At 45.9% G+C, this 144179-nt stretch overlaps 5 protein-coding genes, 1 long non-coding RNA gene and 1 pseudogene across 8 annotated transcripts in view; 2 read left to right on the plus strand and 5 right to left on the minus strand.

Moving 5' to 3' along the window:
- Window positions 1-229: 229 nt before the first annotated feature.
- Window positions 230-28942, minus strand: NR1D2 (nuclear receptor subfamily 1 group D member 2). The gene is made up of 8 exons (XM_043454248.1): window positions 28802-28942; window positions 19976-20242; window positions 19019-19107; window positions 17060-17204; window positions 14665-15290; window positions 12594-12779; window positions 10249-10459; window positions 230-3622 (listed from the first exon to the last, which is right to left on the minus strand). Exons 1-8 carry the CDS (start codon window positions 28815-28817, stop codon window positions 3426-3428), a joined length of 1737 nt encoding a protein of 578 aa, XP_043310183.1. The 5' UTR covers window positions 28818-28942; the 3' UTR covers window positions 230-3425.
- A 239-nt stretch (window positions 28943-29181) lies between these two features.
- On the plus strand, window positions 29182-38761 carry LOC122432371. Its single transcript, XR_006266808.1, has 3 exons — window positions 29182-29271; window positions 30035-30104; window positions 38473-38761. It is a non-coding gene; the product is annotated as an uncharacterized LOC122432371 (long non-coding RNA).
- An 8760-nt stretch (window positions 38762-47521) lies between these two features.
- LOC122432541 (AP-2 complex subunit mu-like) lies at window positions 47522-49144 on the minus strand. Its single transcript, XM_043454539.1, is given in 2 exon segments — window positions 47522-48123; window positions 48126-49144. Coding segments are annotated over 2 exon segments (957 nt in total). The 5' UTR covers window positions 48964-49144; the 3' UTR covers window positions 47522-48004.
- A 460-nt stretch (window positions 49145-49604) lies between these two features.
- Window positions 49605-50519, minus strand: LOC122432425 (annotated as a pseudogene).
- A 17995-nt stretch (window positions 50520-68514) lies between these two features.
- Window positions 68515-71084, minus strand: RPL15 (ribosomal protein L15). Its single transcript, XM_043454188.1, has 4 exons — window positions 70950-71084; window positions 70360-70542; window positions 70120-70256; window positions 68515-68885 (listed from the first exon to the last, which is right to left on the minus strand). Exons 2-4 carry the CDS (start codon window positions 70529-70531, stop codon window positions 68580-68582), a joined length of 615 nt encoding a protein of 204 aa, XP_043310123.1. The 5' UTR covers window positions 70532-70542; window positions 70950-71084; the 3' UTR covers window positions 68515-68579.
- Window positions 71085-71108: 24 nt separating this feature from the next.
- On the plus strand, window positions 71109-91721 carry NKIRAS1 (NFKB inhibitor interacting Ras like 1). Of its 3 annotated transcripts, none has more exons than XM_043454186.1 (4): window positions 71109-71231; window positions 79356-79466; window positions 85171-85412; window positions 91194-91721. In XM_043454186.1, exons 2-4 carry the CDS (start codon window positions 79373-79375, stop codon window positions 91434-91436), a joined length of 579 nt encoding a protein of 192 aa, XP_043310121.1. In that variant the 5' UTR covers window positions 71109-71231; window positions 79356-79372; the 3' UTR covers window positions 91437-91721. The 3 variants fall into 3 exon arrangements, with proteins under 3 accessions (XP_043310121.1, XP_043310120.1, XP_043310122.1); XM_043454185.1 differs by having other exon boundaries at window positions 71163-71235; XM_043454187.1 differs by having other exon boundaries at window positions 71182-71200.
- Window positions 91722-95329: 3608 nt separating this feature from the next.
- The window catches only part of UBE2E1 (ubiquitin conjugating enzyme E2 E1), a 66085-nt gene continuing 17235 nt past the window's right edge, over window positions 95330-144179 (minus strand). The window contains exons 4-6 of the mRNA XM_043454269.1: window positions 98647-98779; window positions 97045-97192; window positions 95330-96118 (exon numbers count right to left, since the gene is read on the minus strand). Of these exons, the coding sequence (XP_043310204.1) occupies window positions 96021-96118; window positions 97045-97192; window positions 98647-98779 (379 nt within the window). The 3' untranslated portion in view covers window positions 95330-96020. The remainder of the gene's footprint in view (window positions 96119-97044; window positions 97193-98646; window positions 98780-144179) is intronic.

A 144179-nucleotide genomic window follows, 5' to 3' on the forward strand; every position in this document is an offset into this window, starting at 1 on the left:
AACCAGGAACCTCTTTTCAGCTGGCATCATAGAAAACTCAGTCTTTGCTGGAATCTCTAAACAAACTCTGAAGTCTCCTTTTTAAAAAAGTCCTGCATATTTATACCCCCACCCCCATGCTGAATCAGAGATCTACATAAAAGAGACCCTGCTCTGCTCAGGGAAAGCAGTAAGGTAATTATAGATGGTCTTACAAAAAACTCAGGATAGGAAAATACCAAATACCACACCTGGTTAGAAATAATATTTATTATTCCCTCCCCCCATGTACAGATTACTTTTCAGAAACATGAACATATTATCCATGTCTTCATCAATAACAGTTTGTAGAAAATAAACTTAATTCATATCTTGTCAACAATATAGTTCTATCATTTTTTTAAACAATAGCCATTTTATTTTTCCATGTTAGTTCAAGAATAGCTTCAAGTTTTACATTTCAGATCAAACCAAGACAATCTTTGTTTCTAGGTAATTGCCTGACAGAGCTCCCCCCTCCCAACCCCTAAAAAATTCTATGCCCTAAGTGATAAACTCTTCTTGTACATTCAGCAAACTTTATATTGGAAAAGAAAAAGAATAATTGAGATAGGTACTTACTCTCGTGCACAGTAATAAATCTAGCTGAGCTTCTACTCCTTGCTTTGCAATGATGTTTACATAAAAAAAAATCGTATCTTATCAAGTTACAATGGTAATTTCTTGAAATGTGTTTACAGAAGCTATACACTTAATCCACTGAAATTTCCTTCTGATTTTTGAATCTGTAATTAAACCATCGCCATAAGGAAAAGCTTCATCCCAAGAAGATGTTTCCCCTTTTCCTCAGCTATTTCTCTCTAAAGGCTTGAACTGTCTCTAAGATCATGTAAGGAGATACATTAAAAGCACAAGAAAAAAATGTTTTAGCTTGCTGACATAATGCCCTTAAGTTTGCTGACATAATGCCCATGTCTTAACTTTAAAATGTAAAATCAGAGTTAAAGCATCACTTAATTCATACAGTACATTGTTAATTAATCGACAGTGTCCCACAAACTCAGAAGTTCCCCAAACTGGTTGTCTTCTACACATTTATCAACAGTAAGTTTATAACCAATGACTCAATCAAAGAATGTGCTTGTAGTAGGCTGCTGGTTTAACTTTAGAATTACAAATTTAAATCGTGGGCTATTTTCAAATATAGAAACGCTAAGAGTGGCATATGAACTATTAAATTTGTTTCCCATTACCTACAGGAAGAATTTGTTCAAATAAAATTTTACAAGACAAAATGCAAATCTCTATACCTATATATAGATGTATACATGTATATATTGAACCTAACTAAAGTTTTATAAGCAATACTAACATAGTTCTGGTTACACATTCCTAAAGACTTAGTAACTGCTTTAAAGATATATGTTATAAAGAGGCTTATGCAAAAGGCAAAAATTAAGAAACAACATGATCTTTGAGGTTTTCAGTATTACATCAAAAAGCTGTTTCTATTTCCCATAGAAGAAAACTATGCATTTATCTTCGGAAAAAAATTATAAAAAGATAATGCTATCATGTAAAGAATTCACAAAAACTATACTGTATATCCCATAAAAGTCATACCTATTTAAGGTAAATCACAATTATGGTTTACCTTGTACTACAGACATCACCATCACCTTTCCTCTTTAATAAAGAGGGGGTTTAACTTTTTTAACTTACTTAACTAGTGCCACAGAAATTCAAGTCCTAGTAGCAACAAGTTAAACAAGGTTACAAAATAAGGCATTCTGCTCACATGTCATTAAAGGAACAGGCTGAGACAGTAAAGGGGACCTTTTCATTTTTGTAATTTTATATAATCTAAAAATTATACAGAAGGCAATCTTAACCCAAAGAATCCAATTAGCTGCTATCTTGCAGGGCAACAGAAAAACATACACAAAATCCTCAACTTTCAGGTGATTTTCTCCAACTGCCATAAAAAGGCCAATCTTAGCTATTTAATAAAGCCCAAGAACAGAAATAAGGATGAAATGTCTTTGACTATACTATTCCTAAGCCTGTAGGTCACACACTAAATGATTTTTCAAATTATAGGTTAAATCTAATTTGACAAAATCCCTGTAGTGTTGTTTAGGGGAAAAAACAAAACAAGTGGCTTCAGAACACACCTGCACATCTACATTCACACACAGGCACACATCAACACGTGAAACTGTTTTCTTAAACATCAGTTCTCCAGAAAAGAATCAAAATGTTTATCATCAAGCTGCAGCATGTGTATTAAGGGGCAGCAATGAAACCTTTTTAGCACAAGGTAAGAATCTGAATGAACTTTTAAATGACCAGTACCTGAAACCAAAAATTTTACTAAAGATGAACTCTAAAACACAAATTTTTTGAAAATCTGGACTCAACTGCCTGTTGCACTTTTACATTAAGTGGTGCTTAAATAAACAAAAATAGAGCATAAATTCAGCACTCTACTCTCTAAACATTTAAAGCAATGGTTATGTTATCAACAGGTAAAATGCACCTAATCTGGGTCTTTTGACACCTCTTGTTTTAAGTTTATTGTATGATAAAGTTCTTCACAGTTTAAAATATTGTGAAGAGATATATTTATGTATAACTATATTCACATAGATATTATGTACACATACTATGTATTTAATGTACCCATAATCTTTGAATATGTGTGTGCCAGAGGATACCCCACACATATGCAGGAACCCTGAATAGCAGATTGGTGTGGACTGAAATGATTTCTCAGAAAACAGTAGAAGTTAAAAAAAAAAGATAATTATTATGAATAATTATAACAAAAATTTTACTGTATTTACATAGTGCCTATCTCCCAAGAGGTAAAGATGCTTTACAGATGTTGGTTAGCATGTGTCAGGTGGGCCTGGGGGAAGGATCGGCTCTCATTTCCACAAGCAGGGAGCCTCCCAGGACCGAGCACGCTCACGACGACGACGGGGGCGCCCACACCGAAGTCTCCTCACTCGCAGGGCCTCAACCAGCAGATCAGAGTCCTGTGGTGAAATCAGGCTTCCATCTGACAGGAGGGGTAACTTCCACCACAGAGGGGTAACTTTAGGTCCTCAGATACTTGTGATTATGCCTTACATTTATGTCACAGGGAGATCAAATGGTTTTTGGTTTTGGCAGATGAGAAAGGCTAACATTCAGTGTGACTGTAATTCAGTGTAGCTTCTCCAGTTAAGTGCCGCACAGTTGACGGGTCACTCGGGACGCGGTCAGCCTCCGGCCAGGGCTGAGGAAATGCGGCGGACGGCTGCGGCCGACTGCGGAGACGGCCTGCGGGCTCCTCGTCTCCGAGGTCTCCACCTCCGCAGACGGCACGCACAGAGAAATAAGCATTCAGCACAAAATGTACAGTTAGCCTGGGTCGGTTCATGTCTAAATCAGCGAAGGCCTTAGGGGTGAACTTTAAAGGCCAGGAGCTCCTCAGAGTGCATGTTGTTTAAAGAGCGAAGATCTGGCAACTTTAGGAGAAGTTTTGTAAAAATAGAGGCCTCGTTTGGGTGGTTTTTCATTATTAAGGTCCTTAGCGCGCGGATGAGCGTTTCCTGCAAAGCCTCCACGGAGTTGACGTTTTCTATCCCCGATCGATCTGCGGAGAGCGAGGAGCAGGGGGAGAGGAGGAGACGCCCATGTTACTAACGGTAAACAGACATAACTGTACTTGTCAGTCTCATTAATGAACTCAAACCAAAGCTTTACACATGGGAACAAAGGCAAAAGATATCTGACAGAGTTTTTTAAATTCCAATGGCAAATGTTTGAAGCTATTAATCATATTATAAAATATGTATCATACAGTACACCTGATAAAATTCTTTATACTGCTTAGGTATCTTTGCTCACAAAAATCTAGAGGTTCTGATTTTTTAAAATTTGATGCCACCTAATTTCAACTGCTTCTAATGAGCAAAATGAGATGAGTCGTGTGGTTTGGAAGTGTATTTTCACCTCATACGGAACATTCCACATCTGCGTGTTACCACAGGCGGCAGACACCCAGGACCCACGCACGGACTCCTCTCCCCGTGAGTGGGCCAGACTCACTACTGATGAGTCAAGTATCCCAGGAAAAACCACAGCTTCCACCTCAGACAGTCTCTCACTGCTCGCTCTGAGGAAACCCAGATGCCATGTGAGGTGCCTAAAACGTGGTCCAAGTGCTCAGGAACGGAGGGCTGTCTCCAGCCGACAGCAGCCAGCGACCCAGTGGGACACCCAGTGGACAACTCGCAAGGAACCGACTCCTGCCAACAACCACGTGAATAAGCCTGGAGGTCGCTCTTGCCCTAGTGAAGCCTTCATATGGACTGTGGACAGCTTGAATACAACCTCCTCAGAAGCCCTGAGCCAGAGGCATCCATAGCCCAACCCTCAGAAACTGAGAGAGAATAAATGTACGCATTTTTAAGCCACGGAATCTCTAGGTAACTTGTTACGCAGTAGTAGTTAATCTAACATAGCACTCAATTTTATTATCTATTCAGCGCAGTTCAGTCACTCAGTCGTGTCCGACTCTTTGCGACCCCATGGACTGCAGCATGCCAGGCCTCCCTGTCCATCACCAACTCCCTGTTAATAGTTGTATTAAGTTGCATTTACTTTCATTTAGCATACTGTGTTTAAAAATGTTAATAAGTTAGTGATTTAATATAAACCAGCAATAAAGGAAACTACCTTTAAATGAACCAAACTACAGACTTTTTTCATCAGCAAGGACTATTTCTTCCCTTTACAACAGGAGACAGTTGTACTCAAGAAATATTCAATGGCTCCAAGAAGAGGGGGTTGTAATTAGCAAGAAAAAAACTTCTCCGAGGAAGCAAAATTCTCTGGCTATTTACACTCTTGTTTCATTTTTTTTACAAGGAAATCCGGGAGGTCTTCCATTGTGACTGGTAGCTGAAAAAGGCTACTTGGAATGGGAACATTCAAACCAAGGACTAAAATTTAATAGTAAAGGATGGGAGGTTGATTAACTCAATGCAGGAGAAAAATGATGAAAACAGCTTTGTATAACATTTAATAAAATTTGGATTATTGCTACAACTGTGCTAATTATTAAAGAAATAGAAACAATCTGAATGGTGACTACTGGTTGGGGGTGGCAGGGAGGGAAATCAACTTTTCACACAAAATTGTAAGATGGACAAAAGATCTCTTCGAGATCTCGACCCTTGACTTTGGCCATACAATCGTAAGGATCATCTCTGCAAAACTACTTAAAGCTTTCAATAATGCTTCCAAGACTCTCCGTTGCCTTTAATGTTCAAGCAATTGTTTTCTTTAACAGCCTTGCAATTCATTAATTCATTCACCAAACACTTTTGAATGAGTGTGGTTACTGGTATGTGTGTGCATAGTTGCTCAGTCGTGTCCGACTCTTGCAACCCCATAGACCGGAGCCCACCAGGCTCCTCTGTCCATGGGGATTTTCCAGGCAAGAATACTGGAGTGGGTTGCCATTGCCTTCTCCAGGTTACTGGTGTGGTGCTAGGCAAGAAGCAGTGACCGCAACAAACTGGAAGTCCTTGTATTTAGAGAGCTCGTATTTTGACAGAAGAAAGTAACTGGTTTACACTACGTCATCTGTAATTTACAATAACAACTGGGAAAAAATGACAATGATCCCAAAAACAAAACAGTCTAGATGGCAGCAGTACCAGTACCAAACAGTAAGTGGAAAAGGACACTTGAATTAAGTTTTATGTGTGGCTGATCCTCCAGTGATGATCTGGACTTTGAGTGGCCTATGCCTCTCTATTCAACTCCCTTCACTGTACCTAAGAATGTTAATCATAAAAAACCACGGTTTCATGATTTCGAGGCCAGAGGACCTAAGTACAAATGCAGCTGATCATAAACAACAATCCTCTAGCAACTGCAACACTAGAGGCACAGGCTGAAATGGAAACTTGTCTTCCAGACAGTGCACTACAAGCTGTACTGCTGGTCAGGACACACCTTTCCAGGTTCTTCACCATTTCATGAGAACTCCTCCTTGACTGTCGTCCTATAGATGGACGTGAAATCCCCTCCACAAGCCCCACGGGGACAACTGACGCCCGCACCCTGACGAGCCCGGCCTGACACCCGCAGGCCAGTCTGACCTCCACCTGGAAGGGACCCTACCCTTCCACACAGCCCGAAAAAGAACTAACCTGGGGGCAACTGCTCTTCTCCTCACGGTATCAAGCTTCTCCCCATCACTCAGGCAAGTAAGAGTTTGAGACCTCTCTCTCCCTTGGCAGCTAGAGCTGTTCTGTTAACAACCAGTACAGGGGGAGGCTTCTGAAGCTAGACTAGTAGGAGTGCAAATGCCTCATCAGCCAATTATTAAAAATGTGACCTCAGACAAATTATTTAAGCCCCTGTCCCTGCCTTTCCTCAAACTCCTCGCCTGTGTAACTGAGGATAGCATGTCTGAGCTCACAGGCATGGTCTGTCGTGAAGACAAAATTACATAATGAGATCATTAACTAGCATGTCGTCTGACAACCAAAACAAAACCAAAACCAGAAGGCAAGGGCAGACCCCAAGAAAAACAAAATCTATTTTGAATATAAAGCAAACTGTAATGTTGCTTAATTCTAAGCAGTTAGCAGAAAATACGGAAAGACAATCCATTACCTGACACTGGAATGTTCCCTTCAGGAAGCACAGGTTTAGGGGAGAGCCTATGTTGCCTTGTTACCCCTTCAGCCCCACTGAGGGAACATTATGAGCACTATTCCCGTAATCATAACACTTAACTAAGTGTGCTTTACTGTTCAATTTTTAGAATCAACTGATAAATAAAGCATGGAAGACAGTCACATCTCTAGAACAGAATGTAAACGTTTTCATTCTCGACGCCACAGAAGAAACGTTCCGGCAAAAGAAGTCAGGCCGCAGAGAAAGTAGGATGCTGCCTCCCTGGATAGTGAGGAGGGGCGAGCTGAACTCCCGAGAGGTTACGGCCACGTGTAGGAGCAGAGTGTGAGCATATTACAGTCATTATATAACTAAAGTAACTGGGGGCGGGGAGGGGGGGGCATAAAAGCTGAGAGGGAAAAAGGAGAGGGTGCTTTCATTTATCAGTTGAAAAGTGAAAGTAGCTCAGTTGTGTCTGACTCTTTGCAACCTGATAGACTATACAGAATACTGGAATGGGTAACTTTTCCCTTCTCCAGGGGATCTACCCAACCCGGGAATCGAACCAGGGTCTCCTGCAATGCAGGTGGATTCTTCACCAGCTGAGCTATCATTTATCAGTTACATCGACTAAATAAAAAGGCGACAGGATAGTATTTCAAGTTGGATCGGCAATCATCAGAACAACCCTGAAGAACAGGCTAGCAAGAGAATAAAGAGACCTTCCATTTTATACCCTTCCACCATTACTGGATTTTATTTTCCTGCTTTAAAAATAACAATAGTCCTTTTTAAGTGACAAAGATTTAAATTTGATATGAACATTATCATAAAGTGGAACAATGTATCATTTTAAGATGCAGGTATTTTTGTGTTGCTTGTATATCTTCATGTATAAACAACAAAAATAAGAAGGCTGTATCTTCTTTTACAATCCGTCCTTCTCCTTTATTACTATATATCCACAAGCAGGCAAAGGGACAAATGGGTCGGTGGGTAAATGACTAGAGAGAGACCCCTAAGGTTAATGGTGCTTTTTTGTGGTGATATTATCACCCCTTATTTTCATCTTAATATTGACACTGTCTAATTTCTCAAAGAACCTGTATTATTCTTATGATCGGGAGACAAAACAAGGCTTTCTCCAAGTTAAAATCTGAAACAACAGAGAAATCACATTCCTGGTGGAAAGGTGGAAGGAGCATGGTGCCTGGAGAGCGCCCCCGCGCCCCCGGCCGCATCCCCCGCGCCCTGCCCCGGGAGCGGGGCGGGGCTGTCGTCTACCCCCTGACCTGCCCCGGGAGCGCCCCTGCGCCCGGCCGTGTCCCCCCCCGACCTGCCCCGGGAGCGCCCCCCGCCCCCGGCCGTCCCCTCCGCTGACCTGCCCCGGGAGCGCCCCCCGCCCCCGGCCGTGTCCCTCCCCCCGGCCTGCCCCAGGGGCACCCCTGCGCCCCCCTCCCCTGACCTGCCCCGGGAGCGCCCCCCGCCCCCGGCCGTCCCCCCCGCCCCGACCTGCCCCAGGGGCACCCCGGCGCCCCCCTCCCCGGCCGTCCGTTCCGCTGACCTGCCCCGGGAGCGCCCCCCGCCCCCGCCTCCTCCTCACCCCTGAAGTCACCCGCACGGCCTCCGGAGCCGACCCTGCAGCTGCCGGCGCCGGCCTGACGCCCCGGGGTGAACACTCAGGACCATGTCACAGCAGCGCGGCGCTCACGCCCGGGCGCCCCCCACCGTGGAGCCGCACTGCCGCCGGCCCGATCTCACGGAGCTGTGGGCTCTCACAGCGGTCACTCCGCCCGGGGCTCCCGAACCCCGCCTCCCGCCCCTCGGCCCCGGGCGTCCTCACCTTCCGCTGGAGAAACCTAACACTCCACCCTCACGGTCCAGCTCCACCACCGTCCTGCCCACAAAGCCTTCTTCCTTCCCAAGACGCCCATCTACCGCAGGCAGAACCTCAGGGTTAGAACACAAAGCTTTCTGTGTTGTTTCCGTCTCTCCAAATGGAACATGCAGCGTGTGTCTTAAAACTTGTTCTGTCACCCAGAGCACCTCACACTTCAGGCACATTCACGAAATTAAAAAGTTAACGAGTATGGATCACCTGTAGTTTCATGATTACAGATTTACTAACCTGATACCAACTCAAACCATTACTAATTACTTATCAAGAGACTCTGCAAAATGGTGGGTTATGTGCAAGAGGCTTCCCAGGTGGTGCTAGTGGTAAAGAACCCACCTGCCAATGCAGGAGATGCAAGAGATAAAGGTTTGATCCCCGGGTCAGGAAGATCCCCTGGAGGAGGAAACGGCAACCCACTCCAGTATCCTTGCCTAGAGAATGCCACGGACAGAGGAGTCCATGGGGTCGCAAAGAGTCTGACACGACGAGGGATTGAACACACACATGAGCAAGAGGCATTGAAAAGCTACTAAGAAACCAGGCCGCCCTCCCTGACACGGTCCATCATATTATCCCATGAGTGCAGGCAGAGCAGGTCAGAAAAGGTGGCCAAACAACGCTCGCAAACGGCCTAAGTCTCCACCACTGGCGTGCAACGGGCCCTTCACGATACACAGAGAACTCACCCTCTGCAGGGACACTGGTGTGAGAGTCACCGCCTCACAGCTGAGCCCAGGACCGGGGGCCACACGCACACCTCACAACCCTCCCTGTGCTCAGCACAAGCGCTTTCACACAGCAGGAAGTCAATGGGAAACTTAAAGTCAGTCACGTGGAAATACTGTCGAATTCTCCACGAATGGTTTAAAATAAAGTCAGGGACACCTGAAAACGGCTGGCACGTTTTTACATGTTCCCAAGGAGGTCCCTGTCTCAGTTCCCAATTTCTTAATCCCTGTTACTGTCTGAGCTGAGATACGTTGGTCAGAAGCAACCGCAGTGGAACCACGGTGGCAGGGAAACTGGGCAACACCGTGGGTGCCTCCCAAGCCTCAGGAAACGCTGGGACACGGCAGCCGCCTCACTTGCTCATGCAGGCGCTCGCCTCTGCCCTGTGCCGAGGCCCGTGAGGCTCCCATGCACACTCGCTTCCCTTCCCGGGAGGAGGAGACCGAGACCCAGAGACAGACGGTACTTACCCAGCCACACAGAGAGCTCAGGAGCAAAGCTCAGTGAGAGCCTACAACTCGTAATTCTGATTTTTATAACAAAAGACAGTAATATCATACATCTTGATACTTACAACACTTTCAAGTAACACATAGTATTTTTAAATAAAACTTAGATTTGGATTACCACCACCTACCTGGAGATATACAATGTTGCAAAAAATAAATCCATAAGATATTAAGACTTGTAAAAAAAAATATGAACAAAAGCTAAAGATTAAGAGAGGCAGACATGAGACCCAGATCTCAACATCTGTTTATCACTATACAGCCCTTTTGACTTTTACTGTCATGGGAAAAAAAAATTCATCATGCAAAAATAACAGACCCCTAGTTCAGCATCTTCCCTAAGGCCTTCGTCCCTCCACACGACCTGCCAGAACCTAGGCCACTGCAGCCTTCTCCCCAGGCTGCTCACTACATTCCAGGGGTGGCACGATTGTGAACCGGCTTCCTTACCTGCAGAGACCAGGACAACTGCTGTAAACAGACTCATCTCTTCATCACTAAGTTGGAGGGCATTTAGCTTCTCACTAAATTCAAACATAGAGTTTAGCAGATCCCCTGCTCCCATTGAGTGTAAATCATCCACACTATACTTCTTTCCACTTAAAAAGGTGACGGTACGTTCCTTTGCATCAAACAATGACGCAAACCGTACCATTAAAACCTGGAAAAAGAGAAAGACTTCAATGTATATGGGGAAGTTCAATCGTAATACGAGAAAATAACTCAGTATTCAAGCTAGTTAAGAGATAGCCTATGTATTTTAAAAAGTTGTAGAAGAAAAACTGAGTTTATTTTTACCCAGAACCATTTGCTTAAGGCAAATTCTCCATCAAAGCAATACTCTAGGAATAGCATCAAAAAAAAAAAAAAAAAAAAAAAAAAAAAAATCCAACCACCAGTGGCAAAATACTCAACGCCTATGGTGCTCTAAAGCTATTAAAGATTCTGAAATGCAGATTCAAAATTAAAGCAGGCAAAAAAACCCCAAATTAAAGCAGGCAATAATGCTAAGAAGTCTGAAACTGGACCTTGGTCAAAGGTATTAAAGAAACTCTTTTAAGCTATCAAGTACATCACACGGTCTCTAAGCCCAAAGTAAAAAGAGCAGTATTTCAATGCAACAACACTTGGAAACATCCAAACACCAAATGTAGGCAAGGAAAGATGAACTCTAGTTAGTCTATTTCAAGAAAGGGTAACCCCAAAAGACACAAACTATCACAGTGACTGCTCCAGTTATCAAGTCATGATGGAAATCCAAACCAAGCATCACTGCGGACCTGCAAGCTCGTTCCACTGCAGTCACTGCTAACGACCATGTCCCTTGTTTCTCGTGTAACCAGAGGAACACTGAACAAACATCTGCCCTTTGCAGAGCTCCCAAGCAAAGACGCTTCACCCAAGACAGCCTGAGAGAGAGGAAGCCTTCTAAGAAGACAGAGCTAGCCCCACAGCCAGCTGTCTCCAGACAGATCACAAGGGGAACAGAACGCAAGTCCTGGACAATGAGATTTGTGTTCTAGTCATGACTGTCATGAATTTACTGATAACCAAGGAAAGAAAACTCTCTTCACCTCTCTGGGCTATATCGTTCTGTAACCTCATAACTGGGTGAACTGAACTTGATTTCTGACATCCCTTCTGACTCTCAATCTGGAGGTCCATTGGTCAAGAGTCTGTCTTCCAATGCAGGGGACACGGGTTCGATGCCTGGTCAGGGAACTAGGATCTGACATGCCCCGAATGGAGGAGCCCACGCACTGCAGCAAAGGCCCAGCGCAGCCAAAGACCCTTAAGTCTGATGTTTTCCTTTAAACTGAAAATTCCAACCTATAGGTGTTTCTTTGGAATTACATCACAGCTATTTTATTTATGAAAACTTCTTCTCTATTCTAGTCCAAGTGCCCCAGAGAACAGAGCCAAAGGCAAGGGGTTTTGAGGGGGGTGCAGGTGTGAAAACAGGCGTGAGGAAGAAGGAAGTGTGATGAAAGCAAAGTCAGTAGCGGAGGACGTGTCACCAAGCTGGACACTGCCTGACATCAAGCACAGCTGAGATCTGGGCCACGGAGGGCCATCCAGGGACATGAAGCCCCCCCACCGCCGCGCCACATCCTCTGCTGATTAAAGGCTGGGGCCGCCCAACATCAGCTCCCACCCTCCCCTGCACTTCAGGACAGCGCCCACGTGAGCTCCAGGCCAGGCCTGCGCCTGCGCCCACCTCAGCTGCGACAGGAAGCCCCGGGCCGACAGATGAGAGGCACCTGGCCCTGCACGGAGAGAGGCTCTGTCTGCGTCCTACTCAAGTTGGCGACAAGAGCTGCCCCAGGCCCAGGAGACAGCATCACACAGAAAGAGAAGCTGGAGTCAAAAATGCAGCCAAGGATTCTGACGAGGCCAAGAGGATTGTGGTAGTACATATGAAACGTCTGCTACATCAACCGAATATTCCACCATCTCTTAAGACACAAAAACACCGATCTGTTTTCCCTTTGGTCCGGTACTGAACCCAGGAAATGCTGGGCTGGGCTTTCAGTAGGTGTCTAACTCCAGAGAACCTGCCGGGTTCACACCTGAAGGCGGTTTCAGAACTTGGGGTTGCTGTGCTGCAAACCCAGCACATTTGTGTTTCAAGTCTTGAGTAACGCAGGGTTTACCTTGTCTCTCCCCAAGATCCTGGGATGGTCATGCTTTTCTTGGTAGTTTCAGCCTCTGGACTACAAATACTTGTTGAGAAAAGAATGAAAATAAAATACTACCCTGCCCAGTATCAACATTCAAGATAAATAAATACCTACCTCAAAAGTCCCAGCCTTTAAAAGGTTGACCTGGTCGTGCTGCGAGAGATCTCTGAACCCAGGAATACGCTTTGCAAACTCCACCACTTCCTTCACTGCTGGGGTGAAGCTCATGGAAAATTCTTCCCAGATTTCATGTCCCGATTTATGAGGATCTACGTACGGAGACTTACTCATTGGACAAACCTAATATGTGCAAAACAGAAGAAATCTTCGATTATGAGAGGTGGGAAAGAAACTTCAAAGGCAGCATATCAGTCACTGGAAACCCCAACAGGAAAATACTCTGTGACACCATAGAATCTACTGATATTAGCTAGCACTTTCTTTACTGGCTGCTCCCCTTGTGACAGAAAGACTCAGAGCATCCTAATTTAAACAGCAGTTAACTTATCATAAAAGAAGTAGACTAAGCAAAAGGTTCATCTATTACAAGCTGGTTCAAAAATCTGGTACACAATCTATAGAAACATAAATTAGCTGAGCAGTTGCAGGGCTGGGGCTGGGGGTAGGTACTGTTTGCAAATAGGCACAAGGGATGTTTTGGGGGGTGATGGGGATGTTTTAACACTGGACTATGGCAATGGTGCATAACTAAAATTACTAAAAAGCACTGAAATTGAACCCTCTGTTGCACAGGTTTGACAGTGGACTCTGTAACACTATTGTCATCTCACACTGGTTTTACAAGTGTCAAGCAAACTCACACGTGCACTTGACTCTCAGTCCTGTTACTTAGGTATGGCAGACATACAATTACCATCTCTTAGGCAAGGAAATGGGACTTTAAGTGGGTTAGTGATCCATCCAAATATAGCTAGAAGTCAAGGCCTAGAGCCCTACCCCACACTTAGTATTTCAAAACTGTTTCCTATATAGGCAAAATTACACTGCTGTAATTTCAAAGAAGAAAAGGTCTGAGATGCTTCATTGTTTTAAAAGAGGTCACTGACCACTTATTTCATATACAATGGTGTGACCACTGGCCTCCACTTTTTCAGTGAGGATACAATGGCTGGACACACAAGGTGCACCTTCTAAACGAGGATGGGGAGGAAAGAAGAGGCCAGAGGAGGGACCGGCACACCACGGAGATACAAAATGAAATCAGCCTTCACGTGCCGACTAAACCCACGAGATCCAGAAACGGGACGGCTCCATGACCATGGACAACATCACAAATTAGAACCTAAACACTTACGGATTTTCCCCTCCTTACGGCAGTCACTAAGCCTAAAGAATATAAGGTTACCTTCCAGATCCATGGAATCAAATAACTTCAAGGGACCAAAAACAAACACACACCTAACATTAGGATTGGGGTAGAGTCAACTATTTGATGAAAAATGAAGATCTGAATTACCCTGGTGTAGAAAACACCAAGCACTATCAAAGGACCTCCTGGTGTCAACAGAGCCGTGGGCCTGCTGCTCTGGATGACACTCTGGCTGAGCACCCACGACGTGCTTTCATGCAGACTGCTGTATTTGTTGAAACACTTAAATGACGTGACACTGACTCATCCCACAGGATGAAGTCTGAGAAAATTCTTAGAATCCGGCGGATTATCTTAAACTATTCCCAAGTTTTCAAACCATGAAACACCCATGCTCTACATCCAAAGACCTCTTCATATCATGATGGTTCAAGAAGACACTTTCTATCCCAATCAAGGAATTACTGACTGTGGCAAGCTAAAGGATCAGTCCCTTGAGGAAATCCCAACGCTAGTAAGGCCAAGACTAACTTGAATACCTGTATTTTGAAAGGGTTTTTTAAGAATTAAAGGATCAATTCTTCATAACCCATATTTTACATAAAATCCTAATTCCGATCATAGTATCAATCAAATAACACGTTTGTGTACCTAGCTTTGTGTGAAAGCAGATCATTCCACAAATGCTGTTTATTCAAAATATTTGACCTAAAATACCACGCAAAAGGGATTCTAATAAATCTAGCTTTGCTGACCCTCACCCCCGCCTCTGAATTTGGAATGGCCTCCGAATAAAAGAAAGCCTTCACAGTTTTCCTCGACACAAAGTGAGCAAAAGAAGGGATTTCACTATACCAGGTGCATTCTCCCGCCAGTGTTGCACAGGAAACCGTTCTTGTTCTCATTCTGAGAAAACCCATCCATGGAAACTCTGTCACACACTCTCTGAGTATAAGCGCCGGGGAAGCTCACGCAGTGTCCGCCCGCCACACAGACGCCGTGCCCGCCGGGGTAGTGCACGCCGCTCCGGCCCTTGTAGAGCCCGCTGAGATGCGGCGGGCTCTCGGCGCAGGGGAAGCGGCCGCGCGGCCCGCCCACACAGTGCTCGTGGCTCACGCTGTACGGCTCCGGGTTCTTAGGGATCCGCTCTCGCGGCGGCGCCGAGGTCTCCGCTGAGCTTTCGCGCGGCTCCTGATTATACATGAAGGTGTCCTTGTGCGCTCTGGTTACCATGCCGATCACTTCCTCCTTCGCAAAATCGGCGGAGGAGGGAGAAGAGCTTTTGCTGTTGTCCGGCTCCAGCTGGGGTTTGGGTCGCGGTTGTTCCTGGGCTGGCAAGGCGATCTGCTCATGGTGGTCTGCTAAAGGGTCACTGTGCAAACGACCACTGAGCTGGCTGTCCATCATGGTCCTCATCGCACTCTGCATCTCGATCAGCATGCGCTGCTTTTCACGCTTAGGAATGCGCCCAAACCGAACAGCTATTGCAGAAAAAGATATTCAACGTCTACAGGTTAAATAAGACCCATTTATTCCAAAGAGTAACACAGCACTGGCTCTGACAACTACAGCTTCTGATGACACAAGAGTGCCCACTTGAGTCTGGCCAAAAATCATTCTAAACCTGCCAGTTATGTTTTTGAGGAACCACAGGAAGCGGGAGTGGGGAGAGAAAATTTTCACTTTTCTCTCAAAATAAAGCTAAAGAGAAGACTTCTTGGGTATTTTATAAGCAAAGTCTAAGAAAGAAATTTGAAATTAACTAATGAAAATCAGTTTGAAACAAACCAGCATTACTACTCAGCACCTTACTAACCAAGGCTGAAGGCTGTCCTCAGGAAAGCATTCAGCTATCCACATCCATCAACTCTGATGGGTAGGAACAATCACTTCCCCTGACCTTTGTCTGTTCATCTCTGTAACCTTATCCTCAAGACCCAACTATTAAGTGATCACCTTTTCCAACTTCTTAAGAGAAAATCTTAACAGAAAAGAAAAAAAAAGTCACAGTCAATAGAAATGCAGTTATTGGAAAATAAACTGGCTGGATTTTAATTAAAATCAATGAAACAAAAACAAAAGCATTCATTTGCACTATCTTAGAGGCTAGTCCTGTCTCCAACATTCCTATCCCTGAGGGAAAGAAAAGCTTCTTTCTATTCTAGTATTTATACACAGATAATAAAAATTCAATGTATCCACCCTGCAAGGAAGTCTCACTGCTCTAACTGCAGCCTCTTACACTATCAACCGCAGACATAACAACTTAATCATTTTGCACAGTCTACCTTAGCTTCTCTCTGCATGACTGATGGCCATTTTTACTCTTGTGGAAATCACAATATCCATCAAGTTTGGATTAGTATTTCTAGAGCCATAAAAAAAAATTTTTTTAAAGCAATTGAAAACATAGAACATCAATTGCTAAAACCTGTCATTCAAGAACCTACTTATTACAACGCTGTGTTTCTGTGTCAGTAGATACTAGCTAGAGTAACCTAAGGGACTGCTTAAATCACTCTTCCCTAGATGAATACAAGGCTCATTCTTAGCAGTTCTCAATTAACTCCTAACCTGACCCCTCTGAAAGTCTCACAATCCTCAGTTACGTTACTTGGAGGAGAATGAGACTACCCAAACATGATTCCCCAAACACTACAGAAGAGTCAGATCTCCCAGGGAGGTCGTCCACAAAGGACACTAACCAATCACCACCACCCTGTTGCCCACAGGAGTGGCGCACGCCAGGACTGAGCTGCCACCTCCTCAGCAGACGCGTCTTTCAATCTTGCGTCACCTTTGAAAGTACTCACAATCGGCGCCTAAGAGCACGGTGTCATCTCAGGACTGAGAAGTCACAGAGCTAACTCACAGAGGGAGAAATGCGTTCCTCAGAACTGCTAAGAAAGAAATCAGGGGGAAAAGCCAAGAACTCCTTTATCATGAAAAACTATACCTTTCTTTTTTTTTGAAAAAGTACTCAAATCACACAGAGGAAAAATGGGTCTTTTCACAGGCAAGAAACAAAAAAAAGAAGTGAGTCAAAAGCTGTTTCTGAGGTGATGATGCTAAAATTTGACTTTAATCAATTTGGCATCCTGTAAGACCACAAAATGTGTTTTTGAAAATCTGTTTCACCCTGAGCACAAGGGGGCTACTACTGGTAATTGACTTACAGCTCTGGTGCACGCTGAGGAATAACGCCAAGCCCCATATGCTTTAAGAAGAGCACTCTAAACTAGGGACATACCATCTCTTGACATCCCAACAGACAGACACTTTTTGAAGCGACACTGCTGGCATCTGTTCCTATTCATTCTCATTATAGAGCAGTTTTCATTCTTCAGGCACTTCTTGTACTGAATGTTTTGCTGAATGCTTCTCCGGAAAAAACCCTAAGAACAAAGGAAGATGTAGGGATCCGATTAAAAACATCCAGAGGAACTCCCTCTAAGCGTCCCCCACACCTAATTAGCCAGTACGCTACCAGGACCCGAGAGGTCATTCTGGCTCAGAGCAGGGGAAGACGACACTGACGCTCAGACCGCCACCCAGCTCTTAGCAGTACCTGCGAGCGCCTGCCGGCCACGCGGAGCTCTTTTCCCGCTTCCCTTTGGAGTCTCAGTGCTGCCAAAGCCCCCGTGTCCTACACTCCGTTCACCCTGTTACCAGCCGGGCCTGCAGCCACGCTTTCCAGCTCATCCTGGAGTCACATTCAACTTCCCAAGCTCGTGCAATATGAAGGACGTCCTCAACAAGATGACAGAGAATGGTGTTCCATACTGCAGTTCCCTCGCTAGATCTAAGGATCACATTAGGAGAACTTGGTCTTTCCTGGATTACCACCAGCTGACACCTCCTTATCATTCCAGATGTTCCGGGTTACTTATCAGCTACAGGTAAGTGTCACACACACCCACAGCTCCCAGCTGGATGACTGCACACAGCTGCCGTATTTACTGCACAAACAATCCAAGTTCATGCTCTGTGAGTGGTCTGCAAAGACCTCCCCTTGACTTTTTCAGGAAAATCAAAATCACCTAAATTATTTTAAACTGCAGTTTCCTCGACTGTCGTTAACTAACCACATTATTGGATGAATCTGTATTAGTGATTGTGGGATATAACATTTTTATGCTTTGTTACTATAATACTATACTTGGGCACTATGATATCTGAGCTAGATCTTTAAGAGCAATTATGTGTGGCATTTATCAAGAATATGCACTGATATTCATTTGCTTGTGCTTTTGTTTCTCTAGCTAGAAACATAGTTATTTCATATCTTTTGTTAAAAGAAAAAAAAAGAAAAACTATTTATAGAATTTTTAAAACAATGAAAAAGTGCTATTTCTGAATAGAGTATAGTAGTCCTGTGACGTGATCGAGCCATTAAGAGCTACAAAACTCACAGCTCATTCAGAGCCACCCTAGAAAGTATCTTCCCCTTCATCATGTATATTCACTGTTTTGCTCACCCACCATATCCAGCCAAACTGGGTTCCTGCTTCTGGCTTTCAGTGAGAGGACAGCACCAACACAAGTCCTGGCTGTGTCAGTTTTAGACACTCAGGAGGAAGGACTGTGCCAGATGAGAAGAGAGAGTCCCTAGATGTAAGTAGGAAGTACAGACTTCTCACTTGGAATTACCTGACTCAGGAATATTCAACTCAACTTACAAATGAGCTTACCTAGGGCTCAATTTATACTTGAGATTCTTTCACTGACTTGGCATCACTTCCGAAGGTATCACATTTTTACAAGCATCTAGGAATTGCGCCCAGTTCCCAGCACCTGCCACGTCAGAGTGTCAAAGGACCTGATGAGATCTGTTCCAAGCCTGGCTTAGTCTAAGTCTCGAGAAGGCAACAGCCTCATCCGTGTGCTCCCTGCCGTCCACTGCCACCCAGGACAGTGCCTGACGCGTCGGTGAGTGACACACTTCACACCAGATTCAAGTGTAAGATAGCAAATTTATTTTGATCAAAATCTTAAAGGAAAAAGAAATACTAAAAAAAAAAAAAGAAACACTAAATATATTTAAAATGTAGTTTTGAAATATATTTTTCAAAATGAGTTATGTTTGTACACTACATAAAATGCTTAAAACTTTAAGGAGCAGCTGACTTCTCTTCTCCTTCCAGATTATCGACCATGTGATTTCTTTAATCCCAGAATCGGCAGCTTAAACAAATAAAGCATGCATTACCTTACAGCCTTCACAAGCATGAACGCCGTAGTGGAATCCTGAGGCCACGTCCCCGCAGACTTTACACAGGAGAACCATGCCACTGAATTCTGAAGCACAAATAGACAGAAAAGTGAAAAGCTGGAAGAAAAGCTAAAACTATTTCTTTCCAACAGAGTACTGTATTTTGTTCAACTTATAAATACTTTAAAAAATATACAAATATACTTTTATAATGTCAGAGAAAAATCTTTACACCAAATTGACAATCAAAAGAAATCACGCCTTATGGCATGGCCAAAACTCTCTCAGAGAGCTGAAGATTCTGGACATACTCTGAAATTTTGTAAATCTAGAGTTACTCTACATCAGATATGCAACCAGAACTAAGAAAACAATTCTGCTGGGTAAGAGTCAAGGAATCAGCGCCAGGGGCGTCAACCAACAAAAGGTGCGAAGCGGGGTCTCCACAGGCCGCTGTGCAAACAGTCCAACCCACCTGTGGGCAGAGCCAGGTGCCAGCCCTTCCTGACCCTGCCCTGAGGCCGCCTGTGACCTCTGCACTCACTCACGGATCCACATTCCCACTACTCTGTGGGATATTCCAACCCTCCAAACATTCCTAGCGCCAGGCTTCATGAAAGCAAGCTCCTTTCCGTGAGTGAGTGCTCCCCTCTAGAAACCAGAGTCAGCACTAGGAGGGCAGAAGAAAGACAACTGTGGAAGCTAAGAGGGCACCCGAGGGGAAACACAGGCAGACGGACCACCTCACCACAGAGCACTGATTAAGACAGGCCCTAGGCTGAAACTTTTAATTAAGGTCATCACTGATTTCTTAATAACTACTAAACTGTAACTACCCAGAAGGGGGTGAAAAGTACACCCAGAAATAAAACGGTCCCCACCAAATGAGCAGGTGATAAAGTAAGCCCCACCTGCGATTAGTGGCGTCAACTGTCAGAAAACCAGACAACTCACTTGTGACTCCACTGTGACTCTTTGTCAGCCCAGGGGCGCTCGATTTGCTGGTTTTCATAGAACAATCTATTCGATCGTTCTTCAGGATGCCTTCAATATTGGAGAGATCACCATTTTTGGGGTTCCCATTGCTATCAGAGTGAGTGCTGTTTGGAGAAGACGGGACAGAGGAGGAGTTGGACTGGAAACTGTTCTCGGAGCCCTCACTGTGACAAGAGGCAGGGCTGGACGCTGAGCTGGAAGAACTGATGTAGGCAATCACACCTCCTGGAAGAGACGGGAAATCAGGTAATTAGACACATGATAATGCGTATTTTCTATTTTCACAAATCTCAATAGTAAAGTCACTAACTCTGGAAAACAGGTTAATGATCAAAATTACCGCAAAAGGGAAAAGTAGCTTATTTTCTTCCCTATTTCCTACTAGTCTTGCTTCCACAGAGTTCAAAGCTATAAAATTCCCACTGGTTTAAAAAGTGGGCAGGCTCTCACTGGCTCTGTGATTCTCAGCATGTGCTGATCCAAACTTAAAAGCTTTTCATTTTCCAAACTACTCCTAAAAGGGGATGGAAGACCCTCCTGAGTGACAGCAAAGCCAGTCATCACGTTGCCTGGGCCGTGAGGAAACCTGGTTCTGGTCCCCTCTCTGCCTCCTTTCTTATCCCCTTACATGACACTGTCCCAGAACAGCGGGCCCATCCCTTACCCACCCCACCCTCCAGCATCTGGCTAAAACACAGGTCAATGAAGCACAGATGTAACATGTAGAGCTCCGGACAAAGGAATCTCTCTGGAAACACAACGCCTTTCACAGCTGTTGCTCTCACAGTCTGTGTTCTGATGCTCCCCAAAGACCCCACAACTACCCACTGAACCTCACTTCCGCACCTGCCTTCTCCACCTACTCCTGCCACTGGACTTGCAGACACACTCCTCTCCATGCAGCTCTTAAGAAACCCAGACGCACCACTTGTTCTTCTGACTCACTGTTTACAGTGAGTGTCAAAGAGGCTGGAAGGTGGAAGGCACGCTCTAAGCCAACTCCCCCTTCACAGAGCTACCTTCAGGACACTCTTCACCACTTCATTAGGATAAACTCCACAACTCCCCCTGAAACTGGCCCTGACCTCTTAAGAGACTGCAAACCTTCCAGCTTAAGAAATAGCACTTAAAATGACTCTTAGGGTATAATTTCAAACTTCTTCCCTGAAAGTGATAAAATGCTTCAAGAGTAACCTCATGACCAAAAGTATTATTTTTCCAAATCCCAGGCCAAACAAGTAATTTTCATCTTCTCCGCCAAGGCCTCCTGTGGTTTCTTTTCTTCTCTCCTCCATCATCAGCCAACATTTACTGGCTTTTTCAATGTGTACCACATACAAACGTTAATTATCTCCCTTCCATCACTGTCTTGAACTCTTACTTAAACCTACTGTTTACCTGTTTCCATCTACTTCTCAACAAGAGAGATTACAAGTACCTAGGTGCAGAGTGTCTATACATGCTTTACAGATACAAGTCTGACATAAATTTTTTCTTTTTTTTTGGCTGTGGCATGTGGGATACTACTTCCCCGACCAGGGATCAAACTGGTGCCCCCTGCAGTGGAAGCACGGAATCCTAACCACCGGACCACCAGGGAAGTTCCAAGACATAAATTATTTCTAATACCTACTTTTCTGCCTTTGTAAAGCCCACATCTAATATCATGGGCAGATCGAAACAGTATAAAATATTACTGTAGCTGTTGTTGTTGAGTTGCTAAGTTGCATTTGATTCTTTTGAGACCCCATATGGCAGTAACAAGTAAAAGACATTTCTGAGAACAACCTGAGATGACTATTCTGAAGTGGAGGATTTTACAGGTTCCCAAAGTAACAACTGCAATGTAAGCATTCACTCTGAAACAAATGCTTTGTCTGCTAAAGGGAAAAGACACCCCAGTCTTTTTTTAAATAACAGCCAGACTTTATAGGATATTCAAGTGTATACATGCGCGCACGCATACACACACAGCAAAATGCTAAGGCCAAATCAATTCCAAAGAACAGAAGAACAGAAAGTCATTTCCATTTACAGAGAAGGAAAAAAAAGGCAGAGGAATAAGTCACTTTTAGTCTGTCATGATGACATTAGGAACCAGACATGTATTTAAGTACCAATTACACAAATCCAGACTCGGAAGCCCCTAGGAAGTACAGCCACAACCACAGTGCTCTGGTTATGACCCAGAAAAGAAGTGAGAACAGGTGCCAGCTGTGCCAAGAGAAACACAACGGTGTTCATCGTGCACAAACTTAAAGTGCACAGTGCAGCTAAATGCACTTGAGTCTTTTTAATCGTCTTGCTCGTACATCTTTGAAATTAATTTTTATTGAATATAGTTGATTTACAATGTTGTGTTAACTTCTCCTATACAGCAAGGTGACTCAGTTACATATATATACACACACACACATCCTTTTTCAAATTCTTTTCCATTATGGTTTACCCCAGGATATTGAATATAGTTCTCTGTGCTATACAGGAGAACCTTGTTGTTTATCTGCACTTGAGTCTTAAAAAGACAAAAAATACAACGTGGACAATTCCATCCACTTTTCCATTCCGGAAGCATACACCTGACATCGGCACTGAAGCTGGAGGTGCGAATCCGCTTTTCCTAAAGTCTGACCCACTTCCAGATGCCCGTAACCTGCACTTCCCACCTGCCCAGGGTGAAGCCTGAGCTTTAGGATTAATACCTGTCCTGCAACCTGGTCCCTACCCACACACACCGGTCACTCTCAAGGCTTGGTCCTGCACCAGTGGCTTTGGCATCACCTGGAACTCGGTTAGAAACTCAAGTTCTCAGGTCTCACTCTTCCGATGCACAGTGAAGTCTGAGAGTCACTGTTAAAAGTCAATGACTTCATCTGTGCTCAATGGGAGAAAAAGCAACCAAGGGTAATCTTACTAACAAGAATTTTATCTAACACTGATTTTAAAATCTGAAGACTCTTCAATACTCCAAACACAAGAAAGAGTCCTAACTTTGAGTTTACTCTCACTATCCAAAGAGATTACGCGAAATACGCATCAAAACTGCCCCTAGTGTTTTTCTCAAAATACACACTTCCAAGACCCTGCTCGAGCTGGAGAAGGCACCCTCAGGAATGAGCTTTTTTTTTGGCTGTGCTGGGTCTTCTGTGCGGCACTGGAGCTTTCTCTAGTTGCGGCGAGCAGGGTCTACTCTTGGTTGCAGCGTGTGGGTTTCTCATTTCGGTGGCTTTTCTTGCTGCGAAGCACAGGCTCAGAACACAGGCTCAGCAGTCCTAGCTCATGGGCTCAGTTGCTCTGTGGCAAGGCAAATTCTTAACCACTGGACCACCCAGGAAGTCCAGGAATGAGCATTTTGAACAAGTTCTCAAGGCAAGTCTTTGCAGGCAGAAGTTTAAGAATGGCTACAATTAATATACTATGGTTTCTCTTCAAAACGTATACATCTTTCGCCTTTTAGAATGGCTACACTACAATTAGTAAATTCAAGCACAAATTAGCCCATAATTTTCAAGGCTGATCTTCTCACTAACTGCCTGACTATCCCTAACATACTGTGAATCCAAAGAAAAATGATTTCAACCTTGAAGTCTCTCAAATGTCATGTTGCTAGGTAAAATCACCAGTTTTCATAAAATTTCAGAGATTTGAAGATCACATTAGAAATCCCAGGTGGTAGTAACTGATATTTTTTTTGTATTTATCTCCACTGAGAATAGGATACAAAGAAAAAGATTATCCTTAGTCCTCAATTAAATCCCCAAAAGAAGCTCTCACAGCCATTTATCTTTTCTAAAGGACTACTTTAGGTAGTGGGAGACTTCCCTAGTGGCTCAGGGGTAAAGAATCTGCCTGCCAATGCAGGAGACATGGGTTCAATCCCTGGGTCAGGAAGATCCCCTGGAGAAGGAAATGGCAACCCACTCCAGTGTTCCTGCCTCAGAAATCCCATGGACAGGGGAACCTGGTGAGTTACAGTCCCTGGGATCGCAAAAAGGTCAGTCATGACTTAGAGACTAAACTACTACTTTAGGTAGCAAATTCACTAACATCTCAAGAGGATAAGGTCAGGAAGTTAGACCTCTCCAGCGCCAGGATTTCAGTCAGCTATTTACATCCGCAAGTTCTTCTGAGTGGAGATCTGGGTTATTCTGATGGCTTGAGAAGTGTTTTAAAGTTGACTGGGCAATGAAAGGTATTAATTACTCAAAACATACCTTCCTTTGCAAAAGTTCCAAAATCAAACCCAAGAAAAATTACTAACAATAATAAAAAAATTATTACTTAATCAGTTCACTTAAGATCCAACTCCTGTCTTTAGGGAATTAATAATCATTTACAACCAGCAATTGTGCCAGGAACCATGGAACCAAAGATGACCCATCAAGGAGCAGCTACATTCTCTAAGCAAGACCTTCAACACTGATGTAGTTGTCTTAGCATCAACCAGACATCATGCTACCAACCGATGATTAGCGACCCAAGAAGGTTAAAATTTAATTTCCTAGAAGGTAAGATGTACATCTAGCAGTTCCTCAACCCGATGAAGAAGGGAAGTGAAGACTACAAGTCAGCAAGAATGCTGAAAATAAGGACTTCCCTGGAAGTCCAGTAGTCGAGAACCCACCTGCCAATTCAGGGGATACGGGTTCTATCCCCGGTCCGGGAAGAATCTACTTGTCACAGAGTAATGAAGCCCGTGTGCCATAACTACTAAGCCCATGCACCGCAATCAACAGTAACTCCCACTCGCCACAACTGGAAAAAGTTCATGCGGAAGCAAGAAAAACATAGCCTGGCCAAAAATAAATAAAATGTCGAGAATAAAATGACACAATTTCACACCACGTTTAATCCTCATAAGAATCCTATACAATTAACTTCCATTATTCCAGTCTACAGAAGAGGAGCTCAGAGAGGTTAATACAGCTACCAAGTGGCAGGGCCAGGGTTGAATATCAATTCCAGAGCAGACTATTATCTCCTACTGAGAAGTCCTCTGCATGCAAGTCACTTTCAATTTCTCTAAACCTGAGTCAACTTCTATTAATAGAAAATGGGGATATCTGCCAGTTAGTATAAGATTGAAATGAAATGATGTTCATAAAAGGGAACTATTAAAATAAGTGCCTTTTTACAGAGAGAGTTTTTAACGAAAATGCAAGAAAGGTAAAATCCCTGAACCAGCAAGTCCCAACACCTTCAAAAACAGGCAGAATATACTTCTCAGATGCCTCAAGCTAAAATTAGCTGAGGCTGAGTTGTCTCTATTTTTAGTTGAAAAGGATCCTGGAGTTGGGCCAGGTTCCCAGGCTCGGGCTTACCCAGTGGTCAGTTTCAGACAATCCAGAAGTCAACATCCAACTCTGTACTGCTGGGAAGCACTCGCTGTCCTCACACAGCCTGGGCTTTTCTTACCCGGATTCCAGGCTGGCCCATCATCACTGCCACCCCACTCCCCAGCACCCTGGAAAATACATGCTTGAGATCACGTCATGACTGGACTTTTTTTTGCCTTGTGACTTAGAACAAAACATGTTTACTCAAGAAGCTTTATGAGTTTTCTCATTTTAAAAGCAGGTTTTCAATAACTTCTACTCACGGTATGACCGAGTGGACCTAACGAAGCCCTAAACTTCCGGTTGGGTCCCACTGTCAGGGCTCTGGAGAGCAAGATGGTGCCCTCCCTAGAGCACTTCACAGACCATGGGGGAGACAGCTCTGTCAACCTTTCATTCCAACACAACGTGAGCCACACTTCACACAGAATACGGAGAGCACAGGGCACTACAGAAGCCATGGATCAGGAGCTAAGGTAACAGACAACATGCGGGGGTTTTAAAGAATGTGAAAGTGATCAAATGATATACCACATAAGAGACTATTTAAGAAAACAAAAACAAATAGGTCTTATTTTGAAAAACAGAGTTCTTGTCTCCAAGTAAATGGCTGGAAAGGTGGGGAGGGGACAAGAGTAATCTAGACCCTGGAGGGAAAAACCCTATGGAGCAGCAACAAGATTAAAAAAGAGGAATGATGAAAGTGGGAGGCTCTGCTGACCCTTATACCATGCAAACTGTGGGCACCTACTCAGTGTCCCCTCACCCCCAAAGAGGCAAGACCCCCAAGCCTCGCGGGCACCTTTAGGAGTGACGTAGGCTTCAACCCCAACTGTGACTACAGCACAATCATCAGTTTGTGCTCCCCAAGGGGATTTCTCGGACCTGCCCCTAAGGGTAAGTTATGGAACTTAGACCCTCGCCTTCGACAGTGACAACAGCACCTTCCTTGACAGCGTTAAGGGGAGGCACAAAATAGTAACACATGTGCAGGGCCCATATATAACACGCAAATGCTCCACAGATACTGGTGATTATTATTTTACCATCATTATCCCAGGAGAGTTGGATCCCAATAATTCAAACAAATCTAACCCTCCCTATCCATTCTTTGTCCTTCAATTCTCAATCTGTCATGTGGACCCAGATTTCTCTGCAGGTTCTTATTTCCAGGCCACCTTCTGAATTCCTCAACTCCATTGTCTAGTCAGGCACCTTCCTTCTTCACTTCAAATTCTTCCCATTATCTTACTGTTTCTCTCTCCAAGTAAGTATGCAGTTACCTTTACAGTAAAAACATCAAGTAGAATGGTATTTAAAGAACTTTAATCAAAATCTCTGACAAAAATGAATCGAGTCAATTTCCACAGCTTCACTATTTCTCCTCTGTATTTGTCACAGAAAGGGTCACACAATGAGTCATGATATATAGGGCAGTTACACCAAAAGGTCACTGGGTGAATATGTATTGACTAATAAAATGGTATCAACCCAAAGGGAGGGGCTGGAGGCCTGCCACCAGCACTGAATTTGGCCTCACCCTGGGCAAGTTAAATGTGAAGGAAACGAAAGGGAATGCTTATTTAAGTTCCCTCAGACAGAGGGATGGCAGAAACACTATACCGGATAACAGCTTGAACCTGTAGCCAAATGGAAAAAGAGAAAATTTAAGAAAGATAATTGCAAGTTCCTACAGTTCAGGTCAAACAATTATCTGCAAGGGATGAACAATTATTCACAAGGGATGAAACTTAACTTCAAAACAGTTCACATGAAAAGGGTCTAGCTGACTGCAAGGTTACTGTGAGTCAGCAAAGCAGTATGCCACAAAAGCCCAACCTGCCAGACAGCTCATTTACAGCAGTCATTAACCGTTCAACAACTTCCACCTCTGGATGCCACATGCCAAAGGGCAACAAGGATGATGATCAGGGGGCAAAAAAAAAAAAACCACGGAGCAAGGACCAAGGGATGTGAACTGGATATGGAAGGGGGGTTGGGGGAGTCAGCAATCCTCCCAAGAAAACGTTACAGTTTGTAATCACATCGTAAAATCAAAATTAAGATCAGTGATAACGTTCCAGGAAGGTTCAAATCTGAGAAAAACTTTCTAACCTTATCCGATCTCAAAACTAGAATTCATTCATGCTGAGGTAGAGGAGGATGAATTTCGTAATCTCAAAATCCCCAGCAAGTAAAAGTTTTACTTTTTTTTCCATAACAGAGTTGCTCAAATTCTTAAACTATCCTCAAGGTTATGTAGGCCCACAGGTAATTAAAAGACATTATTATTTACTGTTGGTGGAAAGTTCACAATTTGTTACCAGGGGCACGGCTTTTCGAACATAATCACTGGCTGCTTCTGCAGCCTCACTGGATTCAAGCAAAGGGCTCTCCCTTTGGGGGCCGGGGGCAGAAAAAAGGGCAGAAGGGACCCTAATATTGCTCCCTAGTGGGGAAGCAACGGGAAACGGGACAAGAAAAGGATTAATAAGGTCATATCTGTTATCATGGGAATTCCCAGGCTGTCCAGCGGTTAGGGCTGTCACTGACCGGGTTCCAACCCTGGTTAAGAAACTAAGATCCCCAGCCCTCAGGGTGAAATCTGTTATCGGATTCAGGAAAGATCAGCAACCTGGGGGTCACTGGGGGTCACCGGGCGGGAACGGCCAGGGTGAGGCTCCCGGCCCGCAGGCGCCGCGGGCATATTCTTCACTGGAGGTGTTTCACAAGGTAGACCGCGACCCCAGGAGGTCGTTGAAACGGTGAGGGTTCTTCTTTGTTGTGGAGACGAAACAGCGGCACCCACGGCGAGCCGTCCCCAGGCGACGCCGGAGGGTCCCGCGTCGGGGAAGCCCCGCGCCAGCCCCCGGGGCCCCCTCGGTGCCCGCCTTTTCCGTTCCGCCCCGGCCGAGGGCACTGCGGCGTCCGCGCCCTCCCGGCCTGCAGCCCCGCGGGTCCCCGGGGCGCGCACGCGCCGCCTCCCCTGAGCTAGCGACCCCGCGGGCGAGGGGCGGCCACGTCAGAACCCGAGGGCGCGGGGGCGGGGCCTCCCGCCCGCGCGCGCCCGCCCCCAGGGGCCCCCGCGGCCCGCGAATGTGGGTCACGGAGCCGCGCGGCCTCACGTGTCCCCGCCCGCCGCCGCCGCCCCGGCGCCCATTATGTAATGCCGCGTCACGCGCCCGCTCAACCAACCGGCGGCCGCGCGCCGCCGAACGTAAACACAGCGCGCACGTGGCTCGCGCGGCCGGGCCATGTGAGGGGGGGCCGGGCCGCCGCGCTGCGGCGCTGCGGGCGGCCGGGAGGGCGGCCCGGGGGGCGCCGAGCGTCGGGGTCCGGGGGGGCTCCCCCGCGCCGCCGCCGTGAGGGGGCCCCGCCACCGCACCCGCCCGCCCGCTGGCCGGCCCCGCGCGCCCGCCGCCGCGCCCCCCGCCCTGTCGGCTCTTACCCGCATTCACCTCCATGGTGCCCTCGGGGAGGCCCGAGGCCGCCCGTCCGCAGAGCGGGCAGCGCCCCCGCCGCTACCTCAGCGCCGCGCCGCCCCGGGCCGCCGCCGGCGGTGGTCGCGGGGCGCCCTCATGGGCGGGGCGCGCGGGGGCCCGCAGCCGGGCCCCGGGGCCGGAAAGCGGGCTCGGGGAGAGCGCGCGGCAGCGGGCGGCGCTCCTCGCGGGCCCCGACAACAAAGCGGCGGCGCGGCGGCTTCCTGCAGCCAGCGCACCGCGGCGGCGAGGGCGGCTGACGGGAGGGCAGCAGCGACCATGTGACCCGCGCACACACCCTCCCCCGCCCGCGGCCGGCCGCTGCGGCGACTCCGCCCTCCCGTCCGCCCCGCCCGCCGCCGGCGCCCGCGGCCACCGCGCCTCCGGGTTTCCTGCCCGGCCGGGGGTGCCCAACCCTGTACCCCGCCACTCGCCCCCGGTGAGTCCGCGGGTCACCTCCGATGGTTACCTAGCACCCCCCCACCCTACCTGGTGACTCTTCGGGTCACCCCCGATGGTGACCTAGGACCGCCCTCCCTCCCACCTAGTGACACCTCAGGTCACCTCCCAAGGCGACTTAGCACCCCCCCCCCACCTAGTGAGTCCTCGGGTCACCCCCGATGGTGACCTAGGACCACCCCCCCACCTAGTGAGTCCTCGGGTCACCCCCGATGGTGACCTAGGACCCCTCCCCCCACCTAGTGAGTCCTCGGGTCACCCCCGATGGTTACCTAGGACCCCCTCCCCCCCGCACCCAGTGACTCCGCGGGTCACCTCCCATGGTGACCTAGGACACCCCCCCCCACACCTAGTGAGTCCTCGGGTCACCCACGATGGTTACCTAGGACCCCCTCCCCCCGCACCCAGTGACTCCGCGGGTCACCTCCCATGGTGACCTAGGGACATCCCCCTCCCCCCGCTCCCTGCCACCCGGTGACTCCGCGGGTCACCTCCGATGGTCACCTAGTGCCGCGGGGTGGCGCGGGGCAGACCCGCTTTTCAGGATCAGGGCTGGGCTGACTGCTGACCGCCTCAGGGGTCGGCGCTCCCACAGACAGCTCTGCCGGAATCTCTTTCCTCTGCACCGCTCGGTGACTTCATCCTGTCCAAGAGCTCAGACACATCTGTGTTCTCAGTCTGAGCTTCAGGCGCTTGCATCCAGTAGCCCGTTTGATTACGCCACCTTGATGTCCTTTTGGCAGCTCAAGTTTCAGGTGTAAACAGGCGCCGCTCAAAAGGAAGAAACTGGAAATACATGACCTGTGTGCTGAGGTATGAGGAGGGAAGTGTGTTGATGTCCGCAATTGAAATGAATTGCAAAAGTAAGGGAACTCCTTGGTGGCCCAGTGGCTGAGACACTGGGCTCCCAATGTAGGAGACCCAGGTTCGATCCCTGGTCGGGGAAATAAATCCCGCATGGCGCAGCTAAAGATCCCATGTGCTGCAACTAAGACCCAGGGCAGCCTAAATAAATATTTTTAATAAAAAATAAAATGTTTTTAAAGTAAGGTGGGCTGAAGAACATGGATAGAAATACAGTAAGATGGCCCTTGTAGATGTCATATGTGGGTATTCACAACTGGTAAAAGTCTTCCACAGTTGCTCTTTGAAAATTTTCAGTGTACAGTGTTGAGGGAACTGTAATGTGTGAGAAGACATCGCTTCTCCCTCCACCACCCCATGAGCACACACACCACCCCATCTTAATCTTCACATTTTGGTAAATTTGCCAGTTCCTGAAGCCAACAAGTCAAGTTTCTCTTTTCTCTCCCTGTCCCTCTGTCTCTCTTACCACCTTTTATACCTCTATTCAATCCATTAAGAAATCTGAGCTATTCTGTTGCCCATTGCTGTTTAGTGGATAAATCATGTCGCTAAGTCATGTCCAGCACTTTGCAACCCCATGGACTGTAACCCACCAGGCTCCTCTGTCTATGGGATTCTTCAGGCCAGAATACCAGAGTGGGTTGCCATTCCCTTCTCCAGGGGATCTTCCCTACCCAGGGATCAAACTCCTGTCTCCTGCATTGGCAGGCAGATTCATTACCAGTGAACCACCTGGAAAGCCCTCTGTGGTATTCTACCTTCAGTTTTAATACTTCTCACCATCAGCATGGATATTAATCTGCATCAAACCATCATCTCTTGCCTGGGCTACTGTAATAGTTCCCTAACAGAGGAACAACTCCTGTATCCACCTACAACCACTTCTCCCCAGTTGGAGTGTTATTTTTTTATGTAAATGAGATCTAAGTACTCTGCTCAGAACCCTTCAATAGCTTCCTATTGCTTTTTTTTTTTTTTTAATCCAGTGCCTTAAGCTGCCCTGCAAAGCCCTGCACAAACTCTGAGCCCCCTCCCCAGCACTCTACACAGCTCTCTAAACAATGGGGTCCTCTTTCCTTCCCTACCTCAGGGCTTTATCACCCTCTGATGCTGGAGCAAGACTTCTCTAGGCTACATTTTATAGCTTGCTTGTTCATTTTCTGTATCAACCACCATCTGCTTCTGCATGGGTAAAATTAAGCTGACCCAAACAGTGCAGAAGGCAGAAATCACAGAGAAGACACCACTCTGAAAAGGCCCTGCTGTATGGTTCCCTCAGTGTCCTCCAGGCACCAGTTCCAGGACCTCTGTTGTTGTTTTTGTTTCCCTGAGTCGTGTCTGACTCTGTGACCCCATAGACTGTAGCCCGCCAGGCTCCTCTGTCCATGGGATTCTCCAGGCAAGAATACTGGAGCAGGTTGTCATGCCCTCCTCCAGGGGATCTTCCTGACCCAGGGATTGAACCAGCATCTCTTATGTCTCCTGCATTGGCAGGTGGATTCTTCACCTCTAGTGGGAACCCTAATATAAGCTGTGGACTTTGGATGTGTCAGCAGAGGTTCACCAGTGGTAACGAATGTACCCCTCTGCTGTGGGATGTTGGTCGTGGGGAAGGATGTGTGTGTGTCAGGGGACAGAACGTCTATGGGAACTCTGTACTCGTCATTCAACGTCGCTGTGAACCTGCAACTGCTCTAAAAGGTAGAGTATATTTTGAAGAGAGAGAGGGGGATGAATGAAGAAAGCGGTGGTGACATCCATACACGATCATGTGTCGAACAGATAGCTGGTGAGAAGTCGCTGTGCATCAGGGAGGCCCGCCTGGTGCTCTGTGATGATCAGAGGGCGGGGTGCAGGAGGGGAGGGAAGCTCAACAGGGAGGATGGCTGATGGGGGTTGCTGCAGGCAGAAACCAGCATAACCCTGTAAAGCAATTGTCCTCCAGTTAAAACAAAACAATGATAGAGAAGATGCTGCCAGTTAAGTTGGAAAAGAAGAATGGAAATAGACTCTCTCTTCCACGATAATGCCTATGAAATAAAATCTGTTATCTTCAAGCCTTCCATCTCTTAAAGGTCGCCTCCATCCTGTGCGGCTTGCTGGTTAACTGTCAGAGCCTGCAAAGCTATAGATGGCCCTGGTCGGTCACGGCCACACCACTGGCCCCTGGAGTCGTGTGGGGCCCCTCAGAGCCAGAGGAGGGGCGCAGCGGCGCCAGCGGGGACGGGCCCCAGAGTTCCAGAGCTGCCGCGGAGACCGCCTTTTGCTGCTGTCCTTCTAAGGAGCCTCTGTTTTTAACCCTATGGAGTCTGTGACTCAGTCCACAGGAATTCCCAGACTATTCAGAGTGGGTTTCTACCTACTCCTCCTTTCTCTTTCATCTGATAAAAATAATCACTTTCTTGAACGAAGTGACTTGTGTCTTCAAACATCATCTGTTAAAAGATGCAGATTTCCTGAGAAAATCACCTCATCAACCCTTATATTCCACTCACACTGCGGCCCTGGGGAACTGCACACAGGACCATTCAGTCTGGATTCAGATAAAGGAGTGGGGAGCCTAAATCGGGCTTCCCTGGAGGCTCCGTGGTAAAGAACCCACCTGTCAAAGCTGGAGATGCAGGTTCGATCCCTCAGTAAGGAAGATCCCCTGGAGAAGGAAATGGCAACCCTCTCCAGTATTCTTGCCTGGAGAATCCCATGGACAGAGGGGTCTGGCTGACTACAGTCCATGGGGTTGCAGAGTCAGTCACGACTTAGTGACTAAACAGCAACAAGCCTAACATTAGAGTCCTCTGATCCCAAACTCAGTACAGCAGGCCAAGCAGGGCCCTTCCTGTGAGGACCTGGGTGCAGGAGAGACAGGAGGAGACAGGGAAAGGAAACAAGATGAAGTCTCCTAATAGTTAAGGCCAATTAGAAATGTCTAGTGTTTTTCCTCATTTTCAACTGTTCTAATGAACCCTGCTGGCTCCCAACACCTCAGTAACTCTCCACCTTAGCTTTGCCTTCTCTGTGCCCTAGGTCAGCAGCTCTCAAACATTTTCATCTCAGAACCCCGTAGTATGTGTTAGTCGCTCAGTCGTGTCCGACTCTTTGTGACCCGTGGACTATGGCCCACCAGGATCCTTGTCCGTGGGATTCTCCAGGCAAGCACACTGGAGTGGGTTGCCATTTCTTCTACACTCTTAAATTATTGAAAACAACAGAGCACTTTTTCATGGACTATATTTGTCCTATCCACCTATTAGAAATGAAAACAGAGAAATGTTTAAAACACAAACACACACAGCATGTAAGTCACAGAACAGCGACATCATGAGATATCAACAGACAGCTTTGGCGGTTTCCTCTGCTCACAGCAAATTGCAATTGCTATTCAACCTCATGATAGCTGTGATGTAATTTCTTGAGGCCTTTATTTTTCTTTACTGCTCTGGTCACAGCACTGACTTCTAGAGTCATCACTGAATCATGCCTCTATTGTAAACAAAAATTTTTCTATACTTATTTTTTAACTAGAAGCATAAGTTTATTATATGATACATAAATAATAAACATTTCAATTTAATGACCAATGATGATTTACATAGGTTTTAGTTCAGTTCAGTCGCTCAGTTGTGTCCATCTCTTTGCGGACCCCATGGACTGCAGCATACCAGGCTTCCCTGTCCATCACCAACTCCCAGAGTTTACTCAAACTCGTGTCCATTGAGTTGGTGATGCCACCCAACCATCTCATCCTCTGTCATCCCCTTCTCCTCCCACCTTCAATCTTTCCCAGCATCAGGATTTTTTCCAATGAGTCAGTTCTTCGCATCAGGTGGCTAAAGTATTGGAGTTTCAGCTTCAGCATTAGTCCTTCCAATGAATATTCAGGACTGATTCCCTTTAGGATGGACTGGTTGGATCTCCTTGCAATCCAAGGGACTCAAGAATCTTCTCCAACACCACAGTTCAAAAGCATCAATTCTTTGGTGCTCAGCTTTCTTTATAGTCCAACTCTCACATCCATACATGACCACTGGAAAAACCATAGCCTTGACTAGACGGACCTTTGTTGGCAAAGTAATGTCTCTGCTTTTGAATATGCTGTCTAGGTTGGTCATAACTTTTCTTCCAAGGAGTAAGCATCTTTTTATTTCATGGCTACAGTCACCATCTGCAGTGATTTTGGAGCCCCCAAAAATAAAGTCTGCCACTGTTTCCACTGTTTCCCCATCTATTTCCCATGAAGTGATGGGACCAGATGCCATGATCTTTGTTTTCTGAATGTTGACCTTTAAGCCAACTTTTTCACTCTCCTCTTTCACTTTCAACAAGAGGCTCTTTAGTTCTTTTTCACTTTCTGCCATAAGGGTAGAGTCATCTGCATATCTGAGGTTTATTGATATTTCTCCCAGCAATCTTGATTCCAGCTTGTGCTTCTTCCAGTCCAGCGTTTCTCATGATGTACTCTGCATATAAGTTAAATAAGCAGGGTGACATTATACAGCCTTGATGTACTCCTTTTCCTGTTTAGAACCGGTCTGTTGTTCCATGTCCAGTTCTAACTGGTGCTTCCTGACCTGCATACGGCTTTCTCTAGAGGCAGGTCAGGTGGTCTGGTATTCCCATCTCTTTCAGAATTTTCCAGTTTATTGTGATCCACATAGTCAAAGGCTTTGGCATAGTCAATAAAGCAGAAATAGATGTTTTTCTGGAACTCTCTTGCTTTTTCTATGATCCAGGGAATGTTGGCAATTTGATCTCTGGTTCCTCTGCCTTTTCTAAAACCAGCTTGAACATCTGGAAGTTCACGGTTCACGTATTGTTGAAGCCTGGCTTGGAGAATTTTGAGCATTACTAGGTATCATCACTAGGTAAATCATGTCTTCTCATTTTGTATCTTCATAAAATATTCAGTTAAACACATTACAATATTACATCTGTGCATAGAAAAAAATCACTCAAGCTGAATTAATCCATTGACACCAAGATGAGTGAAGTGTTTATGCACAATCCTAGAAATGAGGTGCATACCTAACACACTCCAATACAGTAACAGTATCTTATGAGATGCAATAAAGCAAGATACAGTCTACCAAAACAGTCAAGTTTGTGTTGAACAGAGAAGTACTCTACGCTGTTCAAGTTTTTAAATTTAAGTTAGTTAAGATAAAATATAAAATTCAGTCCCTCAGTGTCACTAGCTATGTTTCAAGGGTCAAAAGCCACATGTAATTCATGGTATAACCATATCCCTCATTACAGTTTTAGAAACTTTCTTATTCTTCCTGAGTCAGTGTGAGGAATTATTATTCTAGGAATTTGTCTATGATGTTTGCTTTCAAATTTATTTAGGTTTTCAAATGTAAAGTTGTTCAATTATTTATTATCTTTTAAACCTCCATCAATTTTGTAGTTTCTCATTCTTAATTTTGTTTATTTGTGCTTCCCCCCCCACCCCCGCCCCGAATTAGTCCCACTAGAAGCGTATCTACTTAACTGGTTTTTTCAAAGGCTCGATTTGGGGCTTTATTGATTCACTATATAGTATTTGTCTTCCGTTCTACTCTGATTTCTGCTCTTTGTTTTGGTTGCCCTCCTTCTGTTCTATTTTCATCTGCTTTTTCTAACTTCTTAGTTTGGACGTGTATCTTGTTAGAGGCATCCCAGATGGCTCTATGAGTAAAGAATGCCCCTGAAATTCAGGAGATTCAGGAGACGCTGGTTTGATTCCTGGGTCAGGAAGATCCCCTGGAGCAGGGCATACATCTTATTAAGTTTGCTTTGGTTGGCCAGAGCCTGTCTTTCCTGCTGGTGGCTAAGGACCCCCCCACACACACACACTGATAATGCTTTAATTCATCCTTTCCTCCTCCAGGGAGTGTGCTGGTTGCTCCCTCAGTGTAAGAAAGCCTCTTGGAACTTAGTGATTTTAAACGGAGCAATCACTTCATGACCTTGGATGGCTCCTGTGGGTCAGGACTTGCAGGGAGCACCTCCTGGCTGGGCGTTTCCGGCTCAGGGTCTGTCATTCATGACAGTCAGACAGTAGGCAGGGCCTGAGGCCCAACCCAGCCTCTCTCTTGGGGTGTTACTGGCCATCCCGCCCGTCGGGCCGCTCAGGGCTCTAGCACAAGTGCTTCAGAGAACAGGGCAGAAGGTACATCACCTGTTCTGTCTGAGCCTCAGAAGTCATGCGGCACCAATTTTGCTGCATTTTTAGTTACAAAGGAAGTCAGGAGCACACTCAGATTTGAAGGACCAGCACACACACTTCACCTCTTCATAAGAGGACCATCAAGGTCCTGTTGTGAGTAGCATGTGGGATGGAAGCTATTGTGCAGCTATCGTCACTCAAACTGGGAACAGCGACACACACAGTCCACCTTGACTTGAGGACCATGTTCCAAGTGTCATCTTTAAGACACTGTACTTCTCAAGATGAACATTTCCACAACCTCTGCCTGGCGGCATTTTCTAAGGCTCAGTGTAAAGAGAAAGGAATGAATCAGGTAACACGTGGGCATGGAAAGACTCCCACTCCAAATAATGGCTCAGTTTTTGAGGTTAGATCCCACATGACACAACGAAGACCCCGTATGCCACAACTGAGATCCGACACAGTCAAATAAGTAAGTAAATATTTAACAAAATAATGTCTGATGGTATTGGAATGGGAGAGCTCCCTCAGAGAAGAATCTGGTAGGAAGAGTGTGATCCACACATAATGGGTGTAATCTATACAACATTACAGAAAAATCCAAGACCATCCTCAACAGAAGTCATCTGGCCAAGAGACCTCATTGAACACAGTCGGAAAATATCTAATGCTATCTGGATACCCTAGTTGAATTTTGTTAAGTACTCCACTGATTTAATAACACACTAAACAGATTTTTTAAAAATAAGAAAAAGTTGCATGATAGTTCAATAAATAAAAATGCCCAATCATCTTCAGTACTCTCTATCATAGTTTGAAAAGAAAAAAACCTACAGTAAGGGAGCAGGAGAGGGATGAATTGGGAGTTCGGGGTTAGTAGATATGAACTTTTACATACAGAATGGATAAACAACAAGGTCCTACTGTATAGCACAGGGAACTGTATTCAATATCCCGTGATAATCATCATGGAACAGAGGATAAAAAAGTACATATGTATAAAACTGTGCCACTTTGCAGTACAGCACACAGGAGCACAACATTGTAAATCAACTACACTTCAGTAAAAAATAAATTAAAAATAACAGAAAAATAACCTACAATATTTTTTCCTGGGGTAGGGGTGAAGAAAGCAAAAACATCAGGTACAAAATATAGCTCTAGGTCTTCCCTGGTGGTTCGGTGGTGAAGAATTCACCTGCTAATGCAGGAGACACAGGTTTGATCCCTGATCTGAGAAGATCCCGCATGCTGCAGAGCAACTAAACCTATGCGCCTCAACTACTGAGCCTGCCCTCTAGAGCCCGAGAACTACAACTACTGGGCCCGCCTGGCCGCCAGGAAGAACTGCAGCACCCCACCCCCTCTCCAGTTACTGGATCAGGGGCCACGTGCTAACAAGGGCTCCCAGTGACTCACGAGCTCAGTGAAGCTGGGGAAGCTGGCCCTCTGCTACAGGAAGCAAAGATTTTGCAGCAGAAGCGCTCTCCGTAGGGATGGGATAGGCAGCCTTCTAAGATAGTCCCTGGTGATCCCCGCCTCCTGGTATTTACCCCCTTGTGTAATCCAACCTTCCTGTCCAGTACTGTGAACTGGATGGAGTGACTTGCTTCTAAAAATAGAATACCGTGGGAATTCCCTGGAGGTCCAGTGGCTAAGACTTCTTCCAATGCAGGGGGTGTGGGTTTAATCCTTGGTTGGGGAGTGAAGATCCTTCATGCCTCACACCCCAAAGAACAGAAACATGACACAGAGACAGTGCTGTAACAGATTTAATAAGGCCTTTTAAAATGGCCCACATTAAAAAAGAATCTTAAAAAAAAAATAAAAATAGAATAGGGAGAAGGGATAAGTTGGGAATTTGGAGTTAACATACAAACACTACTATATAAAAAATAGATAGCCAACCTACTATATATAGCACAGGAAACTCTGCTCAATATTCTGTAATAACCAAAATGGGGAAAAAAAACTTAAAAAAGAGTAGACACATGTATATGTGTAACTGACTCACTTTGTCGTACACCTGAAACTAACACAGCATTGTAAATCAACTGTACTTCACTGCAAAATAAAAAGAATAGAATACGACAAAGTGATGGATGCCGCTGCTGAGATTCTGTCTTGCAAGACTGAACGTATCTTCCTCACACTCTCTCTTTCCAGCTCTTCTTACCCGCTCACCCCAATCAGTGGTTAGCTATGTTAGGAGCTGCCCTATGGAGAGACTCCTGTGGTTAAGAACTTGCTGGCCAAACAACAACCAGCAAGGAACTGGATCCTGCCAACAAGCAGTGCGTGAGGTCAGAGCGGATCCTTCCCCCAGCTGTGCCTGGAGATGACTTCAGCCACACCCAGCACCTTGATTGCAGCCGGTGGAGACCCTGATGCAGAGAACCCGGCTAAGCTGCATGCAGATGTCTGACTCACAGGAATGTGAGATAATAAATGTCATTTAAGCTGGTAAGTCTTAGGGTAATTGGCTACTCAGCAGCTGATGACTGATTAATAAAGGGGGCAATCAGCAGATCAGGACACTGAAAATTCGTACATGTTCAAATTCCCCTAACGTCACAGGGACCTAACAGACCTGTAGATAAATAAACACCACCCCGTAGAGCCAACAGGCTTCCCAGGTGGCGCTAGTGGTAAAGAACCCGCCTGCCAATCCAGGAGACGTAAGAGACTGTGGTCCGATCCCTGGGTTGAGAAGATCCCCCAGAGAAGGAAATGGCAACCCACTCCAGTATTCTTGCCTGGAGAATCCCATGGACAGAGGAGCCTGGCGGGCTGCAGTCCATGGGGTTGCACAGAGTCAGACACGACTGAGCGCACACACTGTGAGCAGTGGAACCAACAGCTGGGGATTTCCAAAGGAAATCTTTGAGTCCACGGTGAATATGAAACTGAAAACAATGGGATTGGTTCAACCTTTACATAAGTGAAGCAGTAGGTCCCACCCAGGTCCCACCCTCCAGTGAGGCTTTATAACAATCAGTGCCGCTCCCTAGAGCTTCCCAACACACACACACACACACACACACACATACACACGTCCAATCAGCTTTCTAACGCTTCACTCAGATATAAACAGAGAACAGTGGATCACCAGACTTTTGAGGGAAGAGGCTACCATATGGAAAGGAAATAGAAACTAAGAACAATACAAGAAGCAAGAAAAGCACTCTTTATTATAGGAGAGAGAAGAGAAGATAGAGCACCCATGAACTAGGATGCTACAAAAAAGAAACACAGAAAAAGCAAGAATTATTGAGTAATAAAGACAATATATAAAAATTTATTGGAAAAATTAGAAAGCAAAGAACCAGTTATGCAGAACAGAAATTTTTTAAAAAATGGACATTACAAGCAGTTTTTTTAAAAACGTAAAGATTAATCCAGGAGGGCCTTCTCTGGCTGTCCAGTGGTTGAGACTTCACTTTCCAGTGCAAGAGTTTTGTCTCTGGTTGGGGAGCCAAGATCCCACATGCCTAGCAGCCAAAAGACCAAGACATGAAACAGAGCAATATTGTAACAAATTAAATACAGACTTTAAAAATAGTCCACATCGTTTGGCAGAAATCAACACAATACTATAAAGGAATTATCCTGCAATTTAAATCAACACAATACTGTAAAGGAATTATCCTGCAATTTTAAAAAAAATCTTAAAAAAAGATTAATCCAGGAGATGTAGTAGGAGTTCTGGAAAGAAAATGATCAAAGAAATAATTCCAGAGAATTTTCCTGGAATTACATGAGTTTCCAGATTAGAATACTCACAGATTTGCTGCACAGGTAATAAAAAAAAAAATTAACTTCAAGGCACATCATGGTGAAATTTCAAAACATCAGAGACAAAGAAAGAATAATAAAAAACACCCAGAAAGAAAGATCAAATCACATGCAATATGATCACATAGAAATCAGACTATTATGAGACTTCTCAACAGTGGCAGTGAATGCCTGAGGAATGCCTTCCAATTTTTGAAATAAAAATACTTTACCGCAAAACCCAACTGAACCATCAGTCACATGCAAGGGTAGGATAAAGATAATTTAAGACAGATAAATTTTCCCAAAACTCCCTTTCTAGACATCTTCTCTAGAAGGTCACTAAGGTGATGTAACGTAGATTAGGAGGATGGAGGGAAGAGGAGTGTGTTATGTGTGTGTTGGGCTGGGGGGAGGAGAAGACCCAGACGTGCCAAGGTACAGGAGGAGGAGATGTGTGTGACAGAGAAGTGTTATTTATTTAATTCTCCTCTTTACAGAAACAAAACATAACAAACCTGTACAAACTTTTTGGCCAATTCAATAGAAAGTCAATAGATAATGCCTGAAACTTGTGAGTAAAAGAAATAGCATTACAAGGGTATCATTTAGAAATACTAAGGAGATACTGAAAGGCTGAAAGCTGGGGACTGAAGGATGGGGAGGATAGGGCAGGGTACTCCTGTTATTTATCATAAGCCGGGTAGGGCCATGTGATTTCTTAAAATAGGTGAATTCATTAGTTTGATGAAAATAAAAGTTGCTTTGAAAACAAGAACTTTCGTTAGCAGATGTAAACTATTATACACTATTATAATATTTACATGTATATTATATACATGTAAACCCACACGCCTGAGTGGGTGGACAACAGGTCCCACTGGACAGCACAGGGAACTCTGTCCAGTGTCTTAAGATGGACCATAATGGAGAAGAGTATGAAAAAGGGTAAATATGTGTGTATGCCTGAGTCACTTTGCTATACAGCAGTAATTAACACAACACTGTGAATCAGCTACGCTTCAGTTAAAACGAACTGACGAAAAACTGTCCAATTCCCCTTCAACACCACAGTCTTCCAAGGTAATCGCTAAATAATACAGACGTCTGAATTATTAGATGTTTGAGTTGCTTTTTCACTGTTTGCATTTATGGTCAGGGTATCACTGGTGAAAATCAGTCTCTTTCTTCCAAATTGAAAGAATAAAGAAGCCGTGGCACTAAACTCCATTTCTGATACTCAATACTAGCGAAATTATTCTAAAAATAGAAAAATCTTTATGTGAAATGATATATAGCACTGTTTATATATTACTGGATAGTAATGCCAACAAAGGTCCATATAGTCAAAGCTATGGCTTTCCCAGTAGTCATGTATGGATGTGAGAGTTGGACCATAAAGAAGGCTGAGTGCCAAAGAATTGATGCTTTTGAACTGCAGTGTTGGAGAAGACTCTTGAGAGTCCCCTTGGAATGAAAGGAGATCCAACGAGTCCATCCTAAAGGAAATCAGTCCTGAATATTCATTGGAAGGACTGATGCTGAAGCTGAAACTCCAATATTTTGGCCACCTGATGTGAAGAGCCAACTCATTGGAAAAGACCCTGATGCTGGGAAAGATTGAAGGCAGGAGGAGAAGGGGACAACAGAAGAGGAGGTGGTTGGATGGCATCACCGACTCAATGGACATGAGTTTGAGTAAGCTCTGGGAGTTGGTGATGGACAGGGAGGCCTGGCGTGCTACAGTCCATGGGGTTGCAAAGAGTCAGACACAACTGAGCGACTGAACGACAACAATACATTACTGTAAATCTGGCAAATCTTTAACTGCCCAAACATAAGAAAATTTGAATTCTCCTCAGTCTTTAAAAAGAATGTTTATGAAGGTGAAATAATAACATGAAAATATTGATAATTTACTGTTAAGTGACAAAATCAGTGTGAAAATTGCCTATGAAATAGTATTACAACTATTTTTAAAAAATATGTGTACATAAAAAAGATTGGGAGAATATATCAAAAGATTTACAATCATTTTGTTTCAATGATATTATGGATAATTTTTTCTTTTTACTTTGTATATTTTCACAAATGTTTCAAAATTTTTATTAGTACTATAACAAAAATATGAATTAAAAATACTTGAAAATATGAGTTAAAATCTATTTTTACATTTTTAAAACTTTGGAGTTTACCATTTTGATTTTGACAGTTTAGCCTTAAAACCTATGGGATTTTTTTTTTTAAAGTTCATTGAAGTACAGTTGATTTGCAATGTTGTGTTAGTTTCAGATGTACAGCAAAGTGTTTCAGTTACACGTATACCTGTATCCACTCTTTTTAAGATTCTTTTCCCGTATAGGTCATTACAGAGTATTGAGTAGAGTTCACTGTGCTATAGAGTAAGTCATTTTTAGTTGTGTGTTTTATTTATAGTACTGAAACCTATGGGATTTTTAAACAGTTTTATTGGAGTAAAGTTAATTCACAATGCTGTGTTAGTTTCAGGTGTACGGAAAATGATTCAGTTATACATATACATAGATCCACTCTCTTTTTAAAAAATATTTTTCCCATATAGGCCATAACAGAGTAATGAGTAGAATTCCATGTACTACACAGCAGATTCCTTTTAGTTGTCCTTTTTATACATCAGTTCAGTTCAGTTCAGTTGCTCAGTTGTGTCCAACTCTTTGCGACCCCATGGACTGCAGCACGCCAGGCTTCCCTGTCCATCACCAACTCCCAGAGTTTACCCAAACTCATGTCCATCAAGTCGGTGATGCCATCCAACCATCTCATCTTCTGTCGTCCCGTTCTCCTCCCACCTTCAATCTTTCCCAGCATCAGGGTCTTTTCCAATGAGTCAGTTCTTCACATCAAGTGACCAAAGTATTGGAGTTTCAGCTTCAGCATCAATCCTTCCAATGAATATTCAGGACTGATTTCCTTTAGGATGGACTGCATTCCAAGGAACTCTCAAGAATCTTCACCAACACCACGGTTCAAAAGCATCAATTTTTTGGTGACCAGCTTTCTTTATAGTCCAATTCTCACATCCATACATGATCACTGGAAAAACCATAGCCTTGACTAGACAGACCTTTGTCAGCAAAGTAATGTCTCTGCTTTTTAATATGCTGTCTAGGTTGGTCATAACTTTTCTTCCAAGGAGCAAGCGTCTTTTAATGTTATGGCTGCAGTTACCATCTGCAGTGATTTTGGAGCCCAGAAAAATAAAGTCTGACACTGTTTCCATTGTTTCCCCATCTATTTGCCATGAAGTGATGGGGCCGGATGCCATGATCTTTGTTTTCTGAATGTTGACCTTTAAGCCAACTTTTTCACTCTCCTCTTTCACTTTCATCAAGAGGCTCTTTAGTTCTTCTTCGCTTTCTGCCATAAGGGTGGTGTCATCTGCATATCTGAGGTTATTGATATTTCTCCCAGCAATCTTGATTCCACTTTGTGCTTCATTCAGCCAGGCATTTCGCATGATGTACTCTGCATATAAGTTAAATAATCAGGGTGACAATATACAGCCTTGATGTACTCCTTTCCTGATTTGGAACCAGTCTGTTGTTCCATGTCCAGTTCTAACTGTTGCTTCCTTACCTGCATACAAGTTTCTCAGGAGGCAGGTCAGGTGGTCTGATATTCCCATCTCTTGAAGAATTTTCCACAGTTTGTTGCGATCCACACAGTCAAAGACTTTGATGTAGTCAATAAGGCAGATGTTTTTCTGGAACTCTCTTGCTTTTTCAATGATCCAACTGATGTTGTAATTTGATCTCTGGTTCCTCTGCCTTTTCTTAGTCCAGCTTGAACATCTGGAAGTTCACGGTTCATGTACTGTTGAAGCCTGGCTTGGAGAATTTTGAACATTACTTTACTAGCGTGTGAGATGAATGCAATTGTGCGGTAGTTTGAGCATTCTTTGGAATTGCATTTCTTTGGGATTGGAATGAAAACTGACCTTTTCCAGTCTTGTAGGCACTGCTGAGTTTTCCAAATTTGCTGGCATATTGAGGGTAGCACTTTCACAGCATCATCTTTTAGGACTTGAAGTAGCTCAACTGGAATTCCATCACCTCCATCAGCCCTGTTCACAGTGATGCTTCCAAAGGCCCACTTGACTTTGCATCCCAGGATGTCTGGCTCTAGCTGAGTGATCGCAGCATCTATATACAGCAGTGTGTGTGTCCATCCCAGTCTCCCAAGTCATCCCTCCATCCTTGCCCCCTCTCCTTTGGGAACCATAAGTTTGTCTGCATGTCTGTGAGTCTGTCCCTGTTCTGTAAATAAGTTCATCCGTATCATTTATTTTAGATTCCACATAGGAGTGACATTCTTCTCTGTGTGACTCACTTCACCCAGCACTATTCCGTAAGATTTTTTAATGGCAGTCACTTTAAACCCATAGAGAGTTGATTCTTTGACAAGCTTATGAATACATTTTAGTCAGAATTATCCTGACATTGATAAATTTTCAGCAGGAAAGTATTAACTGGACAAATCCATTAGGCCAACTTGATTTGAATAATTTATTGCTGAACTAATCAATAATTAACCAGTTTTGTGTATGGTGAAGTTAAGCTATTTCAAATTGTTCCCATTTTCACTTTTGTTTGCTGGAACTCTTTTCATAAAAATCAAATTTCTCCCTCAAAATCTTAAAAAGAGTTGATTCATTGATTATTTTTTTCCCCAATCAGAGTTTCAACTATTAAGATTTCTGTCAATGACTTATTTTGTCCATCTGCCTAACCAAGTTTTGCAGATTTTCATTTGCCAAGATTTAATTCTGTTATTTTTGAGTCAACAACAAATCTTATCATGTTTAGTTTTAGCCATTGTCAGTTTTATTTTATAGTCATTATGAATTTTTTTTGTAGCCTATTGGTTTCTATTTTTTTTTAAACTCTAGGGAATTCCCTGGCAGTCCAGTGGTTAGGACTCCTAGCTTCTACTGCAGGAGGCAAGGGTTTGATCCCTGGTCAGGAAACTAAGATCCCATAGGCCATGCAGCATGGCCAAAATGTTAAAAATAAAAATAAAAAAATACCTCACCTTCCGCTCTCTCTGACTTCCCGCTTCCCTGGCCTCCTTTCCTCATCGCCAGCCTCCCAAGCTCATACCCAACTCAGGACATTTACATGTGCTCTTCCTTCTGCCTGGGATACTTTTCCCTCAGATCATCATAAGCTGACTCCTGTCCTCCACATTGTATCTCAACGTCCTCCCCTTCTGGAGAAAGGCCCGATTTCTATTTAATTCCACCCTTGCTGCACAGTTCTTGCCACTGCCTGAAACTATTCCTCTTATGTACCTGTGTATTATCCCCACTACTAAAATACGGAATACACGGGAGCAGGGACTTACCATCTTGTTCACTGGTGCATTTCATTCTTCTGACACATGTGTATTCCTCAATACATTTTTTTTTCTTAATAAATACTTGTGAATAGACAAATGAATGGTGTAAAGAAAGACCTGTAATGGAAGAAGGAACAAATGTCATGGAAGAGTCAGAAATGCCATCACTAAAGAGGTGTCTTGTGATTGAAGGACGAGGAGAAATTCAGATGGTGGGGGCAGGCAGTTCAGGAGGGGACCTAGTGCGTGAACAGAGACGGGAGAAAGGAACACGCGATCTGGGAAGGTGAAGTCTGTGCAGATGTGTCTAAACGAGAAAGAAGGGAGAGCTTTGCTGAGCACTGAGAGAGCAATCTGGTTGAAGTTTAAATGGTTTCATTACTGCCTGACAGTCAAAGACACGGCGGCAAGCAGAGCAACGCACCCAAAGGCATGCACCACCGTGCCATAATTCCCCGGAAACTCTGAGCTTCTTACATTCACTATAGCAGGGATTAAGCTTGCAGATGGCATTCAAGTTGCACATCAGCTGACCTTAAACCTAAGAGGTTAGCCTGGGTTATGCAGGTGGGCCAGTGTAATCACCCGGGTTCTTTAAATGAGGAATTACTGGGCAGAAAGTCAGTGTATGATGGGGCAGGCTGAGAAAGACCTGGCTGGCCACTGCTGGCTTTGAAGATGGAAGCGAACCACCAACGAGGAAGGGGGCAATCTCTGGAAGCTGGAAAGGACAAAAATGTCTTCCCCTAGATGCTCTGGAAAGAAACACAGCCTTGTCAATACCTGGATTTTCACCTCTCAAGACCCTCTTTGGACTTCTGACCTCTGAAACTGGAAGATCATAAAATTTGTGTTGTGTTATGACACTGCATTGTGGTTCCTTGTTATAGAAGCAACAGAGAACAAATACAGACACCAAACACAGACGCTTCATCACTGCAGTAAGACGAGGAAGGGAAAAGCAATGCTCAGGGCTCATTTGAGCCTACATTCTGGTGGATGGAAAGTCTTCCGTAGCAACAAAGAAGCAGAATTCCACTACTAGAATGCTGAATTTACCCAGTGCATCTGGGCTTGCATAACCTGCAAAAACAACCTAAAGGACCTAGAAATCTCAGATCACCTTTCAAGGGTCAAAAGAAAAAGTGAATGAATGAGACTGGATGGGGTCCTTGGGGGCAGTCAGCACGTTTTAACCTTACAGTCTCCCCAGGATATAGAAATCACTTATTACATGCATCCCTTAAGCAATCTTTTATTAAATTTTATCTATCGAATCTATCAACATTAGATAATAAGTCTTCTGATAGTCTGAATTTTTTTTTTAAATAAGAGAACAAGAGTGGATGCTTTCATTGAAAGAAGAGGGATACAATCTCTGAAGAGTGTTTTATTCTCTCAGGAAGATGGGCAAACTGTGACTGATCACCATTTTGCACTAATTCTTGCAGAGCTGGTCTTTATAGATCAACCACCCCTCTCTTTTGCTTTGTAAGTTGAGCTCAAATTGTTCCTGCTGACTGGAGAGTGCTGGCTGCCTGCCCAGAAGGGTCGCCCCTGCAGGCTCTGTATAATGAGGCAACCCACACGGCTGACCTCAGCATAAATAAAAGTTCAAGCTGGGACCTAAATTTTTAGCACATTTGCAGTATGAAAGCCAAATAGCCAGAGAAACTGCAGCAGAATGACATCATTCGAACAACTCGAGCAATCCTTCAGTCATTCAGTATGAGAATCAGTATTACAAGTGTCGTTCCGCACTTGTGAAGGACAGCACGGGCCACAGCTGCCCAAGGGGCAGGCTTCCTTCTCACTGCAGACCCGGGACAAAACGTTAAGGATGCAATTACGCTTGCTGTTTGCTTTTGGTCTGTTGGAGTGGCTTGTCTGGAGGTGAGGAAAGGTACAAAGATGTTTCATTTCTCTTCGTGAAAAAAAGGTTTCTGCACGTGAATGTGGCAGGAAGAAAGCGCAGATGACGCACTGCCCGCTGAACGACAGGCCTGATCGAGAGACAAATTTTGGGGGCAAGGAAGAGCGACTTACATGTGTCTTTATTTATTTATTTTTTTTTCCATTCTACACAGTTTATTAGGTTTATAACTGGACGAAGTCACACGTGTACAAAATGAAGCTCACACTATCCCAAAGCAGAGTAGGAATTGAGGGCTGGGGATCCGTTACTGGCCTTTGGGGGAGCTCCGAGGTGAGGGGCAGCCAACCCTCCCACTCCAGAGATGTGGCCATAGGAGAGGGGAGGAGAAGGAGCCCACTTGGCTTTGGTCACAGAACTCAAGAGCCTGGCAGTGGGCTAGGGCAGGCAGATGGATGGTGGAGCAGGAGCCTCTGAAACCACCCCGTTCAGGGAGCCCAGGGACTGCTCCACCAGTCCCACTTGCAATGTGGTTGGTCCAGACCTAGACTCAGGGGCTGGTGCAAAGGGAAGGCAGCAAAGCAGGAGGGAGGAGACACTGATGTGTGGTGGCCGAGGGCACCCAGACCTGTGGAAGAGGGTGGGTGGAGAGGTGGGCTAGCGGCCACCAGGCAGCTAGCAGCGGGTCTCATAAATGCCGCTGCGGCCAATGTAGCGCACCCATTTGATGACATCGTGGTCGCTGTAGTTCAGCTTCGGTTCAAACACCTTCAAGTAGCGCACCTTGAGGCCAGAAAGTTCATTGAAATGGGGGGTCGAGCCCATTTCTTCTTGTCGTTGGTGGGCAGCAGCTCAATCTCAGCGCTGATTTGGGATTCCTTCATGCCTGCCATGCGCTTGATCTTCCACACGATGGCGTTCTCGCTGGCCTTATACTTGGCCTTCCCCTTCATGCAGATTACCTGCACCCCGCTAGTGTTCAGTGGGGTTGGGATCCGCACCTCAATCTTCTGAGCCAGTAGTGAGGGTTTGAAGTTAGACTTAATGACCACCTTGACCTCCAGCTTGGTGCGTCCCACTTCCCGAACTAGTGGGATCACGCGAAAAGGAAGGATGATGTCCTTGGTGGTGCGATACCTCATGAGTTCAAATTCTCCATCTGGTGGGATAAAGCTGATGCTGCGTTCAGAATCAAACTTGCTGAGTCGCACACACTGGTGGAAGGTGCAGTCATCAATGGCAATTGATTGCTTCCCGCTCTTGCTTGTTTCATCAGCTGTGCCTTTGCCTTGCTTCTCAATGACGATCTTGTCATTCATTCCAAACTTGCACTCAGGCATGCCACTCAGATAGCTCTTCATCACCACCCAGCCTGACACATGGGCGCTTAGGACCTGCCCTTGCGGGGACATGAGGAGGTTCACACTCTGCAGCACATCCAGGAAGAGCTCATTCCGGCGATACTTGATGCCCTCCCGCCGCCAGCCAATCTGCCCGGTCACCTGGCTGGTGATCTGAGACTGCTCTTCTTTTGTCTGATGCTGGCTCTTGATGCCCTGTTGGGTGATGAAGGTTTTCAGTGCACCTGTCTCCGAGTTCTGTGGGTAGCCAAAATCTAGGATCTCCGATGTCATCTCGGTAGACCCGGGAGATGAGCACCTCCCCCTTGTGATTATAGATGAATAAGCCTCCAATCATGGCGGCAGTTCAGTCTTCGCAGCCCATCGCTCTGAGAAGAGACCTGGTGTCCGCGGCCCTCTGCTCGGTCGGCCCGGCCACTCTCCGGATCCCAAGATGTCCGCCCGCCCCCTGCTCGCCTGTGTCTTTATTTTTGATTATTTTTTTGACTGTGCCGTCTTAGTTGTGGCACTCGGAATCTTTGATCGTCATTGCAACATGCAGGGTCTTTGGTTGCGGCATGCAAACTCTTAGTTGCAGCATGTGGGGTCTAGTTCCCTGACCAGGGATTGAACCCTGGCCCCCTTCATCAGGAACTTGGAGTCTTAGCCACTGGACCACCAGGGAGGCCCTGAGGAATAGTGACTTTATTTGGAAAGCCAGCTGACAGAAGACGGTAGGCTCATGCCCCCAAAGACCCATCCTTCCTGAGTTAGAATTCAGGGTCCTTCTGTACTAAAAGGGAAGGGAGTCAAGTCAAACATTTCCCAGTTCCATCAGCCTCTAGTGGGAACGTGTCCAATTTTTCCGCCCTGCAGTCATTCACAGATGGGCCTGGTTAGGATGTTTCCTGTGAGTTAAACAAAGATATTCTAGCTTAATGCTCATGACCCTGGAGGCGGAATTCCCAGAGATGGGCCTCTGTGTATAATTTAAGTTTATAGGCACATCCCTTTTGTAACAAAAGCAATGGAAAGGTAAAGTAAAAGAAATGGATCCAATATGGAGTCAGATTTGTGCTTCCTTATTGCACACACACAAATACAAACCCTCTGCATTTCTTCTGGGCTAATATAAAGTTCTGGTCATTACTTTGCCTTATCTTGAGCTAACTTTATTTGTTTATTTTTGTTTCCATAGTGATTTATTGTTTATTATTTTTACAACCTTTTCATGAAGATAATTCATATATTTAAAACACCTTCAAATATTTAAAAGGTATTATCAGGCAACATCATTTTAAATATATAGTGATATATTACTAGCAAAGTTGTATGCACTTCCATCACTAAAGTTCTTCCCTCTTACTTTTTTTAAATGACACTGGTGAACTAGTGGAAGCAATTTCCCTTCTTTGTGAAGCCTAGAGTGTCAGTTGCACCTCCAATAAAAGTTCCATTGACAAATATTCGTGGTACAGTTCTTTCACCAGTCATTTTGTGAAGAGCGTCTTGAAACTGACTTCTGTATTCAAGCATGTCCAATTCCACCACTTTATAGTTAACATTCATGTCATGGAGAAGTTTTTTGCCATCATACAGTAAGAACAGGATGTTTGGGAGAAAATCACCACACGATTATTAGAAATGGTTTCTTGGATCTGATTCACGGGAGCAGTTGCTGCGTTTCCCAAAGATGACGATGTGCTGTTCCCCATCCCGGAGCCTGAAATTCCCACTGGCCCCTCAAGCCGGCCCACTGAGCTGCTCCTGACCCGGACGAGCCGAGTCCCCACCAGCCCTGCACGGCGCCAGTACATGGTCTTACGCGGGGCCTCAGCGAGCAGACAGGCCAGCAATCAGGGCCGGGAGATTGAGCTAACTTTAGAAACCTCTCTTAACCTCCGTCCATTCAACTACTGATGTCGTTGGGAAAAAAAAAAAAGAAGGAAACCTTCCCTAAGCGTGTTAATAAATAATATATAAATAGGTAAATTTTGAAGTACTCTTAATAGAAAACAAGAGTATTTTGTGGTGTGAAACTGAAAATATTCTATTTTAGAATGTCCAGTATTTGTGATTATATTCATTTCTGTGGCATTCTACTAGATTTTCCTTCTTCAAATTAATGACCTGTCCTAGAAGAAGAGGTGAAAAAACAGGAGAAAACATCTTAAATTAGATGTTAGCATTTGAATGACATGTTTGTATATCTTTATGTCCATTTTTTTAAAATCCACAAGCATACATATTTTAAACAATTTTCTAGCTTGCAAAAACATTTAATCATGTTCTTTGCTACACAATACAGCAACTACTCTAAAAGCTTATGGCTACTTTTCCCTTGAATCCAACAAAAAAACAAAAGATCAGAAGAAAAAAACATTGCTGGAGAAGACCAACACTTCAGTGGAAGGCGATGTTTCTCAACTTTTTTTTTCATTGTCACTCACCTAAGGGGAAAAAACCAAATATCATTTAAATTGTCTGTAATGCAAAAAATGAAATACCAAGGAATAAGATTTTGTCAGGTGGGCTTGAGTTTCAGAGGGCCACAGACCATTGTAATATTTGTATCTTTTTTGCCCCTCAAAAACCAGTTTTCATCCCCTTGGAGGCACTATTACCTTACCCACTTGGGAATGCATGGCGTAAACAAAGCAAGACAACATTCTTGCCCCATCTCCCCACCCACTCAAAAAAAGGCAGGGGGAGGGATGAAGGAAGGGGGTTGAATGTAGGCCCCTCTCCCCCAAGCCCATCTATTCTGTTGTATAGCTGATGTGTGTGTTGAGCGGGGTTTTCCAGGAGTGATGCTATTGGCATTTGGGGCTGGATATTCGCTATTGGCTATAGTGATGCTATTGGCATCTGGGGCTGGATAATTCTTTGGTGGGTGGCGGGGGGCGTTGTCCTGTGCGTTACAGGGTGTTTAGCAGCATCCCAGGCTTCTACCCTCTAGAGATGCCAGTAGCAAACTCCCAGCTCCCAAATGTGACAAAATATCTCTGGTGGCTCAGATGGCAAAGAATCTGCCTGCAATGCAGGAGACTGGGGTTCCATCCCTGCGTTGGGAAGGTCCCCTGGAGAAGGGAAAGGCTACCCACTCCAGTATTCTGGCCTGGAGAATTCGGGGTTGCAAAGAATCAGACACGACAAAGCAACTTTCACTCAATCACGCATCCAAAATATCTCTAGCTGTGGCCAGATGGCCCCCATTGAGAAGCACTTTATGAGTGACTCATAAAGGGCCACAGTGGGGAGAAGCAGAGCTGGGGGGGTCTGGGTGGGAGGGAGACCCGGACACACGCAGACCGCAGCACAACTCTGCGGGAGTGCCCACCGCTGCCGTAACGAGTGGCCACGACCTGGTGGCGTCCCAAAAGGCACACTTGCTGTCTTACAGTTCTGTAGGTCAGAGGTCTAGCACGGCTCTCTCCAGATTTAAAATCAAGGCGTCAACGGGGCTGCGGGCCTTTCCAGGGCCGTGAGGGGGGAACCTGTTTTCTGGCCTCCCCCAGCTTCCAGAGGCTGCCCCAGGGCCTTGGCTCACGCTCTGTCCATCTTCAGAACCCACAATGTCTGGTCAAGTCCATCTCATCTTGCCATCTCTCTGCCTCTCAGGCTCACTGCCCTCCCTCTTATGTTAAACGGACCCTTGTGATCACACCACGCACCATGGCAAGGTCAGCCGATCAGCAAACTTATTCTACCTGCACCCTTAACCCCGCATTGCTTTGTGACTTAACATACGCGTGGGTTTCAGGCATTAGAAGGAGAAATCTGTTACTGTTATTTGCGTATGTATTGCGTGCGGGCTTTCTCTAGTTGTGGCAAGTGGGGGCCACTCTCTAGTTGGGGTGCATGGACTTCGCATTGTGGTGGCTTCTCTTGTTGCAGAGCACGGGCTCAGTCGTTGGGGTGCACAGGCTTAGTTGCTCTTAAGTAAGTGGGATCTTCCTGGACCAGGAATTGAACCTGTGTCCTCCCCATTGGCGGGAAGATTCTTATCCACTGTACTACCAGGGGTGTCCAGGATGGGACATCTCTGGGAGAGGGCATGAGCCCGCCCACCACAAGTAAGTATGCAATGACCCACAAACAATGACCTTCCTGAGGCCCAGCCCAGAAATGCACGCCGTTTTGAAGGAAAGAGTCAGAGTGAGACACACACTGGTTCCTACTCTTCCCAGTAAGAGACTCTCTGCCCCTTTCTTTAGAAAACAGCAGAAGTTATTTTTCTTCAGGTGATAATATATGGGCCTCGTGTGGACTGTTTCACTAAGGATGTACACTTCAGCTTGTAAAGTCTCAGGTTAAGGCAAGGACCACCAGACAGAGGAGTGGATAAAGAAGATGTGTTACAGATGTACAGTGGAATACTACTCAGCCATAAAAAAGAACAAAATAATGCCATTTGCAGCATTTGGACCTAGAGATGATCATAATAAGTGAAGTAAGTCAGACAGAGAAAGACAGATATCATATGATATCAGTTATATGTGAAATAAAAAAAAAGGATACCAACAAACTTATTTACAAAACAGAGTCACACATGTAGAAAACAAATCTATGGTTACCAGAGAGGAAAGGGAGGGAGGGATAAACTAGGAGGTTGGGATTAACATGTATACACTGGTGTGTAAATATATACAGTATATAACATATATACACCATATATAAAGTAGATAATCAACAGGGACCTCTACCCACTATTCTGTAATGACCTATATGGGACAAGAATCTAAAAAAAACAAAAACAAAAAACAGTGGATATAGGTATATGTATAGCTGAGTCACTTTGCTGTACACCCAAAACTACACAACCTAGTAAGCCAACTACAGTCCAATTAAACAAACAAAAAAAAAGATGGAGACCTCCAGGCACCGTTTAGTATAGTATGGAAATGGCTGGAATTTCACTGTGTCATTTCTTTAGTTGTTGAATACCCTTTAATTAAGCCCAATTTAATAAGCATTCTCACAACAGCTGTTATTGGAAGGCTGCCTCCCGTGACCAACTCAAAACACCCCTCAAAGCTGTGCCTGGTCTGTGATGACTTCTGACACTTCTATTTAGCTGTGGGGTTTGGGGGTCCATAAACCCCTCACACTGCAAAGAGAATTGAGGGCTTCAAGCCGTTTTGACTTCTAAGCACCTGCAATCAATTGGCTATGGAGGGATATTACTTACAGAAGTTCTTCCCCATTTCTCCCCTCAAATTAACCTCTCCACTTACAAAATCTACAGAATCTAGTGACAGGCCCCACTGACCAATAACAAATAACACTGTGTGTTAGTCCTTCAGCTGTGTCCAACTCTATGACCCCGTGGACCGTAGCCCACCAGGCTCGTCTGTCCATGGGATCCTCCAGGCAAGAACACTGCAGTGGGTTGCCATGCCCTCCTCCAGGGGATCTTCCCGACCCAGGGATCGAACCCAGGTCTCCTGCATTGCAGAGATTCTTTATCAGCTGAGCTACCAGGAAGGCTGTCCATATACATATGTATACTTTTTCATATTCTTTTTCATTATGGTTTATTACAAGATATTGAATATAATTCCCCGTGCTGTACAATAGGATTTTGTTTTTTATTTGTTTCGTATATAGTAGTTTGCATGTGCTAATCCCAAGTTCCTAATTTAACCCTCCTCCACATCCTTTCCCCATCAGTAACCATAAATTTATTTTCTATGCTTTTGTGTCTGTTTCTGTTTTGTAGATCAGATCACTTGTATCATATATTAGATTCCACATATGAGGGATATCTGTGGTATTTGTCCCAAGTGTTTCTGAACTCATTGGTTGGCTGAGGGCAAGGAGAGGAATCTGGATGGGGACCCTCTTGCTTCCTGAAGCCCACCCTTCTTTCCCTTCCCCAATCCCTCTCCTTGCCCACCCCTCTCTTTTCTTTTTTTTTACTCTTTGAAAGACACTATATTTAAAAAAGGCAAGCCACAGACCAGGAGAAAATATTTATAATACATATTATCTCGGGAAGGACTTTTATCAAGGATATACAAAGAGCTCTTCCAACTCAGCAATAAAAAGGCAAACAACTTCGTTAAAAAAATAGGCAAAAGATTTGAGCATTCAAAGACACCTGAATGCCAAATGCACTCATTAATATATGCTCAGTAGCATTAAGGAAACATAGATGGAAACAGGATGTTCTCCTAGTGCTAGGGGTGAGTCACTGCATCCTCGGGATCTGTTGGAGAAAGACAGATAGCCAAACACATTTGGGGGTCCGTTAGGAAGGAAGACACGGGGAATGGCTAAGACCTGGCAGGGTCCCCGTACTTGCCAAGTTCACAGTCTGGTTGGTGGTAAAGTCCACAAGCTGACTTCATAATCAATCACCACCTCCACAAACACAACACCCAGCTTCCTCATAAAGAGGTAGACGAAAACCATGATATCTTTTTTCTGAACTCCTCTGACTTTTTAGAATGAAATTTTCTTTATTATCCGTAGTTATACGGCTTGCCTACTATGTTGCACGTTCTAGGTGTAGGTCCGTTTTGCTTGTGCTATGCTCGGTCGTGTCCGACTCTTTGTTACCCCAGGGACTGGAGCCCGCCAGGCTGCCCCGTTGATGGAACTTTCCAGGCAAGAATACTAGAGTAGGTTGCCATTTCTTCCTCCAGGGGCTCTTCCTGACCCAGCGATCGAGCCCACAGCTCCTGCACTGGCAGGCAGATTCTCTACCCCTGAGACACCTGGGAGGCCCGTAGGCCCATGGCTCTGTGTATTTATTGCACGGGCACGTACGTAAACTCTGTGTCCCCTCTCCTTCTGGAACACGTATTGAGCCTCGTCATGGACAAAACAGACAGGACACCTGACCAAAGCAGGCTTAAAGCCTCTGGGGGTGGGGGCTGGCCAGATAGACAATAAATAAATAAAATAAAGAGGATATCAGACACGCATGTTGAGGGGGAGAATAAATGGAGGAGAGGAGAGGGAAAGCCAAGGTGCAGGGTGAGGGGGTTTTACATAAAGGGTCCAGAGGGCCTCGCTGAGAAGGTGGTGTTTAAGCAAAGACCTGAAGAAGGTGAGGGGGGGAGTCCTGTCCGCGTCTGAAGGAGGAGAGCTCCAGGTGAAGAGGAGCCTGCATGGCCACTGCAAAGACCCTAAGCTGGAGCGTGTGTCATCGAGTTTGAGGAGCAGCAAGGAGGCCAGGTGGCACCGTGGTAAAGAATTTCCACCTGCCAATGCAGGAGACACAAGAGACATGGGTTCGATCCCTGGGCCGGGAAGATCCCCTGAAGAAGGAAATGGCAGCCCACTCCAGTATTCTTGCCTGGGAACTTCCATGGACAGAGGAGCCTGGTGGGCTACCGTCCACGGGGTCACAAAAGAGATGGACACGACTTAGCAACTAAACACACACACACACACACACACACACACACACACACACGAGGAGGCCAGGCTCCAGAAGCAGGAGCAAGGGAGAATGCAGTGAGAAATCAGGTCAGGGAGGTAACTGTGCCCTGGGTCACTTCAGAGCAGCTCTCAAAGAGAGTTGTCCCTCCATCTCAGGGTATTTTTTTTTTTTAATTAAAAACTCCAGGTAGCATGCAGTTCCCATGGACTCCCACGGATCCCAGCAGGATTCAACCCTTGTCCCCTGCAGTGGAAGCATGGAATCTCAACCACCAGGACCTCCAGGGAAGTCCCATCTCAGGGGCACTTTAAAAATTGGTAGGGGTATTTCTGATTGTCACCATGATGACAAAGACACTCCTGATATTTTATGCAGGAGTGGGGTGCCAGGGAAGACAGAAGCCCTGGGAGTGGGACAGTCTCACTCCTTGGGGAACTGTTTTGTGTTTAACAACTTTCAAATATCTTGCTCCATTTTTAGAGGGGAAAGACAAATCAATTTTGTTATATTTTAAAATTTTTTATTGGAGGGCAGTTGATTTACAATGTTAATTTCATTTATTTACTTTTCATTTCATTTCATTATTTACATTCATTTCATTTACAGTGTTAATTTCATGTAAACAGCAAAGTGATTGAGTTATGTACACATATATCCGCTGGTTTCTAGATTCTTTTCCCCCATGGGTCGTTATGGAGTATTGAGTAGACTTCCCTGTGCCATACAGTAGGTCTGTATTACTTATCTTTTGTACATGTAGGAGTGTGTGTATATAAATCCCAGTCTCCCAATTTATCCCTCCCCCGTTTCTTCTCTGGTCACCATTAGATTGTTTTCTACATCTGTGACTCTGTTTCTGTTTTGTAGATAAGTGGAAAGATCTGCCTTATTATATGAGCCTGGAACTTAACTTCATCTCATGTATAAACACACACTGCTTTTTGCACAGTTTGAATGGATACTGTGTTTTCTAGGAGTGTGACTTCCTTGTGAAGCAAGTGAAGCTCCCTGTGGGTTTTGTTTGGAACGTCACCAAGAGTTTTTTTAAATGAATTTATTTATTTGTGGCTGTGCTGGGTCTTCATTTCGAGCACGTGGACTTTCTCTAGTTGCAGGGAGCGGGGTCTGCTCTCTAGGCGGGGCGAGTGGGGGCCACTGTCTAGTTGCAGCGCACGGGATTCTCACTGCAGGGGCTTCTCCTGTGGAGCATGAGCTCTAGGCTGCAGCCTCAGTAGTGGTGCTTGAGCTTAGTTGCTCCTGGGAATGTGGGATCTTCCCGGGCCAGGGATCAAACCCATGTCCTTTGCAGTGGCAGGTGGATTCCTAACCACTGGGCCACCAGGGAAGTCCTTACCAAGAATTTTTAAACCTTTCAAAAATCAGAGCACCGGAGGCAACACTTTTTTTTACGGTATCTGAGCAGATAAAGATAACCTGTATCAGCTTATATTCACAGGAATTCTGCACAAAGGAGTAAATACCTTCTTAGCACTTCATAGTACATTCTGATCTAGCTTATGCAGAAATTTATATCTTGCAATACACATTATTTTATTATAGAATACTTTTATTTTTCCTCGTATTACAGCTTAGGCACTATATTGATTTTTCTGAAATTATATTTGTAGATTAGTTGTCATATATAAATTTCATATCATGATAGTCAAGGAAAGGAAAGTGAAAAGTGAAAAGTGTCACGTCTGACTCTTTGTGACCCCATGGACTGCAGCCTCCCAGGCTCCTCCGTCCATGGGGTTTTCCAGGCAAGAGGACTGGAGTGGGCTGCCATTTCCTACTCCAGGGGATCTTCCCAACCCAGGGACTGGACCCGAGTCTCCTGCATTGCAGGCGGACGCTTTACCCTCTGAGCCACCAAGGAAGCCCACGAGGGCACTATAAATTCCCATTATAAAACAGGGTGTTGAGTCCTTTCGACACAAAAATAGGGTTGAAAACTGCTAGTGTAGGAGTCCTGTAGTCCTTTTGTCCTTAAAAAATTTTTTTTCTTATATTTTACTCTGAAACTTAAAGTTACTGGTGCGTTTCAAGCCCAAGAGAGCCATAGTGTGGCTAGTTTCAGAAAGGTCACTCTTGCTGCTTTTGAGGGGGATAGATTTGGGGGACGCCCAGCACTAGTGCGGGCAGTCTGTCGGCATCCTCCTCCCGTAATGCCTGGAACTGGATCTCTCCATCTTCTCCCCGTCGCCCAGCAAGCCTGTCAGAGCACCGCTCAGCCTCTCTGCCCCTCAGCTGCCCCTTCCAGAAGCAGCTGTGCATGCTCCCCTCTTTCTCAGCTCCCTGGGTCATCCTGGATCTGGGCTCTGTGACTCTCCACTGCTTCTGAGTTCACAGATATGTGTGTGTGTGTAGCATATATATGCACATATATTTACTTTGTCTATGTGCTTAAATTTATTTTACATACTTGTGGATATATATGTGTGTGTGTGTGTGTGTGGAGATAAATATCCTGGAGAAGGAAGTGGCAACCCACTCCAGTATTCTTACCTAGAGAATTCCACGGACAGAGGAGCCTGGTAGACTACAATCCATGGGGTCACAAAGAGTCAGAAACTACATAGTTACTGAACATGGATATACATATAGAGAGAGAATATTATATATATGTAAAATGTACTCTACTTCTCTAATTGTCCTCAGAGAGAGATCTTGTCCAGATTACCTATTAACACCAATTATTGACTGTCATCATGACAGGTGGAAATTTTACAATATTTTTTAATTTACAAAAAAGAAACTGGAAGAAAAGAAACCAAAATAACATGGTTCTCTCTGGAGAATGGCATTCACAAATTTTCTTTTTCTATACTTTGCATATTTTCTGTAATTAAGAAAAACACTTGCTTGTTAGCATTATATTTAAGAAGTTTGAGAGTCCCACACATAGTAAGCATATTTAAAAATAGAAATAATTTTATAGATAATCTAGAACATGTTTTTAAAGTTAATTTACATTTTAAATATTCTCTTAAATATTCATGTGAAAAATTTAAAGCAACTGAACTATTCCTTAGAATATTCTCCACACTTGATTGGCCAGTAAGTCAAACATATGTTTACCACTTATTCAAAATTAAAAGTGGTTTACGGTAAGCTTGTTAAGAATGTTTTCATTCATTTTGAGATATGTGAGAGCTTTGTAAACATCCTTGGCTTAGAAATTACAATATTTAGTTGACTAGAAACATCGTATAGATAAACAACAAGGTCCTCCTGGATAGCACAGAGAACTGTATATTCAATATCTTATAATAAACCATAATGGAAAATGACACAAGAAAGAATACATACACACGCATAACTGAATCACTTCGCTGTACACCAGAAACGAACACAACATTGTAAATCAACTGCATTCCAATTAAAAAACAATTCATCGTATGTAGGAGAGACTGCTGCTGCCGCTGCCAAGTCACTTCAGTCGTGTCCGACTCTGCGACCCCGTAGGCGGCAGCCCACCGGGCTCCCCCGTCCCTGGGATTCTCCAGGCAAGAACACTGGAGTGGGTTGCCATCTACGTGTACCTAAATAATTACTCCCCCGCTAGAGGCAGGAATGCAAACACATTTGTGGAAACACCACATTCAAATGTTTACCTAAAACTGGTTACTTTCACAAACAGCTTCAAAACACCCAAAGCTAGTTAATTCATGCAGGACTGTTTGCTGATTTTATTATACTTGAAATGTTGGCCAAAGAACTTGTTGATCATGACAATGCTTTCGTTAAGAAACAAAAACAAAACCAACTACCAAGAGGGCCATGGAACCCCTTTGTTGCTGGGGGTGGAGTTGCGGGTGCTGCGCCTGAGGCGTCTGGATCCTGCTAATGCCCCCATGCTGCCCACCCCCCTAGCTTCTGGGCACCTGTGACCCTCAGCGAGGCCGCCCTGGACTTACACTGGGTCCCCTTGCCCAGGGTAACCCCAGCCTGAGACCGGCTGGTACAGGAAAGGTGCGAAGGCCGTTTCCCTGCCGTGTGTCAGGATGCCCTCCGAGGCATCACTCCCTCTCCAGTGGTCCTTGTGGAATCGGGCAGAAACCCCCCTGTGAGGCTGAGACCCCTGGGACTTGGCTTCTCTCTTCCTGTCCACTTCTTGGACAGCACGCACGTTTGTGATAAACCACACACAGGGACTCCTGAGCTGGAATCCGCTTCTGTCTCAAAGTTCAGCTTCTTTAGGGAAAAATGTTAGCATAAAAATTTCTCCTGATTGTACTGAGATGGAACAGGATTTGTTTTTATATCCAAGTTGATTATGACATACACTGGAGTTAAAGACACTTTACATATTTAGAAACAATGTTAGCTCACTGAGAAATTATTAAGGATTAGAGGGTTAGTGAGAATTAACACATTTGGATAAGAGGATATCAGTGATCCATAAATGGACAATCCAGATCTTTGGTCTGCAGAAAAAGGGCTCCTGGGACCCACTCTTGGGGGTTTCCCTTGTAGCTCAGTCAGTAAAGAATCTGCCTGCAATTCGCAAGACCTGCAGGAAAAGGGCTCTTCCTGGTCTACTTGGAAGACTCAATGTTTGATAAAGTGGTAACCTGGGGAAAAGCAGAGTCAGAGGAAAGGGAATCGGCTCTTAAGAGAAACTTCCCTCATGCCGTCATGACATAATAGATAGACCCCTTTGTTCCCCTGCAGACATGCTTCTGTCTACTAAGTCTGACTAGACATCCAGACTCTCAGAGTGTTCCTTCTCCCCAGGTAGCACGGGAGAAATGCTGACTGACCCTGGGTGGACTGTTCACCTATTTTACAAATGACAGGATTTATCCTGAAAGATCCCCCAAGATGATCTGTCCAGGAAATGGGAGTGCAGGGGCTGAACTCAGCTGGTCTGACTCTGGTGCCCTTGTCTTTAACCGCTGCCCCCAAAACGCACAGCATTGTCTCACGTTTATCATGAGAGGTGCACACATGAGGTGGAGCAAGAAGCTTGCCGAAGGCGTCAGGTGGCGGTTTAGTTGCTAAGTCGTGTCCGACTCTTTGCGACCCCGTGGGCTTTAGCCTTCCAGGCTCCTCTGTCCCTGGGATTCTCCAGGCCAGAATACTGGAGTGGGTTGCCATTTTCTTCTCCAGGGGATCTTCCCGACCCAGGGATCAAACCCATCTCCTGCATTTCAGGCAGATCCTTTACCGACTGAGTTACCAGGGAAACCCTCAAGGGTGGGTCCCAAATGTATTCTTTGTCTTGTAAAACAAGTTGGACTTATGCCTTCCCTTCCTCTAATTAATTAAACCCTCATAATTAAACCCTCTTGGAGAAGGAAATGGCAACCCACTCCAGTATTCTGGCCTGGAGAATCCCATGGGACTGAGGAGCCTGGCGGGCTACAGTCCAGGGGGTCTCAGGAGTCGGACACGACTTAGTGACTAAACCAAACCAGTTAAGCCCTCTAGATTTAATAAAAATCTTCTTCAAATAATTTCTCCTGGTCCCACCTACACTACAGAGTATTGTCGGGGTGGGTGGGGGGGGTTGTCAAGGAGGTGGCCATGGTGATCACTAACAGCCCTTGAAAGTCAAAGCAATCTTGACTAGTCTAACCTCCCAACCCTACTTAAAATCTGTTACAAATCTGCCAGACCTCGAGATGAGTTTTATTTTATTTAAAAAGGCAGCGGCTTTTCTAACACCTGATGACATTCATGAAGACCAAAAGCACCATCCTGAAACAATGAGAATGCTGTTACTCAAAGCATTTCCAGAACTTCAGACGGATTTTACCAATCACACAAAAATAATCAATGAGGGACTTCCCCGGCGGGCCAGTGGTTAAGGCTCTGTGATTCCAATGCAGGGGGCGCTGGTTCGATCCCTGGTCAGGGAACTAAATCCCACATGCTGCACGGGGGCGGGGGCGGGGGCGGGGGCGGGGGCGGGGGGGGGGCGGAACAACACCAAAATCACCCAAATAGAAAAAAAATCAATTATATTGTTGCATAATTAAACATACTAATTTCTACTGTTACACCATTCCATTAGGAAAGCTTAAAGCCTTTCTGTTGGCAGCTAACAGCTTTTGTGGTGGTTTCTAGCTTTGGATTTGGCCCTTCCTAGTCTTGCCCTGGGCTTTTTTGTTGATCTGACTCGGGAAGCCTCCAGTTCTCCACTGATGGACTGTATTAAAAAAAAAGAGAAGAAAAGAATAGAATGGAGCATAGAGGAGCAAAATCTGTAAGCAGTCATTGTACCAACATATCTCATACAAAAAGGAAACAAGAATGAGCACATCAGAGAACTACTAAACTGGGAGGAAGGGAGAGAATTTACACATCTTTCATTCCGGTCACAATGTTATACTAGATGTGTTGACAACAATGGATTCTAACAGGTCCCCCCCACAGAATCTACCTACCTAGAAGCCAATGGGCTGTGGATGATCAGTTCTTCAGTTTTCCTTTCTGATACGTGAAATTTCCTCACTCAGCTAATAATCAACCTCTGGAACCTAAATAGTATGTTTGTGGTCTCTGCAGTAAGAAGTTCAGTGATTAGATAATTATGTTACCCATCAATTACTGTTTCTAAACCAACTAGGACTGCCAAATAACAATAGAATTGCAAGCACATGAGTTCAGATGTTCCTAGCATACTAATTATATTAAATGATTAATCAATTTCTGTGGGTGGGGGCAGTGAATTGCCCTTTCCCAGGATTTGAGAGTGAGCTGTGAAGTGTGTGTTTTAGCTGCTTCATTAAATTTGAGTGCTTTGATGATGTGTTTTACAAGTACAGGCTAACTATGCCACCTTTGCAGCAGATTTTTTTTTCTTTAGGAAACTTGATCAGTATTTCCTAGGAGGCTGTAAATTTATTTTTCCTATATGAAAATGGTTGAAAAGTATATGTATACTGATTATTTTCACTGCAGCATGAATAACAACAGCTAAAAATCTATGAACAAGCTAAACATCCAACCAACGTTCCCAAGGCTGAACTAGAGGATGATGGTGGGGAAGGATTCCCGGGTAAAAACGACCACTTTGGGTGAGTCTCTGTGGGGTGGTCAAGACGTAGCTGGTGGCGTGTAGATGTAGCATGTCGCCTCACTGCTGGTATGTCAGGCTGTGTGATGCTTCCAGGACAAACCCAAATAATGCGTATTTTTCTCCAAATGGTGGATATTTATAAAAGCTCAACTGTTCACAAATATTCAGTTCTCTCTCTTACCTGGTGAAATCTCACTTCCCCACGCTGAACTCAGGTAGAGCCATGGAACTTGCTTCTGACGACTTCCTGAGAAAAGGCTCTGAAAGCTGGGGCATGCTGCCTTTGCCCTTTGCCATGGACAGCTGGCGATGTGCTGGAAAGGCTGTTCCATAACCTGGTTTCTGGGATGAGGACCATGACCAGCCCTCCATGAACATGTAGGGTTTGTTCAAGAAATAAGCCTTTATAATTTTAAGCCACTGAGATGTAGAGGTTGGTACCTGACTGATGCAATATACCTTACTAATTTCCCTTAGGGATTTCAGAATCTGGAGGTGGAAGGAGTGCTTAGAATTGAAAGGGTAAAACAAACAGCTGCGCTTTTGAGAACTTACTCTACATAAGTGAGGTAGAGGGAAGTGAAAGTAGATCGGTCACATCCAACTCTGAGACCCCATGGTCTATACAGTCCGTGGAATTCTCCAGGCCAGAATAAGCCTTTCCCTTCTCCAGGGGATCTTCCCAACCCAGGAATCGAACCCAGGTCTCCCGCATTGCAGGCGGATTCTTTACCTGCTAAGCCACCAGGGAAGCTCAAGAATACTGGAGTGGGTAGCCTAACCCTCTATAGTGGATCTTCCCAACCCAGGAACTGAACCTGGGTTTCCTGCATTGCAGGCGGATTCTCTACCAACTGAGCTATCAGGGAAGCTCATTCTACATAAAGTCACCTTTAAGAAATTTAAGAGCAGAGAAATGATGAAATGTAGCAACAGTAAGGTAGCAGCCACCCTACAATTCATTTAATATAGCATGGTACTTAAAGGTGTATGGATTTTACTAGAAAAATGGCCAAAGGATTACAATAGAAGGTCACCATAAGACAAACTAAGACAAATATAAAAAGCAGGCTCGACTTCCTGAGTTCATCAGGGCCAAACAAGGCTATGCTATCATAAGAAAAAGTGCAGATAACAGTAGCTTAATGCCACAAAGCTTGCTGGTTTGCGCAGGCTGATGGGGTTGAGCAGCTTTTTCTACCATTTTCTAGCTAGGAGATCAGAATCACTGGCCTTCATTGACTTACCAGCTCTTCATTGCCTTGGAAGGAGATGTGTCATTTGTTTTCGTGTATTGGCAAGAATGCCATTAAGACCCCTACCTAGAGTACAAGGCACTGGGTAAAACATAGGTCAGCTGTAAGCCCAGGAAAAAAGCTATGGCATGTGGCTTTGCTTCTGCCACACTCAGAAGAATAAAAATAAAAGTAGATGACAATTCTGTCAGACTGGACAAGCAGAATCTCTGTCAGTACATTCATTTTTTTTTCCTTGCTTGCTATTTATGATAAACTGTTTTTTGAACAGTTTTAAGTTCACAGTTAAATTTCTCCTAAACCATCTGCCCTCATATGCGTACAGCCTCTCCCATCATCAGTATCCTCTTCCAGCATGGTACATTCGTTACAGTTGAGAAGCAGCATTGCAATATTATCACTAACTACCATAGTTCACAGTAGGGCTCGCTTTTGAAGTTGTACATTCTGTGAGCTTAGACAAACGTATAGTGATATTATATAGCACTAGAGCATCATACCGGAGAAGGCGATGGCACCCCACTCCAGTACTCTTGCCTGGAAAATCCCATGGATGGAGGAGCCTGGTAGGCTGCAGTCCATGGGGTCGCGAAGAGTCAGACATGGCTGAGCGACTTCACTTTCACTTTTCACTTTTATGCATTGGAGAAGGAAATGGCAACCCACTCCAGTGTCCTTGCCTGGAGAATCCCAGGGACGGGGTCGCACAGAGTCGGACACGACTGAAGTGACTTAGCAGTAGCAGCAGTAGCAGAGCATCAAACACCATGGCTTCTGGCCGCAAATTATCCTCGGTGCTCTGCCTACTCATTCCGTCCTCCCTCTGACCAATGGCGGCTACAGAGACGCAGATGACACCATCCTTATGACAGAAAGCACAGTACTAAAGAGCCTCTTGACGAAAGGGAAAGAGGAGAGTGAAAAAGTTGGCTTAAAACTCAACATTCAGAAAACTAAGATCATGGCATCCAGTCCCATCACTTCATGGCAAATAGATGGGGAAACAATGGAAACAGTGAGAGACTTTATTTGGGGGGGCTCCAAAATCACTGCAGATGGTGACTGTAGCCATGAAATTAAGACGCTTGCTCCTTGGAAAGAAAGTTATGACCAACCTAGACAGCATATTAAAAAGCAGAGACATTACTTTGCTGACAAAGGTCCACCTAGTCCAAGCTATGGTTTTTCCAGTAGTCATGTATGGATGTGAGAGTTGCACCATAAAGCAAGCTGAGTGCCAAAGAACTGATGCTTTTGAACTGTGGTGTTGGAGTAGACTCTTGAAGAGTCCCTAGGACTGCAAGGAAATCAAACTATTCAATCAGTCCTGAAATTCATTGGAAGGAAATATTCAGGAAATATTTCAGGACACGAATGAGTGACTGAACTGATCCTGTTTACTGTCTCCGTAATTTTGCCTTTTCCAGAATGTCATATAGATGGAATCATACAGTAATATACATACTGTATATTAACTCTGCCATTCTGCTTCTAGAATTAATCCTACAGATAAATGAAGATATATGCAAAAAACTTTTTGTAAAAGAGACTGGAAAAAAAAGATATTCAACAGTAGGGGCCACATTAAACAACTTATCAATGTGCGCTCATAAAAAAGAACAAAGCATCTCTTGATGAACCGGTATAGAATAAGCTCAAAGATAATGTTGTTGTTCAGTCACTCGGTTGTGTCTAACTCTTTGCGACCCCATGGACTGCAGCGTGCCAAGCTTCCCTATCCTTCATCATCTCCCGGAGCTTGCTCAGCCTCATGTCTGTCAAATCAGTGATACCTTCAGAAATATATAACTACATGAAAAAAAGAAATCAACATGTGTGATATCCTACCATTTGGGTAAAAAGGAAAAAAAACATATATATTGCATTTATATACTTATAGAGTTATCTCCTGATGGGAAAAAACATACTGATCACATTGCCTCCAGAATGGGAACTGGAGAGGCAGCAAGACTTCTACTGTAGTCCTTAATTTTATCTTTTGAATTTTTAGCCATGTCAATGTATTACATACCAAACTTTAAATGTTTAAGAGGCCAGTAATTCAGACTGCCACTGGGCAACCTTGGGCACTTGCTTCCTCTGCTTCCTTAATGAGAAGTCTCCATCTTCTGGGGTTGTTAAAATCCAACTGCCCGACTGCTGAAGAAAATCCTAATCATCAACTGGGGTATATTTGAACCAACTGCTTATCTTTCCAAAGGGTACAACTTACAGAGTTGTCAGGGAACGCTTCTGAGGTGACAGGTATTATCTGATGAGTGTTCCTGTAATACAGGCATTAGAAAGGGCCTGGAGTGCCTGAGAAACTGCCAGGAGTGGGAAGAGCTATTACAGAAGGAGGTCAGCAGTGAGACCACAGGGTGCGGCAAGGAAGACCATGGAAGCTATTCAGACTGTGATCTAAATACAGGGAACCCAGACCTTTGACCTCCCCTCCCCAACTGGCAACCTAATAGTTGGAAAAACAACTTTCAAACAAGTTTTTCTAATTCATGCAAGGACCAAAGAAGTGTGATAAAAACTTAAGTACTATCCATTTCCCCTGAAATTGTTGACTGTTTCGGCCATCATTTTGTTGTGTCTTCTTGCAGGCTGGTTTGCGTTGAAGCCTACTAGTATTAAATGACAAAAGATAACAGAAGGTCCATTTGTTTTGGTTTAATAGACATTTATTGTTATTATATAGTTGAACAACCTCTACACACAAAATATGGTTTAAGATTTTTTTGAGTTGGAAGGAATTTGGGTCTTAAAAGGTTTTGCAAGCCTGTTTTCTGGAAATCACTTAAGTGGGCCTTTTTAAAGATCCTTGAAAAAGAAAAATTGGTTCAAGAAAACCAGTGATTAAATTTCAATACCAAACTACTTATGAAGATAGCAAGCCAAGAATTGGGGTAATTCCTCTTCTGTATTTTCTACACTCAAATCCACCCTCGGAAACAGAAGCCTAGTCTATGGGAAGACATGATGGAACAAGCAGAATGAGGTGGTAAGGGCAGTCACAGCTGGTGGCCCAGCAAGTCTGGAACGGTGAGGCTGGTTTGAGCAGGGATGGAACTGTAGACAACACAAAGTTGGAGGCCAACTGAACTTGCACTGACACCAACATGAATTTTCTCCGTAGCCTTTTAAGAATGGAGTGACTTGACCCTAGAGAATAGACTACACTTAGCAATGATACTTTTAAATATAACCACCTGTATTTCCCCCACCCCCTAATGTGGCTTAGAGTTCATGATGGTCACAAACTAATACTACAGATAAAACATTTAACTTTTTGATCCAGGTTTTTCCTACCATCCTACACTTGAAAGGGATCTGATGAACACCAAGCCCCCAATCCTAATATCACTACCTTACAAACCTTAGAGCTAGTAACTACCCCCCGCCACGTATCTAATGTTCAATTTCCATCAGTTTTAATCGACACCAATGTATACACGACCATTTTGCATGAAGTTCAGTATTCTACATATCCCAAAGCCTGAACCAGGAGCTTTATATGAACTTCAGTGGTACCATGGAGGCCAAGGCAATTTAATTTAGGTAAACCAGGATTTGATTCATTTGTCAGAACCCTCTTGCAACAGGTCTATTCAATTCTCTTAAAAATGGTGGCATTACTTTTTGCTTTTCAGAAGAAGCAGTTACATAAATGTAGTATTAGATTAAGCCTAAATGTAGGTCCTAGTCAAAAATTTCGTTATTTTTCTGCATATGATCATGAGAAAGATCAGGACACCCTTCACATTTCCAAGGAAAATCCAACCGAAAACGTTGTCCCTGCCAAACTCCATAAAACTGCAGAGCATTGCATCACCCCAATAAAGCTGCAGGTCTCACCACATGCATCAACAAATCTACAGGGTTAAGTTTCTGTACTCCTCTTTTACAGAATTTTACACCTATTGTACCAAACAGCATTTTAAACACGGACACATCAACTCCCTAATAAAGCAAAAACAAAGGCATTTCCCTTATTAAAAACAAGATACACCATCACTTCATACACACTTATATGTGTAAGTGTAAGTAACTTCAATAAGTCTTCAAACATTATTGCACTTTTAACTTTCATAATTTGACAATGCATTCAATGAAGCAATCTGCAGACAACTAGTTTTAACAGACAAATTAAAAAACACTTTTAAGCAGACAAGAACGTCCTAAATTGTTTATTAGATTAAGAACTTTACAAACATTACGTATATTAGCGGTAGCGGTGGAGCTGGAGAGTATTGCGCCTTCTCCAAGCTGCACGACGAGAGCCACCGATAGTGTGGTGGAACTTGTGGCCCTTGCCCAGGCCGCGGCTCTTTCTGCCTGCAGACGTCAGCCCCCGCATCTCCCTGTGCTTGTGGACTGGTTTGGTGATCCACTGGGTGTCAGGGTTTCTTCTGATAGCTTTATGGAATGGATCAATGAGGATAACCTCAAAGAATTTGTATGTAGAATCTTCACCAACCCAGTAGGAATTCAGGACCCTCAGGGCCCCACAGTGGCGGCCAGCGCGCTCCTAGGACAGGAAACAAAGGCCCAAGGTCAGCCTTCCACACATCCCAGTAACATATTAAGACAGCAAATTCACTAGACAAGAGACTAAGCCTTCTGACTTAAACTACTCAAATACTCAGCATCTCCCCACAGGCTGGGACCCCAGGAAGAAGGAAGACTTAACTAGAAAATAACACAAACATGCTTATTTGAGACCTTTCTCTTAATAGCTTCTTGCCAATTAAGGTGTGAATACTAGTGTCTAGCTAACCAAACTTAGTATTCTGGAACCCAGCACTTTTCTAGTACAAGGAAGTGTTCGCAAACTTAAGAGAATTCTGAAGGCTACAAAGGTCTCTTCCATGGCCTTCTATGCCTTTTCTTTTAAAACAAAATATTTTTCGCTTATAGCGGGCAACAGGCCCATGTTGGACAACCTCTTCAACAGAGCATAGCTTAATTTACTAACCAAGAAAGACAACTCATAACAAGTAACACCTGGGGAGACTTCCTCTTTAAGATGTTTAATTGCCCTTTAAAAGTTTAGGCTCCACAGGTTCACATTAATTTATATGACCTATGGGAGATTCCCAAATGAAAACTAAATTCTGGTAGCAACTCAACTAGATTGCACGTCTGTGCTTAGTCGTTGTCTTTGCAACTTTTTGTGACCCCATGGACTGTAGCCCACCAGGTTCCTCCGTCTATGGGATTTTTCAGGCAAGAATACTGGAGAGGGTTGTCATTTCATCCTCCAGGGGATCTTCCCCACCCAAGGATCAAACCTGCATCTCCTGCGCTGCAGGCAGATTCTTTACCACTTAAGCTGGGGGGAGGGAGGAGATGGGCGAGAAACCCTTTTCTGTATCATGTCAGAACCTAATTCCACGTATTTATTTATGTGTTAGAAAACGGGAATTCTATCACGACAAACCAAACTGGATGACATCTAACACAATGTTATGTATTTCTCTTCTCCTTACAAAAGGCTTTATCTTCCCACGTGTCCAATTTTAATGTTGACAGGGAGTTGTCTTTAAAAAAAAATACTGCATCTATAAAGGTCTTGCACTTTTCCCCCTAAGTAGGTGTTGGAAAAGATTTACTGAGGTTAGTAGAAACAAAAATCACCAAACCACATGTCAAACACAACAGGGCTCACCTAGGTACAAGTGAACCACCTAACAGCAGCCCAGATCCTTCTCCATCACCTCCAGGAGGTGACCAACACGCGAGCCACTCAAGAAGTCTCTTACCTCCGCAACCGACTGCAGGCTTCGAGCAAACTTGAGCTGGTTGACACCATGGTGGACAGGCTTGCCGTAGGTGGCACCCTTAGGAACGGGGCGTTTGCGGCCCCCACGGCGCACACGGATCCGGTATATGACATAGCCTGTTTGAGAGGAGGACGACAGGGAGGCCGTGAGAGCGGAGGCCTCGGGACGGGCTTCCCACGCCGCCACCTCAGGCGCCTCCCGCCCCGGGGCCCCCCTCACCTTGCTTGGCCTTGTAGCCCAGCCTGCGCGCCTTGTCGGGCCTGGTGGGGCGAGGGGCGCGGTGCAGCGCCGAGAGCTGGCGGTACTGCCAGCAGCGCACCCGCAGCAGGAAGCGCATCACGTCTGACTGCTTCTTCCTCCACAGCTCCTGGATGTACTTGTAGGCGCCCATGTCGGCTCACCCTGGGGATACGCGGGCGTCAGACAGCACGCGCGCCGCGGGCAGCCGTCCGCCTCAGCGCCCGGCGGACACAAGGCAGGCGCGGTGATGGAGCGGCGCGGCGCTGGTGAAGACGCCTACTCCTCCCGGCCCGCCGGCCTCGCTTTCGAACGCCCGAGGCCCGGCTCCCCGCACCTCCCTCTCCGCGCCCCGGGCCCAGCTCGGGTCCGCGCCGCCATCACCGCATCCCCTACCCAGCCCGGTCCGGGGGGCCGCCTCTCCGCGCCCCGCGCTACCCCGCGTCTCAATCAAACCCGCGCCGCGCAGGAGGCAGGAGAAACTCCCAGGACGCAGGGCCCCCGAGCCTGGATGGCCGACGTGGAGGGAGATCGGCGGCGGATGAACCGGCAAATATCCTGACACTGCCTACCTGATGGCTGCCGCCTGACGGAAAGGAGTGAACCTCTCTCCCACAATCCCTTTGGCGCTCCGCCCCCGACGACAGCAAGCCTCCTTCCGGTGGAAAGCGGCGGAGGCGCAGGGCCTCATGGGATATGTAGTTCCGGCCTCGAGCCCGGGTGGGCGGAGTTCGGCCGGGATTGGGCGCGACCTGCCTCAGGGTCCCGCCTCCTGCTGCCCGGGACACGCGCCTCAGAGCCGGCGGCGACCGTCGGCGGCGAGGTTCGGGCAGCCGGGCGTCTGCGGCCGAGAGGCAGGTTGGGGGCGGGGCTCCCGGGGCCGCGGCGCTGCCGGGCGGCCCTGCTCGGGTCTGCGGGGGGCTGCGGGCGCCCCTCTCCCTGAACGCACGCGCGCACAGGCCGGGGGTCCCGCCGGGCGGGCCGCTGGAGGCGCGGGGGCTTCGCGGCGGCGGCTGCGCCCCTCCCGGAGCAGTTGGGGTCGCAGACCCGGCTCTGAGGGGTTTTCTCTAGAGAGGGTTGCGGGGGCGCGGGGCGGGGACGGGGCCCGCCTGGGTGGCGCTTTTCCTGCGTGCAGGTCTGTCCCTGGGTTTGCTCCGTTGGAACCACGGGTTTGGGGTTGTTTTTTTTTTGAAAACCTATTTATATGCCACAATCTGGTCGGCAGGTGCGAGCGTTTCGGGGGTGGGGGGAAGCTGAGAAAATGCAGACATTTTGTGTTGCGTTCTTCATTGACAGTTTATTTACTGGCTTTTTTTTTTTTCTTTGCACCTCCAGGATATTTTCATTTTAGAGAAATGAAGTGGCTTAACTCTTTTACACATTCTAAGTTGAAATGGGGCGAAGGTGTAAGAGACTCCTTTGTCGTCTAAATTAACGGGTTTGGTTAGTTTCCAACCTCCTTTCCGATCTTGCTGGTTTTTTCCCCTAGTTGCAGTGGTACCATTGCAAAAGCCCCTCACAGGGGCTTTGATTTATCCAGTGCCTCGTGTGCGCCCACCTGCTGGGAAGGTGGCTGAGGTTGTGGCAAAAATTCCAGCTTCTTGGAATAGGGCAGTCAGCATACATATATTGTAGTCTGTGGTGAGTGCCCAGGACAGACGGTGACGAGAGCGAAGCGGTAGGGAGTATTGGGATGGAGGTAGAAATTTCGGCCGGAATCTTCAGGGTGACATTTGAGGAAAGACCTGAGCCCTGGGGCCGGATCTCAGTCAGAGGGAACAGAGCCAAGCTGTTCAGTGCCTGCGTTAACACGAGAACAGTCGTGTGGCTGGAATCTAGCCACAGGGGAACTAGCAAGCGACATCAAAGAGGTGGAGGTTCTTATGAGGACTGTGGGTTTGCAGACTTTCTGAGATTGGAAACCGCTGGAAGGGTTTGAGCAGAAGGGTGACTTCATGTGACCTACATTTTAAAAAGGATCGTTTGGGGGAATTCTCTGGCTCTGCAGTGCTTTCAAGGCCATGGCCCGGGTTCAGTCCCTGATTGGGGGGAATTATTAAAAGATCCCACAAGCAAGCACAGCCGAAAAAACAACAGAAGATCATTTGAGGCTAAAAGGAAGAAGGGAAAAAGTGGCCAGTTAGGAAGTTGTATTCATTTTTCTATTGTAGCTGAAACAAATTGCAGCAACTTTACAGACTTAAAACAGTACACATTTGTTGTCTTACAGTTCTGTAGGTCAGGAATCTCGCAAGGCTAAAATGGGGTTGTCACTTGGGCTGTGTTTCTTTTAGAGGCTCTAGGGGAGAATCCATTTCCTTTCTTTTCCAGCTTCTAAAGGCCACCTGCATTCTGTGGCTCCTTACTCCTTCATTGGCAAAACCAGCATTGTAGCATCTTCAAATCGCTGTCTCTCTCTTTCTGACCCTCTTGTCCCTCCTTGTAAAGACACTTGTGATGACCTTGGGTCCACTCAGATAAGCCTGGGTGATCTCCCCCTCTCAGGTTCTTAATTTAGTCACAACCTAAGAAGTCTTGTAACCTAGAAGTCCATGTAAAGTAGAATACTCATGGATTTGGGGAATATGACAGGGGCATCTTTGAGAGACTGCATGAGAGGATGGTGCCTTGGGCTACTTCATTAGTGATGGAGGCGCTAACTGGTCCAGCCATGGATGCATTTCAAAGGTAGAAGGTTTACTGATGGATCAAATGTGGGGTGTGAGAAACATTAGTCAAGAACTATTGATTGCAAAGTTGGGATCATCATTTGGAAAGAGGATTCTGGCAATGTGATTAATCACTGTTAATTTCTTAATTAGGTTTTGCAGTTTTGTTTCTTAATTTGCAGTGTCTCATGTCATTTTGCAAGATTTGGATTGGTATTTTCAATTGATTTTGAGATTTCTGAGGGCAGTGATCATTTCTGGTTTTGCCCTCTGCTTTATCCCTAACGCTTGTCATTATGGTAATCCCTCAGTAAATATTTACTGAGTGAGTAGAAGAATGGTAAGCTCGAATGTGCTTATTGTATTTACTATGTGTAATGTAGTTTGCACAACTCTTAATATGTATTTACGTAAGTGAAATGTACTCATATATGGGCAAGTGGAAGCACTGCACACAGTCCATTATGTTTACGTAAACCAACGCACAGGAGTAGAAGTTTTCCTCTTGCTATGCTTACATTATAAGATCCATAACATCTCTTTATGAAGTCAACAGTGTTTCAGCGTTAGTATTTTTCCGGTTGCATAAAAAAGCTGTGTTTTACTTTAAAACTAGAATGATTTCCTTAGAACAGCCGTACTGACAATTTGGGGTTGCTGTCTCCGGTGGCTCTTCCAAGAGAATACTGACAGGGCTCAGTGTTTTCAACAGGATGGATTAGATCACAGTTTTATTCTCTAGGCACGTTATTCATTAGCCTGGAAGGCAAAGCAGTATGTATTTAAGACTGTATTGGATTTTGTCTGTTAAGCACATTTTCTTATTTATTAATACATCAGAATATCAGGAATGCATAGATCCCAGATTTAATATTATTGTCCAGCAGTTTCTTAGGGTAGGGACTGTAGAAGTACCCTTAGCTACCTCTTTTGGTGTTAACCTCGTGTTGATGTGGTTTCTGGGTGAGTAGTTTCTGCCCTCATAACTTTATAGAGTGTTAGAAGGAACCTTGGAGGTCAGCGCTCTACTCTGGAGACTTTCAAACTTTCAAAGCCTGGTTTTAGTAAGCGGCTTGGCCACCCCATGTCTCTTCCTGTGACTCCCGGCCCATTTAGGGCATTGCAGATGACCTCCTTTTATATTTGGAAGGAAATGGTGCATATCTATTATGTTTGGGAATTATGAAATAATGCTCAGAGAACTAAGCTTTTAGTAATTTTTGTTTGTAAATATGAGTATATATAAATGTGAGAACAGTTTCCTTGTATGTCATGAAAGTCCCTGCCATCATGATCATGCATAGAAAATGAAGTGTTTTTGTGTGTATTTAATGTTATCCATTCAGAATCTTACCTTAGATGTTAATTTTTTTTGAAGGATTCATACTTTTAAGAAATGAATTTTAAGAGGTATAGTTGATGTACAATATTATATGAATTTCAGGTGTACAACAGTCATTTGCAGTTTTAAGTTATATTTCATTTATAATTATTAGAAAATATTGGCTATATTCCCTGTGCTGTACAATGTGTAGCCTTATAACTTATTTATTTTACACACAATAGTTTTTGCCTCAGAATTCATATTTTTTATTTGATGGTAAAGCAGGTCACTGGTCTTCAGGTTTATGTAGTATTATCGTTTTCCACGTGAAGACAACTAAGAACCTAGAATGTTTCAGGTATGTTTTAAGTAATCACACTCTTATCTTTGTTTTTTTCTTTTTGGTGGTGTAAAATATTTACCGTGGTCTGTTCTGTTTTCTTTCTTTCCTTCTCGCCTTCCTACAAAACCTTAAAATCCTTATCTAGTGTTTGAATTACCTCTTTTTCAGTTCCTTTTGCTGTTTGCCCTTGATGAAGTTTCCTCTGAGGTATTGAAATAACTCCTGCAATTTCTTATACACAAATACAAAATAATGCATATTTTTAACATACTTTATCTGCCAGTCAAAAGTGATCAAAGTACAATTGTATTATACCACTTTTAAAGCAGATAATTAAGACTACTTCCAAAGAGTCTCAGGAATATTTGATTTCTGATTTCTTAGGAGTCTGTTGATTTCAGCATTTTTTCAGTTTTCTGCAGTCCTTAGCACTCATACCCGCCTCCCTTTCACAGAGTCTATTGCTGTTAATCAGTGGGCTTTTTTTTCTTAAAACAGCGGCTTCCCTCAACTACAGTATGTACCTACCCTTTTAAAGCACTTGAATTTTTTTTGAAGGTTGGTATAGTATGTGGTAATGGGGGACTTTTTTGATTGAACAGTAAGGGGAGAAGGAAATGGCAACCCACTCCAGTATTCTTGCCTGGAAAATCCCATGAACTGAGGATCCTGGTAGGCTACAGTCCATGGGGTCGCAAAGAGTCAGACACGACTGAGCGACTTCACTTCACTTCAAGGGGAGAAGAGGTGAGGATTGGTATTTACAAATTCTATGGGGCTGAGATGTTTTGTAGGAAGGGAAGTAACAATAGAAGATAGTAGAAAAATCAGAATTTAGATTCCAGCGGCAACCTTTCCTGACAAGAGTGAGTTTGTGCTGCCACCACTTTCTTGTTCTCTTCTCTCATAGTTAGGTGGCAACTTTCTTTAAATTGTAACCATTGTTATTATTATTTTTAATAATTCTCACTTGGCATGCAAATCCCATTAAAAAAAATTTATTTGGCTGCACCGGCTCTTAGTTGCAGTATGTGGGATCTTCAGTTGTGGCATGCGGGTTCTAGTTCCCTGACCAGGGATCAAACCCGGGGGTCCTGCATTGGGAGCACAGAGTCTTAGCCACTAGACCACCAGGGAAGTCCCAAATTTTAACTAATATTAAAAACCCTTTGAAAGAAAGATTCAGTAGTGTAACTTTCAGGAGACCACAGTATGGAGAGAGAGAGTAGAATCCTATGATAAAGGAAATGACATTAATCACAAATTCAGAAGTATCTATAGAAAACCTTTTAATACAGGCTATAGTCACTGACATAAGTGTTAGCATACCATAGAAGATTAGTGTTACACCAAACCCTGCCCTTATAAAGACAGACTGAGAATTTTTCTGTTGCAAGTACTCTGAAATTGAAAAGAAAGTCCCCTAAGAGAAGTGGTTCTCCTGGAAGTAGGTGATAAATACTCTTGGGAAGATTTATCAGAATGATTCCGAGGATGCTGCCTAAGAACTAATGGTTATATCACATAAGTGATGATTATTTATCTCCTGGTAAAATGTAACATACTGCTCTGGAAATGAGTACTGTGTTATTACTGCACTGTAATAATAGTAGCATTAAAATATTTCATGTGATTAGTGTTGTGGCCTGATTTGGGTTATACACAGTTGTAGACTTTGACAGTCTATGACAAAGGAAAGAATATATATAATGGAGGAAAAAAAAGGCTCTTCAGTAAGTGGTGCTGGGAAAACTGGACAGTTGCATATAATAGAGTGAAATTAAAACATTCCCTAACACAATATACAAAAATAAACTCAAAACAGACTAAAGATGTAAGATCAAAAACTATAAAACTCTTAGAAAACATAGGCAGAACACTCTGACATAAATTTTAGCAATGTTTGTTTGAATCTGTTTCCTAACGCACAGGAAACAAAAGCAAAAATAAACAAATGGCACCTGTTGAAACCTGAAAGATTTTGCACGGCAGAGAAAACCACTGACAAAATGAAACAATGTACTCAGTGGGAGAAACTATTTGCAAATAATATGACTGATAAGGGTTAATACCCAAAATATAACAATTCATTATCAAAAAAACCAAACAATCCAATTTAAAAATGAGTGACTGATCTGAATAGACACTTGTTCAAAGAAGAAATACAGGTGGCCAGTAGGCACATGAAAAGATGCTCAGCGTCATTCATCATCAGAGAAATGCAAATCAGAACCCCAGTGAGAGATTGCCTCTTATCTGTCAGAATGGCTGTCATCAGGAGGTCTGCAGATAACACATGTTGGCGAGGAACTGGAGAAAAGAAGACCCTCCTACACTGTTGATGGGAATGTAAACTGGGGCAGCCACTGTGGAGAACGGTATGGAGGTTTCTCAAAAAACTAAAAATAGAGCTACCATATGAGTGAGCATTTCCACTCCTGGGTTTATAGCCTAAAAAAACAGAAACACAAATTTTAAAAGATAAATATACCACAATGTTCACTGCAGCATTATTTACAACACCTGAAATACGGAAGCAACCCAAGTATTCATCAACAGATGAATGGATAAGGTAGACATGGTACACACACACACACACACACACACACACACACGCACACGCACACACACACACACACACAGTGGAATGTTACTCAGCCATGAAAAAGAACGACATTTTGCCATTTACCACAACATGGGTGGACCTGGAGGGTATTATGCTTACTGAAATAAGAGACAAGGACAAATACTGTATATTACCACTTACATGTGGAGTTAAAAAAAAAGAAAAACAGACTAGTGAGTGTAACAGGAAAGACGCAAACTCACAGATACAGAGAACGAGCTAGTGGTTACCATGGGGAGAAGGAAGGGTGAAGGGGCAATATAGGAGTAGGGGATTAAGAGGAACAACTTTTATATAACTTATGTAAATATAAGTAATTTAAAAGGATATATTGTACAGTACAGGGAATATAGCCAATAGTTTATAATAACTGTAAATGGAGTATAATCTATAAAAATTTTGAATCTTTTTACACTTGAAACTAATATTGGGAATCAGTTATGCATCTTGTGTGGGCTCAGTTGTGTCTGACTCTTTGCAGCCCTGTGGACTATAGCCTGCCAGGCTCTTTGCATGGAATTTCCCAGGCAAGAATACCACAGAGGGATCTTCCTGACTCAGGGATTGAACCGTCATCTCTTGTGTCTCCTACATTATCAGGTGGATTCTTTACCACGAGTGTCACTTGGGAAGGCCTGAGGATATCAGCTATACCTCAGTTAAAAAAAATTACAGACTTTGAGAAAGTAGAGAAGGCTGATGGAAAGTTCTTTTTCACTTAGTGTTTTAGATCTTGGTTAAAAACGAGTGGTGTGCGACTTGTGCATATAGAAAGATGTCCACAGGTCTCTTTTACTGGATGCTTATTTGAACATTTTTGTTGTTTTCTGCCTTGAAGGAGTTGTGGCATCCATTTTAAGTCAGAGTTATTGCATGTTCCACACTTCTGTTTTTGTTGTTATTTAGTCACTCAGTCATGTCGAACTCTTGTGACCCCATGGACTTTAGCCCTCTAGGTTTCTCTGTTCATGGGATTTCCCAGGCAGGGATACTGGAGTAGGATACTGGAGCATTTCCTGCTCCAGGGGATCTTCCCAACCCAGGGATTGAACCCACGTCTCCTACGGTGGCAAGTGGGTTCTTTACCACTGAACCCCTTGGGAAGCCCCTCCACGCTTCTAGGTAAGAGAACTGGAGGACATGATGATTAAGGTTTGTGTTGGAAGGTGACAAAAGGCTATGTGGAAGTTTAAATTCTCTTAGCAGGCTATTTTATTGTAGTTAATGAGTCTTTTTTCCGTTTCTGTCTTGTCTTCTGTTACCTTGCCTTCTGGAAGACAAAAAAAACCTTGAGGAAAATTCAATAAAATGTTACCTGATCTCTCTCTTCCTTGATATCTGAGGAAGCAAGGAGGAATGAGTTTTCCTTTTCTTTCAGTTTAAAGTGCCTGAGCAATTTTTCTAGCATGAAGAACCATGACTCAGAAAGAATTGCGACTAAGACAGCCCCAAATCCAGTATCTCACTGTCCTGAGAAAAGACTAACGTTGGCATTGATTGTGTTAATGCTTTTTTTTTAAAGAAATGACGTCCATCCTCTATCCAAATTTTTAATGATGTCCATTCTCTATCCAAATTTTTATCTTCATGGCTCCTTAAAGTTTTACTTAAGTGCCTGTTTTTCCAGGTAGACATTGATGAGCAGGCAGTCTTTCAAGGATTGGATTTATCTAGGATTCTGTTTGGATTGCTGTAGACTTTAATTAATATTGAAATAGTCTTTATATAAGATGTGTCTATTCTTTTTGATAACAAGCATGTTTATACGTGTATTCTTGTGTTTCTCTAGGTTACCTCTGCAGGGGTATACACGGAACCATAACAATGATTGCTCTGAGGGAGCATGTGGGAACCAGGGAATGAAGTTTGGAAGAATAAACGTTATTCTGTATCTCTTTTTTTATACTTGCAATACCCAGTATCCCCCTGTGTACATACTGCTAATTACATTGAAACATAGAAAAAGGAAAGGATTTTTTTTTCTTTTCTTTTAAAGATCTTCTCTTCTCTTCACAGCGATCTCCGAAGAGAAGATGGGGAAAGGCTGCAAGGTGGTGGTCTGTGGCTTGCTATCTGTGGGGAAAACGGCGATCTTGGAGCAGCTCCTTTATGGGAATCATACTATTGGTAAGATTTTTTTTCTCTAGTTTCTCTGTAGGCTCTGGGAACTGATTGGGATCTTTGATTGGCCGCGCTGACCTAGAGATGGGTGAGGTGTCGTCTAGAGGGACCTGGAGGGTTGTAGAAGTCGAAAGAGACTGAAGGGGTATGTAGGGGCAAGGAGAAAACGTTTTTATATTGTCGACATTCAGGAGTGCTCGCACTTACTTTGTTAGAACAGGAGTTATAACAGGCAAGACAGTGTTGTCTGTGGTTTCCAGTAGATCATTTACATCACGAATAGCAGTCACTGACTTCCAGATACATTGATCTTTCATTCTCATTTCATACATGACTTTCCAATACCGCCGAATGGGTTTTAAGAATGGAAGAGAGAGCTGTTTGCTGCAGTATGACCTACTTTTGTGAATTGGATTATCTCATTCATTTATCCATTCATTGAGTTAAAAATTGTTCTGTACTTCCTCTGTGATCCAGGCTATGATGAGGCTTCTCTGGCCTTAAGGAGGTCACAGACATAACAGAATGAAATGAGGCTTCTCTTAGGTAGAATTATGACAAACACTTTGAAGTGTTTGTTAGTGGCAAGAACCCTGGAGCACATTTCTCTCTTATTTTTATTAACCATTTGATGAGCTCTGATTCTCTTCTACCTTCCCAAAATAATATTTAACAACTTTGGTTAATTCCACATTCGGTTTTTATTATGATGCCTGCATCAGAAATTCCAAAAACCTTTTGATTTCCCCAAAACCATCACTCCTGTCATAAATGCTGCATTAACGGTTCTGAATTTTTTACCCTCAGATTCTAATTTGTACAAAAAACAAATTATGCCCAAGGGGGAAGAAAGAATCCCTTTATCCTGTCAGAATCCCCACAGCTTCTGTTTATGTAGGCTATGTCTCACGACATTTCTATTACATTAGAAATTAAAACTGAGGAAAATTTTAAATGTACTACTTAAAGTAAGAACAATACATTTATTACATGCTAAGGGAACACATTTTTATGAAAAATAATTCTATTTTCAAAAACAATTTAGTGAGAAGACGATTGTTGATTTACATTTCTGAAAATCGAATGTCCAGCCGAGTAGAAGGCGGCTGGATTATCATAACCCATTGTGTCTGCGTTCAGCCTGCTGTTGTGTGTTGTTTTAGTTGAAATACGTGAAGAACATCTGGCCTCACACAAGTGTGTGGTTGAAAAAGGTATGAGTATTTTAATAGCTTTGCAGATACTTCAGGATTTGCTTCTTTGGTATTTCACTAAAACTCGGGTCATTGATAGTTACTTAAAGGTTATGCAGTGTGAACCCTGAAACCACATCAGTGAACTTGTATTACATTAAAATCACGTTGATCTATCTTGCATATCAAATGGATTTTTGACCCAAGCATGGTTTTTTATCATGAATGGGTCATTTGGAAAACACTGGTTAACTTAGATAAGCAGATCTTCTGATTAACATTTGTTGATGTCATTACCAATCTCACTGGCACTGGGAGGCTGAGTTTATGCCAATGGATACAATTCTCCTTTTTGCTTGAAAGCTCACAAATTTTATCATTAACCACACATATTGTCAGTTATCTCCCTGGAAATGATAGACTCCGTTTATTCATCTTTGAGAAAATGTCTGCCAGATACCCAAAAAAACCCTTGGTTTTTTGTGTGTCATTTCTTTAAAAAAAAAAAAAAGCCTAGTTCAGCTTGCAACTCAGACACAAGAACTCTTCCTCCAGACAGTCACCATTATTCATTAAGTGAAATACTTAATGCAGACTTCCCATTAATCACGTAAAATTTTGAAAAGATGTAAAGATACATACTCCAAGATTGGGATTTAATAAATTTGGTCATTTTCCTGGCTTTATCAGGGACACTTTTAGATGAAATTGACTTTTCCTTTTTAAACTGCATTAGGAGGTGGTGAGGAATTCAGCCACCAAGACAGTTGGTGCCCCTGCCTGAATTTGTGCTAACCCAATGTGGTTTTACCCACCGTTACTTTTGCATCATCAGCAAATGTCAACATAGTGCAAAAGGTGACCGCCTTAGTGTTGTTACGAAAAAAGTTTTGCCCCTGTTGTGTTGTGTTTAGTCGCTCACTCGTGTCTGACCCTTGGCCTGTGTGGGTTCCCTGGAAGGAGGCCTCAGGGGGTCTCTGTCAGACCACACCTTGAGGACTGCCAGCGCACGTGGATGTTCTCCGCTGAGCAGCGTCATGCACTGCCTTTCCTTTCTTTCTTTCTCTGTTTATGGAGGCGAATATTTGCCCTGTTCATCATTTCTTTAGTTTTGTTTATACCTTTTCCTAATTCTTATGCATGTCCGGATGTTTCTGTTTTCTGTAAGGTCTGCTGTATCAGATAATCCCCCACCACACACGCACGCACGCACGCACACATCCCCCACCACACACGCACGCACGCACGCACACACACTTTTTGGTGAGATCTGGGAGCTGGCATCCTCTGGGCCTGTTGCACAACTATCACCACAGGACTTCCCTTGACTTCTTTCTTCTCTCTGGGTTTCAGTTCCTGTATCTAGACCTTTTGTCATCTTTTGTTTATGCCCTCCTTTTGCTGGAGCAGATCTTCCAGTTGTTTTTTTGGGTTAAAAATGTTTCACGATGAAATGAGGCCTTGGGCGGTGACAGCCTCAGACAGCCCTCTGTGCCTGGTGCGCAGTCTAACCCTGGGGCTTCCGAACAAAGCTGTTTACTGTTATTATCCCTGTGATTCTCTCTGCCAGAAACGAGGGTTTGATCCCTGGGTCGGGAAGATCCCCTGGGGAAGGAAATGGCAACCCACCCCAGTACTCTGACCTGGAGAATCCCATGGACAGAGGAGCCTGGAGGGCTACAGTCCATGGGGTCGCAGAGTCGGACACGACTGAGCACACACACGCTGAGGTGGTTTTCCGAATCTAATGTCTTCCTGTGATTACATGCTGTTTTTTAAATGCTTTAACCACACCGCAAGGCGTGTGGGGTCTTAGTTCCTGACCTGGGATTGAACCCTCGCCCCCTGCGTTGCAAGCGCTGAGTCTTAAGCCACTGGACCTCCAAAGGAGTCCCAGAACTCTCTTTTTTTGGATGCTGGATCTTCTGGACTAAGCTTCTGATTTTTCAAATTTCTCCTCTCCTGTTTTCTGTCTCAGTGTTTGGTTCTACTTTATCGGAATTTTCCTCATCTTTATTTTTTAGCCCTTATATATTCAGTTTCCATTTCTTAGTATCCTATTCTTATTTCATGAATGCACTATCTTCTCTCTCTAAATGTAGTATTTGGTAGTTTGTTTTCTTTTCTTTGCATAGTCTCTTTCTTTTCAGGTGCTCTTTCCTGATTTTTGGTCTCTTCCTTGGGTGTCTGCTAATCCTTGGTTGTCTGCTCAGTAGTTAAGAATGGCGAACTGAAAAGCTAATTTAAAGCTCTAAGCTGTGGGTAGGGTTCATGACTTTGCTTCATTATAAGGTGACCTGGGTGGGGGGGGGCATTTGTCACTAAGAGTTAACCCAAGAGGTTAGCATATTTAGGGTTTTTAACTTTTTCACTGGTCAGATTCCTCAGATTCCTCTGCCTGGAGGGTAAAGAGCTGGCTCTGCACTTTGGGAGCGGGTCCCTGACTTGCCCCCGTCTTCACTGTGCCCTCTGTTCGCCTCTGCAGCAGCTTGTATTTTTCCTTTCCAGAGTGCAGCTTAGTTTCCCGCTGGGATGGGGCAGCGTGGAGTGGGAGAGGCGATCTGGAGAGCTGGCGAGGAGTCTGACTTCACACAGTTTATAGGATGACAAAATCTCAAAAGGTCTAAGCTTAATGGGAGGAAGGGAACCAGACTGGCTTTTGGTGGATAAAACATCCACCATTACCAAAGTCTTGGTAGTTTTTAAAACTTTTTTGTAATCAAAGCCCTGCCAAGTTTGTGTCTTCATGGACTGCATCTCACACTAGTTGAAATTCAGACTGTTCATCTTCTCGTCTTAACCTCCTTGTCAACAAACCATTGTTGAATACCTGGCGTGTATTCAGTGGGTGTTTCTCTCAAGGAAGTTACGGACGAGTTGCAGAGACAAAAGGCACACAGATGGAGCAGAGTAAGATTGCCCGTTTCAAGGCTCATCATTCTGGTGAGCAGGGGGGATGAAATTGGGGCACCAGGCGTGAGCTCACTCACTCATTCATTCCACTCAGATGATCTCTGAGGACTTTCTACATCCGTAAGTCGATTTGTTGGTCCTCAGAACTAGAGAGAGATTAGCCACAGTCCTGGCTCTTGAGGAGTTTACTTCTGGTTTCGGAGGGGACAGATATGAAAAGATGGACGGGTGAAATGGTCTTATGTGTGCAAGACACAGGAAGCACAGGATGGAGAACAGAGGATAATCCAAAGAAAACCTACAGAGCTGACATCTCAGCAGAGTCTGGAGAGGATGAGGTGTTGCCCAGGTGTTTCCTGAGCTGTTGGTAGTGGTTCCGGAGAAGGGCACAGCCAGGGGAGTGGGAGCCAGTGGTGGATGGAGCAGAGATCGTAGCAGTCGGGGGGCTGGCTTGGGACCATGTTTACCCACCCATGTTCACCAGGCTTCCCTGGTGGCTCAGTCGGTAAAGAATCCACCTGCAATGTGGGAGACCTGGGTTCCATCCCTGGGCTGGTAAGATCCCCTGGAGAAGGGAAGGGCTCCCCACTCCAGTACTCTTGCCTGGAGAACCCCATGGACAGAGGAGCCTGGGGGGCTACAGTCCCTGGGGTCACAGAGTCGGACACGCCTGAGTGAGTCCTTCCACTTTCACCCATGCTTCCTTCTTCCGAGAGAACACTTGGGCCTGAGCAGATGAATGGTGATCCCGGGACAAAGCAGGAGGCACGGGTGGGCGGAAGGGTAGCAAGTCTCCTTAGTGTGAAGGAATGGAAGACGTCACACAGAAGTGCACGGGAGGACTAGGGAATTAAGGCCTGGTGCTTAGACCCAGACTGGACATGTACATTTCTGAGTCCTTTAAACAGACCCTGGAAATAGTGGAAGTTGTACAGAGAAAAATCAAGATTACCCAAGTCCTGTCCTTGACTCTGATGAAGAAGAAAACAGGGCCACTTAGTTGTTGAAACTACTTTAAAAATCAGACTTTAATTTCCATTTTGGACATTTAAGTTCTCTGACTTGTAAGTTACTTTTTAAAAATAAGTAATAGTAAATCTCATTGCCAAATTTTTATCTTTTATTCCTTTATGGAAATATATATAATGTATATATATCTTTATCTTTTATTCCTAAATATTCCCATATGGAAGAAAGAATCTTAACTACTTTTCATTTTAAATAAGTTAGTAAGTGGAAATATGATTCTTAGGTATAGTAAATAAGGAACCTAGAAAGCCAACTTGTACATGATGAGAAAATACTCAAAAATTGGTAGAGTTGTCCAGAAACTAATAGCTTTTTAAAAAATGGAAATGAAGTTGACATAACATTATTAGTTTCAGATGAATAATGTAATGATGTGATATTTGTATATACAGAAGTAATTTCTGGGGACTTCCCTGGTGGACCAGTGGTTAAGACTGCCTCCCAGTGCAGGGGCTGTGAGTTCAGTCCCTGGTCGGGGAGCTGAGATCCTACATGCCAGGCAGCCAAAAAGTAGAGGCACTACTGTAACAGATTCAGTAAAGGTTTAAAAAATAATAATTTGCCTTTCATCCCAGGAATAGAGGACTGTGAGACGATGGAAGATGTGTACATGGCATCAGTGGAAACGGATCGAGGGGTCAAGGAACAGTTGCATCTGTATGACACCAGAGGCCTGCAGGAAGGCGTGGAGCTGCCCAAGCATTATTTTTCATTTGCCGACGGCTTTGTTCTTGTGTACAGTGTGAATAACCTTGAATCCTTTCAAAGAGTGGAGCTTCTGAAGAAGGAGATTGATAAATTCAAAGATAAAAAAGAGGTGAGTGGGGCTGTTAAAAAAAAAAAAGCCAACTGTGAATTCTGTTTAAATTGTAGCATGGACTTCTGGGCAATTAAAATGTTTTAAAAGCTTTCAGTTGTATTCACAATATCTGTAACCTTCATGATTTTTTTTTCTTAGCCCAGGAAATACAGAGCTGATGGGTTCACCAGGACCAGCACTTGACTCTCTACCTTTCCTTGTTTCCATGTATAAGTTGAATTTTAGTGACTCCGTTTCTCACATACATAGTTCATTTCATATCATTTGGGACCACTGTATCCTAGGGCTTTTTATTGTCTCTTTGAATATATAGGATTGTCTTCAGCCTTAAAAAGAAAAAAAAAAAGGAAAGAAATGGAAAAAAAATGAATAATGACTGGGTTCTATTGATTTGCCACTTGAAAATAAGATTCTCACTGTGGTCTGTGAAGTCCTGGATGATCCAGCCCATGTCTGTCCACGTAGCATTGTTCCCCTGTCCCCATGCCCCAGTGACACTCCAGGGGTCTACTTTCTGCACAATTTTTCAGCAGGATATTTTTGTCCCCCCAGAAGTCCTTCTCAGTCACTGGTTCCCCTGCCTGGAGCTGTCTTGTTGCAGGTCTTTCTCCAAGTCAAGACCACCTTCTCAGTGCCTAGGGAACCATGTCATGAACCTGTTAACGTAATTTTTATATGTTTTTTCATGTCAAACTTTAAATTTTGAGATGATTGTAGATTCACATGCAATTTTAAGAAACAGCAGAGATCCCTCGCTCAGTTCCCCCCAATGCTGGTAACATCCTGCAAAACCATTGTAGAATAGGGCTTCCCTGCTGGCTCAGTGGCAAAGAATCTGCCTGAAATGCAGGAGACACGGGTTTGATCCCTGAGTCGGGAAGATCCCCCTGAAGAAGGAAATGGCAGCCCACTCCAGTATTGTCGCCTGGAGAATCCCACAGACAGAGGAGCCTGGTGGGCTGCAGATAACGGGGTCACAGGGAGTCAGACACGACTTAGTGACTAACAGTAGCGTCGTAGATAACGCAGCGGAGACACTGACGCTGATACAGCTGGGGGCCCCCAGCACTGCAGGGGTCCCTCAGGACCTCTTCTGTCCCCACGCGTCCCCGCCCACCCTCCCTCCTTCATCAGTGACTCACCTGTTCTCCATTTCTGTAACCTTGTCATGTCGACATATGTGGAACTGTAGTTTGTAACTAACCCTTCAGTCACAAACTGCGCTGTAGGTGGGGTTTTCCTGCTCCGCTCTGTGTGTGAAGGCTCGCACCTGCCGACCCCGCCTTCCCGCTCCGTCCCTCCCCCGGCCGTCTCCCCTCGACAGCCACCGGTCTGTTCTCAGTGAGTCTGTCTCTGTCAGACAGGTTCATCTGTGTCATGTTTTAGACTCCACATGTAAATGATTTCCTGTGGTATTTGTCTTTTTTCTTCAGACTGACTTCAGTTAGTTTGACAATCTCTAGGTCAATCCATGTTGCTACAGATGGCATTATTTTGTTCTTGTTATGGCTGGGTAACACTCCATTGTATATACACACACACACACACACACACGGTGTCTTCACCCGCCCATCTGAGACGGGCATGTAGGCTACCCCCAGGTCTTGGCTACTGTGAATAGTGCTGCTTTCAACACAGGAGTGCATGCATCTTTTTGAATTTCAGTTTTCTCCAGATACATGCCCAGGACGGAGCATGCGGAATCCTATGATTAATCTATTTTTAGTTTTTCAAGAAACCCCCACACTGGCAGCTGCAGCTTACATTTCTACCGGCAGTGTAGAAGGGCTCCTTTTTCCCACGCCCTCCCCAGCATGTTATGCGTAGACTTTAGCATTTTTATTCCTTTATTCTTGCCCGTGCTGGGTCTTGTTGCTGCACGGGCTTGCTGTAGTCGCAGTGAGCCGGGCCGCTCAGTACTTGGGGCGCGGGGGCGTAGCTGCTCTGTGGCGGGTGGGATTTGTCTCTGTCGGGGGTGGAACCCGCGTCTCCAGCACGGGCAGGCGGACTCTTTACCGCCGAGCCAGCAGGGAAGGCCATTTACAGACTTGAGTGAAGCCCTTCTGCCCTGGGTGAGGTGGTAGCTCAGTGTAGACGAGTTTGGACAGCAGACGTTTCCCGGGCCGTGGGCCGGCACTGTTCTGGTGAGGGGCCGGGGACACAGGAGACCATGGAACAGTCTCTGCTCCCACAGAGCCGCTGGCGGGAGGCGGGAGACGGGAAGGCCTCCCTGAGGACACTGCTCCCTGAGATCCGGGACGCGACGGGCGCCTGGCCGGCGTCCGGAGGGGCTGCTCCGGCTGGGCCCGGCTGAAGCTCGGGGTGGGCGGCGCCTGTCCAGCTGGGGGCGGCGGGCGGGGAGGCTGGTGGCCGAGGGCGCCTCTGGGTGGAGGCAGAGGGAGGGCAGGGTGTAGCCGGGGTCACGTGACTTATTTTCATGTTTGTTTTTAAGAAAATGAAACGGGCAATGTTTGCGCATGGTTCAAAAATTAAAAGGATACATCAAAAGGACTCCAGTGAACTCTGGTTCCCACCTGTCCTCAACCATCCATTTCCGGTACCCCAACTGTGCTTTTTAAATATTTCCCCATCTTCCTAGTCGAGGGGCACCCTTGCAGAGTTTCTTCATATAAATACAAGCAAATAAAAATGTACATACTTTTTCTTATTCTTCTCTTATACCAGAGGTGGCTTATTGTTCTACACCTTGTATTTTTCATGTAATGCATCTTGGAGTCCTTCCCCTAGCGGTACTCAGGATTCCTTTTTGTTTTTTTTTTAAAGCTGATGCCTGGTATCCATTGTGTGACTATGGATGTATCATATGTAATTAGCCTCGGGCTGATGGACACGGGATATCTCGGGTCACGTGCTGTTATGAACCATGCTACAGTGAATAATCTTAGACTTTTATTATTTTGTACATTTTAGCACATAGTTGAAGATCCACCAGCTGAAGTTAGGATCTTGTGAAGTCGCTCAGTCGTGTCCGACTCTCTGTGACCCCATGGACTGTAGCCTACCAGGCTTCATCCATGGGATTTTCCAGGCAAGAATGCTGGAGTGGGTTGCCATTTCCTTCTCCAGGAGATCTTCCCGACCCAGGGATTGACCCTGGGTCTCTCGCATTGTAGGCAGACGCTTTACCGTCTGAGCTACCAGGGAAGTCTCGAGGGTAAGCACAGTGCCGAGTTGCCGCCCCTAGAAATACAGTGGAAGCGCCTGTTGTGCACTCTTGACAACACTGCTTAAATGTCTGGATTCCGTGACTCTTCTGGGTGAAGGCTGTTTTCGTAGCTCCGTTTTTCCTTCATGTGAAGGAAGTTGAACTTCCTTTTGACTTAGTTTTAAACTGATCGCTCTATGCTGACTCTGGCCTTGGGGGACAGGGTGCGAAGCCGGGCTTACTGCACTAGCGCGCTCTCAAGCACGCTGACCTTTAGTGGTTGGCACCGAGGGGACCGCGGCGAGGAGTCTGCACCGGAAGTGGCCTCTGAAGCAAGAGGAAGACAACGGACGAGGGCAAAGAGACCGGGCGGCAAGTGCAGTCGGCGCTTTAAAAAGCAGGGAGTGACCAGGCTCTGTCAGATGCTGAAGGCAGATCAAAAAAGCCGAACGCGGAGCAGTTTAATGAAACTGAGATGAAGTCTGATGGACCGCTGTGTGGGAGCTGAGCACAGCAAACACAGCTCTTCGAGAGCCTGGTGGCAGAGGGTGAACGTCTGTCCCATAGAGGGGGCAGGGCTTCCCAGGGGCGCGGTGGTCAAGAACCCGCCTGCCAGTGCAGGAGACGCGGGAGACACGCGTTCCATCCCTGGGTGGGAAGATGCCCTGGAGGAGGACATGGCAGCCCAGTCCAGTATTCTTGCCTGGAGAATCCCGTGGACAGAGGAGACTGGCGGGCTACTGTCCATGGGGTCGCAAAGAGTCAGGACTGAAGAGAGAGTGACAGGAGCTGGAGAAGGATGCTGAGAAGGTTTTCTCAGATGAGACAGTGTTGTTTGTACGCAGGATGGCTCAGTGGAGAAGTACAGGAGCGAGGGGGTGGTTGGTGGAGCGACACCCGATCCTAGAGGGTGGACGTGGGCTTAGAGGATGAGGAGGGCGGTTAGGTGCGGTGGTGGACGTACACGGAAGTTCCCTTCCCGTTGCTTCTGCCTTCTTGCTGAAAGCGTGGACGTCAGCGGAGGTGAGGGGGGAAGGCGGAGGCACAGTGGAGGCCGGAGGAGGCGGCCGCGGAGGCAGGGACGAGAGGGGAGCGCGCCCGCCTGGGCCGGCACCGCGCTCGAGGTCGGGCTTCCTAACGGGGACCCGCCGGCAGGTGGTTCTCCAGCCACATGAAGTAGACGCTGTTGGCACACAGTGCGGTTGAGTTCAACTTGGAGCTTCCCTGGGGCGCTTGGTTGTCGAGACTCTGCCAGTCGGTGCAGGAGACAAGGGTTCGCTCCCTGATCTAGGAAGATGCCGTGGAGCGGCTGCGCCCGTGCACCGCAAGTCCTGAGACTGCTCTGAGACCCGGGCGCCGCGGTGGAGAAGCCTCCGCGGGGAGAGGCCCGGAGCAGCGGGGACCCAGCTCGGCCAAAGATACACAGGCCGTTCGGAAAAAAAAGCTGCTAATTAACCGGGGTGGGGGCGTGATCCAGGTGATCACGATGTCAGGGGGGTGGGCTAGAGGAGCCTAGGCTGAGGGGTCCGGGAGGGCGGTGAGGGCGGCGGGTCCCTGAGGGTGCTGACGGGGGTCAGGGCGATGGTTAGCCTGTGTGGAGGGGGTGCTGAGAGGGGCGGTTCCCTGAGGGTCATCCACCCCGCTGAAGCGTCACGACGGGTGGCGCGTGCGGTGACCAGGCGCCGCTGGGCGATGAGCGGCGGGGGCGGCCCTGAGCCGAGGGGACGCCCCCCGCCCCCCGCCGGCACCGCAGGGGAGGCCTCTGTGCAGACGCGGGGACGTCTGCCGGCAAAGCGCGCCGCCTCTGCGGCCGGGAAGAGCGGGCGACAAGGGGGTGGGGGCACCGGGAGGGCGGCTCCTGCTGAGAAACGGCCGTTACAGACCGGCCAGAAGACCGGGCTCCGGGCGCAGCTCCGTCCCAGCGGGACGGCCACAGCGTGCCTCTGGCGGCGGGAAAGGCCGGGCCGCCCGTGGGTCCGAGCTGTCCCCCGCCGCCTCCCCTTTGCAGGCCTCTCAACACCCGGGTTCCGTTTCCTGCCCCCGGCTTTGAGTGCCCCGTGACTGCCGCTCGCGTCGCCCGCGTGTGCCCTGCGTGGCAAGTGTCCCACTGAGAGAAGGCTCGCTCGCCCTGCCTTTAATGCAGTGTTCCCGCTGGGGCACGCGCTCAGCAGGTGTTTCAGCGCCTGCCTCGGGCGCTTGGCCGTGACTCGGATTAACGTGAGTAGAGTGGGCTGAGTCAGGTCCCCCGGGGTGCAGGCCTCTCCCGGCTCCAGGCGCCCTGTTGTGTTTTCAAGGACATTTCCCAGACAGCAAGTAAGAGCCAAACTGAAATGCAGGCACGTTTCAGTCAGACGTTATCTGTATCCCAGGCATTGATTTCCCCAGCCCATCTTCCATTCACACCCGTTATTTCACCGGTTACAGCGTCTCACAGCCGCCGGTGGCGCACTCCTGTTTTTAACAAAACGCACAAGCAAGCAGTGAGGTGCTGCCCTGCCGTCTCACCACGCAGGTCACGTCTGAAGCGCTTGGTTACAGGGTACAGTCTCCCTTCTCCGTTTGGTCTGGGAGCTGACACTGCAGTGTGACCTTTCCCTCCGCCCCTCCTCCAGGTGGCGATCGTGGTTCTAGGGAACAAGATCGACCTTTCGGAGCAGCGCCAGGTGGACGCCGAGGTGGCGCAGCAGTGGGCCAGGAGCGAGAAGGTGCGCCTGTGGGAGGTGACGGTCACCGACCGCAAGACCCTGATCGAGCCCTTCACCCTGCTGGCCAGCAAGCTCTCCCAGCCCCAGAGCAAATCCAGCTTCCCTCTGCCCGGCAGGAAAAACAAAGGCAACTCGAGCTCGGAAAACTAGAACTGCAGACGCGCCTGCCTTCGGTCAGCCGGGACTGCCTCAAGCTGTCTGTGAACACGTTCAAGCGAGGCCGTTTATGTCTGCCTTGGTCCTTAGGAAACCTCCGATGCACTTTCAGTTATCATTAACTTACTTGGGCTAAGTTGTATTGTTGCCTGACTTGAAATCATGCATTTGCACCCTCATTGTTTGAAACTTGTTCCTGAATTGATCATCTGTGCTACTTACTTACATTCTGTTGTACTTATCAAAAGAATAAAGCTTGGCTGTACGCAGATGACCCCAGTAGCTCTGCTCACCTTTAACCTTTCTCAGAAGTAGTCATCCTGTGTCACTTCATGCAGACTTCCAAGCGTCTCCTGTCTAGTGTTCTAAAATGACACCTCACTGTGTCCAGATTGGATCACAAACAGTAAACTGGAGTACTGAGTTAAGCTAAACTTCATCTGGTGGAGATCTTGCTAAACAGAACAAAATGTGTGATTTAACTTTGTTGAAATTATGTTGAGCATGAGTTGAGTAGGTGGTGTAAATACATTCAAACCGGTTCTTCCTTCTTTAGGAAGCTGCTAAACACTAGTAAAGCTTCATTCTACACAAGTCAAAGTTACCATAACTACTTGGAAAGTAAGAAGCAAGCTCCTTAGTCATTTCAACCTTGAAAGCAGTTAACTATTGGTTTTAAATGAGATGTGGTCCAGCAATAATAGTAATAATGTTAAAAGGTCTGCTAAACAGTAGTTATCTTGAATACTCTTTAAGATGATGAGGTTCAGTGAATTTAAACTCAATTGGCTCAGTTCAATGACTGCAAGGCAAGAACTAAGGCATATAAGATACAAACTGACAGGGTGGCAGCACCGGCCAATTTATAATGAATGTTTCTCATTTTTTTTTTTTTTTGGTAAAAGAACTGTCACTCAGATGGTTAAATCATTCCCTGCCTTCTCTCCTAGTTACTGAGTGTTGAACCTCTAGCTTATTTTTTCTTAAACACAGATAAATACTTTTAGAGTTATTTAAAGCTGAGATGGTAAAGAATCCGCCTGCCATGTGGAAGACCTGGGTTCGATCCCTGGGTCGGGAAGATCCCCTGGAGACTGGAAAGGCTACCCACTGCAGTATTATTCTTGCCTGGAGAATCCCATGGACAGAGGAGCCTGGTGGGATACAGTCCATGGTTCACAGTCAGACACAACTGAGTGACTAAACATAGGACACAGAATTTAAAAGGAATATATGGGGGTGGGGGGCTTTCCCTGCTGGTCCAGTGGTTAAGACTCCACGCTCCCCCTGCAGGGGGCACAGGTTCAAGTTCGGGAACTAAGAACCCTCACGCCACAGTGTGGCCAAACCCCACAAAAAACCATCCTGCAGTTTGCTCCTCTGCTGAACTCAGCTTGGCTCTGTTAGTGCGCAGCATGACGATGTTTAAACACGCCACGAAGGGACATGAACCTCCACTCTGGACCCTGCAACTCCTCCGTGGCTGTAGTTACTTCTCCTTGAGGGCCCACTTCTCATGTGGCGATACTAGGTTGGTGCAAATGTAATTCGGTTTCAGACCGTGAATTTCAAATCACTGTAACTAGGCTCAAACACATCTTTATTAACCAAATCAGGAACCATTACACTCAGCACAGTTTAACCCATGAGATTTGGGACTTGTCACCCCAACAAAACAATGAGCTCTTTGAAGGCAGCGACTATCTTAAATCATTTATATATATATATATATATATATATATATATAAAATAGGGCTTTATAGTCTCCCTAGATTAAACAGGGGACTTCCCAGTGGCTAAGACTCTGCTCCCAATACAGGGGATCCGGGTTTGATCCCTGGTAGAGGAACTAGCTCCCACATGCCGTAAGTGAAGACCCAGAGCAAATAAATATGACAAAAAGTAGATGTTGTCAGTAAGGGGACAAATTGACACGGTTCCTTGAGAAGGACAGCATCACCCCCAGGGTGTTCCTGCCAAAGGTATACAACCTCAATCAAGTCACAAGGCCACATGAGACAGACTCCCATCAAGAGAAAAGCTACAAAAAAAACACCAGGTCTAGGCTCTTCTGAAATGGCGAGGTCGGCGAAGACCACACAGAAAGGGAAAAAGGACCTAGAGACGGTTATCACCCTAAGTGAAGTAAGTCAGAGACAATCTAGTATCACTGACATGTGGAACCTAACATGGTACAAACGAATTTACTTACAAATCAGAAACGGACTCACAGACTGCGAAAACAAACTATGGTTACCAGGGGGCAGAGGTGGGGAGGGATAAATTAAAAGTTTAGGATGAACAGATAGACACTCCTATATATAAAATAGGTAACCAACAAGGACCTATTGTATGGCACAGGGAACTGAATTCAATACCTTGTTATTAGGTTGGTGCCAATGTAACTGTGGCTTTGGACCGTGAATTTTAAATCATTGTAACTAGGCTCAAATACATCTTTATTAGTAAAAATAGGAACCAGTACAATCAACACATTTTTCCCAACAAAAAATAACTGTTTATTCCTGTAGCATAAATATCTGTGCTTCGTCCAACTAATAAAAATAAATGGGGAAAAAAAAACCTGTGCTTTGGGATTCCATGAACTCTTGGAAAGCATTTTCTGCCTCCTGATGGTTGTGAAAGTTTTCCCTGCAAAAAGTGGTTGAGATGCTTGAAGAAGTGGTAGTCGGTTGGCAAGAGTTCTGATGAATATCGCGGATGAGGCAAGATTGTGGGCCAATTTGTTCAACTTTTGAAGCGACGGTTGTGTTACGGGCAGTGAGTGTTGTCGAGGGAATTGGGACCAATGCCGGCCGCAGGCATTGCGGTTTTCGGTGCATCTCACTGATTTGCTGAGCGTACTTCTCAGATGGAACGGTTTCACCAGGATTCAGCCAGCTGTAGTGGGTCAGGCCGGCAGGAGCCCACCGAGCAACGCCCAGGAGCTTTTCTGGGGCGAGTCTGGCCTCGGGGGTGCCCTGCACCGTCTTCTCAGCCCAGCCCCTGAGCTGGTCGCTGCCACTTGTGTGAAATCCACCTTTCATCGCGCGTCCCTGTCACACAGGATTGAGAAGTGGTTCGTTTCTGTTTGCAGTCAGCTCATAAGGCACCCACTTACAGAGCTTTTTCAACTTTCCAGTCTGTTTCAAGTGCCGAATCACCACAGAAAGGTCGACAGCGAGTTCTTCGGCAATTTCTTGTGTGGCTGTGGAGCAGTGGCCTCGCTGACCCTCTCAGTGGGCTGTGGTCAGCCTCCGCTGGCCGCCCACTGGGCTCCTTGTCTTCATGGCTCTTGTCTCCTTTGCAAGACTTCCTGATCCACCCCTGCGCTGTCTGTTAGCAGTTCCTGGGCCAAGTGTGTCGTTAATGTTGCGAGTTGTCTCTGCTGCTTACAATCCATTTTGAAATTGAATAAGAGAATTATCTGATTTTATTTTTTGTCTAACATTTTGTTAGCAGTAAGTCATTAGCAAAAAAAAAAGTAAATTGAGACATGCACATTAAAATGATGAATAACATAACCACATTTAATGTATTCCAGTATCAAATGGCAAAGTTCAACATTGCAAAACTGCAGCTACTTTTGCACCAACCTAATTCCACCACCGCATCTACAAATTGGCAAATGCTTTCAAAAAGATGTAGCAGAACTCTTATCTTTGGAAGAAAATGACTTAGATTATCTAACCTTTTCTAAGGCACCTCAGTATTTATCCTGCAAGGCTGTTGGATAAATTAAGAGTAACATACCAAGCCCAGTTGGTGCTGGGTAAATGAAACCAACGTGTTTAGTCTGCATTACCTCTAGATTGTTTTAACAGTAAAGATCTAGCAAGAAGAAAAACTACCAAAAAAGGCAAAAGAAAGTAATGAATGCAGCAGTGTTGGTGGTTGTTTTAATATTGTTTATTAGCACAGTAACAAATGCAGACGTAAGTAGTCCACAACATAGAACCAATCCACTGAGCAACTCCCACTCCACGCCTGACAGTTAACAGCTTAAGGTATTTTACTACAGGTTTTCAAAAGTCCTGATTCAAACCTCTCTCTCTTCACAATAAAGTAGATTGGCATTTAAAATAAAATACATAACTACTCATTTTCTATATTGGTGTCATAGCCACGTGTCCATTTTATATATGAGATAACAGTCTCTAAAAGCTATTAAATATCAATGTTCCCTTTCAAAGAGGGAAAACAAATTCCAATTTTTCAAAACAAAAGTGTGTAGTCTTGGAAGGACTTTATATAAATGGCCATGTGTAACCTGTACGAAATTAAGCTGTTTTAAATTTACAGTCTACAAGCAACTGAACCCAAATGTCTATTCTTCTCTGTACTGCATTTCAGCTAATATTGCAGAACTAACGAGTTTTTAAAAGTTGCTATTACCAATTCTGTCTACTGTAGCAAGATACCTTAAGTTACAACAAAATCTTAGGAAATAAGACTGAATAATATCTGTTATAGAAATACCCTACTCTTTACCAACGCCCACCCTCCCCCACCCCTTCAGAACCATAAGCAGCTCTCTCTGTGACAGACAGACAATGTAAAGCGCTGTGAGGGCCCGGTTTAGGTAGCGTATCGCTTGGTCCACTGTCGGGCCATTCTGTCATGTTCTGCTCTGTTGGTCATATACTGAGTGGCAATACTGCCCACCAAGGGGTCGGCTGGAAGAGAAGAACGGACATTACTTTGAGGAAAGGAAAAGGACGTTTAATCTTAGCCAGTAGGTCAGTGAGAGCCTGGAAGAGTGCTGACAGGTGGTTGTGATCAAGCCAGTCCACCATTCTGGACACCTTTCCTTCTAGGCTTTCCTTCCCCCACAGCCACCCCACACTGGAGGGTTTGCTCCTCCGTGTCAGGGTCTGGGAGGCTCCTGGCCCCGACTCCCGGAACAGCCAGCTCCGTTCACAGGACCTTCTTCTGCTCGATGGCACCAGGGTCTTCACCCTGAACACGGTGAGGCCATCGAGGCCATCGCAACATAAAACTGTCTACACCGTTTACCCAGAAAGGGCCAGAGCTGCCAGGTCAAAGCCTGCACTTTCAGTTAAGCAGTGCTCCTGTAAAACCTAGACCGAATCTTTAGTCATTAAATATGTATTTGGCTTATCTAGAAAAAAATAAGAGGAAATGAAGGTTCAGAAACCACCAGTCTGGCAATCACCAAGTATACAGCAGGGAACCACTGTTCAGTCAGGGGCAGCTGCTGAGTGGACCTGCAGGCAGAGGGCAGGTCAGGGGCGGTGACCCAACACTCACAAGAGAACTGCATGGGAAATATGCAAAAGCAAAATAAAAGTAAATAAAGGAGGGCATGATTAAAGATGTAAAAACCTAAGGCAATCTGATGGGAAGTCTGCGGTTTAAAACACCTTGTTCCTAGAGACATCAACTAATGGTGAAGCGGCTCCGTGTTTCAACCAGTAGACGGAACCCTTGATTAGAAGTTTCTTTGAAAAACAATTTTTTCTCCTTTGAAAGCTTGTACAAAAATAAAATCAGAAGTTTAGAAAATCTTAGTTTAAATAGAAAAAACCACCATTTCCCAAGTGAGGAGGAATAAAACAAGGTAAACAACCAGTAAGCTTACCAGGATTACAGTCTGTGAGAAGTGAACAGATAGAAAGAAGGACTTTAGAAATGGTTAGTGCTGGGCTCCAATTATCTTTCAAAATGTCCAAGCAAATAACTCCTTGACTGTTAATATTACAGTGATAGATTCTTGTCCGAAATGTAACCTAAAAAAATAAGGTAGTATTAAATGAAATTTAAACAGCAAACAATGAAACTTTTTACTAAAAAAACTTTTCAATTAAATGGCTCTAATTAAAACTTTTAAAGAAATAGACATTGGTTAAAAAAAAAAAAAGTGAATAAAGTAACCGATTAATTTAAAAAGGCCAGTGAGTGTTAGACTATTTAATAAAATTGAGATTAGAAAGTATTCATGGATACAATCTCAGGGATTTTCAATCTCATTTAAAAAGGAATTGCCAACAAAAAGCAAGGTAACTTCAATTTTTCCTTTTTTTCCTCTTAAACTATAGTTTATTTACAATTTTGTGTTTATATATGCTTTTCAGCAAAGTGACTCAATTATATATACATACACACACACACACACATATATATATTTTAAATATTCTTTTCCATTATGGTTTATCCCAGAAGGCTGTATATAGTTCCCTGTATGTTTCTTGAATTCATCTTTAGCAATTTTAATGTAAATATTTTCCTAACGTTTTAGAGTTTGGATAGCTAGTCATTTGCTGACCTCTTGTGTTAGCTGGTAGAACTACATGGTCTCAAAGCTAACTTCAGCACCTAATTCAAACATCGCAGTGGGTACATGAAGACAAACAGCTTAGCAGTTATCACACACCTAAAAGGCTGAAAAATGGATCAGCAGATGCGGTTTGTTTCTGCTCGTTTCTGACCTTCACATCAGATCCTGCAGCAGTCTTGCCGGACTACGTCACTGAATTCCCTTTAACAGGTTCCGGGGGTGGAGCCAGGAACGGGTAAGGACCACAGCAGCAGACAAAGCACCATCAGCCACAGAGCCTGGGCTGTTTAGTCTGGTCTCTTAACTTTCACTCGTGAAACACACCGCATCATTCTAGAGCGAACCTAGCCTGTAACCGTACCACCTTCTGAATGTGACAGGACCGTCAGCCAGCCCTGGCGGCGGCACCCGCACCCCTCCCCAGCACTGCGCCTGCCCGACTCTGAAGCAGGCCCCGAGACTGCCAGCGGGCAGGGACTGGGCAGCTCCCCCAGGAGGAGAGTCTGAAGGCCCGGAGGGGAGCCCGAGGCCTGGTCGGTAGGAGCGTCTCCAGCTGCCTCGCACTTCAGGAATCTGCACGTCATCCTCGCCCGGGGCCACGCTAACAGTCCCTGCACTATTCCTGTGCGCAGACTTTTCCTGATGAGTGGAAAATAGGAGATTACTTACGGGGGTGCTGTGTTACTATAAATAGCAGGATTTTAAGCCCCATGGAAAGACACTTTCTTAGAAACGGTCTTTGCCAGATGAGGCAGTCAACCCAAAGACGTGTTTTACGTATGTTCATATGTACTTAGAGATTAGTCAGGATCTGCTTTTTGTGGTTAAAACCCCCGTTTTAAAAAAGCCGGATTCATCTCTCATAGGAATATCTGAACGTCAGCGTCAGTCAGGGGAGCGCCTTACCTTTGGAGGCTTGAAGGGGTACTCCGGTGTGAATGTGATATCGAGGAAGAACACGCCGCCCTCGTACACGGAGCCCGGGGGCCCGAGGATGGTGGACCTCCACTCGTAGATGTTGTCGCCTTTGGGACCAGCGCTGCGGAGCAACACACCCGCGGTGAGAGGGTGCCCGGCGGTGCACCCCGTGAGGGCAGGCGCTTCGGCCCGCTCCCGTCAGCGCGGGGCGCCCTCCACCTCCCCGTTAGCGCCGGCCGCTCTCCGCAGAGCACAGGCGCCCGCCTCCCAGACCCGCGAGTGCAGGCCTCCATCGGGCCTCCGGCCAGGAACACGGGGAGGGGTGCGAAGCCTCCAAACCGGCTGGGAAGGAGCCAGAAACCCTCTCCTCCAGGCACCGTAGGAGACGCAAACTACACTTTTTTTTTTTTGGTTAAGTGCTCAGTGGGATATACTTTATTTATTTTTTCATTTATTTATATTAGTTGGAGGCTAATTACAATACTGTAGTGGTTTTTGCCATACACTGACATGAATCAGCCATGGGTATCCATGTGTTCCCCATCCTGATCCCCCCTCCCACCCCCCTTCTCCATCCCATCCCTCTGGGTCTTCCCAGTGCACCAGCCCTGAGCACTTGTCTCATGCACCCAACCTGGGCTGGCGATCTGTTTCACACTTGATAATATACATGTTTCATGACAAAACCCACTGAAATGTTGTGAAGTAATTAGCCTCCAACTAAAAAAATATATATATATACATGTTTCAATGCTATTCTCTCAGATCATCCCACCCTCGCCTTCTCCCATAGAGTCTTAAAAGTCTGTTCTATACATCTGTGACAGAAAGTCTTGCATACAGGGTTATCGTTACCATCTTTCTAAATTCCATATATATGCGTTAGTATACTTTATTGGTGTTTTTCTTTCTGGCTTACTTCACTCTGTATAATGGGCTCCAGTTTCATCCACCTCATTAGAACTGACTCAAATGTATTCTTTTTAACAGCTGAGTAATACTCCATTGTGTATATGTACCACAGCTTTCTTATCCATTCATCTGCTGATGGATAACTAGGTTGCTTCCATGTCCTGGCTACTAGCAGCAGCACTTAAAAGAGAGCAACACCTCTCAGCACACAGAGCTCTTCACAGCCGCCTCACCTCTGGTGAAAGCGTCATTTCTGACCCTCTGATGCGGGGCTCTTCCCCCCGTTTCTCCATAATCTTAAACAGAAAGGAGTCCCACAGATGGCAGTTCTCCGAACAGCATAAACCATGTATGGGAGGGCAGGGGACACAACGACCCAGTTGCAAGTCGTTCGGTTTCGTCCCAGCATGAATCCAATTCCACAAGCAGCCCTCCACACACCAGAGCACTCCTGGTTACACGCGGTCACGCCGGGATACCTTCTCCATGGCCCTGTCGGATCGGCACCTCTTAGTCAGGCACATGAATAAACAAAAACCGAAAGCTTAACACAGGTGTCCAAACAGCAAGTGTAACATTCTGGTGTTTAGAAAAGATGAGGAGTTTGGGAGTCAGTTTGGTTCCTGAAGTAAAAGACCTTCCCACAGCACAGGGATGACATGGGCAACGCTGTGGAGGGGTTAACACGCATGTTTTCATTTCAGAGTCTCAAACCTAACTATTAACTGCTGCTTTGAGGACAGTAAAGTGTGTTAGCCAAACACCAAAAAAGTTCTTCACTTGGAGACTTGCAGATCCAGTCAACACACAAAAGACTTTCTACAAAGCAGGCCAAACTCTTTCAGACAAACGTTCTGTGTGAACTGGACTCGTTCACTCACACACGTGCTGACAGCTCATACACCAGGCAGATGCTGAATGCCGGGGGTTCCCATAATGAACAAGATGAGAACTGCTTGTCTTCATCTTGCCCTCTGTTAACTGGTTCGAGGCGGGGTTCAATTCCTTTTAAGAGAAACAGATGAAGAGGAAGGGAGATGAGAAGAAAAGGAAAAGTGAAAGCCGTCTTGTTGCCCCATACTTTCCCCAAAGTCACTGGAGATTTTTTCTTTCAGTCTGGAGTCTGACTATACAGTGGAAGTGACAAATAGATTTAAGGGACTAAATCTGATAGAGTACCTGATGAACTATGGATGGAGGTACATGACATTGTACAGGAGACAGGGATCAAGACCATCCCCAAGAAAATAGAATGCAAAAAAGCAAAATGGCTGTCTGAGGAGGCCTTACAAATAGCTGTGAAAAGAAGAGAAGGGAAAAGCAAAGGAGAAAAGGAAAGATATTCCCATTTGAATGCAGAGTTCCAAAGAAGAGCAAGGAGAGATAAGAAAGCCTTCTTCAGTGATCAATGCAAAGAAATAGAGGAAAACAACAGAATGGGAAAGACGAGAGATCTCTTCAAGAAAAGTAGAGATACCAAGGGAACATTTCATGCAAAGATGGGCTCAATAAAGGACAGAAATGGTATGAACCTAACAGAAGATATTAAGAAGAGGTGGCAAGAATACACAGAAGAACTGTACAAAAAAGATCTTCACGACCCAGATAACCACGATGGTGTGATCACCCACCTAGAGCCAGACATCCTGGAATGCGAAGTCAAGTGGGCCTTAGAAAGCATCACTACGAACAAAGCTAGTGGAGGTGACGGAATTCCAGTTGAGCTATTTCAAACCCTGAAAGATGATGCTGTGAAAGTGCTGCACTCAATGTGCCAGCAAATTTGGAAAACTCCTCAGTGGCCACAGGACTAGAAAAGGTCAGTTTTCATTCCAATCCCAAAGAAAGGCAATGCCAAGGAATGCTCAGACTACCGCACAATTGCACTCATCTCACACGCTAGTAAAGTAATGCTCAAAATTCTCCAACCCAGGCTTCAGCAATACATGAACCGTGAGCTTCCAGATGTTCAAGCTGGTTTTAGAAAAGGCAGAGGAACCAGAGATCAAATTGCCAACATCCGCTGGATCATAGAAAAAGCAAGAGAGTTCCAGAAAAACATCTATTTCTGCTTTATTGACTATGCCAAAGCTTTTGACTGTGTGGATCACAATAAACTGTGTAAAATTCTGAAAGAGATGGGAACAGCAGACCACCTTACCTGTCTCTTGAGAAACCTGTATGCAGGTCAGGAAGCAACAGTTAGAACTGGACATGGAACACCAGACTGGTTCCAAATAGGAAAAGGAGCACGTCAAGTCTGTATATTGTCACCCTGCTTATTTAACTTCTATGCAGAGTACATCATGAGAAACGCTGGGCTGGAGGAAGCACAAGCTGGAATCAAGACTGCCAGGAGAAATATCAATAACCTCAGATATGCAGATGACAGCAACCTTATGGCAGAAAGTGAAGAACTAAAAAGCCTCTTGATGAAAGTGAAAGAGCAGAGTAAAAAAGTTGGCTTAAAGCTCAACATTCAGACAACTAACATCATGGCATCTGGTCCCATCACTTCATGGCAAATAGATGGGGAAACAGTGGAAACAGTGGCTGGCTTTATTTTTCTGGGCTCCAAAATCACTGCAGATGGTGATTGCAGCCATGGAATTAAAAGACACTTACTCCTTGGAAGGAAAGTTATGACCAACATAGACAGCATCTTAAAAAGCAGAGACATTACTTTGCCAACAAAAGTCCATCTCGTCAAGGCTATGGTTTTTCCAGTGGTCATGTATGGATGTCAGAGTTGGACTATAAAGAAGGCTGAGCACCGAAGAACTGATGCTTTTGAACTGTGGTGTTGGAGAAGACTCTTGAGAGTCCCTTGGACTGCAAGGAGATCCAACCTAAAGGAGATCAGTCCTGGGTGTTCATTGGAAGGACTGATGTTGAAGCTGAAACTCCAATACTTTGGCCACCTGATGTGAAGAGCTGACTCATTTGAAAAGACCCTGATGCTGGGAGGGATTGAGGGCAGGAGGAGAAGGGGACGACAGAGGATGAGATGGTTGGATGGCATCACCGACTTGATGGACATGGGTTTGGGTAGACTCCAGGAGCTGGTGATGGACAGGGAGGCCTGGCGTGCTGCAGTCCATGGGGTCGCAAAGAGTTGCACACGACTGAGTGACTGAACTGAACTGGAGTTTGGAGAAGAAACAGGAGTAACAGAGGCTAGGGAAACACGCTTGTGAAAGAAAAGAAAGAAGCTGGGGAAGAAAGCACGGTGCGGCCTTAAAGAAAGGAGCAAACCGGGACCAAGGACAGGGCGCCGTGGGGAGGGTCAGGGCCCACCTGGTCAAGCGGCAGAGAGTCCAGACCCTGAACTGGGCACTTATGAGCTGGGTGACCTTGAGCAAGTTACCAGCTTAGACTCCCCACCTCACGGCAACATTCCGAGAACTCAGCACTCCCGGGAAGGCGGTGCTGCTGACTACCTCTGCAGAGCAACAGGTCACAGCGATCGCTCCTTCAACGGCAGCGGTCACCTCCGTTACTAATGGCCTGAGGAGGACCACTGGCGCACACAGGATGGCCCCATCGTGCTTCCCTGTGGTGGACAGTCCCAAGAACTATTAAAAACCTGTTTTACACTGGACACGCATGGAAAAATAGACTGTTTAGTTAACACCATCTCTAAGATTAAGTCACACATATATGCAGACACCATCTTTGAGTTTAAAAAAAGAAAAGATGACTTCCGATTCTGCAAGATGTCTGACCACAGCCATCACAAGCTGGGATGCAAGGAGTGCCCTTGGCCGGCGCGCTCTCTGGAGACACGTGGTAACCCCTCCGCGGGAAGGGCTACGACTGACCGCTGCTCCATATCCTGAGATGAGCACTGGTCCTCAGGCGTCTTAAGTTGGCCGCCTGCCTACAGGTTTGCAGAAAGTCTACAGATCCTGGCTGGCGCAGTGATGACCCCTGTCTAAGCAGATGGAGAGGACACTGACACAGAGGCAGCAGCTAAGAAGACAAACCACCCTCTCTTATCAAGTTCACAATATCTAAGACGTGAAGGCGAAAGGTGGCCTTCACTGTAAACCCCTTCTCACAGATGAGAGGCATGAGCAGAAGCAAGGCCGTCCAAAGCACTGCCGCGCCAGCCGCTCGCTCAGCCTACCCGCCCCTGTGGCCCGTGGGCTGCAGCCCCCAGGCTCCTCTGTCCGAGGGGTTTCCCAGGCAAGAATCCTGGAGTGGGAATGTCCTTCTCCAGGTGCATAAGGAGCCATACTGTTTTCCTCACAGTCAGCTTAGTGATGCTAAGAGACCGAGAAAAAAATAACGATAAAGTCAGTTAGTCCCACGCTGGTGGGAATATGCTGGCAAAGGCCCAATCCTGCTGGGACCTTAATAGAGAAAAAAGATAGAAGCACAGTGGTCTAACAACATGCCACTACCAGATTTTATGACTGGAAAGAAAATTGGTGGCTTGTAAATTTCATCACCACAATCATCTGCAGAACTTTAAAAATGACAGATTCCTGACCTTCATGCCAGGGCTACTGTTGAGCTTAGCCCATCCAGAAGGGGAACCAAGACTCTACATATTTAAAGAGCTCTTCTGGTGACCTCAGAGCAGGTGCTTTCCATCTGGGACCCCCGGTACAGGTCACTAGGAGGACGACAACCATCCAGAACGTAAGCATCAACAGTTCACAGCTTGTCACCTGTGATACAGACTGCTGCCTGTTTGTAAGCAGCTTTCGGTTTGGGTGTAAACTCTTCTGACAGTTCAGAAAAATGTATGGAGAGACAGAGTTTGAGGGCTTCCCTGGTGGTCCAGTGGTTAAGACTCCATTCGTTCAACTCAGGGGACCTGGGTTCGATCCCTGGTCAGGGAACTAGATCCCACATGCTGCAACTAAGACTGGTGTAGCCTAATCAATATCTTACAGAGTTTCAAGTATGTAACATAAGCTGGACGTATATGGGAAGAGCAACTGTTTAATTAACTTTGTCTCTATACTAAGAAAATGGGAGAATGAAGGTGGGTTATATGAAAAACAGTCTAAGTGAGGTAGTATCAAAAGTAGTTGAAATCACGAAGCATAAACAGGAGCTTTGGAAAAGACTCAACAGCATAGATGCCTAACCTGTGGGTCCTCAACCAGGGGCTTGGGAATTACTGTGAAGCGTCTGAGAATCTGCTGGGAAGACCAAGCAACACTGCCTGTTACTGAGTGAAGTCACAGCTTTCTATCATGTGCATTTTCTTGATCACAGAGCAAAAACTATGGTAAGGGGCCTGTAATACTTTTTGCCTTTTTCCCTCTTTCTAACTCTCACTTTCTAGAAAAAGGATCCTACTGGTCTAGAAGGCGGTGAGTAGACAGACCCATGGCAAAATTTGAGGGCGGACGCTTCCAGCTCTCAGAAAGTGAGACTGTTCAGGGGAAGTGTCCCCGAATGCCCCACCCACTCCCTTCCTCCATAAAATGACTGACTGGTTTACCTCCTCAGGACAGCACACGCCTTCACCAGCCTCCCGTCCCCTCCCTGTAACAGAAGACAGTTTCGGTTGCACAATAAGAAATGTAACCCCAGTTTTGAACACCAATTCAAGTATACAAATCAGTCTAAGGCCTTAGAAGGGATGAAAGTTCTGAACTGGGAAATGGGAGGTTGAATTTAAGGGATTAAGGGAAGACAGGAATACCACCACAACATGCGTCCCTACTTGGTGACTGCAATCTCCGCAAGTGGCTGAGACTCTGCCTTTCAGATTCTGTTAAACTCAGGTTTATCTGTAACACAAACACTTTTCAAAATAAAAGCGCAAGGTAACTCCCTGGATGTCCAGTGGTCAGGACTCCTTGATTTCACTGCCAAGGGCCCAGCTTCAATCTCTGATTGCGGTACTAAGACCCTGCAAACCATGCAACGTGGCCAGGGAAAGACAAAAGTGTAATAGTTTTTGTTTCGTATAAACTCTTACACAAGACCAAAGGAAAGAACTGTGACCTAAATTCTGTTTTTTCCCCTTCTGGTCAAAGTAAACACAGCTTTAGGGCTTCCCTGGTGGCTCAGTGGTAAAGAATCCAGCTGTCGGTGCAGGAGACACAGGTTCAATCCCTGACTCAGAGACCCCACATGCTGCGGAGCAACCAAGCCCGAGGCCACGACGACGGAGCCCGCACCCCAGCGCCCAGGACCAACAGCGCCCGAGCCCAGGCACTGCACCGTGGGAGCCCGCGCCCTGCAGCCCGGCGCGCAGACAGCAACAGACACACTGCCAGAAAAGCGAGAGGAACTCTCCGTTTGACGCAGCTTTCTCATTTCTGCAGTGGTTTCTGAGGTCACGCGGATCCATCAGGGCACAGACGGGGGCGGGCAGGACCCCCGCCTTCCCGAAGCGCGGGGTAGCGCAGCCACAGGCCCACACCTCACCAGCGCGGACCTGGGAGCCACAGAGCAAAGGCGATCAGTTGACGTAACTTCCGTGTAACACATACGGTCCTAATGTGAACAGTGCAGACCTTACCAATACAAGTCATTTAAGGTGTAATCCTAAGAAATGAATAGAACCAATTTTTAAAACCTGTCATCAGAGCAGCCTTACTACAGAATCTGATGTGCTCTCTGGATTGACTTTTCCAAGAAAACCACACATGTGAATGTTTAAACTTCATTTCAAATGAAACAAAATTTTACTTTCACTTTAAGATGTTTTTCTTGGTCCTCACCCATGCCCACACTCAGTATTAATTTATTACAGATTCTTCTACTTTGACAGTTAAGAAATCAACGTTGCACTTCAGTTTTCAAAAGGTATCACTATTTTCTTACAAACAGCATCCTGAAAGCAAGGCAAATATTACAATCAATTTTTAGAATTTTTATTGGGAGAGATGATCCCTGCTTACAAACACAGAAATCCCTAATTGAGATGCTATTTTAGACATAATCCTGAAAGACTTAGTTACCTGGTCTCACACCCTAGGAAACAGTGAGGGATGTGAGGCTAGGGGGACAGAGAGTCAACCATCGTGCAGCAGACAGGCGTCCAGGCAGCCGGGCGTGAGGGGGACACGGGGCAGGCTGTCAGGAGGGGCCTGGGACACGCGGCTCGTTCTTCCCAGAAGTCCCCACGGATCCCGGTGTCGTCCCACAGGACGGTGACCCGGGGCAACCACACCCCCAGGAAACTCCAAGACTGGACGGGCTGGTCCCTGTCTCTTCTCTTCCCTGACAGAGCAACGAGTCCCGGACACAGTGTCCTGGGTGCGGCTGCCGCCACAGAGGCCCCGCGGCCCACACCACAGGAGCCTTGGAGCCGAGCTCTCTCTGGGAGACGCTCCGTCTGAGCAGGGTTCTGCACGTCGCAGCTGGGACGGGAGCGTGCGCGTCAGTGGGAAAGAGAACCGCGTCCGTCTGAAGCCCCACGTGCTGTCAGACGCCACCACCATCCCCGATCGCTGTTCTGCTGCGTGGTGCCTTGCACACAGAAAGCAGGCGAAATGCGATCCAGATGCTGTTACCATTGAATGCTGGACTTGCAGGAGTTCCCTGGCGGTCTAGTGGTTAGGATTTGCTGCTTTCACTGCCACGGCCTGGGTTCCATTCCTGGTTGGAGAATTGAGATCCCAAAAGGTGCACCCCCCCCAGCCCAAAAAATGTAGATTTACACACACCCCAGTGTTCTATAGACCCCGGCTACTCAAAATGTGGTCCCTGAACAAAAGCAACATCAGTATCCCCTGGCTGTTTGTTAGAAAAGCAGACTCTGAGGCTCCACCCCAGACCTACGGCATTAGAATCTGCATCTTAACACAGTCCCCAAACGATGTCTGAGCACATCAGTCTGAGAAGGCGGCTGTGGAGGACACAAATGGCAACGCTTATCAACTCCACTTTCCAATCATCTGTAACAGATTCAAAGGACCAGTTGTGTTACCTAGGTCTCTCCACCTGTACTTGGCAGTAAAAAACAAATATCAACCCTGGTGATGCTTAACTCTGTTCAGTCTGTAAAATCAATAATCAAACACAGAACTGAGAAAGTGCTTACAGGAAGAGACCTGCAATCAAATCTATGTTCCCTACAAACATACGACTCAAAGTCCATTCTTAATATACTCTTTTGCTAAGAAAGTCAAGATGAATATGAGAGAATAGCAGGAATCTTTTCTCAATTGACCAGAGGGACTCCTTGTCCCCCACAATCACTGCCCAATACACATCAGTCCAGGGAATGAAAGCAACCTTCTTGGTGACAGCTACTGAACACATCCAGAGGAATTTTTTAAAGACAGACCCCAAATCCATGCTGTTCTGGTGCCCCTGCAGAAAACAGTAACGGTCGAGACGCAGGGCACCCGGCTGAGCTCCTCGCGGGCAGACACGGCGGAGCTGCATGGTGTGCCCTTCAGCACCGTCCCTCGGGAGGAGCTTCCAGACCAAGGGCCCACCTGAAGGACTGCCCAGAAGAGCGGGGTCCACGCAGGAGCTCACGTCTGTGTACCCAGGCAGTCACTCTGGAACAGCGAGTCCCAGCAGGGGGCACACTGTCCCACACAGGAAGGCGAACCAACTCAGACAGACATACATGGAAAACAACACAGTCCACGTCCACCAGGGGAGGGGCCTTCCCACAAAGCCCCCGAGGCTGGCTGCACCAGCAGAGGACAGAAACCTCCTGTCTTCTGCAGGAGGGCAGATAGCCTGTCACAGGCACTCATGACACGCTCTACACGAAGCATGTGGCTGACCTGAGGCCTGTGGAAGCTGGAGAGCTCATTTCTGAAACGTGTTTCCAATCAGAAAAGACTTATCTGTGGATTACTTAAACTGCTACAAGCTACGTGGGTGCACAACCTCTCTCACATCAGACTCTAGGTCTCTAGAGAGTAATTTCCCACATACTGTAAAGGTTTGTAGGCCTGATAGCAATTAACATTGAATTAGCTGGTCTAAATATGTACCACTCTTCAGGATTATATGACAATGTTTCCAAGTTAGATGAAATAACAAAACCCCACAAAAGCTCAATCTTGCCCAACTAGCCACCAGCTGTAGTTTTATCTTACACGTTACTGCTTTAGGAAAAAGAAACAATCCAGTCCTTCTGGAAATTCCCATTCCAATATTGAAAAAAATTAGAGAGACATCTAGTAAGGACACAATTTTTAAAAGAAAACTAGTTTAAGACAATTTGAAAGAGACTCCAGCACAGATACTGAAAGAATTGCAGACCTAAGAAATTATGGTCCTCAGGGGTGGCTGAGTCCAAAGAGAGTTTTTAGTTAACTGAGCCCAGAATCGGGCATTAACCTCCGAACTACTGAGTAAAGAGTGAGGGTAGGCAGCGAGCACGTGAAATGACAAACTAGTCCCAAACAAAGGGCCTAAAAAAAGCACGTTGCGGGGCTGGGGGGGGGCAGGAGGGGAACATTGGAAGGATTACAGAGAATTAAAAGATTGGCACGCCCCGTGTCTCAGAGGCCACGTTCCTATACGGTGTTGAACAGGTAGCAATTCAGGATTAAGCTGGACCAGACAATAGCTCTTTGCTGCAGGAACCAGACAAGCCTGATTTAGAACAATTCTAATTTTTTTTGTTTTTCCCAGAGAAATAAGAGAAATGGTCTGGGCAGGTCAGGCGCTCAGGCATTACCCCTCTGTTCCCACTAAGGAGCCAGAGCCAGGGCATCAGCGTGGAGTCTGGCTGAGTCCTGCGTTTTCAGGCGCAGCGTTTACAGCAGCATCGATAAACCTGCTCTTCCAGGGAGGACTCCCGACCCCTGAACCACAGGAGTGTCAACTGTGGGGGCCCACTTACCCATCGATTTTTTCCAATAGATACATTGGAATCTATTTTCCAATAGATACAATAGAAATTTTGGGAGGATCTCTAACAATCTGAAAAAACTCACAGCCTAATTGCATAGCCTAGAAATATAAAAAAATTAAGAAACAGGTATGTCATGAAGGCATAAAACAAATGTAGGTATATATACAATAGGCTTCCCAGGCGCTAGTGGTTAAGAACTCCCCTGTCAATGCTGGAAAATGTAAGGGACGTGGGTTCAATCTCTGGATCAGGAAGATCCCCTGGAGGAGGAAATGGCAACCCACTCCAGTGTTCTTCCCTAGAGAATCCTGTGGACAGAGGAGCCTGGCGGGCTACAGTCCAGAGGGTCGCGAAGAGTCAGACATGACTGAGAAACTTGTATGTATATATGTATTATATGTATGACTGAGCATACATACAATATACAAAATATGTGTTAATCAATGGTTGTTATCGGTAAGGATTCCGGTCAACAGCAGGCTGTTAGACGTTTTGGGAGGAGTCCTAAGGTGCACTTGGGACCCCAATCCCTGCACTGTTCAGGGGCTACTGTAACTAGAAACGAATGGCTAGTTGGGCTCTCCCCGGGCCAGCTGAGCACAGCCAGCTTGTCCACGGAGACAATAACCGTCCTGCAAGTCACTGAGAAGCAGCTGGTGGAGACAGAGCCTCCTGTTTATAGAGTTCGGGGGGGTGGGGTGGGGGGTAAGGCACACCTCTTAATATGTGCACCCTCCACACATTCAGTGCTGACCCTCCCACATTCAGGGCCACAGGGAGAAGCTACTTACTTGCAGGACACCAACATTCTCAAAAAAGAACTTCCTGGGCTCTACTCAGTTCCAAGAGAAGACTCTAGAACACACTCTGGCTACAGAGCCCTCACTGAGGTTCCCCGCCACTCACACCAGCCGTCTGCGCTGCCTCCACGCTGCAGGCGGGCGAGCAGGGCGCCGTGGGCAGGGGGCCCAAGGCCCACCCTCGCCTGTCCAGAGTCAACGAAGACCTGCCTCAACTGTCTTGCGGCAGCGGACTTTCTGGGTCACTTACCATGTGGGGTGCATTCTACAATTATTTTAATTGTATTGTTTGATAAAGCTTTTATTTAATAATTAAAATTTTTCACTGCCCTTGAACGTATTCCAGTTTGGATCGTCTGTGGTTGACCCGCACAGAGGGGATCTGAGACCGCAGGCCCGCACCGGCTCACCGGCCAGGCTCCCGCTTCCTCTCCTCCCGCGCCCCCCAGGCTCTGAGGAAACGCCCCACACAGGTGCTGCGCGTCCTCGGTCCAGCCCCTACCGCCTCCCTCAGCACAAACCCAGGGGATCGGGAGGACACACGCGCCTTCAGCTCGAGCCGGCTCTGACACCACCAGGGAAAGACGAGACGAGCAGTGTCCCGAGTCCTCACAGGTCAGCACCATCTGCAGCCCTGAACCACCATCTGCCTCCTCCCCTCTGCACCGCCAGGCTTTCCCGAGAGGCTGATCTGAGGACAATCAGTGCAGAAGCAGAGAATAACCCAGCTATTTCCTTAAGTCTGACACTGGAGGAATCTGCGAATATGTAAAACAGTGCCACTCATCTAGGTTTTTTGGATTTAGAAAATCAGAGTTACATGCTAACATGTCCTATGTTATTTCTAAATGAACTATTTTTTTTAAATGTTTCAGCTCTAATCTTGAATGCAGTAAAAATCCATAATTATTGGCCATATAAACAAAAGCTCTTGCTTATAATAATTTTTAAAGGTATAACGAGGTCCTGAAACTTTTTTAAAAACTTGACAACTGCTGGGGAAATTATTTTAAAATCATATTAACACAACTGGCTAACCATTAGAACAAGTGTTTGACCCTTACTTTCATCAGCTATTTAAAACAAACAGAACCTCAAAACCTTAAAAGTGTGAACAGGAACTGGAAGAAAATATGCGTGAGGGTTTTCTACCTGAGGGTGGGGACATGTCAGGCCAAGCCCTGCACAGGGGCCGCCGGCGCCTCGTCCGGGTCAGCCCCCCGCAGCCGGCATTCCTCCTCGTGACTGTTACAGGCGGGTGCGGCGGATGCCCCCTGCAGCGAGCTCACCGCACAGACCCGCGGACACTCCTCCCGCAGGCGTCTGGTTCCCACCCCTCTGAGTGTGGACCAGGGGCAGCCTGCGGGACTCCCCAAGCCAGGGCCTTTGTACAGGGGGTCCTGCCCTCCCCCGCTGCCGTCTGACCGTGGCAGAGACCCTGTGCAGAGATCGCATGGCCCGGCCCTCGGCCCCTGACGGGTGGTGGAGGTGGTTTTGCGCCCTTCAGGCAGGAACAAATAGCTGGGACACCTTCCGACGGCCGCCTCACCACGGGCTAACAGCTCGGGGGGACGCGTCCCCTGAGACTCTCACCTGCTGGGCACTGGCCAGGAGGTGTCCTCTGTGGACAGCCCTTCCCTCCCAGGCTGACTCCCACCTCTCCCCGCGTTCCTAACACTACAGAAACGGCTTGTATTCCAATTCTCCAGGGTCTCCTTCGCGGGGAACCAAAGCTGAAATACCAACGAAGTTACACAGGGAAAGACGAACAGATGTCGTGACAGAAAAACTGAAGACCCTCCAGACAAAGAAGTCATGAAGAGTTCATCAGAGGGCGGTGCGCAGAGCCACAGTGCAAGACACAGGGCGAGTACCTCGACTCTGGGAAAATGTTGAGAGTGCACAGGCACATCTCAAAAGAAACCCACGTGGCCAATAAACAGATTCTCAATCTTATTTAGACTCAAGGAAATGCAAATTAAACGGGAGGCACCTGTAAGGACTGGCAAGAACTCAAACAACTGACAGTCTTCCGTGTTAACTGCATGAGGAACAGGCCCTCTCTTCCATTGTCGTGGGACAGGGAACCAGCAGTCCTTTCAGACTGTGATTAGATGCAACATGTTCGAATGTAAACCCAGGATACCCTCTGACACAGAAATCCTGCTTCTCAGAAATTCACCTAAGGAATGATTGGACACGTGCACATGGCCATAGTATCAGGATATTTATAAGAACCTTATGTATGATAGAAAAATATTTGTAATGAACTAAATTATCACCAGGAGAGAGGTTAGAGACAGCATGGTACAACCGTATAAAGGTACACCCCGCAGCTCTTAAATGAGAGGAAGCACGCATCCTGCACACGACTGAAAGAAACCCAGTGTAGTGTTAACTGAAAAGGCAGGTTCTGTAACAGTGTCTAAAACAATCTCATTTTTGTAAGACACACCATACAGCCAAACTATAACAGTAGTTATACCTGAAGGATGAGGCAGGGGATTTACCTTCTCCTTCAAACAGATCTAAATCACTGGGATTTAAAAAAACAATCGTGTAACTTTCATAATAACATGTGTTACCATTTTAGAAAGAGTAGACGGAATGGAATCAAACCCACTGAGTAAGAGAGAAAGCATCAGAGAAGGTGAGTAACGTGGTGACCCCAGGTAAACAGGGTTTCTGAGGAGAGAACCAGCGCTTTCAGCATTCAGGGGGTGGGGGTACTCAATCTGGGCTACGGAAGCCCAGTTTCATAGACTGTGGTTTGGAACAGTCACCAAGGGGTGGAGAAGAGGTTCTGACAAGTTCATTCCTGTGCCAAAACCCAAATACGTTTTCCTTGGGGACCCCGACTCGCTGCATCTGTGGGTGACGACGTGGAACGGTCTTTCACAGGAAGTGACTGTGGCTGCTGCCACCTCCAGCCCTGTGACGAGGCCTCCTGACGCTCAGCACGGAGCCTGGGGAAGCCTGGGACTCTCCCCATTCAGCCCGGGGCTCCTTCCAGCTGCCTTCCCCACCCTGTATCCGCCGTGTGGAGCAGAGAGAAGGCTCAGTGTGAACCAAGGAGGCTCCAAGAGCAGGAGCGAATCCTTTTCAAATCAAGGCAGGGGGACCTGACAGGCCACTCAGCAGACACGTTAAAAACACCGACTGTCACTTAAGACGATCTGCTCATGTCACCTAAACACCTATCTAAACACTCAATTCAGCTGAAGAGTCCAAAACATGGAAGACTTGGAAGCAGGTGAATTTAATTTTATGTAATGTTATGCCTCAATAAAGTAGACAACAATTTCTCCAAGGATAATAAGCGAAATAAACTTTGAATTCAATTCTCCAGGATTTATTAGGGAGTAGTGTGTTCTGACCTAACATATGCACATTTAAAATATCATTCCAAGAACCAACAGAAATCAAAAGCAGAACAACACCCAACATTTGCGGAGGAACATACCATTTCCATAGTTCTTCCATAAACTTTGAATTCTCTGATCTTCACTGAAATCTTTTGTATCAGGAAAAGTCCTATTACCTCCATTTTAAAGATCAGGAAACAGATTCCAGAGGTGAAGCAATGTGCCTGAATGACGGAGTCCTAAAGGGGAAAGTCCCAGCTCTGGAAAATGCAGTCTAGGCTTTCCTGCTAAAATATGTTTCCTACTATGTATTTTCTTTCCACTATAATCCATAGAGCTTCTAATAAAATCACCTGCCTCCAGACTCACACCACTTTCATTTAATCACACTTACCAGTCTGCCTCTGCTACCTAATTATCTCATTTCTCTTCCACATTTGGATGGAGACTGGAATTAAACAGGAACAAGAAAATCTTGTGATCTGCTAAGAGGTATTATTAAAATTTCTTAAAAAACTGATTCACTTTATTTGCAGAAATGAATTAACTGAAAATACATACACCCCACACAGTACATACTTCTTGTGGAGGACAGGGGGTTTTGCAAACAATGTGACAAGTCCACAAATGGTAAGAATCCCCAGTTTAAAGAAAACCGAAGATGGTTTGGAGAAACGAGCATCAGTTCAACTGAATAACAGTCTAAATGTTATGCTCCTTACTGCAAAGAGAAAAAAGAAACACAATTCTTCAGGTGGAAATAGAAAAAAAACCCCAAAACACTAAAAAGCAGGTGTATTAGCACATGACACCTATTTTTGCAGCTGAGAAGTGAGTTTGATCCCAGGAGCTCAGATCCACTCCGGCTTCCGGCGGCCCCAGGGGGCTGGCAAGCACTGAAGCGACCTGCGACGAGACGCAGGGCAGCCCCGCCTGGGGCACAAGGTCCCCCTGCGCGGCTCTGGGAAGCGGGCCTCTGAGGCCTTCCGTTCCCTCCCTCTGCACTGCCACTCAGAGCCACCAGGAGATCACAGGGCAGCAGGCGAGCAGAGCTATCTACTGCACTGGGGGAGGCGCCGGCTTCTTTCTGGGTCCCAGCTGGTCAGGGGGAACGGGGGAAGGTTGCTGGTATCTGCGAAGGGCTGAGAGACTGCATGAGCGAGGCTGCGCCCTACACGTCCAAGACAGGGCTGGGGGGGCCTCCGGCTCCTTTCTCATTGCAGAATCTCATCGCCGGATCCGTCCTGCTGCCTACACCCACCCTCCTGGCTGAGCACAGAGACACCAGCTTTCTCGGGGTCAGGTGCTGCAGCAGCTGCGGAGGAGGCCCAGGTGTGGTGTCCACATGTGACATCTCACAGCTGCCAGAGGCGCGCGCGGCCAGTGCTGGGGCTGGTGAGCAGACCCAGGGCTCTCCCCGGGGCCGCTGGCCAGCCACCATTCTGGTTCCCAAATCGCCACAAGCAGCGCACACACATGTACCACATGCTAACATCAGTCGTTCAACACCGAAGGGCATTCTCCCCGAACAGAAAAGGGTCCTAACAAAAATGTCAGCTGGGGACTTCCAATTTTACATGGGATAAACTTTCAGAGAACTAACTACTGAAAGACATGCCTACCCAGGATGAAGTTTTAGAGAAAAGATCAAAAGGCAAGAGAAGTTCTGATGAAGAGCAAAGGAGACATCTGCTGCAAGCCCAGGGCTCAGAGCACGACGCAGCTGAGCGCCCAGCATGTGGCTGGAAAGGAAGGCTGAAGACTCAGAGACAAACGTGGAAAATGAAACACCCAGACCTAGCGTGAATACTGGACAGAGGAGGGAAATGACCGTCTCGGAGCACATGCATGAAGATGGCAGCGTGAACACGTGCGCTGGAGGCTCCTCCTCCAGGCGCCACCTGCACAAGAGCAAGGAGATTTTCCAAAAAGGCAAAAACCTTCAAAGATGGGACAGACAGGAAAGGAGACGATAACAAGGGGAAGCTGGAAGGCGAACAGACCAGTGGTCAAGGATGTGCCATCCAGGACTGATTCCCACACGCTGTCACAAGAGAGTTCAAATCATGCCCAATGACCCCAGAGATGTGGACTATCAGACCATGTCCACTCCCTGAAGACCTGGAGTCTGAGTGCCTGGGGCAGCGTCAGGCGAGGTGGGAAGAGCTGGCTCAGAGTGCACACGCATGAGCCGCACCCCAGGGCCGTCTGTGAGGCCGCTGCTGAGCCGGGCAGCGCCGTCCCCGCCCAGACGGTCACCCCAAGGGCCCAGGCCGCATGTGCCAGCGCCTGAGACCGATGCTCAGCCGACCCGCAGGCCACCCCCACAGCAGCAGTAGCCAGCTCTCCCCCGCCTCTGAGTCAGAACAGAACTGGGCCTGGACCGCAGCCTCCAGAGCCCAGCAGCCCCCTCACTGCAGAACAAGCGCGTGCTCTTCTGGGCTGCCGACACTGCGGTCATCTGTCACACGGGACAGAAACCCCACGAGCTGGGGGTCCACATTCTGGAGAGGTTAAAACTGAGGGTGCTCTGAAGCCGGGTCGTAGCCTAGCCGAGGGCGTCCACACACCCTGGATGCCCCGGAGACCCCAACCCTCCTCCCTGGCACCAGGGGAGCACAGATGGCCCAGGAGGACCCCCATCACTGACCCCAGGGCTCGCCTCAGGAACTGTGACCGAGGCAGGCTCCTCCAACACGGCCAACAAAAAGCAAGACAGACAGGGAGAGGGACAACCAGAGAACAGAAAAATCACAAAGCCCAGAGTAAACTGACCACCAACATCCAGAGACACAGAAGATGCTGCACCCAGCAAAAAAGAACACGGCTAAGATGAAGCCACTGGGAGAAGATGGCGGTGGGGGGGCGTACGGGTGAAGGTGGTCCGGCAGCACAGACCTCAACAGTAAACGAGCCACAGGGCGTCAAGGACAGCAGGGCGACCATGGTTACCAGCTCTGTACAGCTGAGAGCTGCTGGGAGAGCAGCCTCTGAAGGTTCTCGCTCCTCTGTGCGGTGGTGGATGCTACCCAAACCTAGTGTAGTAACCATTATGCAGTGGACACATCTATCTGTCCAAGCTGGAGACCTGAATTCCATCCCTGGTTGGGAAGATCCCCTGGAGAAGGAAATGGCAACCAGCTCTAGTCTTCTTTGCCCAGAGAATCCCCATGGACAGAGGAGCCTGGTGGGCTACAGTCCATGGGGTCGCAAAGAGACTCTACGTACCAACTAAACAGCAACCTAAAAACAGGGAGGTAAACAGCAAAACAACCAACTCAAAAAAGCGTGGGTAGCTGCCTCTGGGCCTTCCCAGCAGTGCAGAGTCTGCCTGCCGAGGCAGGAGACTGGGTCTGACCCCTGGCTGGGGAGAGCCCTGGAGGAGGCATGGCGACCCACCCCAGTGTCCTCGCCTGTGAGTCCCACGGACAGAGGAGCCCCGAGGGCCGCAGTCCCCGGGGGCACACAGAGTCGGACACGACTGAGCACACAGGCAGCTGCCTCTGGAGAGCAAAGAGGGGAAAGTTGCTGGAACAGGTGTTCCTTTGAAACAAACCTTAAAGAAATATTAGATTCTTTAAACTATGTTGGTGTATAGTTTTAATAAAAACAAAAACCAAGAAAAGATGGAAAGGGAAAACAAAGTTAACATTTTAAAACCATGTGATACAAGCCTCTTTTTACCAATTCAAGTTCTTCCAAGTACAAGAGGGTATAGCTATTTTTCCAAGGGATCATCCACTTAGCTCCCAGAAAACAAGCATAAAATACTGGCCTAAGAGCACGCATTCCAGCTTAATGCACACTGCGCCACTACAGTGCACCATAAACTGGCTACGGAAACTGAGAGCCGGAGCGGACATGGAGCGGCAGCTCGTCCCAGAGAGAGCTGGGGAGGTTTGCAGGGACGGGCCATGAGTCATGCGTGGAGGGCCAACAGGCTTCTTCCAGGGGAAGCAGTGACTGAACAGAGGTGACGGGCGTCTCCTGCAGCAATGTAGGTGAAAATGGAACTGGAGAAACAAGGAGAACAGATCACAGAGAGCCTTAAATGCCTAGCAAGCTGTTTAGATTTTAATGGCTTTGTACTGCCTACGGGAGTACAGTGAAGACACAGTCACAGTTTTAAGAAGTGGAAAACCCCAAACAGTAAAAACATCAACCCATTCAGAAACTGGAAACTACATATTCAACCTTCAATGAACAGAGCAGAGAGCTTAATTAAGAGGCGATGGAAACCGAACAACATGGATTAGAGCAGGCACAGTGAGAACAGAACTGTCCCTGGGAAAATCACAGCTACTTCACAGTAGCAACCCCGAAGGGTCATCAACAGAGCACAGAGCCTCGGCTACCACACACACGCGAACCCACGCTGCCTCCCCAGCGCGCCCAGCCTCCTCTTCAGCACAAATCCCAGTGCCTGCCCCGGCACATGCAGGTGCATCATTATTCTATCTGCTAAAAAACGAAATGCTGAGTTTAGGTATATAATCTAGCATGCTTCATACAGTAACATTTCAGAAAACTATATACCCTGATTTTAGCTCAGAATGTCATTAGATATATGCTTGATTTATTTGTTTGCTATTATATGCAATAGTTAAAATATATAAACATGTTATTGTCTATGTTTATTTCAAGAAGTTAAAAATATCAGGTTTTGCTTCATGTTGAGATTTGACAGAAAACAGCAAAATTCTGTAAAGCACTTATCCTTCAATAAAAAATAAATTTAAAAAACACATAAGGTTTAACATTAAAAACAAAAACAAAAACACTATTTACAGCAGGTAAAGCAATACTGACGGGTGACACCTCTGAGCAAAGCGGATCCTTTTAACCAGTCCATCTGGCAGCGTGGTTTGGCTGGACTGGGCCTTGATGAAGAGCCAGGACTGCAGGTCTGAGAGACCCACAGACAGGCACAGTCCACCCCAGGTACGCACGAGCCGCAGCGAGCCGAGGCAGCAGCCAGGACGCTCAGGCAGCGCAGCGGCCCTCACGCGGCCGAGGAAGCAGCAGCAGTCAGGGCAGCCGGCCGGCCAGAGGGAGGTGCAGCGGGCCCCGGGCACCAAGAAGCCCAGAGAAACCTGACTCGGGGCGGGGGGCAGCTGCTGGAGCGGAGGGCCGCGCCCGAGCCTGGGGCCGCCAGAGCCACCCTCCTCTTCAGGGGAGGCTCAGGGGCTGAGGTCTGGGAGGACAGCTGACTTCTCTGGGAGGAAGAAGAGCTTCAGCAGCTCCGGCAGCAGGGTTGCCGGCCCGGAGCAGGAGAGCCTGACAAAATAAAGCCCATGTGCTCACATATCAGCCAACTGGAAAATACCTATTTAGACAGGAGTATCTGTTCAAAATTCTTACAAGATTCACCAAAGTGTCAAAGGGGGTGCCTTCTCCATGACCCTGCCAGTTAAGAGAAAGGCCAACAACAAATGATTAAAACGCAAGGCTGGGCCCTCCCCTGGGGGCCCAGGGCTGAGGACCCCGCACTTCCACTGCAGGGGGCACAGGCCCCATCCTCGGTCCTGGTCGAGAATGAAGATCCCATATGCTGCGAGGCACAGCCAAAGGAAAAAATTCTGTTCACACTTCCCCGTGAGAAAGAAAAACAACTGGACAAAGGTGGAAACAGTCCCCCAAACACCTCTATCCCCCGCGAGCTACAGGGCAGCGTTCTCCTGCCCTACGACTTCTAATTCCACCCTCCCCACACACACCCTCCTAGCTGAGATTCAAACCCGCTCCGCCCTCAGTAGTCCACAGTAAACCCTCTAAAGGTGAACAGCGACCTGCCAGTCTGAAAACTAAAGGCATTTCTCACTCTCTTCCTCTTGCCCATCACGTGACTTTTCTGTTCTCCTCTGACCTCTGAACTCCCCGCTCCCCTTTCCAAAGCCCCGTCCCCACTAATCTAATCTGTGGGGGCCCTGGGGCCCAGCCAGCAGGAGCTCCCCGGGCAATGATCTGATAAAGAGGCGGTGCACCTCAGGAAGGGCTTGCATCCATGTGAGGTCCAGTGAGGCTTCAGTGGGCATCAATGGAAGGAGAAAGGGAGAAGGCAGATCAGAATCTGGAACAAATTCAGTAAGAAGTCCCAGGCTGCTGTCCTAACAGCAAGTTAGTGGGCCTTGGTAACGTACCAGAAATACCTACTGCAATCAACGGGGTTCACACTGTACCCCAAGGGGACGGAAGGCTTCACTGTTCTAAATGCTTTACTTCCCTGAAATCTGTCTCAAGAAAGGGCTACGCTGCTTTCAAAAGCTTTACAAATACACCTCACAGTATGATACAACCAAACACGCAAAGAACCTGAGAATCAGAACCGCGTGCGAATCCCGGTTCAGCCCTCATCGGGAGGGTGTGGCTGATGACATGGCCCTCAACTGCGCCTTGAGAAGTCAAGGAGAACTACATAAAGGGGCTCTGGGCCTTTAACCACTACTGGACCCACAGAAGAATTTTAAAAGCAGTAAGTGATCAAATTTCCAAAGAAATAGTGGCTGCTTACATGAGTATCAGTAACTGCTGCCGTAACAATCTAAAGCTACATTTTGGCTTTCCAATAATCAAGTTAATCTTTTCACTTCAAAGGTCACAATTACAGTAAAATTTCACATAATTAATGAAGGCATTATACTGAAATCAAATAATAAAAGCTACCTTACCTCACATCAATTATTAAGATATGCACTAACTCAATAAAATTTAAAATAAAAGACAAACTAGTAAGAACATGGAACTGATTCCTATAGAGAGGGCTACATATCACACCCTTTAGCTACCCACATACAGAAAAGATGTTTCAGAGATCGACCTTTTAAAGCCCAAAGACTGCTTTAAGCATGTTTGATTTTTACCACCACATAATGATGCTGTGAAACTGCTGCACTCAATATGCCAGCAAATTTGGAAAACTCAGCAGTGCCTACAGGACTGGAAAAGGTCGGTTTTCATTCCAATCCCAAAGAAAGGCAATGCCAAAGAATGTCCAAACTACCGGACAATTGCACTCATCTCACACACTAGTAAAGTAATGCTCAAAATTCTCCAAGACAGGCTTCAACAGTATGTGAACTGTGAACTTCCAGATGTTCAAGCTGGTTTTTAAAAAAGGCAGAGAAACCAGAGATCAAATTGCCAAGATCCGCTGGATCATCAAAAACGCAAGAGAGCTACAAAAAAAAATCTACTTCTGCTTTACTGACTATGCCAAAGCCTTTGACTTTTTGGATCACAACAAACTGTGGAAAATTCTTCAAGAGACAGGAATACCAGACCACCTTACCTGCCTCCTGAGAAATCTGTATGCAGGTCAAGAATCAACAGTTAGAACTGGACATGGAACAACAGACTGGTTCCAAATCAGGAAAGGAGTACGTCAAGGCTGTATACTGTCACCCTGCTTATTTAACTTATATGCAGAGTACATCATGCGAAATGCCTGGCTGAATGAAGCACAAAGTGGAATCAAGATTGCTGGGAAAAATATCAATAACCTCAGATACACAGATAACACCACCTTCATGGCAGAGAGCGAAGAACTAAAGTGCCTCTTCATGAAATGAAAGAGGACAGTAAAAAAGGTGGCTTGAAACTCAACATTCAGAAAACTAAGATCATGGCATTTGGTCCCATCACTTCATGGCAAGTAGATGGGGAAACAATAGAAACAGTGGCTGACTTTATTTTTTGGTCTCCAAAATAACTGCAGATGCTGACTGCAGCCATGAAATTAAAAGACGTTTGCTAAACACCTAAACACCATATTAAAAAGCAGAGACATTATCTTGCTAACAAAGGTCCGTCTAGTCAAGGCTATGGTTTTTTCAGTGGTCATATATGGATGTGAGAATTGGACTATAAAGAAATCTGAGCACCTAAGAATTGATGCTTTTGAACTGTGGTGTTGGAGAAGACTCTTGAGAGTCCCTTGGAAAGCAAGGAGATCCAACCAGTCCATCTGAAAGGAGATCAGTCCTGAATATTCATTGGAAGGACTGATGCTGAAGCTGAAACTCCAATCCTTTGGCCACCTGATGCCAAGAGCTTACTCATTTGAAAAGACCCTGATGCTGGGAAAGATTGAGGGCAGGAGGAGAAGGGGACGGCAGAGGATGAGATGGTTGGATGGTATCACCAACCCGATGGACATGAGTTTGAGCAGGCTCTGGGAGTTGGTGATGGACAGGGAGGCCTGGCGTGCTGCAGTCCGTGAGGTCACAAAGAGTCGGACACGACTGAGCGACTGAACTGAACTGAGTGAACGCTCCAATCATGCACTAGCTACATACCCCCAGTAACTGCTCTGTGAATCTGTAAGTTGAAAAAAAGTATTCCTCATTTTAATTTGAAGCTATTATCTCACAAAATAATTAAAGTAGTAAAAATCACACTCAAAAATCCTAACCTGTTCAGGGAACACTCTGCTTTCATAAATGTGAAGCGTCTATTAAGCATTTAACTCTCCCATAAAATACCATCAAGAGGTTGGTCAAATGAATAATTAACCCACATATTCATTAAAAGCAGATACTTAGAAGATGTACTTCTCAGTTAATTCCCATTTAACCTTGAGACTTAATTCAGTCTTCCACAAAAGCAGGAGCACAAATCTAGGTATTTAATAGGAGTCGTAGCTTTTGAAAAAAACCACCAGAACTGGCTTCAGCCCACGGCACACACACAAACGACAGTTCCTGTGCTGCTACCACGGCTGTTTAGTCGCTTAAATCGTGTCCAAGTCTGTGCGACCCCATGGACTGTAGCCCACCAGGCTCCCCTGTCCATGGGATTCTCCAGGCAAGAATGCTGCAGTGGATAGCCATTTCCTTCTCCAGGGCATCTTCGGACCTAGGGATCAAATCCACATCTCCGGCTACCGCTTTATACCATGGGTAAGAATGGTTTTAACACAGCCTGCAAGTCCTGAAATACTTACCATTTGGACCTTTACTTTAAAAGTTTTGCCATCACTGCTCTGAGGCTTTCAGAAAAAAGGCAGATCCTTTCCACTCCACATATTGAGACAACAGGGGAGGGAGGCATGGAGAAAAGGGGACTATTCCTTTTAAACAGCCACCACAAGTAATTCTGCTGCAGACCTTGTATTACTCAGCACACGCTGATCTGGACTATTCCTCTACAGGTGCTCAGGGGAAGGGGGCACGCCCCGCACAGGCGTCTAGGCTCAGAGCCGAGCAGGATGGCAGAACTGCGTGCAGAGGCTCCCGTCTGCTGCACACAGTCTGCCCACACTCTGCCAACCCGGCCCTCCCCCAGGGGCATGCCGTGCACCCCGCCAGGCACCGGAGCCTGAGGCAGAGAGAGGTCCACGGCCCGGAACACTTTAATTCCATGTGATACATTTATTCATTTCACGTGAGGTCTGTGCCTCTGAAGATACGCTGAGAAGGTGCTTCCTGGCCTGTGGGTCGTGCACTCATCTCTGGCTCTAGGTTTGCCTTCCCAGCACAGGCCTTTAATCCATCGGGACCTCTCACACACGGCGCTGGGCAGGGAGCCACTCTTCCTTGCCCCCACAGGGTGCGTTCGTCCCCCTGCACTGACCCCTGTGTCCCCCACGGTCTTCCGGGGCCGCTGTAACGTGTTACATGCTGCACACACACCTCCCTCTCTCACTGACTCATGTTTGGCCGTGCCCTGTGGTGTGCAGGATCTTAAGTTTCTGACCAGGGATCACACCTGTGCCGCCTGCCCTGAATCACGGGCCCTTAACTCCTGGACCAGCAGGGAAGTTCCCAGTCTATCTCTAAGCACCCTAAATCCGCTTCATTTCCTTACCTGACCACAAGGCCAGGGCAATACAACAGTTTAATACTGGGGCATGCCTTCACCTCTGGCAAAACAATTCCTGCCGTCTACCCAATGTCTTTTTTTTCTAAGACTGACCTAGCTGCCTGGATATATCATCCATGTGTAAGTTTAGAGTAAGTTTACAGGGTTGCCTCACAAACAAAAAAACACAATTAGAATTCAGATTGAGAGAGACTTAAAATAGATATGAGATACACTGTATTATAAAGTTAACAGTGGTCAGAGAGAAGATATTTGCAAAGTCTAGACCAAAGGTTTAATATCTAAGATATCAAACAGCACTTCAATAGAAAAGTGGACAAATGCTGATTAGACAATATACAGACCAGGATACACAAAAATCTGACAAGGATATGCCAAGAGGCTAACAAGTGGCATAATCTGAGAAATACACATCAAACTACAGATACCACCTTCTGCTTGCAGACTGGCAAAATTCAGAAAACCAGAACCTGCGAAACGGATTTGTGGATATGAGGACCCCCACGCCCTGCTCCGGGGCGGGGGGGTGGGGGGGGGGTGGGCATGGAGATGGTATAGCCCTTCTGCAGCACTCCTGGGCACAACTGAAATTTAAGCAAACCCCACAGCCCCTGCAATCCCGCTCAACTCTTACAGAGGGCCATCCGCTTGCGGACACTGACTGAAATGCGTGGGGGGCTCTGCCAGGGGTGATGGGGCCGCAGGCAGGCTGGGCCTGTGCAGACAGAGGGGGCATGCCCTACTGTGGAGCACCACGCGCAGACCAAATCAAGGACTAGACCTGTGCACAGCAGCAGGAAGAGAGCTGAGAACACCGTGCTTAGAAAGAATGGAGGGACGGTGGAGGGACGGGCATTTATGCAAGTAAAAAATATAAACAAACTGAGCAACTGGTAAGAGCACGTACTGATGACAGGATTAAACAGACCAGGACGGGTGCTCCGGGACTTCACAGGAGGGAAACTGGAGACAAAACAAGCAGGAAGGGAAGAGAGGGAAAAGGAACCTAAGTCTTGACTTGGGGAGGAGGGAACGCTCAACACACACCACACTAGCTACTGGAGCAGGAACCTTGGAGCGATCACCCCAAGCACAGCACATGTGCACACACTGTAGCTCTATCCATGTTTTTACATACTCCGGTTTTACATCTAAAAGACCTTTACTAAAGGAGCCTAAGCATAAGAAACCAGAAAGCGTAAAAACATCAGACAGACACCTCGCACTGGCAGGGGCAGGGGCAGAACGCAGGATGCACACGGCAGCACCGCCCACTTGGGTGAAACCGATCCCACTGGAGGGAGGAGCGCGGCGGCACCTGGTGAAAGAACCAGTGGTGTCTGACGCGTGCTGTTTTTAGGGTCCAGTGTTTGGCTGAAAGCACTAACTGCAGAGGGCAGTCCAGGACGGCTGGACACGGATTCTGAGAAGCATCTGGAGAGACCGACGGTCTAACTGCCACAGTTACTAGAGACGACCACAGCGTGGAAGACGTACAGGGAGCTAACGACTCAGATGCTCCGGGGGGCGCGGAGACGCGCGAGAGGAGGCAGGGAGTAAACCATCACAGCTCTCACCCACTCATAACAACGAAGGTCACACGCCCTTAGGTTCTACTTTAACAGCAGAAGGCACCAAAGACTTAAGACGAATTTCTGCAAAGAACTGAGACAATCTGCAGTGTCATGACAACGGTGCTCCACAGGTGCGCAATTCAGTGCCCTAACATTCTTCCAGTAACAGCAAATACTGTGAAAAGTTCGGTGTCAGTCAATAAACATCTAACATCCACTGTGTGACAGACAGGCTTCTCTGGTGGCTCAGTGGTAAAGAACGCACCTGCAATGCAAGAGACCCAGGTTCAATCCCTGGGTTGGGAAGATCCCCTGGAGGAGAACATGGCAACCCACTCCAGTATTCCTGCCTGGAGAATTCCGTGGACAGAGGAGCCTGGTGGGCTCCACGGGGTCACAAGAGTCAGACACGACTGAAGCGACTTAGCACGCGCACGTGCTGGACGGCATGTTGGGGGTTACAGCTGACAAGGCTGCCATCAGCCTCACAACTACACAGCCTGAGTTATTCTGAAAAACCCTCCCGTCCCTCGCTCCACCCCCAACAAAAGCTACTCATTCACTGGGGTGATAGAAAGTCAGTTTCAATCTTAGAAATCTGAAGAAAGTTGTCCCCTTTTTTTGTTTTGCTTTGCCAGAAAAAAAGCTTTATACCATACTTTATATTTTAATAAAACACTTAAAAATATATATCTTCATATAGTATATATACCATGGTATATTATAGCAGTAAGTATTATACTTACACATTTGTATTATTGGATATATACCGCTGTAGCAATGCACGGTTGTTTTACTGTGACCACAGCACCACAAGGGCTGTTTGGTAAAACAAGCCCTGCTTCCCTCAGAGCCATGACCACCGCGTATGGGGAATAAAGGCTGTGAGCACCTCCCCCAGAGGCCTGAGCTGGGGGCGCCTGTCCCGTTCAGTCCTCTGCAGTAAGGGACCTTCCTTCCCTCAAAAAGTATACATCTCACACATGAAAATCTAAAACATATACAGTGGACTATACTATTCAGCTATCAAAAAGAGTGAAATAATGCCATTTGCAGCAACATAGACGGACCTAGCGATTATCATATTGCGTGAAGTCAGTCAGACAAAGAAGCAGATGTATTTTATGACATCCCTTATATGCAGAATCTAAAACAACATGAAACAAATAAACTTATTTACAAAACAGAAATGGACTGACAGACTTAGAGAAATTTATGGTTGCCAGATCAGGGGAGCATGGGATAAGGGACAGTTAGGGAGTCGGGATGGACGTGCACACACTGCTGTATCTAAAATGGATCACCAGCAAGGCCCCACTCTACAGCTCAGGGGACTCTGCTCCCTGTTATGTGGCAGCCTGGATGGGAGGGAAGTTTGGGGAGAACGGATACAGGCACATGAATAGCTGAGTCCCTTCGCTGTTCAACTGAAACTATCGTAACACTGTTAACCGGCTATACACGAACCTAAAATAAGAAGTTCAAAAAACAAGTAAAAATATACTTAAGAGTTTTCTCAACTTCATGTCATAAAAACTGCTCTTCACCCCAAACCCAAAAAAACCCCAATGAGCCATGACAGGTGACCACAAAAGGGGCTCCAGAATGAGCCCCCAAAAGGAGCGCGGATCCATCTTCTTCCCTGACCCTGAACACAAAGCTTGTTACATCTGAGATTTACCACCTGCTCCAGCCAAACTGCAAGTCACACTAGATAAACGTCGCACTTTTATGTTCTAAGGTAAATTAACTTTCTGGTCCAGTTTGACAATCTCGAGAGTAATCACAGCATGAAGTCATGACTTCAAGTCTTCTTTTTTGCCCCCCAACAGTAGCTACCCCTCAAAATGCCCTCAGCCCTCTCCTACCAGAACCCCAAACCACCACCCACAAACACACTGCCACAAAACAAGCAGATCTAGGACGGTGATATGAAAGTGGGACTCCTCGCCGCGTGCGGTTCTCTCGCTCAGCAGCCCGTAGGATCTCAAAGTTCAGTCAGGACCGCGCAGCACAGCCCTGCGTTCACAGGAGCCGTCTGGGCCTGTGGGCTGATGGGGACACAGCCGGCGCTCCAGAGTCCCACAGCCGAACGGCGCGGCTCAGAAGAGGCAAGGTTTAAAAATGAAACAAGTGCAAGAGCTGAGTATCTGACATTTATATCTCCTATCAGATTCAGAACACTTCATCTGCAAATCCAACAGAAATTCGTGGAAAACAGAACTGTAATCTCTAACAGTACAGCCATTTACAATGTCTTATTATAATCAACACACATTTTCCTGATGTGATCTGACCTACAATCATTATTAGAATTAGTATACACTCAAAGCACATTTAATCCTAAGTCAGTAAAAGTAGGAGTAAGAAAGAAACCAACAGTCCAAAGTAACCAAAAATTCTCTAAGTGCAACGTGCAGTTGATCCGACCAGAACCAGTACTAGTCTCCAAATGTCAAGATAAATTTTACATAAAATCTTTTATTCATTTATAGCAGATAAAATTTGAAACACAAGCCACTTAAGATGAACTTAATTCCCATCCCTCCATCATTGCAACAAGAATCCAGTAACTTTGTATCTTTTCAAAACAGTTCACCTACATTTCTAAAAGTATTACTACAATAAATGTATAAAAACTGGGACAACATAAAAAGCACTGCTTTCTAATGACTTTTATTCATGAAAAAAATATCCTGGCCTTTTTATGTCACTTCAGCTTCTGGTCAACATGGATAAAACAGGGACCAAATTTTCCCAAACACTAAACAACAGAGAAAAAAAATACATGAAACAAGGATTTTTAAACACTGGATATCAGGCAGCTCAGGGCAGTATTCCCTGAGAAACACCCACACACACTCCCGTGTTCCCTGTGGTGCAGAGACAGGACGCGCGCGCGCACACACACACACACACTCCCATGTTCCCTGTGGTGCAGAGACAGGACGCGCACGCACACACACACACACACTCTCCCGTGTTCCCTGTGGTGCAGAGACAGGACGCGCGCGCGCACACACACACTCCCGTGTTCCCTGTGGTGCAGAGACAGGACGTGCGCGCGCGCGCACACACACACACACACACACACACTCTCCCGTGTTCCCTGTGGTACAAAGAAGAGTGCACGTGTGCACACACACACACACCCCCCTCCCCCCTGCCGTGCTCCCCATGGTGCAGAGACAGAACCTGGGTGGCCAGGGCACACGCGCTAGAGGCGTCTTACAACACCAGGGAGCGCACACACAGGGAAGGAGGGGACAGCCCCAGGCTCCCTCAGGGCTAAGAGGAGTCTGTGTTTCCACTTGTCAGAGAAGAAAAATCTCCCAATCCCCAGGGCACTCAGAATGGTACTGCCTCTGCAGGGGTGACAAAAAGTTAAACCTTCAGCTGTTCTTATCACTTTAAACAAAGTTTAAAAGGATCAGATTATTTCCAAGTAACTTAACTGTACTTCAATATAAAGCTCAAAATATATTTAAGGGCTTTCTGAGTGGCCCAGTGGTTAAGGACCCACGTGCCAAGGCAGGGGATGGAGGTTCGATCCCTGGTGCAGAAGATTCCGCAGGCTGCGGGGAACTGGGGCTGTGAGCCACAGCTGCTGAGCCCACACGCCAGAGCCCGTGCGCGGCAACAGAAGCAGCCACTGCAACGAGAAACCGGGGCACGGCCAGAGGAAGTCCGCACACAGCAGCAAAGACTCGGGACAGCCAGAAATAAACTTAAGAAACAAAAAAAACCAGACTGTGCTTAAGAATACAAAAATACCCAGCACTCAAAGCGGTAAAGGCACAATGTCTGGCATGCAACAGAAAACTACCAGATACAGAAAAGTCTGAAAATGCAAGGAGAGAAACCAATCAACAGAAACAAACCCAGAGACGACACAGACAGCAACGCTGACAGAGACAGCGAGTGTGCACTGTCGGGGCCGCCCTCCAGCTCTGAGTGACTGACGGTCAGCACTGTATGTGTGCTGGGGGCAGGCGTGGGGTGGCACATGAGGACGCTGGCAGACGTCTCACAGGAGACAAAGCCAGCGGAAGACAGATGAGCAACAGCTTAATACATGAAGAGAAAACTCCACCAGAGTTCTGTACCCAGCAAAATGTTCCAAGAACAAAGGCAAAACAAAGATTCTTTCAGATCTACAAAAGCTGAAAGAATTCATCACCAGCAAACCTGACTATAAGAAATGTTAAAAGGCAATCTCTCAGCTGGAATGAAATGATAGTAGGTGTGTATCTGGAATTGTAAAAAGGAATAACTAACACCAGAAACAGTAATATATTTAGAAAATATAAATTTTTAATTTCTTAACTCTTTTAAAAGGGTAATTATCTAAAGTGGAAATAGTAACAAAGTATTATAGGATTTATAACCTGCAGAAATAAAATTTATGATAACAATAGCATATCAGTAGAAGGAATAAATGTTGAAGGACCCTATACCATAAAGGGCATAATATCACTTGAAGGCAGACTGAAATATGCTAAAGATGTGGTTCATAAACTCTAAGTGAACATGAAAGTGGAAGTGAACTCGCTCAGTTGTGTCTGACTCTTTGCAACCCTACGGACTGTAGCCCAGCAGGATCCTCCATCAATGGGATTCTCCAGGCAAGAGTACTAGAGTGGGTTGCCATTTTCTTCTCCAAGGGATCTTCCCCACCCAGGGACAGAACTCAAGTCTCCTGTGGGCAGGATTCTAGCCTCTGAGCCACATGGGAATCCTATAAACTCTAAAACAACCACTAAAATAACAAACAAGAGTTACAACCAGTAACCCAACAAAGCATGTTATCACTGAAAGATAAACTGAACCTAAAAGACAGCATGAAAAAAGGAAATAGGTGATAAAGAACAGATGGGATAAACTGAAAACAAATAGTAAGACAACAGATTTTAAATCCAATCACATCAACAATAACACTAAATGTAAATGGGCTACACATTCCAATTTAAATACAAAGACTGTCAGATTAGAAAAGAAATCCCAACTCTACACTGCTTAAAGGGAACCCTTGAAAAGTGAAAGTTAGTCACTTAGTCGTGTCCAATTCTTTGTGACTCCATGTACTGTAGCCCACCAGGCTCCTCTGTCCAGAAGAATACTGGAGTGGGTTGCCATTTCCTTCTCCAGGGGATTTTCCCAACCCAGAGATCAAACCAAGGTCTTCCGCATTGCTGGTGGACTCTTTACTGACTGAGCCACCAGGGAAGCCATAGGCTGTTTAAAAGAAACCCTTATTAAATATTAAAAGTCATGCACTAGCTATCATTTATATACTAATAATATGAAAAACTTCCCCTGCAGAGACTTAAAAATATCAATGTGTAATATAAAGCAACACCGATTAATGGGTAGACAGAAAGGAAGGGAAATTTATAAGAGATGGATAAAGATGTATAATTTTCAATTTTCCAGATTATCACAGTCTGTCTTCTATTGAAACTACATACCATATACCATCAACATTTAATCCTCTTTAAGTCAAAAGTTCCTCAAAAAATAAATGCTATTTATCAAATAAACCACTCTCACTCAAATCAGATGTAGGAGACCCTATTAAAAAGCAGAACAAAAGCCAAAACCAAAACCAACCAACCAAATACTTCCCTAGTATTGGTCCTAAGTCTGGAACACACTTTGGCCTAGGCCCCAAAGTCTACACAGAGAGCACTTGGTTAGATTCCCAGTTTGTAAATCCTGGCTCCAAAAATTTCTAGCTGTGTGATCATGGGCAAGTTATCTAACTTTATGCTTCAACTTCTTCTTCTGTAAATTGGAGGAAAACCAGAATAGTGTAACTTTTTAAAGAGAATGCTTTCATTAGTTATCTATTTAAGGTCTATTTATAGTACAGAGAACTCTACTGAATATTCTGTAATGACATATCTGGGAAGAGTCTAGAAGAGTGGATATACATATACGAAAAACTGATTCACTTTCTTGGACATCTGAAACAGAACACTGTAAAATCAACTATACTGATAAAAAAATTTTTTAATTAAAAAAAAACAAACAAAAAAAACCAGTGGGGACTTCCCTGGTGGACCAGTGGTTAAGAATCTGCCTTGCAATGCAGGGGACACAGGTTCAGATTCCTAGTCAAGGAACAAAACTCCCACGTGCCACGGGCTAAGGAAGCCCTAGTCCGCCCACCCCGAAACCCCATGCAGTACCACCAGGGTTCCTGTACCACGCCAAAAGGTCCCACGTGACAGGCCAAATAAAGCAGTATCAAAGACAAAAGACCCTGCGTGACAGAGCCAAATGAAGAAATAAATATTAAAAAAAAACAAACCAGTGGATATATGTGCATGTTTATTAACTCACTCTGCTGTATACCTGAAATTAACACAACACTGTAAATCAACTATTCTCCAATAAAATTATTTAAAAAGACTGTTTTTAATATTAACAGCTATTGCATATTAAGGGCTCACTATGAACAGAGCACTGTTACAAGTGTTTTATGTACAATACATACTTAAATCCTAAAAACCTGTGAGGTCATAAGCACTTTTATCTCCATTTGACATATAAGGAAACTGAGGTGCAGAGATTTATGTTTCCCCCAAATTTACAGATCTACTAAGTGGGGAGCTACAATTTTAATTCAATCGAATTCAGAACCTGTCATCTTTAATCCATATGCTAAACAAATAACTCCTTTATAAGCCTGTTTTCAAAGTTGCCAGTCTTTCACTCTAGACTATGAACTATTTAATGATAAGAGCTTTATCCTCTCTCTGAGTAAACAGAGAGCATGAAGCCCGTCAGCGGAAGGTGCTGGTGGACCAGCACGCGTGGTCCTGTCTGACACTGACAAGGGCACAGGCGGGAAGCAGAAGCCCGGCGTCCTCTCCCAAACACGCCAGCCCTCCACTCTGCCACCGCAGGAAGGTCACATCACCTCCCCAGATCTGAGTGTTCCCATTCGTAAAGTGAAGAACTGGACTAAAAAACTCAGCTCTAAAATTTCCAAGAAAAACCTGTATCACTCTTTGGAAGAAAGAACGAGTTGCCTCTGACCAGGACAATCGAAACAGGTTAGTTTTCAGTGTAAAATTTACAGCCCTTTTATTTCTTGTTTAAAATTCCTTGCTCCTCCAGACTAAGACCTCCAATGGGGCCTGGGCCTAGCCTGAGTCATTTACATGTGTTACGTGGACGGTATCTACGTTCAATGAGTGAATGCACTATCAGTGAAAATTTATGAGCAATATGTGAAATGAAAAAATATTTTTATGGAGAACTCTAAATCAGCTGTTTCGAAAATTATTTTGAATGGATGGCTACTTTTATTAGTTGAATGTTTACTTTAAATATATCTATTTTAAGTTCTAAAAACTGCTCTAAAAACTTGTTCACAAGACTAAAATGCTTCAGTTCTTGCTGTTTCAATATATTTCAACTACATCTAAGCGGCTTTTGTTCCAAAAGGCCCATGGAACATAGAACAGTCTTAACGTCAGTAGTAATCTCTCAGAAACTTTTTCCTGAGATACACGTATCTTGTCTATGCTGCGACTAGATCACGAAAGCCGCAGCTGAAGTCATCAGACACAGCTCAGAACTCAGGGGGAGCAGGCACTGAACCCCTCTGCCCACCTTCCGCTGACGCCTTTAAATACAAAGCTATTACAAGCGGAAATAAACTGTTTACTTTGTGGATTGTTTCTGTTGGTTATGCACAGAACCACACACTGAAATTTAACACAGTCTCAATTCACCCGGGTTCAATTATTTATAAACTGACTAAAGCTATACACATCTTTACCCTGAGGTTTTCCTTCTAAAAGTTCAAAAAGTGAAGAAAAAAGTTTCCCAAACTGACCAACTATCTATTTATTTTGTTTAGTAATTTATGATTATGTCATGAAAACAGAAATTAGGACTACAGGCAACATATACACTATATGCCTTCTGACAACTGGCCTGGTGCAGTCTTAACGTGAATGTCTGAACACTCCCCTGGAGATGAGAGTCACTGGGGTGGGCTGTGGCTTCTGAATATTTTTTAAAATGTTACATATGACTGAGACAGCAAATGGTTCGAGAATCACGGCAGTAAATATACACCACTTGGCACTTCCCGGGTGGTCCAGTAGCTAAGCCTCGGCACTCCCAAGGCAGAAAGCCCAAGTTCAACCCCTGGTCAGGGAACTAGGTCCTGCATGCCTCAGTTAAGCCCTGGCAGGGCCAAATAAATAAATATTAAAACAAAGCACACAACACTTAATGCTCATTTGCTTTAAGCAAGTAATTAACTCAGCGTCTTCTAAATTTTAAGTATTATTAAACACTGATTCCTCATACTGATTTGTATGTATTCCAAGGAATACCACAAGTCCTAAAAGAAAATTCAATATAAATTTATTTTAATTTTTAAAAGAAATCCCTCAACTTAAAAGAAGGGAAAGGGAACTGTGTATCTCCTTTTTAAAGCTCCGAGATTTGGCAAACGTCAATGGCTTTAGGAAACCCAAAGCCAATTAACGACATCTGCCGTATTTACCCTCCTAACACTAAGTTTCTGAAACACGTCCTTCTCATATACTGCAAAGCTAGAGAAGAAACAGGTTCCGGCCGGCTCACCTGTTAGGTAAAGACATACTGACTTGAAAGGCCTTCCCTGGCGACTCAGTGTAAGGATCCCACCTGGGTGCGGGTTCCAGCCCTGGGTGCGGGAGACCCCCGAAGGAGGGCATGGCAACCCATTCCAACACTCTTGCCTGGAGAATCCCACGGACAGGAGTCTGATGGGCTACGGTCCACAGAGTCGCGCACGCCTGAAGTGACTGAGCACACACGCGTGCTCTGACTCAAAACTGCGGGGCTGTGAGCACTGCATGCGGGGAGCACCCAAAGTGCATCCGATCCAAAGAACTGTCCCTGAGGTGAATTCTCCCATCATGAAAACAGTGTAAGTTAAAACATGTATAAAAGAAAAATGCTAAGAAAAAAAAAATTATCCAATTTCTCATCTCAAAGGGAACAGCAAACTAGGGGAGGGAGGTTAGCAGTGACCTCAGAGGGGCGGCTTGAGACGGGCTTGTTCCTGAAGGGGAGAGGAAGGACTTCAAGTGACAAAGAAAAACAACTCGATGTTTTAGAAAAACCGCCCTAAATGGTGACAAATGCTTGCCCTCCGAAAGAGAACTTGATAGGGGTTATTATCTCCAATTTACAGATGAAAAGTTGTAAGGGGTTAAGTGGTCTGCCCCAGGTTAGAGCACTAAGGAGCAGAGTTAAGATGTAAATCACATTTTGTGAGACTAAAAAGCCAGCTCTTCTCATAGCAAAGACAACGGATCAGCTATGTAATAATGAAGTAGTGCGGGTCTTACCCCAAGACATCGCAAAAACTATCTGCACACAACCAAGAGTTAAGCTGTTGCGTCACCAACATCACAAGTTGACACTGTCTGATATAAAACGTTTGGTATCTTAAGGCAGCCTCTTTCTTCATTCACGCCTGCAATTCCTTTACACGGGAAGCAGTCTGCGGCGGGGTGCGGCAGCTCACCCTCCCGCCAGCGTCGCTGACACTGCCGCTGCTCCGCAGCGTCCTTCTCTACAGCTGACACTTGGGACGTGAACCGCTGCTTCAGGATGGCTTTCAGACCACAGGCGGCTGCCTGAATCACTGTTAATCATCTAAAAACGGGGAAAACAAAACGGTTCTCCAAAATAAGAAGTCAAATTAAATTAATTTATGTATCACATAAATTAATTAATTAACGTAGTTGCTTCCAAAGGTGTCTAGGAAACAAATTCTCCCACTGGGGTAATCTATTAAATTCTTACTTTTTAGTATATGACTATCAAATGGTTCATTTTCAAGGGAGGCACACCCATGACTTTTTTTTTTTTAGCTTAGGAACAACAGCACAAAACTTCTCTTCAAGTAGTGCAAAATAAAAAAACGTCTCCACTTTACGCTAGGCAGGCCTGAGACACAAACACGCAGAGACTGAGGGAAGCGGAGGGGGGGGAAAGACGGGCGGTGCTGCAGTTACCGCGCTCCCAGCCCAGGAGAAACAGCCCTTCTCCCTGGCTGAGAACGTTCCAACGGGCTATTTGCATCCACGGCACTCCCTGGACAACCATCAGAAAACTGAAGTCTATTTTTAGACGCGCTCCTTTTTCAGGAAGATCATTCACTTATTCCTTTCCCCACTTGGTAAACATCTGTGCACTGCCCATTTACCAGGCACTGTGCAGCCGGGTGGCTGGCACGGACGCGTCCTCAGAGGGCGCAGAGTGCCCAGGAACCACATGGACGGGTTCCTTCCATTTTCTTAAATTAACCATCAACACTGGTGTTATTTGGATCAGTGACCAAACTAGTTGGTTGGTCCAGGAGTCAATCAAACAGCACTAACTGGGCCCTCACCCAGAAGTTTTGGAACTGGCCAAAAAAAAAAAAAAGGGTAGCTTCTCCCTCAGTCCCCGAGGTGCCGCTCCTCCAGGCAGCGGGGCGGGCGGCAGCGGCAGAAGACGTCGCATGCGCAGGGAGCAGCAGAGACAGCCGGAGGGCGAGGACCCCGCCCCCGCGGGCACCCAGCCCCTCCCAGGTCAGACTGATGGAGTCACAACCTGCACGTCCTTCTAACAACCTCTTTATCTGAACGCATTAAGACTGAACTCTCGTTACCTGCAACACAGAGAGTCTTAGGCAGAGGAACAAAGTGGAATGCTGGAGAACACGCACAAAGTGGAATGCTGGAGAACACGCCCCGGGCTCCTCACTAGCCACCTAGAACCTGTGCCTTGATTCTATCATCTGTAAAATGGGCCTGACAGCACCCACCAATACAGACGCTTTAAATTTTAGATGGATTTTCCTACATTTGAAGCAAAGCGTGCCCCAGAGCAACCACCTCACAGGAGTTCTGCTTCTGTTGTTCCACTGGCACAGCTCTGTGGAGGAGCCAGTGCTCCAACCGCCGCCCGCGCCCCTGCAGCTCTGGGGGGCGGGGGGAAAGGCAGGGCCACCCTCACGCGGGGCAGGTTCCACGCCGGTGAATGGAGTGGAGCAGCGAGGGCTGAGCCACAGCCCCGGGTGCCACACAACCAGAACCCAGCTGCCCCACCCCAACGTGCAGTCACACGGCCCGGCCTTCTGTTCATTTTCTAAACCTAAAGATTTCTGCACATTTTCAGATTCAACAGATGATTTCAGCTTGCCAAAAACAAATTATCCCTGACTGGGATAAACTTTACTTCATTATTTGTGATTTTATTTTCGCATATATAGTGGGAATTGGGCAATTAGGCTACTGACATCTGTGAAACTTAAATCTATTTACAGTATCTAACAATTGAGACGCTACACCCATCCGTGGTCCTGTCAAGGGGGTATCAGAAGACCTGGCGCAAAGAGTTGAGAAAAAAATTGAATACCATCCTGCAGGGCTCACTGAATTAGACTAACACATGGCCCAAGCACAGTCCAGAGATCGAGCATTTAAGAAATAGACAGCACTAACAAACAAACAGTTAATACAACTCAGTATCAAAAAAATGCCATTAAAAAATGAGCAGAAGACCTGAGCAGAAACTTTTCCAAAGACATACAGATGGCCAACAGGAACATTAAAAGATGCTCAACATTACTAACCATCAGACAAATGCAAATCAAAACCACAATGAAACAGCGCCTCACACCCTTCAGAATGGCCACTGACAGAGAGCCTACAAGTAACCAGTGCAGGTGAGGGTGGACGAAGGCAATGCTCACGAAGGGTGGGTGGGTGTGAACTGGGGCAGCCACTGAGGAGAGCAGGGTGGAGGGTCCCTGAAAAACCAAGAACCACTACAGGACCCAACAACCCCACTCCCAGGCACAGACCCAGAGAGAGCTGGAATTCAAAAAGATACATGTACCCCAGTGTTCACTGCAGCATTATTTACAACAGTCAAGATATGGAAGCAACATTAGTGTCCATCAACAGAGGAATGGATAAAGATGTACAATACACAATGGAATTATTACTGAGCCATAAAAAAGAATGAAATTCTGCCATTTCCAACAACATGGACAGACCACAGGGTATTATGCTTAGTGAACTAAGTTAGACAGAAAAAGGCAAATATTTTACATTATCACTTTCATGTGGAATCTAAAAAAAGAAAAAAAAAATGCATGTAACAAAACAAAAACAGACTCACAGATACAGAGAACAAGTGAGGGTTACCAGTTGGGAGGAATTTATGGGGGAAAGTTAGGGGTGTGGGATTAAGATACAGATTACCATGTATAAAAGAGATAAGCAACAAGGACATACTGGGCAGCACATGCTATTACATGTAGTAACTTTAAATGCAATATAATTTATAAAAATATTGAACTACTATGTTGTATACCTGAAACATAGTATTGTGAATAACCATACTTCAAAAGAAAAAGAAATAGAGGGTTCCACCTGTGCACTATTGGTGCGAAGGAAAACAGCTGTTGAGGATGGAACTTCTTCAAAAAACTAAAAATAGAACTATCCTATGATCTGGGAATTCCACTTCTGGGATCGTCTAAATATACCCACATGTCCACTGCAGCGTTATTCACAACAGCCAGGATACAGAAACAGCCTAAGTGCCCCCTTGAGGGATGTATGAAGATGCGTGAGCACACACAGAGAAGAATATTACTCTGTCATGAAAAAGCCTGCAGTGTTCAACCTGCAACAATGTGATGGGCCTGAGAGCACGATGCCGAGTGAAGTCGAGACAGAGAGAGACAGCACGTGATCTCACTGACATGTGGAATCGAACGCCCCAACACCAAGCTCACAGACAGAACGGACGGCGTGAAGGGCGTCGGAAGGCACCAGCTCTCAGCGAGAAGTCATGGGGGTCACGGACAGCGCGGTGGCCCAGCTACGCCCACCGCACACTGGAAGCTGCCAGCAGAGTGCATCTGAGCGGCCTTCATCACAAGGAGAAGCATCTGTAACTATGGATGGTGACATGCTGCCTGGACTTGCTGTGGTGGTCATTTCAAAACACACACGAACGTCCAGTCACTGTGCTGTCTTCCTGACGCTAATACGCAGCATGTCAATTACGCTCCAGGAAGTAAGGAGGAGAGAGACCAAGAGCGGGAGGGGAAGGAAAGCGCAGAAAACAACGGGTTCTGAAGGGCCAGAGAAGGAGTTTAACAAAGCATACATAGACGATTTTTTCCAAAGATATTTTCTTGGCAAAACTGTTTTCAAAACTACTCTAGAGCCCAAACCCCAGGTGGGCCGCCGTGGAGGTAGCACAGGGGGCGGCAGGCCAGGTGTGTCCGGAGTGATGGCAAAGTCCAGGGCGCCTCTTCCCAGAACCCAGCTCCGCGGTTTCTCCTGCGCCCTTTTTTTCCTGTTTCTCTTTCAGATGTATCTTATTTATACAAAAGAGCACATGTGGGGATGTAAATGTAGCCTGCAGGGAGAATAAGCGAGGCCCCATTTCTAATGTTGAAAAATAGGTCAGCCCTCTTCAGACCCCTTCCCTTCTCAGGGCAGAGCCTTCCAGAGCCCCAGCCTCCCTCCACGGACGCCCCCAGCCCGTGTACCCTCCACCCCCACCCCATCTTCCCTGTGGGCCCCTAGCAGCGAGGGGTGCTGCCTCTCAGGCCCCGGCTCAGGCTGTGGGGCTGCGGGGCTCTTCCCTCCTTTGTGCCGGGCAGACACTCCCTCCTCCTCTCCACGCTCAGCTCGGAAGGCGAGCTCCCCACTCCCCAGGTGTGCTCGGTCAGAGGCAGACTGGGAATCACCGCCGTCACAGCACAGAAAGCTTAGACGGAAGGGAGGGATGACAAAAAGAAAACACGGAACACAGTTCTACCCTATGAACCCTAACACACGGCGTCCAGTCCACTGCCTGCTCTATGCCATTTTATGTTGAGAACATCTACCTCGATACAATCTAACTCAGTGCTATACATACAGACACAAATGAATGCTCAGTTTATAATTTTAGTCAAATAACTTTCAGGACTTCCCTGGTGGCACAGTGGTTAAGCATCTACCTGCCCAAGCGGAGGACACAGATGGGACCCCCCCGGGCCACGGGGCGACTGAACCCGCGCACCACGCCGAGCCCGTGAGCTGCCGCTGCTGAAGCGCGCTCCCCAAGAGATGCCACTCGGCCAACTCGAGAAAGCCCGCACAAAAGCAACGACGCCACAGCACAGCCAAGGAGATGTCTTTCCTAATTTTCTTTCTAATTTTCTTTTCCTGATGGTGCCTGCTACTCTTTAACATTTTATCGCAAAAAGTAACTTACATCTATCTCTTTTTAATATAATGCAGCAGCTTCGATGCCTTCACCAGTGAATGCTTCGACCAGCACTGCTAAGTATCCAAGTCATGATCCCATTTTCTCATTTTGATCTGAATTTTCAATCACTGGATACACTGTACATTTTCTTAAAAACCAAACCTGTATTTAAAATCTTAAGGATAAATATCACATTTATGCGAAGTAGCAGAAATAGTCTTATTCCTATCAATGAAAGATTAAACCTGACTGCAGCTCCATCACTTCCCCTGGACTAGCTTTCTCAGTGGGTAAAGGAGCCGACCTTATCCGCCAACTGCCCTCAGGACCCCGCCTCGAACCCGCCCTCCCAGGCCCCCCTGGTGTCAGGCTCCAGGAGTGAGATGCGCCTCTGTGCTCAGTCGCGTCCTGCTCTTCGCAAACTCACGGACCTTCCCGACTCGGGATCAAACCCGTGTCTCCTACACTGGCAGGTGGATTCTTTACCACTGCGCCACTGGAGAAGCCCAAGAAATAAAGCAATCAGGTCTTAAGGAAAACGTAAACAGCAGTAACTGAGTGCGATCAATGTTGTAAAGAGGAGCGTACAAAGGGCCACAGGGCACAGATGAGAGCGCCGTGTGGGATGAATCAGCTCCGTCTGGGCGGGAAGAACAGTAAGGATAGAAACTGGAGTGAGACTGCACCAGGGAGTGAAATGAACACGGCTAAATCACAGAGGGGAAGTGACAAACAGGAACCAGGTCTCCTGGAGCCAGCCTGTGACCGATTTCTATATAGCTCAGTCGGTAAAGAATCCGCCTGCAAAGCAGGAGACCCAGGCTCCATCCCTGGGTTGGGAAGATCCCCTGGAGAAGGAAATGACAACCCACTCCAGTATTCTTGCCTGGAGAACCCCATGGACAGAGAAGCCTGGCAGACTGCAGCCCACAGGGTCAAGAGTTGGACACGACTTGGCGACTAAACCACAACCATGCCCAACTGCTGAGCTGGGTGCTCCAGAGCCCACGCTCGGAAACAAGATGCCCGCACGACCCAACAAAGAACCCACACGACCCCTCACAGAGGGAGTGTGGGGTGCTTCACCCAAAGGGCAACGGGACACCTCCAGGTTTTAAAGAGAAATGCATTGGTGATTGAACCTACGCTGGAGAACACAGAGAGGTAAATGGCCAGCTTGACCAAACAAAGTCAGTGGCTAACTTGTGAATAACCCCGTCTTTTTAAATCTAAACAGTTCAGCGGAGTAAAAACTGAATGGGCAGTATCATGAAGTGAGGTCTAATTCAGAGGATGGTTAGGGAGGCAGGCTCTGATGGGCCAGGACCTAAACACCAGCTCCCCCAGTTAAGAGCCAAGTGATCTTGGGCAAGCTACCTGACCATTTTAAGTTTCTCTTTCCTCATCTCTAAAATGGGAATAAAAATCATACTGACACGTTAGCTGCTATCATTACCAAGTTTTAAGCTATTTTTTAAATCTCCACAGCACAGAGTATGAGGCAGAAAGCAGCAGAACTAAGATACAATATGTACGTGAACTCTGAAGAGTTGTCCAGGGGACTTCTCCTGGTGGTCCAGAGGCAAGGCAGGGGGCCTGGGGTCCAACCCCTGAACAAGGCAGCTAGAGCCCACGTGCCACAACGAAGGCCAGGCACAGTCAAAAACACAACTGTTAAAAAAAAAAAAGAGCTGTCCAGAGTACCACAAATCAGGCTTCCCACTGTTCCTTCACTATTCTGCATAAAGTGAATACCTAGAACATTGGACACATTCATTCAAAATATAATTACCACAGTTCTTTTAAAAAGTGAAAGTCAAAGTGAAGTCGCTCAGTTGTGTCCGACTCTTTGCAACCCCATGGACTGAAGCCCACCAGGCTCCTCCATCCATGGGATTTTCCAGGCAAGAGTACTGGAGTGGGTTGCCACTTCTGTCTCCAGGAGATCTTCCCAACACAGGGATCGAACCTGGGTCTCCCGCATTGTAGACAGACGCTTTACTGTCTGAGCTACTGGGGAAGTTTCTGTTCATTTAAAAGTCAAACACAATTACTTGAAGCATTTTTGTATTGATTATTTTGTATTATTGGTGTAGCTTCCCTTCAAGCAAATACCCATGTTTCATATGCACTGAAATTGTGTTCCCTTTTAAGAATTTTGGATGACATGCATAAATTTTAAGTGTGTAATTTTTTCTATAATGGTAAATAAGTGAAAAACAATTTCCTAGAGAGACCTCTTAACTTAGCTGTTATTAGGTTAGTCGAAAAAAATCATGAGAACCATTTCTTCAGTAAGAAAACCTACTCTTCTGTAAGAAATGATGTAATTTCTTATCAATGCAACTCCAAACCTCCCAGAATCATTTATTAGGATAGGTTGGAATTACATTGATTTTACAGGTCATTTCTCTAACATCAGAATTTCAGCAGCAGAAGGTTCAGACACACACCTGAGAATGATTATAACACTAATCAATGTATTAGTAACATTACCTGTGTTTGGCCTACATGCCCCTTTTCGTCCAAGTATTTCCACTTTCATTAACTAAACGGTAGGGCAAACTGTCACTCCACAGAAGAGTCTACCAAATCAAGGACACGGCCCCAGCACACAGACACGGGGCTTCAGGCCGCGGAGATGAGCCTGTCAGGACGGTGGGAACTGAGGCGGGTCTGGGAGGACCCCGCAGGCTGCACCCGGCCCGGCTCTGCCTGCGGCTCCTGCTCTGCTGGGGAGGGAGGCTGAGTCCCGAGGCTCCCCCCAGCAGCCCCGCGCCACCTGCCCTTCAGCTGGAAGCCGGGCCAGCAGGGGAGACCCAGCGAAGAAGCCGCTTCTGTCGGCGGCGCCAACGTCACAGGGCAGTCACACCCCCGCCCACCCGGTAGTCAGAGAGGCGAGCGGAGATTTCTAGATATGAGATATCTAGATACAGTAGGTATGACAGATCTATCCTATCCAGGTATAATAGAAAGCTATATAAAGAAATGTCAGGGAATCTTGTTCGTAAGGCAAAAAATAAACAAGAATATTTACAAAGAGTAACTCCGTGAGCTCTTTTTATGAGCTGGAAATTTTGGGTGAGACTAGGCCAATCATGGTGGTATAGACCACTCCTCTGTTTAAAACTGTCCAATGGCCTTCTACTGAAATCAATACAATCTGACGGCTGCCCACCTCATCTCCTCCTACTCTAGACCTCATGCATAATGTCTAGTCTTCTATTTGTTGTCTTTGGGCTTAAAAATGTCCTCTCATGGCTGGCTCCTTGTCATCCCTCAGGGCCATCTCTCCCAACTGGCATCAACCAATGCTCCCACTGGCCCTGTCACTCACTACGCCATTACTCTATACTAATTTCTTAGCACTGCTACCTGAAATTACTTTTTGTACACTTTCCTCCCAGCTTTACTGAAAAGTAATCCGCATACAGCACTGCATAAGTTTAAGGCGTACAGCATAACGTTCTGACTTCTGAATACATCATGAAGTGATGATCACCGTAAGTGAATATCCATCATCTCATTACAGATACAAAATTAAAGAAACAGAAAACATTTTTTTTCTTGTGATAAGAACTGTTTTATACATTTTTAACATTGTTCCTCCCCTCCATATGCATGTAAGCTCCATGAGCACTTTTCCAGTGAAGCCTCTATCTGGTGTGCCTGGCACAACAGGAACTGCCCACTAAGTGTCAGGATGAGCGGCTGTGTGTGGTGTAGACCAGCGGAACACAGCTGTGTCTGAAGTCAAAAGGCCGCCGGCTGCAGTACACCAGGGCAGACTCTGAGCAGAGACTTGCAGAGGGATCCACAGGCCCCAGGGAAACAGGCAAGGGGGGGGGGGTGTACCCCGCCCACCCCAGCTAGTCACTGATAACCGCCAGGCCTCAATACACTTGCAAAACTAGTAGTAAGATTAAACTGGAACAAACAAAAATCTGTCATTATCACAGACAATTCTTGTGATGCAAATCACGTGTATTCAGGATGTCATATGTTTTTAAAAGTCATTCAAGGAACATAATTTACTAATCTACTGGGCCTGGAGAACATCTGTTGGGGGAACGAACCATACTTTCAAAGTTCAGGCCAACAGCAATTCAGAGTCTGGAGACACACAATCACATCTCTTCCTCAACAAGTCCAGTGTCACAAACCTTTCTGGTTCAAGTGAATGTGTTCAGAACAAACAGAAAACTTCACCCAACTGGCTAACTTTTTTGTTCTGAAGGGATGGGGGGTGGGGGAGGCGGCGCAGAGCAAGGAATAAGGAAGCTAGAAAGCAAAGCGACAAAGATTTCAGCCCGAAAGGAAGTGGTAGACTAAGCTTGCATTATGTCATTAAGTCTCAAGATTTGACTTAGCCCTTTAAACAAGACAGCATTTCTCTTCCTGCACCTCCAGGTCAAAGTGTTACCATCGCACTGCATGGGCTTGTTCGACCTCAGACAAACTTCAGAACTGGAGGGGCTTACTACCAGGTTACAAAGTTTAACCTTTGAAAGCAGAGTTGGACTATAACCTCTAACTGTAGAAAGGTTTCAAGAAGAGCCCTGGGAAAAGACAAACATAGTACTTGTCACCTGTGAATGAAAATTCACTCATCTCATAGTAAACAGGACATAGAAACAGAAGGGAACATCCAATCCTCCAAGCTACAGAATTTCCATCCTAACAACTGATTTGGGCTCCAAGACCTTAATAACTTTTTAGGGTTTCTTTCATAACCATGTATTTTAACTTGCAGGCACTATGAGACAGTATTTCCTCCCAGTATGTCTAAATGCAAACAGTTACAGTTCACGGCAGTAAAAGAAATTCTTACACCTACACAGCATCCAACAGCCATGGCCAGGAAGAACAAAAACCAATTTCAAATTCTGGCTCTAACAAGAACTGTGTCCTTAGCGGACGGTTTATTTTAAGACTGGCACACATCATCTGCCAGTCTGCTGTTCAGTTA

Source organism: Cervus canadensis, chromosome 31 (assembly GCF_019320065.1).
Source record: "Cervus canadensis isolate Bull #8, Minnesota chromosome 31, ASM1932006v1, whole genome shotgun sequence".
Classification (NCBI taxonomy): Eukaryota; Metazoa; Chordata; class Mammalia; order Artiodactyla; family Cervidae; genus Cervus; species Cervus canadensis.

Coding starts and splice junctions, on each gene's coding strand:
- NR1D2 (XM_043454248.1), bottom strand. Junction 19,108..19,975: donor GAGTCACAGTGGAGTCACAA/GTGAGTTGTCTG, acceptor TTTGTGCTTCAG/AATTCAGTGGCATGGTTCTC. Junction 17,205..19,018: donor ATGCTTGTGAAGGCTGTAAG/GTAATGCATGCT, acceptor CTTTGTTCTTAG/GGTTTTTTCCGGAGAAGCAT.
- RPL15 (XM_043454188.1), bottom strand. CDS start 70,531: ATGGGCGCCTACAAGTACATCCAGGAGCTGTGGAGGAAGAAGCAGTCA. Junction 70,257..70,359: donor GGGCTACAAGGCCAAGCAAG/GTGAGGGGGGCC, acceptor CCTCTCAAACAG/GCTATGTCATATACCGGATC. Junction 68,886..70,119: donor GCCTGCAGTCGGTTGCGGAG/GTAAGAGACTTC, acceptor TTCCTGTCCTAG/GAGCGCGCTGGCCGCCACTG.
- NKIRAS1 (XM_043454186.1), top strand. CDS start 79,373: ATGGGGAAAGGCTGCAAGGTGGTGGTCTGTGGCTTGCTATCTGTGGGG. Junction 79,467..85,170: donor TTATGGGAATCATACTATTG/GTAAGATTTTTT, acceptor CTTTCATCCCAG/GAATAGAGGACTGTGAGACG. Junction 85,413..91,193: donor AATTCAAAGATAAAAAAGAG/GTGAGTGGGGCT, acceptor CCCCTCCTCCAG/GTGGCGATCGTGGTTCTAGG.